This window comes from Erinaceus europaeus, chromosome 8 (genome assembly GCF_950295315.1).
Source record: "Erinaceus europaeus chromosome 8, mEriEur2.1, whole genome shotgun sequence".
NCBI lineage: Eukaryota > Metazoa > Chordata > Mammalia > Eulipotyphla > Erinaceidae > Erinaceus > Erinaceus europaeus.
The window spans coordinates 41,130,664-41,274,842 of NC_080169.1; the positions used below are offsets into that span (position 1 = coordinate 41,130,664).

General features: G+C 39.5%; 1 pseudogene; it reads left to right on the forward strand.

Annotated features, from left to right (window-relative positions):
• Window positions 1-45,523: 45,523 nt before the first annotated feature.
• On the forward strand, window positions 45,524-105,568 carry LOC103124270 (mitochondrial adenyl nucleotide antiporter SLC25A23-like; annotated as a pseudogene).
• Window positions 105,569-144,179: the final 38,611 nt, after the last annotated feature.

A 144,179-nucleotide genomic window follows, 5' to 3' on the forward strand; every position in this document is an offset into this window, starting at 1 on the left:
ATGATAGGCATCTGGCATCCATGAGACAACTGTATTTGAAGGTGTTACATAATATTCAAGTCTGAGGAGAAAATCTGATGTACTCAGACATAACATACCTTTCAAAAAATTACTTCACCAAAACTTATCTGTTGATATCATGTTAATTTATCTTGTCAGTCCATGATTTTTATTAACTACCATTAACTTATATATATTAAAGTTCATTTAATTTTTTTCAATAATTTTGTCTCAACCAGATGTCATTAGCCACATTCTACATAATTTTATAGACTGATAACACAGTACTAATGTTATTTACAACAGAAAAGAAAGAACATTAAATTTCACTTAATGGATATACATTACCACTAAAACAGATACTTGTTCTTTTTGTGAGCATGAAGTTAGACTCTTAAATCTCTGTTAAAAGGTTTAATTTCTCCTATATAACTTTAATAGTTTAAATAATAAAACAATATAAATGTTTCTTCCCAAAACAGTTAAAATGACCATGACTTTTGCTTTTACATTTATAATTATTGTAGTTTTTTATTTTCATTTAAACTGAGAAAACTTCTAAATTCTACTCTCAACATAGAAAGTAAAGTGAACTTACTGTGCACTGAAGCAATAATTTGACTCAGAAAGGATTTTTATTCATTTTATTTTCAGTTTTCTTGTGACATTGGACATTCATATGTTTATAAAGTCTGTGTTTATCCTATTCTCAGAACTTTTTTTTAACAAATGAGTTTGATACAGGATACATAATGGCACACAAGGTCAAAATATTTTCCTTGTAGATTTGTGTTGGCCATCCTATATCAAGATTAACTACAGTCCTCTGGAGAGAACTAAAGGCCTCAAACTATCTCAAGAGAAGGCATAAGTCTGTACTTGCATGCCATATACATGCCTATATTACACTAAAATTATAAAAACACCCACATAAAAAAGAAACTGAATACCTACTCCCTACCACTCAGAAAAAAATAACTCAAAGTAGATCATAGTTTTAAATATAAAAGCTAAAACTGCAAGGAATATCTAAAACACAAATGGCAATAGCCAAAAAGATTGATTGGATTTCATTAAAGCTAAAGACATTCTGGGACCAGTCTGTGACTCACTTGATTAAGTGCATGTGTTACCATGCACAAAGACAAGGACCCTGATTCAAGCCCCCAGCCTCTACCTACAAAGTGAGAAAGATTCACAGCAGTGCTACACGTCTCTCTCTCCCCCCACCTTTCTCTCTCTCTCTCTTTATTTCTCTCTCTCTCTCTCCCCCTTCCCTCTAGATTTCTCTCTGCTTCTATCCAATAAATAGATAAAATATTTTTAAAAAACAATGAGTTTTTCATGATAATGGATAGATGTTGAAGCCATCATATACTGCTTGAAAGATTGTAAAACCATGTAAACATGATGTTGGGAAACAGTATGGCAAGTCTTTGTAGTGTTAAACGCAATCACTATATTACACAACAATTCAACTTTTAGATATTAAGTCTGAGAAAAGTGAAAATATGAATTCATACAAGACCTGAACATTCATGAACATTCATCACAGCATTATTCAAAATAGTTAAAAGTGGGGTGGACGGAGCTGGATGGTGATGCACCAGGTTAAGTGCACACAGCACAAAGTGCATAGAGCTAACCAAGGATCCCCATTCAAGTCCCTGGCTCCCCACCAGCAGTGTGGCCACCTCACAAGTGGTAAGGTTAAGTCCTCTTCACTCTCAATCTCTCTCTGTTCTATCCAATGAAAAAAAAAATAGCTAAAAATTTGAAACAACTCAAATAAACTAGAGCCAATAAATAAAAAATGATATATTCATAAACAAACCATAACATTTTGTCAGCAAAAATGAATAAATGATCATTGCCACCTTCAGGAACAAGCTCAGATGTTAAAAATAAATAAATAAATCATGTTAAGTGGACGTGGTGCAAAGTGCGACCACTAAGGATCCCAGTTCGAGCCTGCGGTTGGAGCCCCCGGCTATCCACCTGCAGGGGAGTCATTGCTTCACAAATTCACAAGCGGTGAAGAAGGTCTGCAGGTTTCTATCTTTTTCTCCCCCTCTCTGTCTTCCTCTTCTCTCTTCATATCTCTCTGTCTTATCCAAGAATAACGACAACAATGATGGTATGTCTAGAACTTCTTAAAACACAGACTGAGTCTTTTTAATACATAGGCTGTCTTTGACATGTTCTCTCCCAAAAGCCTAGACCAGGGAGAACAGAAGCAACCGAAAGCACAGCTATATACAAGATGCTGGGTACTATACCCCAAACCCTATCAAAGGGACTTTCCAAAGTTAACCCTATCACCAAATAATGTGATGATAACAATAACTATCCATTGTCTTCTTGAAACCTAAGACAACAGGAACCTCACAGTTCCACTATAGAGCCTATATTTCCCCCAGTCCTGGGGGCCCACTTTTCTGCATGCTGCTCTCAATTCAAATCAAATAATATTGTATCCGCGGATCGCAACCTAATCAACACAATGAGTGCCACCCCAGCATGCTGCACTTCAGACTGTAACCAGAGACTTCAGGTGTGGGATGACAACCCTTCAGCTTCATCACTCGGGTGAGACCTTTCCTTTCATAGTATTCTCTAATTCCATTCCAGGTGTTCCACTCCCCAATAAAGTCCCCAAACCTAGATATAGTCCAGGTCCCCTGAGATAGAGCATAGGTCCACACGTGCCCATAAACTAGGGGAAAAATATATACCTGAAAGCAGAAGTAGGCTTGGTGCCTACACTACGAATTCACTGCTCCTGGAGACCATTTTTTCTGTTTTAGTGGATAGGACAGAAAGAAATTGAGAGGGGAGGGGGAGATAGAGAAGGAGAGTGAAAGGTGGACACATGCAAACCTGCCTCACCACTTGGGTGGCTTCCCCCTATAAGTGGGGAGCAGAGGCTTGAACCCAGATTCTAGCATGGGTCCTTTTGCTTAGTACTATATGGGCTTAAACTTGTGTGCCACTGTCCAGCCCCCCTCTTTCTCCTTCTCTATCTTCCCTTTCGGTTTTTCTCTATCTGTATCCAAAAAATTAATTAATTAATTAATATAATTATTAAAAATAGAAGTAGAGGATATCACTTCAGAATCAGGCAATATGTTACAAAGCTGAATAAGGGAATCCTTAGACCACTGTTGATATAGTAAAATAAGAGCCTTCAAGTTGTGTTACATATACAATGGAATACTATGCAGCAATTTGAAATTATGAGGTTCTGTCCTTTGCAATATTGTGATCAGAACTCTAAAACATTATGTTGGGTGAAGACAAGCCAGAAAGAGAAAGGCCAGTACCACGTGTAGTTGGAAAATATAAGGTGAAACTTAAATTGAGTATGCTATATTTCACTAGAGCAAAGGCTCTGGGGAAGGGACAGGATGAAGGGACATTGGGACCCTTTTATATCACTGAGAGACCAATCAAGGAGAGATGAGAGCCTTACTTTCTAGTCCTATACTCAACTCTGACACCATCTTCTCAGACAATACTCCTAGCCCACCTGAATGTTAGGCAAAAATTAGTAAAGTCATGGTTCTCCTTGGAATATACCTAAAATAGACTTCCTAGCTTCTTTGCACACAAAGACCCCTAGTTTCATTTAGTCTATTCCTACCTTTAGGTTCCTGTTTATTGAATAATATGCTTTATATCTTAGCACCTTTCAGCTACCAAGTTGCACATGCTACCATGACCATCCTGACAACCTGGGGCAGATGACCTCACCAATGTATCCTGGAACCTTACCTCTCCATAGACCTACTCCAGTAGGGAAAAATAGAAACATACGGGGGGTGGGGTATGGATCAACACGTCAATGTCCATGTCCAGTGCAGAAGAAATTACAGAAGACAGACCTTCCACCTTCTGCCTCCCATAAAGAATTGTGATGCATACTTCCAGAGAGGAATAAAGAATAGTCAATCTTCCAGTGAAGGGGATGGGACACAGAATTCTGGTGTGGGAATTTTGGAATTGTACCCCTGTTATCTTACAATCTTGTTAATCATTATTAAATCACTAATTTAAAAAAAAAAGACTATGCCATAAACCATTAAGCCCTCCAACAAAGTTTTTTTTGTTTTAAAAATAACATATAGGTAAAACAGAATGGCATCTAGAGACATATAGTAATAGACATAGATGATACTCAATAGATTTCATATATGGTAGGCATAACATATAATTTTTAAATGTTCTATATTTTACAAGTAAATCTCTACATACTTTACATATATGAAAAGATTATCAAGAACCCATTAATAGTGGTTGCTTCTGAATCTTGGCTGGTGTTTAAAAAGTGGTAGTATGGGGTGAGTTGAACAGACCTTCACTGTATACATTTACACAATTTGAATCTCTTTTTTACCAGTTAAAAATGGCTAAAGATAAATACTGCATCAGATCAGCAAGACAGTTCATTTGGGAGAGTAGCTACTTTACCATGCATGAAACTCAATCTCCACTGAACTGGAAGAAGTTTAAGTGGTGTGATTTCTTTCTCCTTCTTGTCTCTTTATTTGAAAAGTTCTTTCAAGAGAAGTCCCTGAACCAATAAAAAAAAAAAAATAGGGCAGGGCAGATAGCATAATGTTATGCAAAGAGACTTTCATGACTGAGGCTCTAAGGTCCCAGGTTCAATTCCCCACACCACATAAACCAGAGCTGAGCAGTGGTCTAGTAAAAAAAAAAAAAAAAAAAAAAAAAAAAAAGCTGAGAAAGAAGAACAGAAAAGGAAACTCAAATCGGGATCTGACTGAATTTGGAGTAAGGCACCAAAGTAAAAATCTCTGAGTGGAAAGTGAGAGTAGATGTTCAGCTTCACTGTTGGGGGGGCACAGTCCTTTGGTGATGGGAATGGTGTTGTTGTACACTTCTATTAACTTGTAGTCTCATGAAATCACTAATTAATATGAGAGGGGAAAAATTGATCTGATCATATGTCTCAAACTTTTAAATTCATAGACCATAAATTGAGTATATGTTCCTTCAACCTAAACACTTAAGACTTCAAATTGATAATCAGACTGAATTTTAACAGTGGGTTCAAGTTGTTAATACATTTCTAATAATGACTTGTTATTTGAAATGTTGACTCTCCTAAAAGCTTACACTAGGGAGAACAGAAGCAACCAGTGATGTTACTTTATAAGACACAGTTATATATAAATAAAGTCAAAGGACATAAGTTATGGTGATGTCATGTATGATACAGCAAATCCTAACAATGGGATTTTCAAATTTATCCCAATTGCCAACTAATTTGATTATAGCTATAACTATCTATTGCCTTCTTAAACTCTAAGACAGCAAGAACCTCCTGCGTCCTCTATAAAGCCATATTTCCCCAGTCCTGATATCTCTACAGTGGGGCTCACTTTCCTGCATGCTTCTCTTAATTCCTACCAAATGATACTGCATCTGATGATCCCAACCTCATCAGTACAATGAGTAACACCTCTCGGCATGCTTCACTTCAGACTTTGTCCAGAGAGACCAGGTGTGGAATGTCTACCCTTAAGCCTCATTACTTGGGTGAGACCTTTCCTTTCTCATAGGATTCTCTAATTCTATTTCAGGTGGTTCACTTCCTAAGAAAGTCCCAAAACCTAGATGTAGACCAGGTCCCATGATCTAGGGCATATGTTCACATGTATCATAAATTAGGGCAAAATACATACCTTAAAAAAAAGAGTGCTCAATAGTCTGCAGTGAATCCATATATGCAGCAAGCAAGTAGGAAGACTTAAAAAGACACCATAAAGTTCCTAATGAAATAATTTCTACTTAGACCTAGATACCCTTCTCACCTACTTCCTATTACACTTCCCTCAGTCACTCTAAAGCTAAACTTATCAATGTAAGGACTGCAAAAGCTTAATAAGGGCAAGAGAAGGACATAATATTTAGTCACTATCAGGCCACCCCATCAGCTGAGGCCTTAGTTGGGGAGTCCTGAGATTCCCAAACATACAAGATGGGCCTAAACCTCTAATAAATCCCTTTCCTCATTGTTACTGGTCATATCTATCAGGAACAACACAATAGACCCACATAGGACCTTGCCCTCAACATGGATCAACAATGGTAGAGAATGTTTCATCCTCTGAAGGGAGGCTGGACAGAATAGTCTATGTTCCACCTGAGGAAGATAGATCCTGAAACTGAGGCAGCTTGGAACATTTATCCTCATGACTACAGAATCTGAGCTCAGATCTACAGGGATGCAGATGTCACATAGGCTCATAAGCTGAATAAGGGCCCCAGATCAGATCAAATAGATGGAGTTTACAGTCACCGATATTTATATACCTTTCCCATATTTGGGAGCTACTCTCTTCCCTGATCCAGCTTTCTGGTCCTTTTTTCTGCCATTACATCATCTCCCCAGACAATAACTTGGATCCACCTGCATATCAGATGTCAGGCTCAGGCATTTAAAAAATATATATAGTATAGTCATGGGCTCTTTGGAATATAACCAAAATAGGACTACTAACTATCTACAAAATGGAGACCCCCCCCAACTCTTCATATGAACTTTTCCAACCTTTACATTCATGACTGGTCAATAATTTTTTTGTCTCTATATGTTAACTCTTTTTTCAGCTACCAGGTTCCAGATACTAACATGATGCCTACTGGACTTCCCTGGAAGACGACCCCATCAATGTGTCCTGGAGCCCCACTTCTCCAGAGCCCTGCCCCACTAGGGAAAGAGAAACAGGCTGGGAGTATGGATTCACCCACCAATGCCCCTGTTCAGTGGGGAAGCAATTACAGAAGCCAGACCTTCCACCTTCTGCATCCCACAATGACCCTGGGTCCATACTCCCAGAAGGTTAAAGAATAAGAAAGCTAACAGGGGAGATGATGGGATAAAGAGTTCTGGTGGTGGGAATTGTGTAGAATTGAACTCCTCTTATCCTATGGTTTATATCAGTGTTTCCTTTTTATAAATAAAAATTAAAATAAAAATAATAATAATAAATGAAGATTTTTAGGTTAGATTTAAATCTAACCTAAAAATTAAAATCTAAATTCCTAAAAGGCAATAAAACAATCATGAAATTTGAAAAAAAAAATGTATAGTCTGTTAACCTAAAATATATTCAAAATAGAGATTTATCCAATTACTATTGCAGTAATTTAGAGCCAGTTAACTGGTAACTCACAACTTGCCATCTGCTATCATTCCTGGACACTGATCATGTTTATTTGTGGTGATTCAGAAGTATTTATGAGCTAGAACTGGAACTGCCCTTACATACTACCAGTTTCAATAAGCTCAAAGGTCAGATTGAAAGGATGATGCAACTAAGCATGCCATAAATGAACTGATTGAAAGACATCCTACTATGCTTCAAGTTGTTTAAAGCTACTATTCTAATGGTCAGGAAAGTAGTTTATCTGGTAAAATACAGGACCCATAGGCATGAAGGTCTGGATACGATCCCAGCAGTGGAGCAGCTCTGTGGTCAATCTTTCTCTCATTAAATAAATAAATTCTTTAAAAAAATAAACAGCCAGAAATATTACTTACCATGTAGGGCACCTGCCTGACCATATACACTGCCTAAGTTAGAGCCACCAGCACTCTGAAAATATCTGTCCATTCTCGCCCTCAGAGTGAATGACATTCTGGGACATTATATCAAAGGACATTTTACTAAGCCTTGTGCTTTTGTTTATTCTGTAGAATTTTTCAATTCTTAATATTTCCATTTTTTATTTAGTTGGACACTGTGATGTTTTCCAAAAGGATTAACTTAGAATTTATGTGATTATATTTTCTACATATTTAAATAGCATACAACATCTAATTTATTGTAATATCATTTCATATTGACCCCCATATATTAGGTTTATGTTATACATTTTTCATCAGATAAATGATTAATTCACCCTAAAATTGATCCACAAATAAACCTTTAATTAACATTTAGCCATCAAATATAAAAATTTAATTAACCATAAAAAATTTACAACCTTAGGACAGGTTGAGTGCACATGTTATCATGCCTAAGGGCCCAAATTCAAGACCCTGGTCCCTACCTGCAGAAGTGGAGTGGGGGGTGACTTAAAAAGCAGTTATAATTTTTAAATGATATTAAGTATTTTTAAATAAAATATCCCTTTGAGAATCTGTCAAAATCCTTAAACTCACTACATAAAGGAAAGGGTGTGGTGTATAACTTTTTTTCACATACAATTATGTGGTGCCCACGGCATTCACAGAATATATCAAGTCTTTCTATGGAACTTCCTATGGAACTTCCAATTTAACGTCAGTAAAACTTAGATTAAAACCATCTATTTAAAACAAGTTTGAAGTTTTTCTACATTATAAGATGTTCAAATCAAGTCAAAATACGTAGGCTCATTATAAATTACTTTGTAAAAAGATTTTTAAACATTAGAATATAATATGTCTCAAAAAGTAAGCCTCTATAGAAAATGTTGACTTCAAATGAGAGAGTTTACCCCATCAATATAAAAATAGGTATGCTTTTTATAGGAAAGTGAGCAAAAAATTTTAGGAAATAAGTAATAATCTGTATGGCCAAGGGTCTATCAACCTTGTTTACCCAGTAAAAGAACCAGCTCTTAATTTCACTGGGCTTTTGTATTATTTTATTGTTTACAATAGCACTTATTTCCCATCTAATTTTTATTTCATTTTTATTAGTTATTTAATATTGGTTTACAAAATTACAAGATAACAGGAGTATAGTTCTATACATTATTACCACCAACAGAGTTCTTTTTCCCCTTTCCCTCCATTGGAAACTGCAGTGATTCTCCCAAGCTCACAGATATGGGTTGACTATTATTTCTATAACTATATATCTATATTTATATATATTTGCCCATTTTTTCCTATGGTCCTGACGTTCCTTCCTTTTAAAGTCACACCTACTATTTCTGAGTGTCCTTTCTTTTCTCCTCTCCTGGTCCCAAATGGAATTAATTCAGGACCCTCTGGTCTTTCCCCTAACATTTCTCCCCCTCTGTAAGTATGGAGCAAAATTCTTCTGGGGATGCAGAAAGTGGAAGATCTGGATTCTGTAACTGCTCCTCTACTGCGCATGGGTGTTGGCAGATTGATCCATATCCCCAGACTATTTCTATCTTTCCCTAGTAGGGCAGAACTCAAGGGAGGTGAGGTTCTAGGGCACAATGGTAAGGTCATCTGTCAAGATAGAATCATAGTAGCATCTGCAACTTGGTGTCTGAAAGACAGTAGATTATAAAGCAGGGGAAAAAATGTTTAATAAATAGGAACCAGAAAGTAAGAACAGAGCAGGTGAGAGCAGGGATTTTAGTCTGCTAAGAAGTTAGAAAGTCTGCTCAGCAGCTCACTGGCTGTTGGACACCTGGGTTGCTTCCAGATTTGTCTGTTTTATGTATGTTCCTAGGGGCCAGTGACTAATTTTTTTTTTGCTTGAGCTTGATGGTTTACATAGAGGTGAGCTAAGAATATTGCCTGCCAGCCAGAGGATTCTGAATACCATTTCCATCCAACCCCCAGAGAGAGGAGAGGAAAGAAGGGACATTTGGAAGTAATGGTATGTGTGTATGGGTTTATGTGTGACTTGGAGGGAAGAAGAGAGGAGGGCCATAGAAAAATTGGCAAATATATATAAATATAGTATGAAACTAGCAGTAAAACCATGACTGTGACCTGGAAGAACTACTGTAGTTTCTGATGGAAGGAATGGGGACCCAGAAGTCTGGTGGTGGGAATGGTGTGGAACTATACCCCTGTTAATCTCATAATTTATTAAATAACTAATAAAAATGAAAAAAATAAAAATTCAAATAAAAGAAAATTGAAATATATATATATTTTTCTGGGAATTATATTCAGAGTTGAGAAGAGAACCAGAAAGCTGGGTTAGGGCAGAGAGTAGCTCCCAAACTTGAAGAAAATATATGAATACAGATAACTGTTTACTATATCAGTCTGACCCAGATCCCATGTATATTCACAAGAGACTGTATAACCACCAAGACCCTGTCAGTCAGAAATTATAGTCCATGGTCACATATGAGAAAATTCTAGGCTGCATCACTTCAGAACCAGAGTTCCTTAAGTGGCAGAGTGGGATAACCTGTCTCCCTTTGGAAAGTGAGGTAGTCCTCCAATCTCCAAAGGGATGTTCAGGTATCCTGAACCACCACTTATGGGAAGACAGGTCCTGAAATGAGGGTAGCATGCTATGTTCCCAGTTGTGGCCAAGAGCTTCAAGCTCAGACCAATAGGGACTTATAACTTACACAGTCTTTGGTGCTAAATATATATATGCCCCTGGATCATATGGATAGAGATAAACAGTTAATTTTATTCATAGATTTTTTTTTTAAGAATGGGAGCTATTTTCTGCCCTAATTCAGCTTTCTAGTCCTTTTCTCTAATTTGACACCATTTACTCAGACAATATTTTTTATCCAACTTCATGTTAGCTATCAAAACTCAAACAAAGGGAGGATTCCGGAAGATGGCAGAATGAGAAGCTGCTAGTGGCTTGAGCTCCAACCACATCTACTGGAAAAGGTAGGATTTTTTGCCTCTAGTAGGCCAGTCAATAAGGGGTCCTAGCAGTGACACCAAGGAGGCGACTATAACTCAATTTGGGGTAGAAAATTGAGTAAAAGAAAGGGAAAATTTTTTTTCTTTTTACTTATTATTCCCGAAGCACCCCCCCCCCCCCCAGCAAACAGTCCCTGGGGATCAGAGATCTGCTCCTAGCAGGTTTCCCTGCTGAGCTTCTTTACCAAGATTCCTGTCCCACCAGGGGGTGCCTTCTGAAACCTTTGGCCTTTTTTCTTTCTAAGTAGCCAATCAGCTGCCTCTGCTTAGGGGGCCTGAGGCAATCTGAAGCCATCCAAGCTGAAGACAGGACAGGGTTTTTTACTCTGTTCTATTTTATTATCAATACAAGATAAACACGTACCCCTTTCCCGTTTCCTTCAGGTTGGCCAGAATTAACTCTTAGTGTATTTTCCATTGCTAGGGGACTGCGTGTCTTATTCACTGCTAAAATAACTTATTTCACTTTTCCTACTGCCCCTACCCATTTTCTCCCTCCCCCCTGCATAGCTAATTAAATAATAATAAATAAATAATTCTTTCCTTTCACTGCTCTTTTATTACTGTTCTTTTTCTTATCTTTTTCTTTTTTCTCTCTCTTTCTTTTTTCTTCTTTTTCTCATTCTTGTCATCCTTTCTACCTTCCTCCTTCAGCTTTCTGAATTCACTGATACATGTTTGGGAATTATTTTGGGGAAGAAGTCTGATTCAGAGTGGACTCTCTCTGTGTGTATCTCTGCTCTACTTCCCTTTCTCCCTTAGCTACCCCTAGAATATACAGTGGATAGTAGATTTGCATAACTGTCTATTCCTGTCTATTCTTGTCTAGTCCTGAGGTTATTTTTTTTTTCCTTTCTTAACAGTCAGCTGCCTCTGATCACGAGGTTTGAGGTAATCTGGGACAGGTTTTTTTTTTTTAACCATGCTATATTTTATCATTAATATTATATAAAAGTGTATATCTTCCCCCTTCCTTTAGATTGACCAGAATTAATTCTTAGGGTATCTTTCATTGCTAGGGGACTGGCATCTTATCCATTGTGAGAGGAACTTGTCTCATTACTCCTACCACCTCTACAGACTCTCTCCTTCTCCCTCCCCCAGCTAATTAAAAAAATAAAATAAAATAAAATACATTAATCAATTAAAAAATCTCCTTTCACTGCTCTTTGATTACAGATCTTTTTCTTATCTTTTTTCTTTTCTATTTCTTGATTCTCTTTTTTTTATCTTGTCTTCCATTTCTTCCTTCCTTCTACTTTGTCTTACTGAATTCACTGATATTCATTTGTGAATTATTTTGGGGAAGAAATCTGACTCAGAGTGGACTCTCTATGTGTATATCTCTGCTCTCCTTCCCTTTCTCATCTTGCTACCCCTAGAATATATAGTGGATAGAAGATTCACATAATTTTCTATTCTTGCTATCCCTTCTTTCCTTTCTCTTTCTTCTTCACTTGGACTTGGTTGCTATTTTTTCACGACTGGAGACATTGTTTGGCTAACTGGTAGTGATTAAACTGCTTCAATCCTTGCTTCAGTTGCTATTGTAATTCCTGAGGTTGGTGATTTCATTTGTCTTAAAGGTATTTAGTACAGTGTTGCTTGTACTCAAAACACAACAACGGAGGAACAACAGAACATAAAAATAAGAAACACATAAATAAAAAAAAATGGGTAGATCAAAAACAAATAAAACTGCTAGTCCAATGAATGAAGACAAGAGCCCAGAAGACACTACAAATCAGCCAGAAGTAACCATAGATAAGAAAATTATGCGAGCAATAATAAACTTATTAATCACAGAAATGAAAACAACATTGAAGGAAAGGAATGGCAGTATTAGGGAAACAATAGTTGAGACCCCCAAGGAAAATATTGATTATCTCGAGACAATTAGAGAACTGAAAGCTGAAATAGCTGAACTGAGGAAATAAGCTGAGGGAAGGGAAAGCAGACTAACAGAAGCAGAAAACAGAATTAGTCAGACAGAGGATGAGCTAGAGAAAACTAATAAAGAGATGAAAGAGCTCAAAAAAAGATTGAGAGACATTGAAAACAACAACAGAGACATATTGGATGATTTCAAAAGAAGTAACATTCGTATAATTGGCCTGCCAGAGGAAGAAAGAGAGGAAGAGGAAGGAAACATTCTAGAGGAAATAATAGAAGATAACTTCCCAAACCTGAATAACAGAAAGGACATTAAGATTCAAGAGGCCAGAGGAAGTCCTAAACAGAATCAACCCAGACCTGAAGACACCAAGACACAACATAGTCACAATGAGATGGAGTAAGGATAAAGAAGGATCCTAAAGGCTGCAAGAGAAAAGCGAAAAGTCACAACAGGGGAAAACCCATAAGACTACCAGCAGACTTCTCCACTCAAAATCTAAAGGCCAGAAGAGAATGGCAAGATATCTATAGAGACCTGAATGAAAAAGGGTTTCAACCAAGGATAATATATCCTGCTAGATTTTCATTCAAACTAGATGGAGAGATCAAAACCTTCTTAGACAAACACAGTTAAAGGAGGCAATCATCACCAAACTGGCCCTGAAAGAAGTTCTAAAAGGCCACTTATAAACAAGAACATCACTATAATACTTGCAATATATCAGAGCAAACAAAATTTTGTGAACAATGGCACTAGAATACATTAAATAAATAATATCAATAAATGTCAATGGCTTAAACTCACCCATCAAAAGGCACAAAGTGGTGGGATGGATCAGAAAACATAACCCAACCATATGCTGCTTGCAAGAATCCCATCTGACACAAGATAAACACAGACTTAAAGTGAAAGGATGGAAACTATCATACAGGATAATGGACCACAAAAAAGGCAGGAACAGCCATTCTCATCTCAGACACAATAGATTTTAAATTAAATAAAGTAATAAAAGATAGGCAAGGACATTACATAATGATTATAGGATCAATCAGCCACGAAGACTTAACAATTATTAACATCTATGCACCCAATGAGGGACCATCTAAATACATCAAGCACCTACTGAAAGAACTTCAAAAATATATCGATAGTAATACAATAATAGTGGGAGACTTTAATACTGCACTCTTACACTTAGACAGATCAACAAAGCAGAGAATCAACGATGATACAAGAGAATTAAATGAATAAACTGTCAGACTAGACATCGTGTATATTTTCAGAGTCCTTCACTCCAAAAAACTGGAATACACCTTCTTTTCAAATCCACATAACACATACTCAAGGATAGACCACATGTTAGGCCACAAAGACAGCATCAATAAATTAAGAGCATTGAAATCATCCCAAGTATCTTCTCAGTCCACAGTGGTGTAAAACTAACATTTAACAACAAACAGAAAATTATTAATTAAAAGACACAGAATTTGGAAAATAAAAAACATACTCCTTAAGAACCACTGGGTCAGAGAGTCACTCAAGCAGGAAATTCAAATGTTCCTGGAAAAAATGAAAATGAAGATACAAGCTATCAAAATATTTGGTACACAGCTAAAGCAGTACTGAGAGGGAAACTTATAGCCATACAATCAAATATTAAAAAACAAGAAAAAGCTCAAATGCACGACCTTACTGCACACCTCAAGGACTTAGAGGAAGAGGAACAAAGGAACCCTAAAGCAACCAGAAGGAAAGAAATCACTAAAATTAGAGCAGAAATAAACAACATTGAAAATAAGAAAACCATACAAAAGATCAATGAAGCCAAATGTTGGTTCTTTGAAAGATTAAACAAAATTTACAAACCCCTAGCCAGACTCACCAAGCAAAAAAGAGAGAAGAATCAAATTAATAGAATTGTAAACGATGGAGGAGATATCACAACTGACACCACAGAAATCCAGAGAATCATGTGAAACTTCTAGGAAGAACTATATGCCACCAAGCTAGAGAATCTGGAAGAAATGGAACAATTCCTAGAAGCATATGTCCTTCCAAAACTGAACCAAGAAGAACTACAAAACCTAAATGCACCAATGAGAAACAAAGAAATTGAAACTGTTATTAAAAATCTCCCCAACAACAAAAGTCCTGGACCAGATGGCTTCCCAAACGAATTCTACAAAACTTTCAGGAAACAGTTAGTACCTGTACTTCTTAAGCTTTTCCATAAGACTGAAGAAACAGGAATACAACCTTCCACCTTCTATGAATCCAACATCACCCTGATACCAAGAGCTGACAGGGACAGAACAAAAAAGGAAAACTACAGACCAATATCTCTGATGAATATAGATGCCAAAATATTAAACAAGATCTTGGCCAACCGAATACAGCAACATATCAAAAAGATTGTTCATCACGACCAAGTGGGATTCATCCCAGGAATGCAAGGCTGGTTCAACATCTGTAAGTCAATCAATGTCATTCACCACATCAATAAAAGCAAAGCCCAAAACCACAGGATTATCTCAATAGATGCAGAGAAAGCCTTTGACAAAATCCAATACCCATTCATGCTCAAAACTCTACAAAACATGGGAATAGATGGGAAATTCCTCAAGATAGTGAAATCTATATATAACAAACCTACAGTCAACATCATACTCAATGGACAGAAGCTGAAAGAATTTCCCCTCAGATCGGGGACTAAACAGAGCTGTCCACTGTCACCGTTACTCTTCAACAGAGTATTGGAAGTTCTTGCCATAGCAATCAGGCAAGAGAAAGAAATCAAAGGAATACAGACTGGAAGGGAAGAAGTCAAGCTCTCACTATTTGCAGATGATATGACAGTATACATAGAAAAACCTAAAGAATCCAGCAGAACACTACTGGAAGTTATTAGGCAAGTTATAGCAAGGTGTCAGGCTACAAAATCAATGTACAAAAATCAGTGGTATTTCTTTATGCAAACATTAAATTTGAAGAAGAAGACATCCAGAAATCACTCCCATTTACTGTTTCAGCAAAATCAATCAAATATCTAGGAATAAAGTTGACCAAAGAAGTGAAAGACTTGTATACTGAAAACTATGAGTCGCTACTCAAGGAAATAGAAACTGATACCAAGAAATGGAGAGACATCCCATGCTCACGGATTGGAAGAATAAATATCATCAAAATGAATATTCTCCCCAGAGCCTTATACAAATTTAATGCAATACCCATCAAAGTTCCACCAAGCTTCTTTAGGAGAATAGAACAAACACTACAATCATTTATCTGGAACATGAAAACACCTAGAATTGCCAAAACCAGCTTGAAGAAAAGAAACAGAAATGGAGACATCACACTCCCAGATCTCAATCTATATTACAAAGCCATCATCATCAAAACAGCATGGTACTGGAACAAAAATAAGCACACAGACCAGTGGAACGGAATTGAAAGCCCAGAAATAAATCCCAACACCTATGGGCATCTAACCTTTAATAAAGGGGCCCAAAGCTTTAAATGGAAGAAGGAGGCTCTCTTCAATAAGTGGTGCTGGGAAAACTGGGTTGTAACATGCAGAAGAATGAAATTGAACCACTTTATCTCACCAGAAACAAAAATCAACTCTAAATGGATCAAAGACCTAGATGTTAGACCAGAAACAATAAAATACTTAGAGGAAAACATTGGTAAAACGCTTTCCTACCTACACCTCAAGGACATCTTTGATGAATTAAACCCAATTGCAAGAAAGACTAAAGCAGAAACAAATCAATGCGAATACATCAAATGAAAAGCTTCTGCACATCCAAAGAAACTATTAAACAAATAGACACTTCACAGAATGGGAGAAGATCTTCACATGCCATACATCAGACAAAAAACTAATCACCAAAATATATCAGGAGCTCAGCAAACTTAGCACCAAAAAAGCAAATGACCCCATCCATAAATAGGCAGAGGATATGAACAAAACATTCACCTCAGAGGAGATCCAAAAGGCTAACAAACATATGAAAAACTGCTCTAGGTCACTGATTGTCTGAGAAATAAAAATTAAGACAACACTGAGATACCACCTCACTCCTATAAGAATGGCATACATAAAAAAGGACAGCAGTAACAAATGTTGGAGAGGTTGTGGGGACAGAGGAACCCTCTTGCATTGCTGGTGGGAATGTAAATTGGTCCAGCCTCTGTGGAGAGCAGTCTGGAAAACTCTCAAAAAGGCTAGACATGGACCTTCCATATGATCCAGTAATTCCTCTCCTGGGGTTATACCCAAGGACTCCATAACACCCAACCAAAAATAGGTGCGTACTCCTATGTTCATAGCAGCACAATTCATAATAGCTAAAACTTGGAAGCAATCCAGGTGCCCAACAACAGATGTGTGTCTGAGAAAGCTGTGGTATATATACACAATGGAATACTATACAGCTATCAAGAAAAATAAACACACCCTCTCTGACCCATCTTGGACAGAGCTAGAAGGAATTATGTTAAGTGAGCTAAGTCAGAAATATAAAGATGAGTATTGGATGATCCCACTCATCAACAGAAGTTGAGAAAGAAGAACAGAAAGGGAAACTAAAAGCAGGATCTGACTGAATTGAAAGTAGGGCACCAAAGTAAAAACCCTGTGGTGAGGGGTAGACATGCCGCTTCCTGGGGGTGGGGGTAGGTGGGTGGGATGGGACATAGACTTTTGGTGGTGAGAATGGTGTCTATGTACACTCCTAGTAAAGTGTAGTCATATAAATCACTAGTTAATTAATATGAGAGGGGGAAATTAATTGTATGTCTCATAGTTTTTAAAACACAGACTGAGTCTTTTTAAAATATAGGTTGTGTATTTGATATGCGGACTCTCTCAAAAGCCTAGACCAAGTAGATCAGAAGCAACCAGTGTCACAGCTACATACAAGATACTGGGAACTATACAGCAAACCCTAACAAAAAGACTTTTCAATGTTAACCCAATTACCAAATAATGTGATGATAACATTAACTATCCGTTGTCTTTTTGAACCCTAAGTCAGCAGGAACCTCACATCTCCACTATAAAGCCTATATTTCCTGCATGCCTCTCCCAATCCATATCAAATAATATTGCATCTGCCGATTGCAACCTTATCAACACGATTGCCACCTCAACATGCTTCAGCTCAGATTGTGTCCAGAGTTTCAGGTGTGGAATGACAACGCTTCAGTTTCATTACTCGGGTGAGACCTTTCCTTTCATAGTATTCTCTAATTCCATCCCAGGTGGTTCACTTTATAACAAAGTCCCAAACCCTAGATATACACCAGGTTCTGTGAGAGAGAGCATATGTTCACACGTGTTTGTAAACTAGTGCAAAATATATACCTGAAAGCAGAAGTACACTAGAGTTTGCAGTGAGTACCCCCCCCCCCCATCACTTCCTCTCCACTATTCCAAGCTTTGGGTCCATGATTGCTCAACAATTTGTTTGGCTTTCTATGTTAACTATCTTTTCAGCCAGCAGGTTCCAGATGCCATCTGGATGCCGGCCAGGCTTCCCTGGACTGAAGACCCCACCAATGTTCCCTGGAGCTCTGCTTCCCCAGAAACCCACTCTACTAGGGAAAGAGAGAGGCAGACTGGGAGTATGGACCAACCAGTCAATGTCAATGTTCAGCGGGGAAGCAATTACAGAAGCCAGACCTTCCACCCTCTGCAAACCACAAGGACCCTGGGTCCATGCTCCCAGAGGGACAGAGAATGGGAAAGCTATCAGGGGAGGGGATGGGATATGGAGATTGGGTGGTGGGAATTGTGTGGAGTTGTACCCCTCCTTCCCTATGGTTTTGTTAATTTATCCTTTCTTAAATAAAAAATAAATTTAAAAAAACTCAAAAAAAAAAAAACTGCCATAGTTGTGGGCCCCTAGAAACATGCCTAAAATGGTCTTCCTAGCTTCCTTCTACCATAAGATGCCTAATCTCACCTATATTCTCCCACCCACCCCAGAGTCTTTCACTTTGGTACAATACACCAATTCCAATTCAGGTTCTACTTGTGTTTTATCTTCTGATCTTGTTTTTCAACTTCTTTCTGAGAGTAATATCATTCCATATTCATCCTTCTGTTTCTGACTTATTTCACTTAACATGAATTTTCAAGGTCCATCCAAGATCGGCTAAAAATGAAGTCACCATTTTTAATAGCTGAGTAATATTCCATTGTGAATATATACCACAACCTGCTCACTCACTCACCTGTTGTTCTTTTTGATTCCTGTTCCATTTTGTCTCACTTTATATCCTTCCACCTTCCAGACACCAAGTTGCAGATGTTACCATGATTCCATCCTGACATATTTGGGCAGACAACGTCACCAATGTGTCCTGGAACCTCACCTCTCCAGAGCCCACTAGGGAAAGACAGAAACAGGCTCGTAGTATGGATCAACCTGCCTGCCCATGCCCAATAGAGAAGCAACTGTATACATAAGCCAGAACTCCTACCTTCTATACCCCTAAAACAATTTTAATCTATACTCCCAATATGGGAGAAGTAAAAGGAGGGAGAGAATAAGAGGACTCTGAACTCCAGCTCCATCATGACCTGTAGAGAGAGGAGGAAAAGGGGAGGGACATTTGGATGCAGTAATAGGGTTATGTGTAGCTTGGAAAGGAGGGATGGCTGGACCTCTAAGAAAAAGGGAGCATAATTTACAAAAGTAGAGAGAAAGTTATAGGGATGATTGTTAAACTGTATTTACAACCTAAGGATAACTACTGTGGCTTGCAATAAAGGGACTGAGGATTCAGAACTCTGGAGGTGGGAGTGGTATGAAATTATACATCTGTTGACATATAATTTTGTAAATCAATATTAAATCACTAATACACTTTTTTTTTTAATGGGGCAGTCCTTACCATTATTACTTAATAGTGGGGCAATCTCCTAGAGAGATCCTCTTGAGGACTCATGATTTTTTTTAAGTTTTTTTTTAAATATTAATTTTATATTGGCTTTTCACTTTTTTTTCCTTTCAGCTGAAATTTCTTTTTTTTATTATTTCTTTATTGGGGAACTAATGTTTTACATTCCACAGTAAATACAATAGTTCCTATATGCATAAAATTTCCCAATATTCCACATACCAATCCAACCCCCACTAGGTTCTCTGCCAGTTTTCTTGGACCTGTATTCTCCCACCCACCCCAGAGTCTTTCACTTTGGTACAATACACCAATTCCAATTCAGGTTCTACTTGTGTTTTATCTTCTGATCTTGTTTTTCAACTTCTGTCTGAGAGTAAGATCATTCCATATTCATCCTTCTGTTTCTGACTTATTTCACTTAACATGAATTTTCAAGGTCCATCCAAGATCGGCTAAAAATGAAGTCACCATTTTTAATAACTGAGTAATATTCCATTGTGAATATATACCACAACCTGCTCACTCACTCATCTGTTGTTGGACACCCAGGTAGCATCCAGGTTTTGGCTATTACAAATTGTGCTGTGAGTCGGATTCCTTAGCATATATCCCCAGGAGAGGAATTACAGGATCATAGGGTAGTTCCATTTCTAGCCTTCTGAGAGTTCTCCAGCCTATTCTCTGCAGAATTTAGACCTATTGACATTCCCACAAGCAGTGCAGGAGGGTTCCTTTGACCCCACAACCTCTCCAGCATTTGCTCTTGTTACTTTTTCTGATGTATGACATTCTCACAGTAGTTAAGTGGTACCTCACTGTTGTCTTTATTTGCATTACTCTGACAATCAAAGACTTGGAACATTTTTTCATGTGTTTCTCAGCTTTTGGATGACTTCTGTAGTGAATATTCTGTCCATGTCCTCTCCCCACTTTTATTTGTTTTCTTGTTGTTGAGTTTAGCAAACTCTTTATTTATTTTGGTTATTAGCTTCTTATCTGATGTATGGCATATAAAGATCTTCTCCCATTCTGTGAGGGGTCTCTTGGTTTGGGTGTTTGTTTCTTTCGCTGTGCAGAAGATTTTTAATTTGATATAGTCCCATAGGTTTATGCTTGCCTTAGTCTTCTTTGTAATTGGATTCATTTCACTAAAGATGTCTTTAAAATTTATGCGGAAAAGAGTTCTGCCAACATTTTCTTCCAAGTATCTGATAGTTTCTGGTCTAACATCCAAGTCCTTGGTCCACTTGGAATTTACTTTTATATTTGGTGAAATATAGCGGTTCAGTTTCATTCTTCTGCATGTTTCAACCCATTTACTCCAACACCATTTGTCGAAGAGACTCTGCTTTCCCCGTTTAATAGTCTTGGCACCTTTGTCAAAGACTAGATGTCCATAGGTGTGGGGGCTTACTTCTGAACTCTCAATTCAATTCCACTGGTCAGTGTATCTATTCATGTTCCAGTACCAAGCAGTTTTGATGACAATGGCCCTATAATACAATTTGAGATCTGGGAGTGTGATGTCTCCAGTTCTGTTCTTTTCTTTCAAGATTGTTTTGGCAATTCCAGGTCTTTTCTGGTTCCAGATAAACATTTGTAGCATTTGTTCTATTCTCCTAAAAAAATGTGGTGGGAATCTTGGTGGGGATAGTATTCAATTTGTATATGGCTCTGGGTAGTATAATCACTTTGATGATGTTAATTCTTCCAACCCATGAACATGGAATATCTTTCCACTTCTTTGTGTCTTTTTCCATTTCCTTGAGTAGTGACTCATAGTTTTCAGTATACAAGTCTTTCACTTCTTTGGTTAGGGTTACTCCTAGATATTTTATTGTTTTTGTTGCTATAGTAAAAGGACTTGATTTCTGGATTTCAACTTCTTCTAACTTAGTGTTTGCATAGAGGAATGCCACTGACTTTTGAATGTTAATTTTGTAGCCTGACACCATACTGTATTGAATGATGATTTCCAAAAGCTTCTTGCTAGATTCTTAAGGTTTTTCTATGTATACTATCATGTCATCTGCAAATAGGGAAGGTTTGACTTCTCTCTTTCAATCTGTATCCTTGTAATTCCTTGCTCCTGCCTGATTGCTATGGCAAGAACTTCCAACACTATGTTGAATAGTAATGGTGATAAATATTAATTAATTTATTTATTTCCTTTTGTTGCCCTTGTTTTTTTATTTTTGTAGTTATTATTGTTGTTGTGGTTGATGTCCTTGTTATTGGATAGGACAGAGAGAAATAGAGAGAGGAGGGGAAGACAGTGAGGGGGAGAGAAAGATAGACACCTATAGACCTGCTTCACCACCTGTGAAGCGGGAGCCCCAGGATCCTTATTCCAGTCTTTGCACTTGGCGCCATGTGCGCTTAACCTGCTGTGCTACTGCCTGACTCCAGAGGACTTATGATATTGAGGGCTTATGATGACATTCCTGATGGGAGTGACCAGTGATGGTGGAGAGACAAGTCTGTTAGAGGTCTACCTATTGTATCTATGGGTGAATCCTAGGATTCCCTGACTTGGCCCCAAGTACCCATCTAAGTTTTAATAGTTCACTCCTTCTACTTGCCTGGGTTTACTATGTTCCTATGAAGTCAGGTGCCTCTATTTTCTCCCCTATGTTAATCCTCTGTGTTTGTGCATGTATCATAGCTACACATATCTGCTCTGCAAATACATTTAGAGTAAAATCATCTGCAGCTCTATCACTAGATATAAAATAATGTAATGCCAGGCAAAAATCTAGAATATTGCCAGCTCTATGAAATATTCACTGACTAGGTTTATTATTATATTAACAGATGAGAAGATTTCCAGGGAAGTACAATCCATCTTTTAAATAATTGCTGTCAAATGAATAAAATTAGGTAAAAGTTATTCAAAGTTCAAGTTATAATAAGATTTTCAAGCTCTGGGAAGAGCATAAATTTGTATATTCAGAATTGCATTGTCTTATTCATCAATCTTGATAAAGAAAACATATCCACAAAGTTAAAAGTAAAAATTCTTCCTTGGTCCATTAAGCATTATACTGTTTAATTCAGTTTTTATATAAAGATTTACTCTGTGGAGTTCAGGCGCTAGCACAGTAGGTTAAGCGCACATAGATTGAAGTGCAAGGACCAGCCTAAGTATCCCTGTTTGACTCCCTGGCTCCCCACACAAATGGTAGCTTCACAAGCGGTGAAGCAGATCTGCAGGTGTATATCTTTCTCTTCCCCTCTCTGTCTCCCTCTCCTCTTTCCATTTTTGTCTATCCTATCCAACAACAATGACGGCAATAACAACAATATGAGCCTCCAGGAGCAGTGGATTCGTAGGACAGTCACTGAGCCCCAGTAAAAAAGGGTTATTTGCCTCCAGGGGGAGGAAAAAAAATTATTCCATTTGAGAATTGAGTTTTTATGTTTTAGCTTAATGAAATATGTCACACCTACCTACAATTAACTAACTCCATGTCTAGGTTAGATATAACTTTACTTTAGTTTCATGTTTATTTGAGGTTACTGAATCCATATGAAATTACTTCTTTCATTTAATATTGCCTCATCAACCTCTCCAAAACTAATCTTTGTGAAACAGATGCAAAAGGAAGAGAGCTAGTAAGTAATATCTTAAGTGTTTAGTTGCCAATAGCACAAAGTAGAACTTTTTCTATACACAGTGTAAGAGATTTGAAATAACTATATGTCCTAGGTAACACATAAGAGTAAAGGAAGGAAATTTATGTTAATTAAGGACAATAATTGTGAAGAAAAATCCTAATTTTTTTCAACAAATTATTAGAAAATCTGCATGAATCTCACGAATCTGTATTCTTTCTATGTTCTCATTTTTCTTTTCTGATTTCCCAAGCTATATTGATTAAACTCTAGCAAGATCACAAAGGAGGTTTAAGCAATGAGTATTATTCAGATACATTTCAAGCCAAAACATGTCCTAGAGAGCACTGTAAATTTTGGAAGTCTGATATGCAAATATTAGTAACTTGCATTATAGGAATTTGTTTCTCCAATTCCACTCTGCTTACTGGTGTATAAATCAAGACTCCAACAGGAAACAGATGGTGTGCCCAATTTAGGATAATTTAGGAGGGCTTATTTACAAAAGGACTATTTACAGAGGTGTGGGTGTAGGCAAATCACAAAGTATAGTGAAAGAATGATGAGCTGGTTACATACAGTTAACACCCTGGGTCTATTAGGACAAAGGAACAGGAAGAAGGAGTTGTTAAAACCCTGAAGGAGAAGTCATGCACAGAAGTCTACCTTGAAAGGATATGTGACCATTCAAAGGTTGCAGAGTCAGTCCGCAGGCAACTGGCAAAGAGGTCACTCTCTTTCTGTATCCTGCTGTACAACACAACAGGAAATAGGAAGAAATTTAATGGCCTCAATAAATAGTGTCACTCAAAGCAAATTCTCTGTAAGATATCAGGATTGGGGGCCAGGTGGTTGCACACCTGGTGAAGTGCATACATTATAGAGTGCAAGAACCTGGGTTCAAATACCTGGCCCCCACCAGCAGGAGAAAAGCTTTGTAAGTGGTAAAGCAGTGCTGCCGGTGTCTTTCTGCCTCCTTCCCTCTCTAGCTTCCCCTTCCTCTAAAATTCTCTGTGTTTCTATCCAATAAGAAATATTTTTAAAAGAAAGAACACAAACTTTTAAAAAAAAGTATAAAAAATAATTACTTCCAGATCTCTTCAGTAGTCAAACCTAAACAATAGTCTGAGAGGTATAGTATTCAGTTAAAAAGCTTATGTTGGTTAGCTTTGGGGGGGCAAATATCTGGATGGAATAATGGAGATCCAATAAGAGAACACCCATGCATGTGATTAAATTCCCTGACCTACAAAGTTTCTTTAACAAAAATACTTAAATCACCCTAAAACCACTTACAAAAGAATTTTTCTTGGAAAAGTATAGTTTTTGATGTCTTTCAAGCTCAAGATTTCCATCAACAGATGCTTCAGAGATTTAATACTTTGGATAATCTATAAACACTGGGAGTATTTTTAGAAAAAAAGTGGGAGTAAATTGGAAAGAGAAAAAAGAAGCTAACAATCTTTAATACTGCTCCCTTTAGAAAATGACCTTCTGAGTTATAAATTGTGAATTTTACAGATAAAGTGAAAGTCAGATGGTTTAAGTACAATGACCAAAGCCAATGAAAAATACAAGATGTGGGTCTAAAGAGATAGCTCCCTACTAAGGCACATATCTTGCCATTTGAAGGTCAAGTTTTGAGCCTTAGTATCAGTCATATCCCTCCATTTGTCATGCAGGAGACATTCTTCACTTGTTCTTTCTGAGCAGGGACATAGGGGCAACAGGAGCTGAGAGGAGACATAGAGCAGCAAGGCAGGTAGAAGCAAAACTTTATTCTTGCAAGAAGTCAGCTCAATTTATTTCCCCTTTGCTCAGTCCCTGTTCAGCAACTCTACATCTTAGCAGCTGCTCTCTAGGTCAGTAGTACTTGTCAGTTCCTAGAGATTCAATAAGGAGGATAGCAGATACAGCCCTCTGGGTCTAGAAATGGGATGGTAGATATCAAACCCCTCTAGCCTAAAGCAGGGTATCATTATATCAACTTACACAGAAGAGGTCTGAGTGATCAGGCAGTTGTTATACACTGATCATATGCAGCAACAATAAGTGAAAATCATTTTTATATCATGTGCAACAACGGAAACGGAAAAAAATATATATGGGAGCCAGGCGGTGGCACACCTGAATAAGTGTTTACAATGTGCAAGGATGCAGGTTCAAGCCCCTGGTCCCCACCTGCAGGGGGAAAGTTTCATGAATGTTGAAGCAGGGCTGTGGGCGCCTCTCTGTCTCTCCTCCCCTCAATTTATCTCTGTCTCTATACAATAATAAATAAATAATACATTTTTAAAAATATTTATAAGGCAATACAGTTTCTACCTAGTCATTTTCCAGCTGAAAGCCTAAAGCATCCATATTAGTTTGATATTATCTTAGGCTTTGCTACAGTACCACATGAAAATAGGAGGGTACCGGGGGAAGCTCTGGTACTGTGGTTGCTTCTCTCTCTTTCTGTCTATTTATTTTTCCTGTCTCTATCTAAATGAAGAAGCTGTTCAGGAGCAATGAAATTGTGTATGCCCTAGAACTCTGCTCAACTAACTAGCCAAAAAAGGAAATAAATGTCAAATCAGTAATCACAGATCTGTTTGATTCTAAAACTATTTCAGCTCACCCATCAGCACACTGCATATTTTTAATGTAAAATACTTGAGCATTGCAGTGCCATACTGTTTAACAATTTTTTTCTTAACAGAAATGAGGGGAAGAATCAACTGAAGACATATAATGGAGCAAAAATTCAATGGCACACCCACCCCTCTAAATATAGCTTTGATAAAAGGATTGATTTCACGAGACAGACCCTGAAAGCAAAATGTATAATAGCTTTGAAATAATCTTCTAGTCTGCAAACTGAAAAGAGCATCACCGCTTTACAGAAGGACCTATTAGGACCACTGGTCCATATCTTCCAAGAAAGACAGTGGAACCATGGCCTGATGTAGTTTTATGTTTTATGAACCCTCCCTTTTTTTTATTCTTTCCAAAGTCTCCTGTGCTAGAGTATTTTGTGGTTTGTGCCAAAAAGCACAAGGATAAGATTTCTCAGAATCCCTAGCACTCTCCCATCAGTATAAGAAGTACTTACTTGGCTAATACAATTCTTTTTACTTTTCCTTTCACTAATATACTTCGTGCTTGTTTGATTTCTTATCCAGCTTTAAGAACCTAGTAGGGTACAGAGCTGTGCGTGTGCACGCCGCGCGTGCGCACACACACACACACACACACACACACAAACACAATTATTTGCACAAATTGCAATATTTATCCAGTAGACCATCAAAAGGAGAATCCTGAAAGTAAAGGAAGTGGAAAGTCTAATAATGGGTGGAATGTCTAGAGAGACAGGTAGTTAGAAAGAGAAATTAGACAGCCTTTGAGTTCTTCTCACTCTCCCATTATGCTAAGCCAGTCCTGCCACTTTTCATTGCCTGTAGACTTTGCACCTGAGGTTTACACCCTTCTACAAAAGAACCATTTTATTATATCTACAGTGATACAATATTTCACCCTTAATAATAATTTTCCAGCCTTCCATATCTCTGTGCTCCTACCTGCTGTAAGTCAGTTGAAAGCAATGGTCAGATCATCTCAGACTCATTGTAACTACCCTTAGGACAAATGACTCTCTCAACTGCACCTGCCTTTATACACCTGTGTTATCATAATAAAATTAAAATCATGCCTACTCAAGTAGGAGGACTAAGTGAGTCAGTGGCTCCAGGCAGACATAATGATTTCATAGGAACTGAAGAAAGGAATGTGAAATCAAGCTCTGGGGACTATTTTGTCTTAAGGGAAAAAAAAACATAAAACCCAAATGTAAACAAGTCCTCCTTTACTTTAAGGAGTCTGTAAGATATATTCAGACTACAAACAAGAAAATCCGTGCACCTGTGTTTTTCTCCCATAGGCAAAACTGTTCAAATGCAAGTGACTAGTAAGAAATATTATGGAGTTATGTGGAGTTAAGTCTTTGGTCTTTTAAAGATGGAATTAATTCCCTGATACAGGCATTGAATTTTTTTTTTTTTAGGAGAGAGATATAAGTCTCTAAAAACAGAATGTAAAGCTTCTCACATGCTGGGTAGCCACTTGCTGAGTCAATGGAGAATAAATATCAGCACTTTTATTTTTGACTCAAATTCCATAGTTGTCATAAGTTCAAACATTCTTCAGTTTTTACATTGGATTCTATGGCACTTATTTGTGAAAGTTATGTTTAATCAGCTAACCATCTGGCTTGAGCTGGGAAATAATTTAAGATATTTGAATGCATAAAGTACCTAAAATAGAATTGTCTTTAATCTTACCAGTTTAAAATTATCAACCATGAGTCAATTTGGCTTTAAATTAATGCAAGGAAGCTTCTGAACTAGTGATATTTTCTTTACCATTCAGTATTATTGATCAAGTATTTGAATGATTAGGTCTCTTATTATTAATCCACAGGGGGTAGAGTAGGTAGTTTAATAATTTGAGCATATCTTCACTCATAAGGTCATAGGTTTGTTCTCCAGCACTGCCTAAAATAACAAAGCATGCTCTGGTCAGTGTGTGTGTGTGTGTGTGTGTGTGTGTGTGTGTGTGTGTGTGTGTGTAATGACTTTTAAAAATTAAAGATTTATTTACTTACCAGAGACAGAGAAAAATAGTGCTAGTGCCCACACTCAGAACCTCATACTTGAGAGCCGTATGCCTTATCCCACACCAAGTCCCAGACTGATAAAAATGTAAAATAATCAAATCACACAAAAACTGGGAGTTAAGGGGGCTAGTGGTGCCACATTGGATTAAGCACACACTGTGTGGTTAAGCACACTTCCTGTGTGGAAGGATCCACTCAACGAACCAGGTTTGAGCCCCTGCTCCCCACCTGCAGTGGGGACATATACAAGCAGGTCTGCATGTGTCTTTCTCTTTTTCTTTATCTGCCCTTCCCCTCTCAATTTCTCATTGTCCTATCAAGTAAAATAGAAAAAAAAAATGGCTGCCAAGAATGGTGGATTTTTAGTGCCAGCACTGAGCCCCAATAATAAAGGAAAAAAAAAAAAACACCTTGGTAGTTAAGAAATATTTGGAAATTAAAGGAAAGTATGAAAATACTGCTTGCCCCCCTCTCAGGACCTTGGCTCTATCATAAAACAATGATAGGGATAACTCCAGTCTCTGAAGGGAGGCTGGGAGTATCCTACTCTGCCACTTAAAAAAAAAAAAAAAAAACTGGTCATGAAATGAGTGCAGCCTGCAAAGTTCCTCAGATGTGACCATGAGCTATATAAGCTCAGACTAATAGGGACTTAGAGGTTACACAGGCTCTGGCACTAAATATAAATATGAATTTACATATGGACCCTGGAGCAGGTGGATGAAGGTAAATAGTTAATGCTAGCCACAAAATTCTTTTTTTTTTTTGCTACTCCCTTCACTAATCCAACTTTCTAGCCCCTTTCTCTACTCTGACACTATTCTTTCAGAAAATATTTTCATCCAACCTCGTGCTAGCTAACAAACTCAAGCAAAACTACTAATGTTGTATGCCCCCAGGAACATGCCTAAAATGGTTCTCCTAGCTTTCTTCTACCATAAAATCCCTAAGCTCATCTGCTCTGATCCTACTTTCTGGTTCCTGATCATTAACCATCTTGTTTCAACTTAGGTCAAGCCACCTTCCAGACAGTATGCTATAGACACTACCATGACCACTCCAACTTTTCTGGGAAGATGACCTCACCAATGTGTCTTGGACCCTCACCTCTCCAGAGCTCTGGTCCACTAGGGAAAGATAGAAACAGTCTGGGGGTATGGATCAACCTATTAATGTCTATGCTCAGTGGAGAAGCAGCTACAGAAGCCAGAACTCCTACCTTCTGCTCCCCATAAAAACCTTGATCTATACTCCCAGTGGGGGGAAAATGATAGGATGAAGATAAGAGGACTCTGTACTCCAGCTCCATCATTATCCAGAGAGAGAAGGAAAAGGAAAGGAACATATGGAGGAAATTATGATGTCATGAATGGCTTAGAGGGAAAGAAAGAGTGAATCAGAAAAAGAAGGGGCAACTATGTATAAATGTGTTGTAGAGAAGATGGTTGGCCCATGTCTAAAACTTTAGGGGAACAGAGATGGATTGCAGTGAAGAGAGTGAAGATTCAGAAATCTGGTAGTGGGAATGGTGTGGATTCAAACCCCCATCTACATGTAATTCCATAATATAAAAAATAAGAAATAAGTAAATAAAAAAAATAAATAGCATCTCAGAAAAATACTGTTTGCCTATAAAACTAATATACAATCACAGTACACTTATTATATAATTATAAATCCCAAATGTATTTTCAAAGTTCAATAGAACTTATATCCAACAGAATGACATGCATATACTATGATGCTTAAAATAAACATGTGAAAGTCATGGGTCTTGATAAAAGAGGTCATAGCTAATGTATCAGGGACTTAAGACTTATACCATGTCTCAAGTACAAATTACCTAGGAAGTGCCTGATAATGTCATATAAAACCTAATGCTTTAGGACCAGAAGGTGCCACACCTTACACATTACAGATTTCAAGGATGAATTTTCTTTTATTTATTTATTTATTTATTTATTTATTTATAAAAAGGAAATATAGACTAAACCATAGGATAAGAGGGGTAAACTTCACAGAATTCTCACCACCAAAACTCTGTATCCCATCCCCTTCCCTGATAACTTTCCTATTATTTAATCCTCTGGGTGTATGCACCCAAGGTCATTGTGAGATGTAAAAGGTAGAATGTCTGACTTCTGTAATTGCTTCCCTGCTTCTTCTTCTAGCATTTGCCCTTCTTCCATAGCCAGTCAACAGCGTCAGGTTGAGCCTGATGTAAAGTTTTGAGACCTCCTTTGAATCTGGAGAGGTAGCAGTCATTGACTATGTGGGTCATAGTCTGTCTGTAGCCACAGGGGCAGTTCGGGTCATCTCTGGCTCCTCAGCGATGGAACATAGCGGCGCACTGGCCATGGCCTGTTCAATAGCGATTGAGGAGGGCCCAATCATAACATGCTAGGTCAAAGCCGGGTTGAACATGGGCATTGACAGGTCGATCCATACTCCCAGCCTGTCTCTCTCTTTCCCTAGTGGGGAAGGGTTCTGGGGAAGTGAAGTTCCAGGACATACTGGTGGGATTATCTGTCCAGGGAAGTCTGGTAGGCATCATGCTAGCATCTGGAACCTGGTGGTTGAAAACAGAGTTAGCATACAAAGCCAAACAAATTGTTGATCAATCATAGCTGGAATAGTGCAGATGAAGAGTTGAGGGACCCCCCATTTTGTAGATAGCTAGTAGGCATATTTCAGTTATATTCCAAAGGGTCTGTGGCTATACTAGTGTGTGTTTGTTTTTTGTTGTTTTATTTATTTATTTTTTGTGTGTGAGCCTGAAATCTGATATGCAGATAGATCCTAATTATTGTCTGGGGAGGTGATGTCATGGCTGGAAGAAGGATCAGAAAGCTGGATCAGGGAAGAGAGTAGCTCCCAAATATGGGAAAGGTGTATAGATATTATTGACTGTAAACCCTATCAATTTGATGTAATCTGGGGCCCATATTCAGCTTAGGAGCCTATGTGACCGCTGCATCCCTGCAGATCTGAGTTCACATTCTGTGGTCATAAGTAGGAACGTTCCAAGCTGCCTCAATATCAGGACCCATCTTCCTCAGGTTTAGCATATTGTTCAGCCTCCCTTCGGAGGATGGAACATTCTCTACCATTGTTGATCCAAGTTGAGGTTAAGGTCCTATGGGGGTCCACAAAGGGGTATACTTTTGTTGTTCCTGCTAGGAATGACATATAACAATAGAGAGAGATTTATTCTAGGTCTAGGTCTATCATGTCTCTTTGGGGAGACTTCAGATTCCCAAATAGGGCCCCAGATGATGGGGTGGCCTGATAGTGACTAAAGTGGCCTGATAGTGATTAAAGTATGCCAGTCTCTTGCCCTTATTCAGCTTTTGAAATTATTGCTTTAATGAGGTTAGCTTTGGAGTGAGTGAGAGAACTGTAATAGGAAGTAGGTGAGGAGGGTATCTAAGTCTAAGTAGACACTAATATACTGTTTATGAATTGCTTTTTACAACATAAAGCCCCAACTTAAAAGGCAACAACTGTCTTATAGGTCATTATTTTCCCCAATAAAGTAAGTTGAAAAATATTGTAAATTTTTTTTTCAAACTAAGAGAAATTAGGCTGCAGCTAAGGCCAGGCTGGCCCTTGCAATTAACTTTTTGCCCATTCTCAAAAGGCATTTGAGAAGAATTTCACTGTCAAAATTGACTTTATTAAGTCTTGGCTTTTGACTTATAGTTTCATAAATAAAAAGGTCAGATTTATCATATTTCTTAACTGTTTTATATACAAAGGACCAGACATCACTTTCACAAATTAAAATAAGCAATTGCTGGTTTTGACAAAACACATGATGTGCCTGAGGGGAAATGTCATTACTCTCACTTTTATTAACAAAAGAGTCTTAGGGGAAAAGCCATAAGTCACTTTGATTCAAAATAGGAAACAGAAAATTGTCTGCAAACTGTGTGGTATATGCCATGAGTATGGAGAGAGTTTAGTGTTCTGTGTGCACAAGATTTTTTAGTCCACAAGGCAGAATCAAACTGAATTTTTATCTACAAATCATATATATATATATATATATATATATATATATATATATATATGATTTGTAGATAAAAATATATATATATGCTATTTCTCTCATGATTTTCTTCATTCAAGTATAATAAGAAATCAGGGGGGTGGGAGGTGGTGCCCCTGACCAAGTGCACATTATATAAAGCAGAAGATCCTGAGCAAGGATCCAGGTTGGAGGTACCTCTCCCCACCTGCGGGGGGGGCACTTCACAGGTGGTGAAGTAGGTCTGCAGGTGTCTTTCTCTCTCCCCTCTATCCTCCCCTCTCAATTTGTCTCTGTCCTGTCAAATAAATTTTAAAAAATGGCCACCAGGAGCTGCAGATTCATAGTGTCAGCACCAAGCTCCAGTGATAACTCTGAAGAAGAGGAGGAGGAGAAAGAGGAAGAGAAAGAAGAAATCACAACTTATCTAGTAATATGACTCCTCAAATAATATTGGACATCTGAAAATCACAGAAGTCACCACCATTTAGGTTATTGCGACGTTTTCATAGGAGATACTCTTAATTTTTCAGAAGACTAAAATATAATGTTCCTCCAGTTAAAAGTCTCCTATTACTTCAAGACCTAAACTAGAATTTCTAAATGAACTACAAAAGAAATTAGACTATCCAGAAATTCTATAATTCATCACTTGTGATGACCCTACAACAATGCATTTGTGCATTTAAGTATGTCTTAAGTCTAAAAGAGTATATAAATAGAATTCAGATCATCAGTTTTAAGACTGTTGGTCATGGAATGTGACATACTATTCTGTTGGCACCATTATAAAAGCCAAGGTGAAAATCAGAAGTTCAGGTCTATTTAATTGATGATTCATGGTTCAAAGTAAATAAAAAAGGGACACATGACTATTTTAAATGACAATTCCCAAGGTCAGAAATTTGTGTGTAGTTATAATTGTTGTGCCCAGAAGTTTGAGTCCTGATCTCACACAAAGAAGACCAGAATCACATGAAATAGCAAAAGCCTTTATTATCAAGCTTAAGCTTGGGCCACCGACACCATTCCAAAGGGAGAGTCTGCAACCCTGATTACTTCTCATCCCACCTTTTTATAGTTATCACAGGGTGGGCACAGGTGGAAATATCCACATGAAACAAGGAACAATTGGCCAAGATCTGCTCTCAATATTTGGGGCCCAACTCCAGCTCCACATTCTCCCCTTGTCTTTTTGTAACTTTTAGGGCCCAATCTTGGGCCAATCTCTGTTTCTGACTACTGTCCCAGTCCTTGAGGAGCAGTAGTAGCAGGAATGAAGATTAAAGTTACCAGGAGAGAAAGAGTCTACAGTCATGAGCAGACCAACTGGAGCTTGAGCGAGTGTTTGGAAACAGACTTGAGTTGCCATCTGGTCTTGAACTCTTCTGTCTCTGCTGCACAGACATGGAAGTGGTGGATGCACGAGCTGATACCATCCACCTTCAGGGATGTGGGGGTGGCTACAATGACAATATATGGTCCTTTCCACCAGGGCTTGAGTGCCTCTTTTTGGTGGTGTCTTACCAGGACTGAGTCTCTGGGATGGAAGGGATGAAGGTTTGGAGGGGATGCGGCTTCATGTATTGCTCTCAGTCTTGGCCACACACACTTTTGGACTTGAGCTGTTATCTGTAATAATGTAAGCAGGTTCTGATCATTAATATCAGCGAGCAAGTCTGATCTCAAGGCTGGGATTATGGGAGGGGGAAGACCGAACATGATCTCAACTGGGGTCAGCTTTGCAGTATAGGGGGTATTTCTTACTCTATAAAGGGAAAAGGTAAGGAGAGTTACCCAGTCTACACCAGCCTCCATAGTTAATTTTGTTAAGGTTTCTTTTAGAGTTCTATTCATGCTTTCTACCTGTCCTGAGCTTTGGGGCCTATAGGAGCAATGTAATTTCCACTTTGCCCCAAGAATGCCCACTAAGTTCTGGGTTATCTGGGAACTGAAGGCTGTACCACCATCTGAATTTAATTGAAGGGGCATACCAAACCTGGGAAAAATCTCTTCAAGTAGTTTCTTCACCACTGTCTGGGCCATCTCCCACTTGGTCGGGAATGACTCAGTCCATCCTGAAAAGGTGTCTACAAACACTAACATATATTTATACCCATATTTTCCTGGTTTTACCTCAGTGAAGTCTGTCTACCAGTAGGCACCTGGTCTGGTTACTTTCTCACGCACCCCAGGAGTTCTAGACCAGTTGCTAGTGTTTACAAGTCTGCAGGCTTTGCTTTCTGCAACTATTTCCTTAATCATTTGGTTCTTGTTGTAAATTCTCAAGTTGGCTTTTTGTAAAAGTTCAGTCATTTTTCTTCATCCCAGGTGGATAGTTCTGTGTATATGCTGTAGTAGGTGTTTAGCTATGGCTTGGGGCAAGATGAGTTTACCATCAGCTGTTACCCACCAATTACTGTGCTTGTCAGCAAAAGGTAACTTTTTTATCTGGAGTTCTTCATCTGATGTATATTCTGGCTCATCAGGCAGGATGGGTTCTCCAGGGTTTGGCAGACAAAGGGCTAATTCATCAGTTCTTTCCAATGCAACTTGTTTGGGTGTGGCATCCGCTAGGCAGTTGCCCCCTGTCACAGGATCTTCTCCCTTTTGGTGTCCAGGGCAGTGTATTATAGCCACCTCATCTGGAGTCCAGATAGCCTCTAATAAGTCCAGTATTTCTTGTTGGTTTTTGATAGCTTTACCTTCAGTTGTGAGTAGTCTCCTTTCTCAATATATAGCCCATGGATGTGGGCTGTGGCAAAGGCATAGCGGCTATCAGTGTAGATGTTAAGTCTTTTCCCTTTTCCTAGGTTAAGGGCTTTTGTGAGGGCAATTAATTCAGCTTTTTGGGCTGAAGTCCCTGTGGGAAGGGCAGCTGCCCACACAGTCTCTTATTCAGTAGTTACCACGGCCCCAGCATACCTTACCCCATCCCTGATGAAGCTGCTCTCATCCGTATACTAGTTCACTTCTGTTCCTTTTAAAGGCTGGTCTTTTTCAGGTCTTCCCGGAGGCTGCATGTGCAGCTCAGAATCTCAGAGCAGTCATGTAAGGGAGCATCTAATTCAGGTTCAGGGAGCTTGCAAGGTAGCTGGGTTCAAGGATGATCTGGATGAGAACTGAATGACAGGTGGATTTAGTAACAAGCTTTGATAATGAGTTAACCTGGCATTGCTGTTCCACCTGTCAGGAGGTTGTTGGAGGATTCCATCTACAGTATGAGGAGTAGTCACGGTCATTTTTTTACTGAGAGTCAACTTCTGAGAATCCTTTGTCAACATAGCCATAGCAGCTATGATGCGGAAGCACAGTGGCCATCTGTCCGCCACTGAGTCTAGATTTTTTGAGAAATAAGCTACTGGTCACATCCAAAGCCCTACTGTTTGTGTTAGGACCCCTTTTGCTATCCCTTGCTTTTCATCTATGAAAAGATGAAAGGGTTTAGTCACATGAGGCAGTCCCAAGGCCAGAGCCGACAACATGGCATGCTTTAGTTGCTTAAAGGCGCTCTCATGAGCCTCAGTCCATTTAAAAGGTTGCCCTTCTCAGGTCGCCTCATAAAGGGGTTTTGCTATTTCAGCAAATCTGGGGATCCACAACCGGCAAAATCCCACCAACCCCAAGATTTCTCTTACCACCTTTCGGGTTCTGGGAGTAGATATCTTAAGTATAGTCTCTTTTCTTGGTTCAGACGACCATCTTTGCCCATTGCTGAAGACGAATCCCAGGTAGGTCACTTTCTCCTGGCACAGCTGAGCTATCTTTGCAAAGGCTCGGTATCCTAGATCTCCCAACACTTGAAGGAGATCTTCAGTACTGTTACGACACACTTCTATTGTTCTGGCTGCCACCAGGAGATCGTCAACATACTGTAAAAGGGAAATCTCTGGATGTTCCTGTCGGTACTCAGGTCCTTGTGTAGCACCTCATCAAATATGGTGGGAGAGTTTTTGAACCCCTGTGGTAGTCGGGTCCAAGTCAGCTGTTCAATGAATCCTGCTTCAGGGTTTTGCCACTCAAAGGCAAATACTGGCTGGACCTTTGGTGTAAGGGGAGGCTAAAAAGGCATCTTTTAGGTCCAGGACTGAGTACCATAGTCAGGATCTAAGGAACTAAAAAGTGGGGGGGGGTTGGGTACTGTAGTATGTATGTCTACAACCCTCTTATTTACTCCTCGTAGGTCTTGGATGGACCTGTAGTCCCCCATGCCCGTTTTTTTTTTACCAGCAAAAGTGGGGTGTCCCAGGGTTACTGGCATGATACCAGAATGCCCAATTCCCATAATTTCCTGATATTGGGGGCAATGTCCTTACGGGCTCCTAGAGGGGGAGGATATTGTTGAACCTGGATCAGCTCTACTCCAGGTTTGAGTTCTATCCAGATGGGGATCTGGTGTTCTGCCAGACCCATTCCTCCTGTTTTGGCCCATGCAAGTGGAAATTTACTCATCCAGACTATCATCTGGGGAGGATGCTCTGAAGGGCTGGGTTTCTGGTAAAGTCAGTATTCACTGGCCAAATTTAAAGTAAGGATAGGAACTGGCATGGAGTCAGTGGTCATAACTACTGGTCCTTGGGGTTGGAAAGTAATAGTTGCTCCCATTTTGGAAAGCAGGTCTCTCCCAAGAAGGGGGTGAGGGCATTCAGGAATAAGCATAAGAGAATGAGATACTTGTCCCTTCCCCAAGTCCACAGTACTCTGAGTAGTCCAGGAATATTGTTTCATGCCAGTTACTCCTTGTACCCAGGTCTTTTATCTCGATAGTTTTCCCATGGACTGGGTTAACACTGAATGTTGAACCCCCTGTATCTACTAGGAAGCTAACAGGTTTCCCCTATATTTTTAAAATTACCTTGGGTTTGGGGAGGGGACCCAAACCCTGTCATCCCTAGTCACCCAGTTCTAAGATTTTTGTCTCAGTGTCTTTTTGTCTCCCCCTTTCTTCTCAGACACTCTCTGGCCCAGTGACCCATTTTCCTGTAATATGCACACTGAAATTCAAGTATTGGTATGCTTCTAATTCTGCTTCTAAAACCCCTTCTGTTTCATTGGTTGAATCCCCCCTGCTTAACACTGTATTCTATTTACATAAACCACTGTTAACTAAGCACTACCCTGCCTCCAGGGCATTGGTTTAATCCCACTGGTTCATACTCTCTTTTTGCTCTGCCCCCTCTCCTTGTAACACCCTGATTTTCACCAATCTCTTTTTGCTCCACCCTCTCTACATCACATCCTGTTTCCACCCTACTTGGCAAGTATATATACAAGCTGCTTTTCTGAGTAAACACACTTGGAATTGCTTTCTGGTTCCAAGAGTTCCAGAGTGTATCTCCTGCAACGTTATCTTGGCACAAGTTCCTGATCCCTCTCCCATGCAGCAGCCTAGATTGGCTCCAGTTGAGTTCTCTCCAACCCAGAGAGCACTTGCTCGGGAAGAAGCACCCTCAGGCTATCCCAGCATTTGGCGCCCAGAACAGGGACACATAAGCAGCATATTTACAAGAAGCCATCCTAGATAAGTATATACCATTTGGGTGTCTGCAACCTTGTGTTAAGGCACTGTGATTTTTTTTCTCTTTTCTTTCTTACTATTTTCCTGAGATCTCTCCACCATGGGCGATCTATTCCAAATTCTGTATTCTTTTTTCTATATACAATTTTTATGTCTCTGGGACATTTTTCTCAGGGCCACACCTTATAGTTTGTTGATCATTGTCGCAGCTTTTAAGGGATATACAGGGCAACCTCTCAAAAAGGCTAAGAGACCTAGAGGCTGAGGTCCAAGAGATAAAGAAGTGATCATAGAACTTAACCAGCACCTTAAAAACAAGAAGCAGCAAAATCCTGTCCTGATCCTGACCCACCCTAAGCCCTCTGTATCTTTCCCTGAGGCCCCCATTTTGGCAGACACGTGTCCGGAACCTCATTCGGACTCCACAGCCACTTCTTCGGCCACCCCCATTTTGGCAGACATGTGTCCGGAACCTCCTGCGGTCTCCACAGCTGCTTCTTCAGCCACCTCCATTTTGGCAGACATGTGTCTGAATTCTCCTGCAGCCTCCACAACCACTTCTTTGGCCACTGCTTATCCAGAAGCTTCTACTTCTGTGACTCCTCCCCCCACTGCTACACAGTTATTAGAGCAAGTCCACACATTTCTGGTCAATGTCGCCCCCAATAGACAAAAACCTCAGGCCTAGTATCTGTAATTCACCACAGACCTGAAAGAGCTACGCCAGGCTATTAAGGATGATGATATACATGCTCCATGGACCAGGTCCATTTTACAAGGCCTGCTTCAGAACCTTAATACTCTCAAGATTGGAGGAACGTAACTCACGCTACGCTCTTCCTGCATTGGGAGGCAATTTTTTGTGACGAATGTTTACGGCAATCACGAAAAATAGTCAAAATCAGCCAGAGGGGTATTTTGATGCATTGTTTGGAACGGGCCAGTTAGAAACAGGGCTTCAACATGCAGAAGCCAAGTTTCCAACCGGTTATTTTGATCAGGTATGCCTCTGCGCATTAAGAGCATGGGAGTGATTAATACCACCCATGGGAGCAGCCTCAGCCCCCATTCTCTCCCTTCAACAAGAACCCTAAATTGATTGCCAGGGTCCAATCGAGTTTGGAAAGGAAGATTTATAATCCTGATGCTCATTTTCTCCTCCTACGATCCATTGTCTGGGATGGAATACTTCTGGATTTCCAACAGTCCTGTATCACTCTTAAAAATGAACACCCAGATACCTAGATTATAGCTACACAGGATCTTAGATCAAGCTCCTTTCGGGCACCTGCAATGCAGGCCTATGCAGCTACCCTACATAAGCGAAAAGGGGCTTGTTTTCAGTGCAGTCGCCAAGGGCATTGGCGTAACAAATGTCCAGAAAATAGACCGCAACCCCACCTCCAGTCAGGGCAACCCCTCCTCCAGTCAGGAAACCAGAGACCAGGAATGCCTTGTCCCAGATGCCAGAAAGGATAAGAGATTGTTGGTCAAGGTTCCATAGGAATGGCACACCCCTGTCAAATGTAAACAGGAATTTAAACTAGGTGTGGGGCTTCCCTTAGCTCAGTCCCCAAGAGGGAATGAAGCAGGTCACACGCTTGGTGCCACACCCTTCTTCCATAAACAGAAGCCCAGCTTGGGACCCAACCCATTGCTATGCCCACCATGCCAAGTAACAATAGCAGAGGGTGAGTGGAAGGAGGAGCATGCAGCATGTGGGAACTTCCAGCATAGGAATAACCAGCTGGAGCAAGAGAACGATTCAGATTCAGAGCCTGAGATTTTGTGGACCACCCCTGTTTTAGAAAGGGGTCACCCAACTATGACGATAAGGATTCGTAAAATTCCTTTTAAGTGTTTGATTGACATGGGGGCAGATAAAACAATCTTAAGACAAGCAGAGGTTCCCAGAGATGGGAACTCCTCCCAGGACCACACTTACATGATGTATGAGGGTTGACTCAGGCATTCCTCACACGAGATTCCCTTGTCTGGGTAGATCCAGAAGGGACTACCGGATGCTTTCGGCCTTTAATAGCTGATATAAGCACCAATTTATTGGGAAGAGACTTGCTGGAATCTTTAGATGTAGTAATATCCTCAGACACCTCTGCAGGACACCACACTCACTCCTGTGAGACTGCTAGACCCAACCAGCACCCCCAATACTAACTGTTTGTAACAGAACTTCCCGCTTAGATTGGCTTTCTAATGAGCCTGTCTGGGTGGAACAGTGGCCTTTGCCTAGGGAGAAGCTATAAATTTTAAAAGAACTCATCCAAGAGCAGTTGTCTTTGGGACACATTCATCATTCCCAGAGCCCATGGAATACTCTGGTCTTTGTGATTAAAAAGCACTCAGGAAAATGGTGCCTCCTCCAAGATCTTCGTGCAGTTAATAAAACCATGCAGCTTTGGGGCTCCCCCCAAAGAGGTTTACCTCTTGCTTCTGTGATTCCCATGGGAATTCCAATCATAGATATTGATATACATGATTGTTTTTTCTCCATTCCCTTACACCCACAAGACTGTAAAAATTTTTGCCTTCTCTGTTCTTTCTATTAATAAAGCCAGCCCTGCTGATAGATATGAATGGGTGGTACTTCCCCAGGGCATGGCCAATAGTCCTACTATTTGTCAAGAGGCTGTTAAATCTGCCCTTTTCCCATATATTTATAAGGGCCTTAAGGTTTTTCATTATATGGATGATGTGTTAATATGAGAATTAGATACAGATCTCTCCGCCCTGTGTGATTTTCTAATCCCTGCCTTAAAGAGAAGTGGACTTAATGTAGCTCCTGAGAAGATACAGCTAATTCATCCAATATCTTTCTTAGGCTCAGAGATTTCCCTAATGCAGATTCATCCTTTAAAACCTTGTGTTACTTTTCCTTCTAATCTCACTCTTGCTTCTTTAAAAAGTTTTCTTGGAAATTTAAATTGGCTTAGGTAGTATCTTTATCTGCCTACTACTGCCTGCAACTGCTGTTAGATCTGTTGAAAGGAAACAAACAGCCCTCCTTAAAGCGTATGTTAACCCCCAAAGCCTCCTTGGCACTAGAAAGAGTTAACCAGGCTCTCCAGGACATGCACCTCATTTGGTTCTCCCACTCCTTTCCAGTAAATCTTCTAATCTTTAAATCCACACCCATGGTAGTGGGGGCACTGTGGCAGAAGCATGACATTCTAGAATGGCTTCCAGTAGGCGGAGCTCCAAGACTCCTTACCGAGATTGATGCCTTAGCATTCATGGCTCACCAAGGAAAAAACAGATCAGTTCAGGTCTTAGGAAGAGAACCAGATTCAATCATTCTTCCCTTTTCTCTCACAGATACAGAGTGGCTCATATGCCACCATTCTCATTTTGCTGTAAGTTTAATGGGTTTTCCAGGACAACTAGATAATCATTTTCCTTCTAATAATTTGATAGCTTCTTTACCTCTTTTGCCTCTACTAGTACCTAAAATTTTCTCTCAAGATCCCATCCCCTCTGCTCCTATAGTGTTCACTGATGGTGGAAAAAAGGGAGCTGCTGCCCTTATATAGTATCCAGACCAGCAATACCCCAAAACTCTCTTTACTGAGCTTCCTGATAATTCCCCTCAGTACAAAGAACTTTATGCTATTTTCCTTGCATTAATAGCTGTACCAGAAGCCTTAAACCTTTTTTCTGACAGTGTGTATACTGTTAACTTACTTCCATGGCTTGCTTGATCTTATGTGAGAATTGATGACAACCCACTTTCTCCTCTTTTGATTCAAATTGCCTCTATTCTCTGTTCTCAAACCCAACCACTGTATGTTCAGCACCTATGTTCCCACAGTCCTCTTCCTGGTCCCCTGTCTGAAGGGAATGCTGCAGCCAACCACCTCACCTCCACGGGAATTCTCCTAGTCTCTGTCTCTAATCCTGCTGACTTTCATTCCCTAACCCATGTTAATCTTAAAGGACTTCGAGCTCAATTTCCTGATATTCCTCTGGCACAGTTGAAATGCATTCTTGCTATGTGCTCCTCTTGTGCAGGTCTAACCAAAACACCTGTTATTCAAACTCTGGGGGTTAATCTTTGAGGTTTAAAAGCCAACACTCTTTGGCAAATTGATGTTACCAACATACCCAACTTTGGCAAACAAAAATATGTATTTGTCCCAATTGATACCTTCTCTAAGTTTATGGGGGCTACAGCTCAGACGGGAGAAAACTCAAAAAAAAGCTTATAAGCCATATGCTCTCCTGTTTTTTTTTAAATATTTTATTTAATTTATTTATTCCCTTTTGTTGCCCTTGTTGTTTTATTGTTGTAGTTATTATTGTTGTTGTCGTTGTTGGATAGGACAGAGAGAAACGGAGAGAGGAGGGGAAGACAGAGAGGAGGAGAGAAAGATAGACACCTGCAGACCTGCTTCAACGCCTGTGAAGCGGACTCCCCTGCAGGTGGGGAGCCGGGGTTCGAACCGGGATCCTTATGCCGGTCCTTGTGCTTTGCGCCACCTGCGCTTAACCTGCTGCGCTACAGCCCGACTCCCAATGCTCTCCTGTTTTGTTGTAATGGGGGTACCTCTTCAACATAAAACTGACAATTGAAATACATTTACCAGCAAACAATTTAAAGATTTTTGTTTCCTCTGGAACCTTATTCATACCACAGGCATTCCCTATAATCCACAGGCACAAGGCATTGTTGAGAGGGCCCATAAAACTCTTAAGGCTCAATTAAATAAAGGAAAAGGGGAAATGTACCCCCTAATATCCAGCTGGCAAAAGCCTTAACTACATTAAATCTCTTTAACAGTTACAAAAACTCGGACCAGCCTCCTATTATTCTTCATTGGCAAACAACACCCACCCTCCCAGCTATTAAAGTCAAATGGAAAAAATAAAACTTGATAAAATTTGGAAAGGACCTGACCCCCTGTTGACTATGGGGAGGGATTTTGCTTGTGTTTCTCCACAAAATTACTCCAAACCTGTTTGGGTTCCTCCCCACCACGTCTGGCAATTGCCACATGATGGCACTGATATCCCTGAGGAAAACAAGAAACATTGCAAGAAAATTGGCTTCAGGACGCACCCCAGGATCCATAATACAACATGGCAGAATCTAAAAAATCTGATTCAAAGAACTCTTTCTCCCCCCCTGAATGTCTCATGCTATGATTGGCCAGTTGTGTTTTGTGAGTGAGTGAGTTGGAAAAAAAAATTGAGTGATTTGAGTGACCAAAATTTTTTGTACAATCTATTGTGCTCAGAGTACTCTGAAATTTATTTGACTTTATATAAAATGTCTGGAAGCAGCCATGGTTTCTGGAGACGTCCAGATACAGTCCTAGAACTGTGTTTTCCTCTTTTTGATTTCTTTTTTAAGTCTTGGTATAAATATGAAATGTTTAGTCTTAAACTATGTGAATAAAGATGGTTCAACTATGACAGTAGATCTAAATTCACATTTGAAATGATATGTCTTAGTTAAAAAAGTTTTTCTCCTCCTGTATGTTACAAACTACATGTTTAATATGTGTGTTTCAAGTTTGGTAAACATTAACTTAACAGTTAAAGTGCAATTTTGAAGCTACATTCTTACCAGGAAAGGTAAAATTAATTCCCTAAAGTAAATGAGTGTTTAAGGTAAAACTCTAAATATTCTATGTGACAATTCATCATCTCCTAAGTAAAAATACAAATCCTCTATACAGGAAATTTTTGGAGGGCCCCTAAAAATGTCCTGTAAGCTATCTTGTGGAAATTAATCCACAACAAATCTGGCATCAATCTGACATTGTAAATGTTCAAAAAAAATTGTTACTAAAATGTGTTAGCTCTCTAGTAACCTGAGTTTGCTTAAAAGTCCAATGTAAAAATAGTTAAGAATATATATATATTATATTTTTACTTAAATTTGGTTTGAAAATTTTGCTGTACAGAGACTGCTACATGAGGTCACATAAGATGACCTTTAAACAAAATTATAAAGGTACCATAACCAATTATAATCATTGAGTTATCAATTACAGTAAACTTCTAATTTGTTACAAAGTTTTTTCATAAGTAATTGACTACAGCTATGTTAAGCCTTCGCATGAAGAAGCATCTGCTCATACGGAATCCCCAGAAATCCATCTTGGACCCCTGACCTCTGACATCACCCACAATTACAGCCATCCCCCAGAAACCCATGATGTGACCTGACATGATCTGGAGAACCTGATTCACAGACTCCAAAGGACAAGACTTTCCTACTGCCTTTCTCTCACCCATCGCTGTCTGCTCATCCTACTTCTGCTTCACCTGTCACGTTTTGGCAGTTCCAGCTCACTCTCTACAGAGAAGAAAATTTCCAGTGGCTGTCCTCCTCCATCAAGATAGACGTGCGACATATTTTCCCTGGTTGTTGACATTGGACTGATGCTTCTATTGGACTTGCTGGTACACCTGTGGACAATCCCTTTGGACTTCTCAAGGACTGACTGTAGCGATCCATGGAACTTTCCGCCAGCTGACTTGGGACTTTGCAATGCCAGATCGCCCCTCTAGCTCCTTGGCTTATCAGGCCCCACTCCTCCACCCATCAGGTAGCCCTCCTCTCTGCCTACCAGACCTCTCTTCAGTCTCACTCTGTCACTTGCTACTCTTACTTATCCCTCCCTGTCTTGTGCTAGTTCTTTTTGAAGACACTTAAATGCTATCATTCTGGTTTCTTCTCAACAGGTTTCTGTTCATCCCTACACTGCTATTCCCCTGAAAGATATGAAGCCTTTTACAGACATTGACCCAGTTATATACGGCCATTAAGTAAGAGGGAGATGTTGGGGAATTGTGGGGATGTGGTTGAGCTTGGAAGTGATTGAGCCTGAGGGGCATGTCAATCTTGTTAGCCTCTCTCTCTCTACCAAGAGATTGAGCAAGGAGGAACAGTAGAACCCCAAAAGGTGTGCCTCCTATCAGTCTCCCTGCCTCACAAAGTTCCCTGAATTCCTGATACTATGGCCATTAGTTAAAAAGAAAGGGGAAAATGTTGATATGCTTCTAATTCTGCTTCTAAAACCCCTTCTGTTTCATTGGTTTAATCCCCCCTGCTTAACACTGTATTCTATTTACATAAACCACTGTTAATTAAGTGCTGCCCTGCCTCCAGGGCATTGGTTTAATCCCACTGGTTCATACTTTTTGCTCCACCCCCTCTCCTTGTCACACCCCGATTTTCACCAATCTCTTTTTGCTCCACCCTCTCTACATCACATCCTGTTTCCACCCTACTTGGCAAGTATATATACAAGCTGCTTTTCTGAGTAAACACACTTGGAATTGCTTTCTGGTTCCAAGAGTTCCAGAATGTATCTCCTGCGACGTTATCTCAGCATGAGTTCCTGATCCCTCTCCTACGCAGCAGCCTAGATTGGCTCCAGTTGAGTTCTCTCCAACCCAGAGAGTACTTGCTCAGGAAGAAGCACCCTCAGGCTATCCTGGCATTCAAGGATCTTCCTCTTTTTCTCCCCGTATAGTACTCTGCTTTTTTTCAAATCTTTGGGGAGGATGGGCCTTTCGGCCTCTCCACCATGGGTGTTCTGTGGTAGCTGCCAACAATACCTTAGTGAGGTTGTGAGTCTGTCACTCATTAGCTGTTATTATTGTCCATAATTGGCGTTGTTCAGGTATTTCTCTGTTGTTAAAAACTTTCTCTGCTACTGCCAATAATTCCTGTAAAGACTTATCTGATAATTTATCTATTTTCTGAAGTTTTTTTCCAGATATCAGGGGCAGCTTGATTTATAAAAGCCATAATTACTGCTGACTTATTTTCTGGAGTTTCTGGATGTAGGGGAGTGAACATTTGATATGCCTCCATAATTCTTTCTAAAAAAGCAGCTGGGGCTTCTGTCTTTTCTTGTTGCACACTAGCACCCCTTGCTAGATTAGTGGGTCTGCGTGCTTCCACCCAAAGACCACCTATCAGAGTCTGGCGATAGACCCATAACTTCTCTTTACCTTCAGGTGAGTTAAAAACCCAGGTGGGTCTTCTAAGAGGGAAATCGGCATCTATCAAAGCTGGGTTTAAGGTAGGGTTCCCATCTGCCCGATGCACAAGTTTCCAGGCTTCCAAGAGGATCCTTTCTCTTTCCTCTGTGGTAAAAAGGATGTGTGAAAGCTGCTGGCAGTCATCCCAGGTGGCTGATGGGTAAAAACAACAGAATCTAATAAATCAATGAGTGATGCTGGTTTTTCTGAAAACCTAGGGTTCTTCATCTTCCAATTATAAAGATAACTAGTGGAAAATGGTCAATATTGTATTAATTGTTCACCATTCTCATTTGGGGGTCCTAGGGCCTGAAGGGGCAGGGCCACCGAATCAGGGATTCTCTGGGCTGTATGGACTCTCATACAAGGAGAGCTCCATAAGTCCTGGCCTGCTGCTGGGGGTTTCTGTGGACTGGGGTAAGTTGAGGTTGGCAGGGAAGAGGGTACTCTAGGAGGTCTTACTCAGGAACACCTTGGAGAATAGGGTAGGAGGGAGAAGTGAAAGGGGGTGTGGAAGGGACAGTAGGTTGATGATGAGAATCCTTTAAAGCAAGAACTGTTGGTCTCGAACCCTGTGGAGTAAGAAAAGGTTTTAGCCAAGAGGGGGGGTTCTCTATCAAATCCTGCCAAATAAGGATATGAGAAATCTGGTCCAGGTGCCCTGGCTGTCCGAAGATGACGTCTCTGGTAGCACAGATACTAGGCAGGTTCCATGTTCCTTCTGGGGGCCAACCAGTAGAGAATGTTGGCCACTTATCTTGACAATAAGTGATCATCTGGTCCTGTTTTACTCCTAGACTTAAATTGTGAGCTCTCTGTTTGTATTCTTTGAAGTAATTCGGGACCATAGTCAAAGGAGTTGCAGTAGCCTGATTCCTGACTTTAGACTTCAGAACGACAAAACTGGTAATGAATACAAAGACAACACACACAAAGAGAATACAGAGACAACAACATATTTATTTAAAGAAAACTCTAGAGGCCCAGCCGCCAACACTCTGAACCAACAGATGGGAGGACAGCTCTCACTGCTTCCCTACAGATGGGAGAAGAGCCTCTCACACTGCTTCCCTACAGATGGGAGGACAGCCTTTTGCTGCTTCATGGGAGCGACCCACTCTCTCCTTCCAGACCTGCAAGGGGGATCCAATCCCCTACAGTAGGGCCTAAGAAGTCTCCCAGGACCCTGGAGCCGGAGCGGCCCAGCGTGTCCACCTTCAACTCCAAGGGTCTCTCGCTACAGATAGACCCATCGCTACAGATAGGCCCATACCTACAGATGGGAGGACAGCCTCTCACTGCCCCTTCCCTACAGATGGGAGAACGTCCTCTCACTTCCCCTTCCCTACAGATGGGAGAACGGCCTCTCACACTGCTTCCCTACAGATGGGAGGACAGCCTCTCACTGCCCCTTCACTACAGATGGGAGAATGGCCTCTCACACTGCTTCCCTACAGATGGGAGGACATCTTCTCACTGCCCCTTCCCTACAAATGGGAGAACAGCCTTTCACTGCTTCATGGGAGCAACCCACTCTCCCCTTCCAAATTTGCGAGGGGGATCCAATCCCCTACAGCAGGGCTTGAGATGTCTCCCAGGACCCTGGACCTACAGCTGCCCAGTGTGTCCACCTTCAACTCCATGGGTCTCTTGCTATAGACTGGTCCTGAAGGCTCAGTGAAGCTGGCATTCTTCTAGTGAGATGGAGATCCCGGAAGAGGCCCCATATGTTGTGCCCAGAAGTTCGAGTCCCGATCTCATGCAAAGAAGACCAGAATCACATGCAATATCAAGAGCCTTTATTATCAAGCTTAAGCTTGGGCCACTGACACACTTCCAAACAAAGGGAAAGTCTGCGACCCCGATCACTTCTCATCCCCCCTTTTTATAGTTATCACAGGGTGAGCACAGGTGGAAATATCCACACGAAACAAGGAACAATTGGCCTTGGGCCAACAGCTTCTCTCAATATTTGCCCCCCCACCACCATAATATTGGGGAATAGTCTGGGAATCAAACCCACTAAAAGGAGAGAGAGAGAGAACCAGGATCAGGCAGAAGCTGAACTTCAATGCAACAGAAGCATCACCAGATCTCACAGGGTGCTATAGAAATGGAATGACCTTTCAGAGTTGTCCTAGACGTGGTAAGAATACTGAAACTCCCCTACTCCACTCCTTGCATCTACGACTCATATACACGGTCTAGCCTGGTGAGAGTATATTAATTCAATGGTAAAATAATTCTCTTCATCAAGGAACAATGAATGTCCTGAGGAGTATGCAGATTTAATCTTATGTAAACTTTCAGCAGCTGGTAAGATAAGTACTACAGACATAACAGAAACATATGCACAATGCAGTAAAGCATCTGCTCTGAGGAAAAAAATTTTATATAATCTAGGATTTTTCAGAATAACACACTAAATGAAAGAGTTGATTATATTGTTTGATCAAAACAGTTTAAGCTTTAGCACCTCTAGAGTAATACCATAAATGTCTTGCACAAAATGAATTGAAGAAATAATCACATAATAATTGCTTTAAAAATCTGATAATTAATGGGCTAGGATAGTGGCACACATGGTAGAGCACATACATTAATTATCATGTTTAAGGACCTGGGTTCAAGACCCCAGCCTCCACATACAGGGAGGGAAGCTTCATGAGCAGTGGGATAGTACTGCAAGTTTCTCTCTCCTCTTTCTTTCCCCTCTCTCTACCTCTCTCTATCTCTTTATCTCTTTATTTTTCTATTTCATTTCTATCTCTCTCATCCATCCCTTTCAATCTCTCTGATTTTATACAAAATATTAGATAAATATTTTTTTAAAAAAATCTAACAACTGTATTTTGTCAACTTTGGTGTTATCAGTTCCATAGTCAAATCTATGGACTTTCCTACTACAAAAACAATTCTTATGGATTTTCCACTGAGTCACCTAATAAGAACAATGAAAGGTAACCAAGATTTCCTAGCATATTTTTTTTAAAACCTGGCATCCTAGTCTCCTAATCCTGTAGTGTGGTGTAGCTCTACATATGTAAGGACCTATTTAAAGGAAATGGATGGTACAGTTTCTAGAAGTGTGGTGAAGAACATCTACAATATTGCAGAGAAGATATAAACATTTGCAAAGCACTGGACAATCTTTGTATAACTTATTTTGTCTCTTTTTTGGTCAACTCTGAAATGGAATAATACTTGTATCATCAGTTTATGAGCACCTATGAGTTCATTTTCTACTAATAGTATATGTAGATCCGGTTAGAAGGTATTCAGGAGCTATCATATTTCAGACATAAGATCAACTAAACTTAGCAAGTAAAGTTTCAGAACGGTTAAGAACAAATATGGATCACTTTCTAAGGGTCGTAAGTAGTAATGTATGAGTTGGTTTTGGGTGACAAAAGTGTGTATCTCTAGTCTATATTTAAATTTTCTGGAAACAGCTTCCTAGTCTTAGAAAATATTCTTGTCTGTGAAATGCGCTATAAGGATATATCTCAACAGAACATATCTTATACATCATAAAAATATTTTATTGTATTTTGTTGAGGGATTAATAGTCTACAGTAGTTATTTATACATGAAAGTAATTTCTTATTTCCCTGTGATAGGTGTTTCTCACCCCCATTTTAGGTCCATTTCCACCATTACATAACAGAACTCTAATGTCCTTTTTAACCCCTCCATCTCCCATCCCCAGAGTACTTTGCTCTGGTGCAAGACATCATACCCAGTTCAAGTTTCACTTTGTATTTTCTCTTTATGACCTACTTTATTAAATTCTATCTTTAAATGAGATTATCCAGTATTTTTATTATTTTTGGCTTATCTCACTTAACATAATTTTTTCAAGTTCCATTCAAGATAAGACAAAAAAGATGTTTTATCATTTTAACAGCTGAGTTATAGATAGATAGATGATAGATAGATTAGATAGATAGATAGATAGATTATATAGATAGATAGATATATAGATAGATAGATAGATTCATATATGTAACTGGGTTATTATAAACTGTGCTATGGACATAGGTTACACAGATCTCTTCAGATAGTTGTTTTTGTTTCTCTGGGATAAATTCTCAGGAAATATTGATGAGTTATGAAGTAGATCGATATCTAGAGTCAAAAGACACTAGTCTATCTTCCACAGGGGCTGGACCAATTTACATTCCCACCAGCAAAGTAGAAATGTTCCCTTTTCCCTGACAGTCTCACCAAGACATATTTCTGTCCTTTCTGATGTGTGACAAACTTACAGGTAAAAGCAACATCTTATTGCTGTCTTTATTTTCATTCTCTGATAATCAGTGAGTTGGAGTATTTTTTCATGTCTGTTGACCTTCTGAATCTCTTCTTTAGTAAATATTCTGTCCATACCACCTCCCTGTTTTATCATACTTTTTTTCCCTTTTGTTGTCCTTGTCATTGTGGTAATTATTGTTGTTGATGATGTCGTGGTTGTTGGATAGGATAGAGAGAAATGGAGAGAGGAGGGGAAGACAGAGGGGAAAGAAAGATAGACACTTGTAGACCTGCTTCATCGCCTGTGAAGCTACCCCCCTGCAGGTGGGGAGCCTAGGGCTTGAACCGGGGTCCTTGTGGTTTGTGCCATGCGTGCTTAACCCACTGTGTGACTGACCCTTGTCATACATTTTTTTAAATGATACATTCCAAAGTTGTGGAAAATAAGATTAATAAAATAAGTGTTGTGAAATGATTTCCTTGTGATTTAGAGGAAAATTAAGTGCATTATATAAATAAAATCAAAACTGTTTCTAGACAAAGTTTTATCTAGAATGGCAAATTCTAACAGGTACAAACATGTTCTCTGTAAAGTAGAGCTTACTATGGTGCATACACTCCAGTTAAGGATTTGCTGTTCATTGTAACTTTGCCAGCACAGTATTTGAATTTAATATCATAGAATGGCTTTATCTTCAGAACATAGATTCATACTAACAAAAGTCACAGGGAATGGATAAATAAATCATCTTATTAAGTTATAACAAGTGTCAACCAAAAAGGTCAGTTAGTGGAATATGGGCATATAATAAGTCTGATTCTAATCAACAAAGACTTTATTTTACACAAATGATTTTTCTGCAAAGTAATCCAGAGACTTTCATTGGCAGGATAAGACAGTGTCTCCTCTGGATAAAGAGTTCTTTGATAGAATCTGACAATGATTGCATGATTATTCCTTTTTTGTTTGTTTGTTTAACATTTCAACTATCTACTGAGAGACATACAGAGAGAAAAATAGAGAGAGAGGAAAATCAGAGCATTGTTTTTCTCTTGCTTATGATGGTGTTATGGATTGAGTCTGTGATCTTAGAATCTCAGACATAAAAGTCTTGCATGACCATTATTCCCCAGCCCATGATTATTATTTATAATACCAAGAATAGATCCAGGTTTGATTGGTACTAGAGTTTATATAACCTGAGAAAAGTAGGATAGACATGAAATTAGGTATAAATGTGAGTTTTTAATTAGACTAACCAAAAAAATCACATTTGCAAATTTAATAACAGCACCACATGTTAAAGATACATGAATTTTCACTAATAATAACAAAATACCACATCTATTGTTCAATGTTTTATAGATTCTGATCCCTTCTTCATTTCAATATCATTTTCTATAAATAAAAATAGATATTTCAGTCTTCCAACATAGTACTTCAAAATTTGCTTGGGATGTGGGTGGGGGACTGAAGAGTGGAGGTGGATAAGTCGTTTGAAGAACTGATCTTTTGATCTTCCTGGCTCACAAGGCCCCCTGCTGTCACCCACAGCTGCTCCAACAAGGAGATTAACCCCTGTCCTATTTCTCCACCCATTCTTGCCCTGAGACCCTGAAGGAATGAAGTTGACAATCCAACCTCAAAAAGAGCCTTCCAGAATGGGTTAGTTTCTGGTTCTGATATTTTCCTTAAGGATCAAGCATAGTGCCCATATATTTCTAGTTTTGCCAGGATCACTTTGCCACCCATTGGTGTTCTGAGCAAATATAGGTAATACAAGCAGGAAAAAACCTGCCCTCAAACCAAAAAATGACACTTCCTAGCTCAGAAGTAAGTCTCTTCACAAGGTTTGGTCAGACACTACTGCCTCATTCCACCTTATTAGAGAAGAACACCAAGGATCCTAAAGGGGGGTGGGAGGAGTAACAAGAAGGTCATGAAACTTAAGCATCATCAACATCAGGTAAATCAGGTCAGTAGAACTTGACCTTAAGTTACACAATTCTTAGTAGAAATTACACTCTCTCAAAGGAGTACACTAAACATACAGATTTTAGGCCCCTTCCTGCAGACTCTGCTCAGAATTTGTGATAGGATCCAGGCTGCATTTCTATTAAGAGACCTGGCTGAGATTTCTGCTATAGTGAAATCTGGAAAAAGTCAATGTAGGATATCTCAACTTTGAGCATGGGCTAAATATTTTAAATCTCAATAGTAATCTTACTCCTCCTGTTGGAAACATGTGTGAGCCTGATACAGCTTAGGGAGAACCACCCCCATCTTTGGATGGAGGTCTGAGAAGATAACCTCTTGGTAAGTCTCTCTCAACCGAGGTGAGCATAAGGGGGGAAACTCAGACTTGGTTCTTTCCTTCTTGACTCTCAGGCCCACAGATACCCCAGTACTTCCCTCCAGTAACTGCAGGCCACATGGCCACAGATTCACTCATTCAAAGTCACCTTCTGATCACAGAAGAACACACCTTATCACACACTTCATCACACACCTCAGACCCCAGACTAGAGAAATTCCAAACTATATGGCCCTTTGATATCCATCTTCTCTCTGTCTCACCCTACTGGTTTAACCCCTATGCTTCTCTCAAATACCTTTGGATAATTAAGTTGCTTGTGTTATGGAAAATAACTGTCTTGTATCTCATCAATTCCTGTCATACTAACCCCCTACCTTAGGGGCATGCTGACTGTTAAGAAACCTGTAATTTCTGTCATATTGCAACAATAATGACCTCCATTGCTTTTCTATTTAACTCATGTCAATTTTGCTAATAAACGGACTCTAGGATTCTGGGACTCAAGGACTCAGATTCTAGATTCACGCTAAGAGTCCCCTGGTGTCTTTTACTTCGTGTCACCCCTGTTGTGAGTGAGAAAGAACCAGCCCGCTACCTTTCCCCTGGAGGACACCCTGCCGGAGAAGGAGAGAGACACCCCGAAATCCTCCCAGTTGCAAACTTCTAAGAAGGGAGGGTGTATGTGTATCTAGGTATGTGTGGGACTATGTGTAAGCTTGGTAGAGCTTAGGGAAACTCCCCCCATCCCTGGATGGAGGTCTGGGAAAGACACCCCCTTGTTAGCCTCTCTCACAGAGATGAGCAAAGGGGAAAATAGTCTCTCAGTTTTCCCTCATCAGACTCTCAAGCCCACAGAGATCTCACAGTTTCTCCCCACTAGCTGCAGGCCACATGGTTGCCTGCTTTAAGGTTCATTCAAAGTTCACATAGTCCACCCAGAGTTCACACAGCCACCTCACTTTTGATCACTAAAGAGAATATACTCCATCAAACACCTCCCTGACATAAGTCAGTGAAGCCCCAAAACACTATTTCCTCATATCCTTTGATATGATGATTTATATCAAGCTTCTTTATCTTCTCTCTATCTCACCCTGCTGGTTTAACCCCTATGCTTCTCTCAAATGCCTTTAGATAATTAACTTGTTTGCATCAAGGAGAATAATTATCTTGACCTTTATGTATCAATCAATTCTTGTGATACCAGCCCACTACCATAGGGGCAAGCTGACCTTTAAGAAACCTGTAATTTCTGTTAATTGGGCAGAAGCACAGCAGGTTAAGCGCAGGTGGTGCAAAGCACAGGAACCGGCATAAGGATCCTGGTTCAAGCCCCCGGCTCCCCACCTGCAGGTGAGTCGCTTCACAGGTGGTGAAGCAGGTCTACAGGTGTCTATCTTTCTCTCCCCCCTCTGTCTTACCCTCCTCTCTCCATTTCTCTCTGTCCTATCCAACAACGATGGCATCAATAATAATTACAACAACAATAAAAACAAAAAGAGCAACAAAAAGGAAATGAATAAGTAATTATTATTAAAAAAGAATCCTGTAATTTCTGATGCACTTGAAAAATGTTCTTTTTCTGAATCCATATTTAAACCCAAGTCCACTTTTCAATAAATGAGAGTGTTCCAATTCTCCCTATTGTCTCTTGCCTATATAGCTGAGTCCCTTGAACTAGTGAGGGAGAACCAGTCATTTACCTTCCTGGCTGAGAGCCAACCCACGTAAGTGCCAGCAGATATGGATGTGGACCTGTAAGAATAAGAACCTGTAGTCTACGGCCATACCACCCTGAACACACCCAATCTTGTCTGATCTCAGAAGGATAAGAAGGTGTGGATGCATGTGTAGTGAGTGGTGTGTGTATCTGTGTGGAGTGAGTCCTCCATGTGCTGCTTGTGCAGGCTGTGTGTGTGTGTTCTATATGAAGTGGTATATATGCATGTGATAGGCCAGCTGTATATATGTTATCACATATGTAGTGGTATGTATATGAACCTATGGTCCAAGTGCAATTGTGTGGATGTGTGTGGCCCAGTGTAGACAAGAGGTCTAAAGGAAAAAAACATCTGTTTCATTGTCATAGCTATCTTGAAAATCAAGATTCTCATTTGTTGTATAAATGTAAGATTCTTTTCTGAAATCAGAAAAATGACTTTTGAACTAACTTATTTTTTAAATTTTATTTTAAATTGGTAGTGTTTCTATCCCTCCCTCATCTGGATTTCTATTTATTACTAGTTTTTTCTAATTTATTTGTTATGAGTCTTCTTCAATGCAAGTCTCATAATTATGTTCAAAGCTCAATCTAGCTGGTCAAAAGAATATTGTGTACTTTCAAAAATAGATTAAAGTTAGATTGACTTTGTCTATAGAAACTGATTTTAATTTTATGGATAGGATTTGATAAAATGAACTACTCAACTAAATTTAAATTTAAAAAATAAAAATGTAGCTTTATTAGATGCCTTTATCCATATTTTGTAGATTTCTGCCATGTGAAAGCCATTAACTTGTTGCATGTGCAAAAGAAAATATAAGTTGTCTTTATACCCATTAAATACGAAAAAGCAGACAATAATTTATAAATAGTCTATTTACACAACAACATACCCAGAAATCAAACACATCTTTACAGATGTCCCAATTTGACTTTATGCCCTTGTCTCCTCTTAGGGAAGAATAGTCTGGAGAGGGGCAGAGTAACCTCTGTTTTAATTCTTGTTCTACCTCTTTAAATTCTGTCACTTGGGGGCCAAGCAGTGGCACCTGGATGAGTGCACACATTAGAGCTCAGGACCAGTTTTCAAGCCCCGCCCCAACTGCAGGGGGTAAGCTTCCCAAGTGGAGAAGCAGGATTTCAGGTCTCTCTTCCCCCCCCTCTCAAGTTCTGTTTCCTATACAAATAAAAAAAAATTTTAAACTATGTTATCTGAAAGTTATGTTTAACAATACTTATGCAGGTTAAAAAATATTAAAATAGGGGTGCTGGGTGGTAGTACAGCAGGTTAAGCACACATGGTGCAAAGCATAAGGATCCCAGTTCAAGTTCCCAGTTCTCCACCTGCAGGGGGGTTGCTTCACAAGCGGTGATGCAGGTCTGCAGGTGTCTATCTTTCTCTCCCTCTCTCTATATTTCCCTCCTCTCTTAATTTCTCTCTGTCCTATCCAACAACAATAATAGTAACAACTATGGGAAAGAAAAGGGAAAAAGTAGGCTCCAGGAACAGTGGATTCGCAGTGTAGACACCGAGCCCCAGCAATAACCCTAGAGGCAATAAATAAATAAATGTAAAGAAAAAAATGTTAAAATAGGATAGTTTAGGTAAACACCCACCCATAACAGTAAATTTTAGTAGTTTCTGTGTTCCTCTGCCTCTTTCTAATTGTATTCTAACACTAACATAATTCCCCATGTCTTAGACACTATTTAACAAACTTCCTTCACTCAAAAAAAGAAAACTCTCAAAACTTTTGTTATTTTGATCTAATAGTAACATAATATTTTGTACCTTTACTTATATACTATTTTAAGATAACTTTATGTTTTACTATATTCATCTCAAGCAATAGCATATATGGAATTATGGGTTTAACATTAAGTCCTCAACTTAATTTCATCTGATGCTTCTGGAACTGTGACTTTAGGTGAAAAAAAAAAAACCTGTATAATGAAAGCACATCTTTGAATAACTTTGTTTCCTGCATCATGGGCCAGGATTTTTTTTTCTGATTAAGGTTATAACAAAAAGATCAAAATATGTTGAACAAAATTGCTGGAGGCCAGCCTCAGCAGGTTACTACGGTCCCCAATGAATGAGAAGAGTCAGCACCAATGAACTGAGAGAGGCGTATACAGCTTCGAGAGCAGGAGAAAGGCATCTCTGTTTTCTTTCTGCAGAGCTTTATTTTATATGTTTTTCACCTGGATACAACATACATCAGTTCATCATTTTCACAGAATTCTTTGCACAACTGTTAACCATAAAATTCATTTCTTTATTTTAGCAGTTAATAATATAAACTCTTATTGTTACCTATTGATCTATGTATTATAACCTACTTTTCTTGAGCAAGCTTCCTGGAATATCATGAGATTTCTGTAAAGCATCTATTGCTTCTAAAATGTCAGTTTCTATGAAGCAAATTATCTTTATAGCATCTCAATATCTCTGTCTATTTATGAACTCTTCTGTTTCAGGTAAGTGAAAGATGTAACATCCCTGCCTTTCATAGTATTTATTAACCTGCTTGATGATAGCAATTTTCTGTTCCAGGAAAGCAAACACCAAAGGGGATGTGACCTTGCCAATCTATTCATAAATAGCAACTTATTTACCCCAACCCATTTGCCCTTAATGTTAACCACATGACTATGGTATTCATCATAGATACCTGTAAACAAAAGAGGGGGTCAGTAGGTAGGGACAATTGGTAAGGGCCCTTATATTTTGTGGGAAACCATAGTTCTCTATATTTTCCTCTAACCCTTTCTATCTGTGGTGTGGGTGCTGGGGTGACAAGAGGCACAAGTAACTTCTGTAATTGGCCAATTGTCATGTTCTGAATCTCTTTAGTAAAATTGCATAGCTTTGTACAATTAGACAAAGGGGAAAACAATTCTTCCTTTTGGAGTCTCCTGAAAAAATCTGCATTACTGATGTTGCTTGTTCCATTATGATCAATCTTACAAAGTGAAGTGCAGGTTTTGTCATTACCTTTGTTATTGGTCAGGCTGTGAGCCTGGCCATAAATAGATTATTGACTTCACACAGAGTTTAATCCCAAACATTATACATAGCAAAAGGCAAGATGGTTTCAGTTTGGCCTGGAGAGTCCAGCCATGCTGAACTCCCTGTGAAGCTGGTACCATGTCAAGCAGCTCACTTGGTGGTGCCTGCACCACAAATGACACTATTCGATGAATTACTATACCATAAATCACATTAGATAAATACATAGTCATAAAATATAACAGCTAAAATGATGTCACATGTTACTATGGTGCTAGCACTACACTTCAGCAAGCATTGACCAACAAAGTGAGGTCTTAGATTCAATTACTGTCCTTCCCACTAATAGCTGGCCCTTATGATCTAGGAATAAATGCTGCTGCACTGGTAACATATGTCTACCACCCCCACAAAACAATAAAACAAGAACTGAACCATTACATAAGATCCAAGAAATTGAGAGTTCCTAGATACATGTACTTTTCAATTAAATGTACCTTGTTAATGTAACTTAACAATGTGTGACATCATCATAGGTTAGCAATATACGAAGTTATCTTTCCATGAAGCTTATTGGTGTGAAAATACACAGCTTTGGGAGTTGGGCAGTAGCTCAACAGGTTTAGCACACATGGTGCAAAGCACAAGGACCGGCATAAGGATACCTGTTTGAGCCCCCGGCTCCCCTCCTGCAGGGGAGTTGTTTCACAGGTGGTGAAGCAGGTCTGCAGGTGTCTATCTTTCTCTCCCCCTCTCGATCTCCCCCTCTTCTCTCCATTTCTCTCTGTCCTATCCAACAATGATGACATCAATAACAACAGTAACTACAACAAGAAAACAACAAGGGCAACAAATGGGAATAAATAAATAAATAAATATTTTTTAAAAAATAAAATACACAGCTTCTCTGTAATAAATCCCATTCAGCTGCAGAATACAATCACATTCCATAGTATATCTCTAGATATTACTTCAGCTTGGAGAGATACTGCAAATGGAAATGCCCTAGAATTACATGCCTGGGGTTCTGAAATCACAGGTTCAAATTCTGGCATCATCATCATAGATCAAACTTAAGCAGTGTTCTACCCTCTACCTTCTCTCCTTTTATTTATCTCATTAAAATATATAAATCCTTTTAAAAAATTAAAAAGTTAATTAAATGGTAGTAAAAAGTGAAAACTTATAAGATTTCTTTTGAAAATTGAAGCTAAAGATACAACTTGCTTTCCTGACTTCTGGAACATGCAAATATATCTGCAAGTTTCTTAGAATATTTATTTGAATATATATATATATATATTTTGCCTCAAGGGTTATTACTGGAGCTCGGTTCCTGCACTATGAATCCACTACTCCTGGAGGCTATTTTTTTCCCTTTAGTTGCCCTTGTTGATATTATTATTGTTCTAGTTATTTCTGTCATTGATGTTGGGTAGGAGAGAGATAAATCAAGAGAGGAAAGTAAACAGAGACAGGGAAAGAAAGATAGACACCTGTAGACCTGCTTCACTGCCCATGAAGTGACCCCCCCTGCAGGTAGGGAGCCAGGGGTCGAACCAAGATCCTTACACTGGTCCTTGAGCTTCACACCATGTGTGCTTAACCTGCTGTGCTACCACTCAGCCCTCTAATTTGACTATATTTTACAAATAATTTTCATCCTATGTATTTGAGTGAGTGAGCAGTATGTGTTAAATATACTGGTTGTGGAAAATATTCAACTACAGTACTTACAAGTTTAGAACAGATAGAAGTGAATATTCTTTAAATAAAAATAAATAGTTCTGTCAGTGGATTTGATAATCTTTGATATTCTGTATTCTTTCAGGGAGGAGATAGGGCTAGAACAGACATATTAAAATCTGTAAAACATTTGCACAACAAAACTTATTTAGAAGCCAGATTGACAGCTGGAAGTAAAAGGCATAACACACTCATTTCATTGGAATTAGAATGCTTTTTGAAAGCAAGAAAGTAGTTTCCTATTTAAACATTAAAGCAATCTCATTTTGAAAAAAACAAAATACAATAGACCATGAAAAGCTGACTGAGAGGAATACTAAAGGAGACCACCTGGGACCACAACAAGACAGGACTGGAGAGACTTCAGAAACCCACTGAATCACCCACACAAGTCAATCTAGGCAAGAGTGATCAGTTATTTAAAAAGTACTGAGAGAGGGACCTCATAACATAATATATAAAATGGTTAAACCAACAAGAAGAAATACTGGAGAAACGAACCAGGACAAGAGTCCAGCTAAAAGCCCCCAAAGGTTAAAAAGCACAAAATAATGAGGTCAACATCCAAATACTAGGTAAGGAAATAATCACAGGCGTGAGTAAAGAGTTTGAAAGAATTGTCATCAGAAATGCAGAAACAACAAATAAGACTCTGGAAGAAAAGCTGACTGAGGAATTCCTAGGAGCATGCCTATGTTTCCTGTTTAAATCAATTTCTGAACTGTAACATTTTAATTGTGGAATAGAAATGAATTCTGAATTTCATTCAGAAACACAAGATAGTGCTGAAAATTTTTCCAGCATGGGCTTTTTCAAGCCAATTCCAATTTGGCCCAAGAAAAAACAAGTATTTAGAAATTCTAACCAAAAACATAAGGAAAAGTAGGGAAATGTGTGTCATTTCAACACATTCTTTGTGTTACAGAAACCTTGCTTTCAACAGAATTCCATATGCATAAAAACAAAATTTAAACACAGTTGTACTTTCTTCATTATAACAGATGTATTCTCAAATGTTAATCATGTATTTTAATAGAGAATTATATTTTGAATGCACAATAGTAGTTTCCTGCTTTTGTATAATTCAATAATATTTATATTCTCAACTACATTTTTTAAAGTTTCTTTTTTAAAGACTTGTATTTATTCATATTATGTGATAGAACATAGAGAAATTGAGAGGGGCAAAGTAGATAGTGAGAGAGAAAGAGAGACATCTTGAACATTGCTTCATCACTCCTGAAGCCCCACCATCACCACCACAGATGAGACCCATGGAACTTGAGCCTGTGGCTTTGCACATGGTACATCCAGCCAGGTGTGGCACTGTACAGCCCTTCAACTACTTTTTAATACTAAGTTTCAGCAAAAAGGAAAGATAAATATTTTAAAACTTGCAAAGATATAATCTCATAAATCAAAAACATGAAGATACTTGGTAAATACATCTAAAATGAAAGTTTTTTTTTCAGTTGTGAACAGACACTAAAAGTGGCATCTCATTCTACATTAATACATTGGATTGTGAAAAGGAGACCACTTGGGACTGCAACAAGACAGTACTAGAACAACTTCAGAAACCCGCCAAATCACCAGTGACTGAAAACACGTGAGGTTCACGGACAGAGAGGAACCTAGGGAGAGATTAAGTGGCTAGTAATAGTTCAGCAGTTTACCAGTTGAGACACCACCTCCAATCTGTTTCACCAACAAAAAGACTGCTGAAGAGAGGAGAGGACTCCCCTAAGACTCACCAAATGCAACTATGAGTCTTCATTGCTACTGCCCTCAGAATCTGGAGGGAGGGGCTGTGCTGACACTATGAAACAGAGAACTAACCAGGACACTCAGTAGAAGATCTATACCTCGGTGGCCTAGCAGTGGGGGTGTGGCTGAGAGTCTCTTTGCATAACCACTGGATTATCTCTGCCCCTCCCTGCTTTATCTCTTGGTCAGGAGTCAGTGATTAAGCTAAGAAGCCTACTTATAAAAAGCCTTCAGGCTCCCATAGCTTACAGGGAAGAAAAAGAACAAAAGAGAGAGTACATTGGATTGTATATTCTAACACATTTGACTCGTATCATAAATCTTCTACCAGGTGATCTCAAACTTATGGTGCTTACAAATTTTGGACTTAACATTATTTGATAAAGATAACTGCTTTATTAAGATACTAAAGATCAAATTGGCATCAAACAAAGACACTTTAAGTTAACTTAATTAACTTCCAAGAATTGTGAATCTTGATATTTGGGGGTACACTCTATTATGATTTTTAATTTATTATTTTGAAATAATTATAGAATCACAAAGCAGTAAAAAGAGAGAGAGAGAAATGCACAGAAAGAGCCCCTGCCCCCATTTTGCTCATTATAAGAAATACAGGGAGTAAATAAGACAGTTAATGAAATTTCCAGTAGGATAGTCAGAGAATTTGACACTTTACTCCCATTAACAATAAAAGTTTTGCAACTTTGTGTACTGGCAAGTCTTATTTTTTAACCGTTACTTTAAAAAATATATATTATAAGGAGTTGATGAGATTGAGATAGATGAGTAATATCTGTAAAGTTAATTTACAGTGTTTTATTTCTTCCCTTTCACACAGAGCTGATAACTACACAACGTAGAATGTAATAGTCTTTGAATTCACTTGCATTTGGATTCATCACTTGCTCTCTTTATTTGAAATTATTTTTTTTTAATTTTCTTTCTTTTTGTTATTATTTTATTTATTTTTATTAGTCATTTAATATTTATTTACAAAACTGTAAGATAACAAGGGTATAATTCCATACAATTGCAACCACCAGAGTTCTGTGACTCCAATCTCCACCACTAGAAACTGCAGTAGTTCTCCTAAGGTCAATGAATATATATATATATATATATATATATATATATATACATATATATATATATATAATGTCTCCATCTTGTATGGGTGTAACAAAGGGTAAAAAAAAAAAAGACGTTGTTGATATGTGACGCTCTCAAATACCTTCTCAATTAGAAACGGTGGATTGCACAATGGTTATGCTAATGATTCTCATGCCTTAGGCTCTAGCAGTAGTTCTTTGCCTTACCACATTTTATTGCACTTAAATTGGTTAAGCAGCCTTAAAATGAAATGATAAAGACCTTCAAAATTTATAAAGATACTTAAACTAATTATAATCACCAAGTTATCAATTGTGGTAAACTTCTAACCTGCTACAAGTTTTGTTTCGTAAGTAAATTGCAGCTGTCAAATTTTCTACAGAAAAGCAGAATTCCAGTGGCTGACCTTCTTCATGCAACATTCCACCCCCTGGCATTCTTCTGTGGACATCTGCTTTGGACTGGCACTTCTATCGGACTCACTGGTACACCTCTTGGGCATTTTGCACAAGTTTATAGAAGCTTCCCTTTATGCTGCTGGGTTTCTCAAAGACTGACTGCATCCAGCTGCCTTGGGACTCTATAAGCCATACCCCCCCCATGCTAGGTAATGCCCACAGAGTAAGGAAATGCCCATCGAGGCAAGGGAATCCCACAGAGGCAAGACATGTCCTTTATCTTGATAAGAGAAGCCCACAGAGGCAAGAAACACCCCCCTCAGGCCTCCCCTTGGCATCACACTAGTTCTTGTTGCTTGCTTACTTATTCCTCCATGTTTGTGTCAGTTGTTGTTTTTTGTTTTTATAATGCCTGTACGATATAGGTTTCTGTTCACCCCACACTCCTGATACTATGGTCAATTAGTTATAAAGAAAAAGGGGAATTGTTGGTATGTTTCTAGTTCTGCTTCTGGGATCCCGTCTGTTACACTGCTTGACATTGTGGTCTATTTACATGGTCATTCTGTTACATTGGTTTGGTCTCGCTCCCCCTGCCTCCGGGAGATTTTGGTTTAGTCCTTGCTAGTTTCGCACTTCTTCCTTCTCCCCGCCCCCTATCCTACATACTTCCTTAGTTCCTGATGCTACAGTTGGAGGAGAGAGATGGAGGAGCACATTGTGTGGTGATTAGGTTGTTGAACTGCTTGCCCGCTCATGAATAAAGATTAAACTGCATTCTCAGCTCAGCCATGTGTCCCTGGTCATCTGTTACCCACCCGTGAAGCCAGCCCAGAGAAAACAACACAACAAAAGGGAATAAATAAATATAACCCTAGGTGTGTGCAGGTTTTTTAGACCAACTTAGTTACAATATATTGATTTTTAACTAATTTTTACCTCAGACTTTAAATGTAAGTTAATTTTACCTTTACGAGAATTATGTTGAAAACCTTTTTCATTTAACTTTGCCTGGTAAGAATATAGCCTTAAAGTTATATTTTTAACCTTAAAGTTAATGTTTACCAAACTTTAAAAACAAACATAAACATGGTCTTCAATACACAAGGAGAAAAACTTTTGTTATGAAGACATGTCATTTTAAACACGAGTTTAGATCTGTACTGTCTTAACTGTTCGGGGGGTGCGTTGTCTGGTGGCTGTGAATTCTAGCTCCTCTGCCTTCTGAACCGAGCTGGGAATCTCAGCCAGGGGGCCCAGTCCCAGTAGGGAGCCCGTGGTCTCCAGGTGGTCCAGGATCTGCCCAGACTTCATAGCAGGAGGGCAGGCGGGCTGGCCGTGCAGAAGGCATGGGCCAAGGCACCCTGGAGCGGCGGCCAGGATGGGCTGCAGCTCTGCCCGCCATGTCTGCCACCCTGCTCCCGGCAGCTGAGCAGCATGGAGGGAGCCCGTGGCCAAGGCCTCTCATCCTGTGGTGGTGAGTAGGCTCCAGTGCGCCAGCGGTGGGCAGAAACCAAAGTGTGGCCCATAACGAAATGTTCCAGAGATGGAGAAACTGTCTCATGAAGAAAGAATAGGGGCTTTTAGAAACCTCTCAATAAGTAGAAAGGCAGGCCATTGTAGCTTTATTTATCTGATCTTCTTTGGTCTGTTGCATGTCTGTGGAGCTGAGATTCTTGTCCCTGTTCAGGGCGCCATTATGTTGTTTTCTCCGGGCTGGCTTCACGGGCAGGTAACAGATGACCAGGGACACATGGGTGAGCTAAGAACACAGTTTAATCTTTATTCACGAGTGGGCAAGCAGTCCAACAACCTAATCACTACACAATGTGCTCCCCCATCTCTCTCCTCCGGCCGCAGCATCAGGAACTAAGGAAGTACATAGGATAGGGAGCGGGGAGAAAGAAGAAGCGTGAAACTAGCAAGGACTAAACCAAAATCTCCCGGAGGCAGGGAGAGCAAGACCAAACCAATGTAACAGAATGACCATGTAAATAGACCACAACATCAAGCAATGTAACAGAAGGGATCCCAGAAGCAGAACTAGAAGCATACCAACATTGTTGCCCTTGTTTTATTGTTGTAGTTACTGTTGTTGTTGTTATTGAAGTTGTTATTGTTGGATAGGACAGAGAGAAATGGAGAGAGGAGGGGAAGACATAGAGGGAGAGAGAAAGATAGACACCTGCAGACCTGCTTCACCTCTTGTGAAGCGATTTCCCTGCAGGTGGGAAGCCAGAGGCTCGAATCCGGATCCTTCTGCCAGTCCTTGTGTTTTGCACCACATGTGCTTAACCTACTGCACTACTGCCTGACTCCCATCTTTTAAACTATTACTAAGTCACTAACAAAACTTATTTCAGTGAGTGCACATTCCAATAGTACCCCTAGTATATTTAGTATATTTATTTTTTCACTATGAATTTTAGTTAGAAAAATAAGAAATGCAATGATTTTTTTTTAGTATATGTGCTGCACATACTAAAGCAAGCACAGAAATGCAATGATTTTTATAAACAAATGATTAAACATCTAGTCACCAAACTTCAATTCAAAGTTCTGTGTTTCTTGTTTGTTTGTTTGTTTTGTTTTGTTTCTCTCCAGGGTTATTGCTGGGGCTTGGTGCCTGCACTATGAAACCACTGCTCCTGGAGGACATTTTTTCCCCTTTTGTTGCCCTTGTTTTATCATAGTTATGATTATTACTATTGTTGTTATTGATGTCATCATTGTTGGATAGGACAGAGAGAAATGGAGAGACAAAAGGAAGGCAGAGAGGGGTAAAGAAAGACACCTGCAGACCTGCTTCACCACTTGTGAGGCGACCCCTCCACTTCAGGTGGGGAGCCTGGGACTTGAACCTGGATCCTTTTGCCATCCTTGCGCTTCGTACCATGTGTGCTTAACCCACTGAGCTACAGCCTGATCCACCCCCCCCCCCCGCAATGTTCTGTTCTATAGGAGCATCCTTTAACCAGCTCCATGTTTTTCTTCACCTTTGTTTAATCATGGACTCTGTCTTGACTAGTCTGTTGTCATGTCTGAGGGGTTTCATTACTGAAAGAAAGAGAGAGAAACTTGGTGAAGAACACACAACAACAAAGAATCTTCCAGTGCAGTAGGGGGGCAGGATTGAAACTGGGTTGCACAGTTGGCAAAGCAGCACACTATCCAAGTGCTTGCTCTTGACTAATCTGGGAATTAATTAGCAATAGCAGAAGTAGAATATTGTAAACTAAAGCTTAGATATGTTCACAATACCTATCCATATCTGGCTGGCTTTGATTTTTTTTTCTGCTGAAAGCAAGAACCTCTCTAGGGCTGAGCCTGGACTAAGCTGCCTTTTTTTTTTCTTTTGAGACCCAAACATAATTCTTAGTAAGGTCAATTGGCTCCCAACTAGAGAGTTTTACATAGTTCCTGCTTAATTTTCCCTATTCTGAACAAAGCACTGAGAATATAGCTGTTTACCACACTGTTTACTACAATTTTCTAGAAAATTTTGAGACTACAGTGTCTAACACAACAAGGATTTTTAATATCTACCTGTGCCAAGCACTTTGAATATTTATTTGAATTAGTTACATGTACTGGAGATATATAATCGACAGCCCACTGAATTTTAGAATCCATGCCTATCTTAACTTTTTTTTGTTTGTTTCTGCCTCCACTCAAAAGAAATAAAATATCTTGCCTCCACACCTCTTAAGTTCTAGTGATTTGAAACAGTGATTCTTTTTTTTTTAATCAGCTCTTTTTCCCCCTTTTGTTGCCCTTGTTGTTATAGTTATTATTGTTGTTGCTATTGATGTCGTTGTTGTTGGATAGGACAGAAAGAAATGGAGAGGAAGACAGAGAGGGGAGAGAAAGACAGACTACCTGAAGACTTACTTCACCACCTGTGAAGCGACTCCCCTGCAGGTGGGAAGCCAGGGGCAAGAACCAGAATCTACCGGGGTCCTTGCACTTGGCACTATGTACTCTTAACCCACTGCGTTACCTCCTGACGCTCAGCTATGATTTTTAAATAGCAAGAGTTGTATTAAAAAAATAAACTCACCCCAGGGAGTCAGGTGGTAGTGCAATACATTAAGCACACAGGACTTGAAGTTCAAGGATCATCATAAAGATCCCGGTTGGAGCCCTGGCTCCCCACCTGAAGGGGAGTCGCTTCATAGGTGGTGAAGCAGGTCTGCAAATGTCTATCTTTCTCTCTCCCTCTCTGTCTTCCCCCCTTCTCTCATTTCTCTCTGTCCTATCTAACCACAACGACGTCAATAAGAACAACAATAATAACTACAATAACAATAAAAACAACAACAAGGGCAACAAAAGGGAAAATAAATTTTAAAAAACTCACCTCAGAGAAATGCATTTAAAATAGACACTCAAGCAGTCTGGTAGGTGGTTCAGTGGGTAAAGAATTAAACTCTCAAGCATGAGGTCCTGTGTTTGATCCCCAGCAACACATGTACCAGAGTGATGTCTGGCTCTTTCTTGCTCTCCACTTAAATTTCTAATAAATAATATTAAAAAAAAGACATTGGAAATTTGTTTCACAGTCTACAACATCTAAATAACTACCTAAAGCCCTTCCAATCTTTTTTTTAAATAAATATTTATTTTATTTATTTATTCCCTTTTGTTGCCCTTGTTGTCTTATTGTTGTAGTCGTTGTTGGATAGGACAGAGAGAAATGGAGAGAGGAGGGGAAGACAGAGAGGAGGAGAGAAAGATAGACACCTGCAGACCTGCTTCACCGCCTGTGACGTGACACCCCTGCAGGTGGGGAGCCGGGGTTTGAACCGGGTTCCTTATACTGGTCCTTGTGCTTTGCGCCACCTGCGCTTAACCCGCTGTGCTACAGCCCGACTCCCAGCCCTTCCAATCTTAACAAGCTTCTCTTTAAGGCTTTTAACCTCAGAGACATGGTTCAGGTAATTTATAAATTTACCATCTGCAAACCTCTAAATTAAATTATTTTGCATGTTTAAATACAAGCAGCACTTACCCCTAAAACATATTATTTTATTTTTCTCAGGAATACATGTAAAAATTAAATCAACAGATATTTATAAAAAGTCTAGTCCCTTGAATAGTGACTCAATTTTTGGTTTACAAGTCTCTCACCTCATTTGTTAATTTTATTCCTAGCTACTTAATTGCTTTTTGCTGGTATAGTAAAAGGGATATGATTTCCAAGCATTTCTGCTTCAGTGTTTGCATAGAGGAATGCCATGGTAGATCTATGAATACAAACTGTAAAAACCAAACAATCTGTAATAGCCCAAACATGAAAGCACCCTACTGATAGATGAGTGACAAAGAATATTGGTATATATATGAATACTGCTCGGCTGTTAAAAAGGATGAAGTCATCTCCTTGACCTCATCTTGGATAGAATGTAAAGGCATTATGTTAAGTGGGATAAGCCAAAAAGAGGAATGGATACCAGATTATTTCACTAATAGATGAAACTTAAAAAATAAGGACAGAAATAAAAACACAAAGTGAGCCTTGTACTGGGTGTGAAATATTGCACCAATGCAAAGGAGTCTGGGAAAGGAGAACAGAGGAAGTAGAGATGGTGTTGTGGTCCTGTGCATGATGGTGGAAAGGAATCCAGATTGAGGGTGAAAGTGGTCTATAAGCCACACTTATCAAAGAGAAATGAGAAATTATATCCACTGTAAACATTAATTCTTCAATAAAATAATATAAAAGTAAAGAAAAAAGAATATAATTTTCAAGTAATCATTAAAGGATAAGAATTCTGGTCTTTTATGTTTGATCTAATTTATATCAAATACTTATATTTGTTGCTTGTCTTGTCCCTTTTTTTCCAAATCATTCCATTGGGGAGATTATGGTTTACAATACAGCTGTTGACACATGGGTACAATTTCTTATCTCCCTGTGACAGGTGTCTGAATACTACTCCCAACACCAACGTAGGTCCTTCTCTACCATCAAGCACTTGGCCCCCAGTAACCACTCTATTCCCTGTAGTTGTTTATTTTATGTTTTTTTTTAAGGTAGCATTGCAGGAAGTGAATTAAAAAAAACTAAGTACATAAATTTAAAGCTTTATCTAATACATTTTCGTACCAGCAATTGAGCAATAGTATACCTTTTACTCAAAAATAAATCTCAGCATCAGGCATGGATATAGTTTAATTTTTTGCTTAGTATGCTTGTCACTCTCTGTTTGGAATCACTGTGAAATCATATGTCTAAGAAAGATATAAATAACACTAAAGGAAATAAATATTGGGGGCTGGGTGGTAGTGCAGCTGGTTAAGCACACACGGTGCAAAGTGCAAGGACTGGAGTGAGGATCCAGGTTTGAGCCCTCTGCTTCTCACCTGTAGGAGGGGCGCTTCACAAGCAGTGAAGCAAGTGTGCAGGTGTCTATCTTTCTCTCCCCGCCTCTGTCTTCCCCACCTCTCTTGATTTCTCCTTCACAATAAAATAAAATTAAGTTAAAAAAGATTTCAAAAGGAAACAAATAGTGATGGCACATGGCTCTCACTACTGGTAAAGGATTTACAGCTCAGTACTAAGGAAAGATAGAATGAGCTGCACTCTTGGGTAAAGCCTTAAGAAAAAATAATAATTCTCCTTCCACCACTGAGAATACTCACTATCATAGAATGAGAAGCACTAAAATAAATTAGAAAAATGAAACCTCTCTGCATATTATGTTTACTCAGAAGGGTGAAGTGCCCAAGAGACCATCAGCCACAGCAAATTGAATGCTCTCTGGCACAATATCATTTAAAGAGCTGTCCCTGACAAAAGCTCAGGCTTTTGCACCCATTAGACTCACTGTGAAAGGTCTCCACTCATTTGCCAGCTGGCATAGCTGACCATTATCTAAAGATGTGAACAGCTACCTCACTGGCCTGGCTGCAACTGGAAACCAAAGTGACGATTAATTATGGATGGAGTGCAGCCAGGCAAGGCTGCAATTGTAATCAAATGAGACCACACTGAGGAAAAACAACATTTTATCCCTTGCTGGGTACCTCACAGATGGATTTATGACTACACTGCCAGTTGGAGATAAAGTAAAAAATCAATTATATTATTCATATGAGTAACACAGGCAAGTGCTGGTGAAACAAAAAATATGCTTCCTGTGATTGTGTTGCAGATAGTTCATTTATATACAGCTTTCTTCAACAGAATCACACATCCACAATTTTTTTAAATGCAAACTGAACAATATCCTATCAGCTGGCACTATAATGAAGTAATCTGGGAACCTTTTGCATTCAAAGCCCTAATTGCAAAAATATATTACAATATTTCCTGCTAAATTGCCTTGCTCATATTTATTATGATAATTCTATTGCATTTTGAAATGTGGGGCCTGAAAGCTACAGAATATCTACAGACAGCAAATAGAGTAGCTTGTTAATTATACTAATGACTAATCAAAAAGATAAAAATAAAGCTAATTCTATGCAACAGAAAATAACTTATGTTTCTTTAGAACCAAAAGTTTTAGTCTCAGATCTAGGGTTCCAGGAGATAGCACACCTAGTAGAGTACATTCTTTACAACAGTGTTGGGGAATGTCCAGCCAGCAGTGTGGTGGCACACCTGGTTGAGCACACAAAAATTTCAATGCACAAGGACCAAGGTTCAAGCCCCTGGTCCCCATCTGCAGGGGAAAAACTTCACAAGCAGTGAAGTAGTACTGCAGGACTCTCTCTCTCTCTCTCTCTCTCTATCTATCTATCTCTATCTCCCTCCATTCCTCCCTATCTCTTACCCCCCCAGAGATTCTAATGTATATGTCTTATTCTGCCTCTCTGCCTACATTTACACACATGTACGCATACATTCCTTAGCAAATTAAATTTTTTGTCTCTCAGTTTTGCTTTTTACTTGAGTGGGGAAAAAACAAAGCATTTGAATCCCAAGGTTTGTCTTTTAGCTACAGAAACAAAAGCATTACTACTTATTAATAGGGCACCACCAGGCTGTGGGAAGCTGACGCTCAGTTTGGCTTTGATGGAAGGTGGGGGAGGGGTGGAAGTATGGGGAGCCATGTAGCAGAAGTGGGGAAGAAGGGCAAAGACCTTGCTCTGACAGTCTTATTAATAAGAAAAGTATTACTACTGATGGCAAACAAATTGAACCTTTTCTATACTTTTATTGGTTTTTATTCTACCTCGAGACCCGCCCTGCCTGCAGAGTAACATTAATCCCACCAGCAAAAACCCTCGCAACAGTTGCTAAGGAAGCTTCTACCTTCCCAGCGTGCTTTTGCCTTTCTCTACCCCCTTTCTTAGCCATTTCTGTTTCTGATTTGCCACTTCTGGTTTTATCCTATAAAAGCATTGATCAATAGATCCTTTTGCATTACCACGATGCCACAAGTTCCTGAGTCATCTATCTCCTGCATCGCTGAGTGAGTAGCAGCCCAGGCTGAGTCCAGTCGAGTTCTCTCCAGCCCGGGGAAGAGGCACCCCCATGCTAGCCCGACATCTGATGCACCAATGTGGGGCCTACCCCCCTTGGCTTTCCAGATAAGTATACAGCCTCTTGCCTCTCTACAGCCTCATGCTTAACGAAAGTACTGCAGTACTTTTTCTCCCTCTTCTTATTTTCCTGAGACCCGTCTGTCATGGCAACCTTCCTCTTTATCAAGAGGATTCCCAAATCCTCTACTCTTTTTTTTTGCTAGACAGTTTCTCTGTCTCTGGGACATTTTGCTGAGTGAGTAGCAGCCCAGGCTGAATCCAGTCTAGTTCTCTCCAACCCAGAGCGTGTGCACCCGGGAAACAGGCACCCCCACACTAACCCCGAAAGTGGGCCTCACATATATAGACAAAGAGATGCCGGGAGAGGGCCAGGAAGTAGTGCACTTGGTTAAGCTCACATATTACAGTGCCCAAGAACACATATTCAAGCCCCTGCTCCCCACCTTCAGGGGGAATGCTTCACAAGGGATGAACCAGGGCTGATTTATCTTTCCTTTTCTGTCTTCCCTTCCCTTCTCAATGTGTGTCCCTCTCTCTGTTTAATAATAAATAAATAAAATTTTAAAAAGAGGGAGATACCAGGAAACCATTGTTTATGGGCACCCTAAACTTCATATTTAAAAAATATTCCACAGATGGGTCTTCTCTTAATTCATCTTAGCAATATCTACTTTATATAATTCTTTATGGGGACAGGGGTAGGTAGCTTAATGGTTATGCAAAGAGATTCTCATGCCGGAGGCACTGAAGTCATAGGTTCAATCTCCTGCACCACCATAAGCTAGAGCTACTCAGCTGCTCAATGCTCTGGAAAAAAAGAAAAGAAAAAATAAGTTGGGGCCCTAGTCAGGTAGTTCTGAGATTCCCAAACAGACAAGATGGGACTAAACCTTGAATAAATCCCTCTCCCCATTGTTATTGTTCATCTTTATCAGGAACAACACAATAGACTCCTTTGTGCTCCTCCATACTACCTTGCCTTAAACATGGATCAACAATGGTAAAGAATGTTCCATCCTTCGAAGGGAAGCTGGACAACATATTCTATCTTCCACTTGGGGAAAATGGGTCCTGAAATTGGGGCAGCTTGGAACATTCCTACTCATGACCACAGAATTTGAGCTCAGATCTACAGGGATGCAGAGGTCAAATAGGCTCCCAAGATGAATATGGGTCCCAAATCAAATTGATGGGGTTTACAGTCAACAATATTCATTCATCTTTCCCATATTTGGGAGCTACTCTATTCCCTGATCCAGCTTTCTGGTCCTTTTTCCTTCCATGACATCTTCTCCCCAGACAATAACTTGGATCCACCTGCATATCATATGTCAGGCTCAGGGGAAAAAAAAAAACTAGTATAGTCCTGGGCTCTTTGGAATACAACTAAAATAGTACTACTAACTATCTACAAAATGGAACCCCCCCCCAAATCTTCATATGAACTTTTTCTGCCTTTAGGTTCATGATTAGTCAACAATTTTTTTGACTCTATATGTTAACTCTTTTTTCAGCCACCAGGTTCCAGATGCTAACATGATGCCAACCAGACTTCCCTGGGCAGATGACCCCACCAATGTGTCCTGGAGCCCCACTTCCCCAGAACCCCACCCTACTGGGGAACAAGAAAGACAGGCTGGGAGTATGGATTGACCTGCCAACACCCATGTTCATCAGGGAAGCAATTATAGAAAATATACCTCCACCTTCTGCACCCCAAAATGGCCCGGGGTCCATATTCCCAGAGACATAAAGAATAGGAAAGCTATCAGGAAAGGGGATGTGATATGGAGTTCTGGTGTTGGGAATTGTGTGGAGTTGTACCCCTCTTATCCTATGGTTTTTGTCAGTGTTTCCTTTTTATAAATAAAAATTAAAAGAAAGAGAAAAAAAGTGGTGAATCAGATCTGCAGGTTTTCTCTCTCCCTATTTCTCCTTCCTCTCTTAATTTTTCTCTGCCCTGTCAAATAAAATTTTTAAAATAGAAAGAAAAAAATTAGAAAAGTGTCTACCAGGAGCCATGAATTCAAAGTGCTGGCACCAAGTTCTAGCAATAATCCTGATGGCAATAAATGATGATGATGATGATGATGATGATGATGATGATGATGATGATGATGAAATAAAAGAAAAGGCTGTCTTTCAGGTAGCACATTGTATTAATTGTTCTACATACAACATTGTAAGTCTTATATTTATTTATCTATTTGTTGATTTTAATGATATATGGGAGTAGGGGAGCACTACTCAGCTGTGGCTTATGGTGATGCCAGGGAATTAAGCTGGGGTCTTGTGTCTCAGACATGAATGTGTGCTAATGTCACAAGTAGACTCCATCACAGAAAGTGGTTTTGTGTGGTTAGTTTTGTTTGTTTTTGTCATAACCGTGGCTTCATCATTCTGGGCCTACTTTTTCAAATAATAGGAGTGAAAGACAGTAGGAGAGAGAAAGTGTTCTAGGGCTCTCCTGTGTTTCACCAAGGGCTCAAACTTGGATCATGTACATGGCAAAACAGGCGCCCTCCCAGGTGAACTATCATGACAATTCCTAAAGTGTAGTAACCAAAACCTGTGTCTAGTCGTTTTCAGACAGATGAGTAAGAAGAAGGGTCACAATGAAATATTTTTTTTCTGATTGTAAAAACTAAAGGATTCTTTCTAAGACTTTACACAGAAATAGTTGCACAGGTTTATTTACTTTCATTATTGTCTTTTACTAGTTGATTAAAATGTTCTAGTTTCAACATGTGCACGGAGTTAAGCATACATAATACTAAATGCAAGGATCCGGGTTCAAACCCCCCCAGTTCCCCACCTGCAGGGAACACGCTTCATGAGCAGCTAGACTTATCTTTTTCCCTCCCTCTCTATATGCCCTTCTGCTTTCAATTTCTCTCTGTCCTATACAATAAAATACAAAAAATGGCCTACTGGAGCAGTGGATTCATAGTACCAGCATGAAGCTCCAGCAATAACCCTGGAGGCAGAAAAAAAATGTGGGGATCGGGTGTTAGTTCAGTGGGTTAAGCGCAAAGCACAATGACCTGTGTAAGGATCCTGGTTGGAGCCCCTGGCTTCCCACCTGCAGTTTCTATCTTTCTCTCTCCCCCTCTGTCTTCTCATCCTCTCTCAATTTCTCTCAGTCCTATCCAACAACAAAGACAGTAATAACAACAACAATAACAACAACAACAATAAAAAAAACAAAGACAACAGAAGGAAAAAAATAGCCTCCAGAAGCAGTGGATTCATAGTGCAGGCACCAAGTCCCAGCAATAACCTTGGAGGTAAAAAAAAAAAAAAATTAGGCTAATGAGTGCCTAAATTATAGACACATTATTTATGTCTGAGACATATATCTTTTCATAGTACTCTACTCTCCAGAAACATACTAGGAAAAAAAAAAGTGTTGTGCCCTTTTTTTCCCTACCAAAGATATATCAGAGTAAAAGTTTCATAATTAGAAAAAAGAATCTCTTATCAATATAGTAGTTCTCCAACTGTGACTTGATCCCTTTTTTAGTAATAGGTTTACTGAATAAGCCAGAGTGATTTGGTTGGAAAATATTAGCCTATTGAAAATGTAAATCACATTCCTTTTGAAAGTTGGTAATATTTGCAGCTTGATATACTAAAACAATTTTATCACACTGGCATAAGCATAGTTTTTTTATAAGAAAATACAGATTTTTGTGTTCTGTTTACATAATAAAGACTAACAAAAACCATTATTTGACTATAGATTATAGCTGCACAAACTAAAGACAAGTCTTTGCTTTTTACTGCACCTATACCAGCTTGACAGTTTTATTTAATTAAAATAAGTTCGGTTTACAGGATTGTGTATATTTTAGTGGTACAACAAATAGTATATTACCTCACCAGGAACTCTTATCCATTCTCTTCTTCTTGACATTTTCCTTAAACTATTCTTGCCTTAGATCACTCTTTTTCACCCTTTCTCACAATTTCTCTGCTTCCTGATTTTCTCCCTCAGCTTAAAACAAACTTTTCCTGAAAGACTCTTACACTGAGATTCACTATTACTCACTCAAGTTCTCCATGGGTAAAATTTTATTTTAACATCAATTTCTGTTGTAATACTACACATTTTATTTCATGTATTTTTTTTTCTCAGAGAGGATTCATGTAAACAAAGAAACTAAGTGAGTCTCCTTGTTAAGTTCCCATAGTGTGTTGCCCTCATTCCTAGATCAAAACACTGTGCTGTTATGTTTTGCCTTCCACAAAAGGTAGACACATCAAGACAGGGAAGCAGCAATATTCACACTGCATTTGCTCAACCTCCATGCTACTTATACACAGAAGGGGTGAAGTGGATAAATGACAGAATGGATGAATTATTTCAACTCAAAGTAGCAACTCTTGTTTTATACTGTTCCATAGCTCCATTTTAATTATACTGCTCAGTAGTTCCATTTTAAGTTGTAGATGAATAAAAATGGGAACATAAATTATGATTTATATGCCATTTTGTAGGAAAAAATGTTTCAAACACTTTATTTACTAGAGTAGGTTAGGATGTAGACACTGAAAGTAATGACTCTACACTATTGCATGCCTCTAATTCTAAAAGCATGGATTCACTACAACTTAATACCAACTCTAGCCATAGAAAGGATGGATACAAGAAATAATGTAATGTTACATTTTTAGAGAACCCTTACCAAGGACCAGATAAGGATGTGGCACAGAACAAATCCTGGTCTTTGAACTTGACCACTGTTGCCAAGATCTGAATTTAATGAGTTCCCAGTATTCTTCAATTTGTCTGCCTAACTTCAATTTCTTCATGCTATTTAGGAGGCATATTTAATAAGGAAACTAAAATAGTGGGGAAGGGAAGTGAACAATTGTGTATGTTATAGGTATAAATATTTGCATAAGCTAGTTTATCTTTTAATTATTAATGCTAAATAATTTTTTCCACAGAATATAGCTATTAAATCTGATAAACCCAGGTCTGACCTAAATATACCCCAAAGATATTCTGTCTTTCCTGCCAAAAACAGAGGTCTAGTTACCAAGAAAGTTGAAGTTATAAACTATAAGCCAGTACAAAGCTATAATTGAGTTTATTAAAGAACTAAACCAAGGACTAGAGCCCAGTGGAGACTCATGTTTAGCAACAGTCCTCAGATTACTCTTAGAGATCTGATCCAAAGATTTATTCCAGTTTTGGAGATCTTATGGTTTTTGCATACATGAAGAGAGGTTAGCAAATTCTACAAAGTAGAATAAATCAGACAGTAGCATGTCGCTTCCCCTCATATTACATATATATTGAAACTACCAAGCACAGTCATTACACTTTTTAAAAATCTATTTACCCAATTAGCTATACTTCTGGAAACTGGGTGTCAGGCATTACATAACAAGTATTCTTTGTGCACTGTCCTTGGTGGTTGTTGAATATTATGTCTGAGGTTATGCCTTCCTTGTTCCTTCACAGAATCAGGAGATTTGGAGTGTGGCCTCTACACAGGACCGGAATAACTAAGTTTTGATCTTTAACTTGCATATACATCCAAAATACAGTAGTTTCAGGCAGACTTTGATAGTTTTTGGTCCCTTTAAATAAGCCATTAAAATCAGATAGTTGTAAAATCTTCTTGATGCCAGTCAAGATAATGAGTCCCAATTGTGGAACTTAGACCAAGATTACTATCTTTGAAGAATATTTCTTACTGATTATGTTATCCTTTGGCCCAAAAAGTTATTACTAAAATTAATGAGTCACTTGAGGATGAATATGTAGTAGAAATCCAACAAAAAGTTCACGTCTACCTTACCTAAACTGAAATTGCCTTAATTTCTACTTTGTATTGTCTCCAAGGAAATATGTCAAGACACCTGATCTTTCCATCCTATCACTTTAGTTATTTGTTCTTTCCTAATCCCATTCTTGATTGTTTCTAACAGTTCTTTTTCTCTCTTTCCAGTTCATATTTTTTAATTGTCTTTACCTGATAGAGATTATCAGAAATGAAAAAGGAAAGGGAAGATAGAAAGGAAGAGATACAGAGAGATAACTACAGCAACACTTCACCACTCACAAAGCTTTCCACCTGCAGGTGGGGATCGGGGGCTCAAACCCAGGTCCTTGTGCATTGTAACATGTACACTCAACATGTTGTGCCACCACCCGGCCCCCCAGTTCATAATTTCATTAGCTCTAATTCACCATCAATTGTTAGATAAACCCTTATTATACTAAGAAAAAAATAAATAAGTCAAAGAAACAGCAATTATAAGGTGCTTATCCTTTCAAAAATGTGGAAAGTACATTTCTTAAAATTACTTAAACAGCTGGGGGCCAGGCAGTCACGTAGTGGGTTAAGCACACTTGGAGAGAAGCACAAGGACCGGCATACGAACCCAGTTAGAGTCCCTGAATCACCACCAGCAGGTGGGGTCACCTCAGGAGCGGTGAAGCAGTCTTCAGGTGTTTTTCTCTCCCCCTCTATTTCCTCCCCTCCTCTCTCAATTTCTGTCTGTCCTATCCAACAACAATGGCAACAATAACAACAACAAGGACAACAAAGTGGGAAAAGCGGCCTTTAGGAGCAGTGGAGTAGTAGTGCAGGCACAGAGTCCCAGCGATAATCCCGGAGGGAAAAAAAATTACGTAAACAGCTTATTTATGGCATTAATAGTCAGAATTTGACTTTCCTTGAAACTTGGCATGCCTCATACAAAGTCAGTTCTTGGCCAAGAAGAGTGGAGTCACAGAGGCTGGAGTCATTCGTATGCTAATAGTCCCAAACTCATGTTGGGGTCACAACAGGTGCCTACATGATGAATCTACTGCCCCTAGTGGCCATTTTTCCCTCCCCACCCCCCATTTACTTGGTAGGACAGAGAGAAATTGAGAAAGGATGAGGAGATATACATATATAGAGAGAAAGGTAGAGACATATGTCATATTTGCTTCACTACTCATGAAGCTTCCTTTCTGCAGGTAGGGAGCAGGGATTCAAACCCAGGTTCTTGCAAATGGTAAAGTGTGCATTTAACTAGGTGTAACATTGCTCAGCTCCATATACTTTTTTCTGTCTAGCAATAGAATAGGTATCATTCAAATGGGCAAAAAATAATCATTTGATTTAGGTTTAGGGTCTGATATTTTTAAATTTTGCAAATGGAGAATATTGTGTTAAGTAATGTAGCATGCTATTGTTTGTGCATCACATCTCTGGTCTTACTGTATTGTTTGCAAAGAAAAGATTATAAACAACTTCTTTAACACATCAACAAAAGCATCTGGACTTGATTATACTTTCCAATTAAGAAAAAATTCTTATCACTAATTCTACTATCTTTTTGGACTAGAATGTGTAGTAGAGGACTGCAATAAAATTGTAGTTATGGAGAGTTGGGCAGTAGTGCATCAAGTTAAGCACACGTGGCACAAAGTGCAAGGACTGGCATAAGGATCCCATTTAGAGCCCTTGGCTCCCCACCTGCAGGGGAGTCGCTTCATAAGAGGTGAAGCAGATCTGCAGGTGTCTTATCTTTCTCTCCCCCTCTGTCTTCCCCTTCTCTCTCCATTTCTTTCTGTCCTATCCAATAATGACAACATCAATAACAACAATAATAATTACAACAATAAAACAAGGACAACAAAAGGGAAAAATAAATAAAATTGTAGTTATGAATTTAAGACTTACAATGTGGAAACATTAAATTTAGATAGAGTAATGCATGAAATATACTAAGGTATGTTGATAATATAAATTAAAATGTTGAACATAAAACAATAACAACAAAAAAGAAAGAAAAGAAGGAAGAAAGGAAGGAAGGAGGAAAGAAAGAGAGAGAGAAAGGATTTAAAAAAGCTAACTAGATACCAGAGTCACATAAAGCAGGGATAGATCTCTATTAGAATTTGATGAATGACAGTATCCATGTCTGCCTAAAGTAAATGCTAAATAGACTTATGAAAATAAGAAGTGTATTTTAGTGCTGAAAAAAAAATCCTTAGCCATCAGTTGGCATGACAGTTGTTGCCGAAAGAGCAAAATTAAATGACATGTAGTTGAGTCACTGAGAAAATAGGATGACAAAAACTACATTCACATTAACACTTCTAAAAAAAAATTCTTCCTTGAGCTATTAAGTAGAAGTGGTTAGCTTCTATTAATAAGCTAAGGAAAAAGCTATAAAATAGCAAAGTTAAAGTTAGTCTTAGCTCTTTAATTGGAGTTGCTCAGAGAAGTTGACTGTGGTGCTTACCTTCCATATGAAGTCTCAGTTACAGGCTTCTGAATCACCATCTTTTATATATATGGGAAATAGAAATATTATGTGACATAATGTGATATACTAATCAAATACACAGATAACCGTATCATAGGATATCCGGTGCTTCTGAATACCTCTCTAACTCCTGTATAACAGAGGAAGTTTGTCCTTTTTTAAAGGAATCCCAATCCAATATGGTGTTATTGGTCATAATTAAGTCGAACATTTTCCTTAAATTGCTATTTCTTGCTTCCTCACTTTCCTCTGGCTTCCATCCATTAAAATTAACTCAAATATTTATTCACTCATTAGTTGGCATCTTCTAGCTGACACCATAATTGACCTTGGCATTGACATCTGATTGTGTCTTTACATCCTGGGTCTAATTTAAATCTGTTTCTTTGGAATTAATTCTACACATTTTCCTGTTTTAGTCTTGCTCGACTCTGCCCTGAAGCTAAAGCTAAAGCATATTTAAGCATACACAGCATTACTGTTCAAGAAAAAAAACCCTCCAATAATAGAGGCCTAATTTTTATTTTTTTAATGAGATCAGAGCACCACTCTATTATATTATGTATGATCTTGTGGATGAAACCTAGAAATCATCCATGATCCACCATCATTGTTGAATGTCTGTGTGAGCCAGAATTCAGAAGTCAACTATTCTGGTTCTGTGAAGAAAACAAAGTCTAAACCTCCTGACTCCCTAAAGGAATAGGGGCATATTTAATTCACTCTACCACTAAGTCATCCCCCACCCCTACCCCAAATTCAACACATTCTTTAGTGGCAAATAGAAATTATAGTTTCTACCTTTTTTCCCCCTCCAGGGTTATCACTGGGGCTTTGTGCCTGCACTACGAATCCACTGATCCTGAAGGCTATTTTCCCCCTCCATTTTATTGGATAGGAGAGATAAAATGGGGTGGGGGATAAAGATAGACACCTGCAGATCTGCTTCACCTTTGTGAAGCAAACCCCCTTCAGGTGGAGAGCCGGAGCCTCAAACCGGGATCAATTGTTTATCTTATGGGACTAAACTTTTGATAATTATACTCAGACTTTATGGACCTAGGACACTTTTTTTTTTTAATAAGAAGGAAACATTGACAAAACCATAGAATAAGGGGGGTACAACTCCACACAATTCCCACCACCAGAACTCTGTATCCTATTCCCTCCTCTGATAGCTTTCCTACTCTTTAACCCACTGGGAGTATGGACCCAAGATTATTGTGGGACGCAGAAGGTGGAAGGTCTGGCTTTTGTAATTGCTTCCCCACTGAACAAGGGCATTGACAGGTCTATCCATATTCCCAGCCTGCCTCTCTCATTCCCTAGTAGGGTGGAGCTCTGAGGAAGCAGAGCTCCAGGACACATTGGTGAGGTTGTCTGTCCAGGGAAGTCTGGTCGGCATCATGCTAGCATCTCGAACCTGGTAGAGTTGCATTTAGTGAGTCTTAGGAGAGTCCTTTCCTCCCTTCAGCTGTCTTTTTGTTGGTGAAACAGACTGGAGATGATGGCTCAACTGGTAAACTGCCAGACTGTTATGAGCCACTTAATCTCTCCCTAGGCTCCTCCCTTTCCATGAGCCACACGTGTTTGCACTAACCAGTGATTTGGTTCCTGAAGTTGTTCTAGTCCTGTCTTGTTGCAGTCCCAGGTGGTCTCCTTTGGTATTCCTAGTTGACCCAGGAGAGGAGAGGAGAGAAACACAGCTGCTTGGACCTAGGATGCTCTTAATCCCTGATGGCAATTGCTTATTTTGTGTATCTAAATATATGTTCCACTCTTTTGCAATGCTCTAGTAAACCTTGTATTGTTTAAACATGTTCCCAGATACCTGCTGTGAATTCTTTTACATGATACAGTACCCCCCAAACCCCTCTTTAAGTTAAAATTACAACAGGCACCAAGCCCCAGGGATAACCTTGATGGAAAAATAAGATCTTCACATGCCATACACAAACAAGAGACTAATAACAAAAATATACAAAGAACTCAGCAAAGATAACAACAAAAAAACAAATGACCCCATTAAAAAATGAGCAGAGGATATGAACAGATTTATCACTACAGAAGAGATCCGAAAGGCTAACAAACACATGAAAAATTGCTCTAGGTCACTGGTTGTCAGAGAAATGCAAACAAAGCCTGGGTTGAGGGTGAGGGTGGATGTTTGCCTTCATTGGGAGTAGGGGAAGAGGGGAGATGGGGTGGGAATGGTATTTATATACACTCCTATTAACTTGTAGTCATATAAATCACTATTTAATTAATATGAGAGGGGAAAAATTGATTGAATGTCTCAAATTTTTTTAATGCACAGGTTGAGTCTTTGAAATGTTGACTCTTTCAAAAGCTTAGACCAGGGAGAACAGAAACAACTGGTGGCATTACTTTATAAGACACTGCTATATACAAAAAATATCAAAGGATATAAACTATGGAGATGTTGTTATGCTACAGCAAATCCTAACAAAGGAATTTTCTTTTTTATCTTTTTATATTATCTTTATTTATTGGATAGAGATAGAAATTGAGAGGGAAGGGAGGGATAGAGAGTCTGAGAGACAGAGAGACACCTGCAGCACTGCTTCACCATTTGTGAAGCTTTCCCCCTGAAGATGTAGACTGTGGGCTTGGACCTGGGTCCTTGCACACTGTAACATGTGCACTCAACTAGGGGCACCACCACTTGGCTGCAAAAGGAATTTTCTTTTTTTTTTTTTTTTAAATAATTTTTTTTTATTCCCTTTTGTTGCCCTTGTTGTAGTTATTATTGTTGTTGTCATTGTTGGATAGGACAGAGAGAAATGGAGAGAGGAGGGGAAGACAGAGAGGAGGAGAGAAAGATAGACACCTGCAGACCTGCTTCACTGCTTGTGAAGCCACTCCCCTGCAGGTGGGGAGCCGGGTTCGAACCGGGATCCTTATGCCGGTCCTTGTGCTTTGCGCCACCTGCGCTTAACCCGCTGCGCTACAGCCCGACTCCCGCAAAAGGAATTTTCAAAGTTAACCTAAATGCCAAATACTTTGATTATATCAATAACTATCTATTGTCTTCTTAAGCCCTGAGATAGCAAGAATCTCCCTGTCCTCTATGAATCCCATATTTCCCCCAGTCCTAGAACCTCTAGATTGGGGCTAACTTTCCAACATGCTTCTTTCAATTTATACCAAAACATACTGCATCTGCTGATCCCATCCTAATCAATGCAATGAGCTCCACCTCAGAATGGTTAACTTCAGACTGTGTCCAGAGACGTCACGTGTGGAATGTCAATCCTTCAGCCTCATTACTTGGGTGAGACCTTTCATTCCATAGGATTCTCTAATTCCATTTCAGGTGGTTCACTTCCTAACAAAGTCCCAGAACCTAGATATAGACCAGGTTCCATGATATACAGCATATATCACATGTATCCATAAATTAGAGCAAAATATATACCTGAAAACAAAAGTGCACAATAGTCTGCAGTGAGTCAGTATATGCAATAAGCAAGTAGAAAGACCTAAAAAGACACCATAAAGTTCCTAATGAAATAGTCTACCTAGACTTAGATACCCTCCTCACCTACTTCCTATTACACTTCCCTCACTCCAAAGTGAACCTTAGCAAAGCAAGGACTGCAAAAGCTGAATAAAGGCAAGAGATTGGTATACTTTAAATGACTCTTCAATCGCTATCGAACAGGCCATGGCCGGTGTGCCGCTATGTTCCATCGCTGGGGAGCCAGAGACGACCCGAACTGCCCCTGTGGCTACAGACAGACTATGACCCACATAGTCAACGACTGCCACCTCTCCAGATTCAAAGGAGGTCTCGAAACTTTACATCAGGCTCAACCTGACGCTGTTGACTGGAAGAAGGGCAAACGCTAGAAGAAGTCACTATAAGACCACCCATCAGCTGGGGACCTAATCAGGGATTCCTGAGATTCTAAAAGAGACATGATGGTCCTAAACCTCAAACAAATCCCTCTCTCCATTGTTACTGGTCATCTCTATCAGGAACAACACAATAGACCCCATCGTGGGCCCCCATAGGGCCTTGCCCTCAATGTGGATCAACAATGGTAGAGAATGTTTCATCCTCCTAAGGGAAGCTGGACAACAAACTCTATCTTCCACCTGAGTAAGATGTATTCTGAAATTAAGGCAGCTTGGAATGTTCCTACTTATGACCATAAATGTGAGCTCTATAGCGATGCATCTATAGGGATGCAGAGGTCACATAAGCTCTTAAGCTGAATATGGGCCCCAAATCAAATCGATGGGGTTTACAGCCAACAATATTTACACATCTTTATCGTATTTGGGAGCTACTCTCTTGCCTGATCTGGGTTTCTGGTCCTTTTTCAGCCATGACATCATCTCCCCAGGCAATAACTTGAATCTACCTGCATATCAGATGTCAGGCTTAGGAAAAAAATATATTACAATTATGGATCCTTGGGAATATAACTAAAATAGGCCTGCTAGCTATCTACAAAACGGAGATCCCCCAAATCTTCATCTGCAATACTCCAGACTTTAGGTTCATGATTAGTCAATAATTTTTTTGGCTTTATATGATGCTACCGTGATGCCAACAGGACTTCCCTGGGCAGACGACTCCACCAATGTGTCCTGGAGCCCCACTTCCCCAGAACCCACCCCACTAGGGAATGAGAGACACAGGCTTGGAGTATGGATCAATCTGCCAATGCCCATGTTCAGCAGGGAAGCCATTACAGAAGCCTTCCACCTTCTGCACCCCATAATGACCCTGGGTCCATACTCCCAGAGGGTTAAAAAATAGAAAAGCTATCATGGGAGGGGATGGGATAGAGTTCTGGTGGTAGGAACTGTGTAGAGTTGTAGCCCTTTTATCCTATGGTTATGTCAGTGTTTCCTTTTTATAAATAACAATTTAAAATAAATAAATGAACAAAATTATATATAATATATTTATTATATTATATAGAAAGGTTTATTATATATTTATATTTATTATATAATATATTAATAATACAAATAATTATAAGATATAATAATTTACAATATATAAGTAATAATAAATAATAATAAAGAAATTCAAATTTAAAGAAAGAAAAAATATGGAAATGAGTAACAATATGGATTTCTACCAACAGCATAATTAACATACAATTTTGATGCAAGTTTGTATGAATTTCAGACTTTAAAAACATATTTAATAGGTATTTGGTCCATAGCACAGCGGGTTAAATGCAGGTGGCGCAAAGCAAAAGGGCAGGCGTAGGTATCCATTCAAGCCCTGGCTCCCCACCTGCAGGGGTACCACTTCACAAACAGTAAAGCAAGTCTGCAGGTGTTTTATCTTTCTCTCATCTTCTCTGTCTTCCCCTCCTCTCTCCGTGCTATCCAATATCTCTGTGCTATCCAATAACAACAACAATAATAACTATAATAATTAAACAAGGACAACAAAAGGGAATAAATAAATAAATATTTTAAAACTTATTTAATAGTCTCTCATCTTTGAAGAATCAACTGATGCTAAGGTTGATTCAGTTTCAAACAAAAAAATGAAAAATATTTCTAGAACTGTTGAGAATAATATTAGTCACAAAGTACGCAGTGGGAAAACAAAGATCATGAATTTCAACATTATTTTAGAAGACTCTCCCACTTTCTGTTAACAGTTTAATTTACATTCTCAAATATTAAGGAGAACTTTTAAGTGACAATCATAAATATTGTTCCAGCTAGTCTATGTAATAAAGTAGAATATCATTAACCTAGTTTACCAAGCTACATAATCAAATAGACATATCCTCGTTGGCAAATACAGATTATTTATCATGTGCTAGTCAGCATGTGCTATCTGTAGAGATGCTAAGTGTGAACTCTCCATCATCATCCTTTTCCAGTTTGGGAATTTTAACTGGTGGTTCTCTCAGCCTGTGATACTCGTCCCCAAATCTGATTAGGTGTCTCTGATACCTTGCAAGTGTTATCTTTCCCTAATAATGTATCAAAAAATGACCCCTCAACCTGAAACATCAAACTAATTATTTCTTTCAAAAACATTTTTTTACAAATCTGTACTTGGTTTATTTGATTATGTCTTAAAACTTATGTCTATCCTCTCTCTTACAATAGAATTTCCAGGACAGAAACTTTGTCATATATAACTCTTAATGTTTTATGTTGCACACAATAAATGCTCAAAAATTATCAACTGAGTAGATAGTGAATGTTTTATAAGCATTAACTTATTTAGTCCCCCATTTAATCCTTTTCAAAGCAACAGACTCAAGTAGACTAAGAAACTTCCCCAAGGTTACTTGAGAAGTTAGTACAAAAATTAAAAGCACACTCTTAATCTTTATGGATTTTTCTTACTCTTACACTAATTTCTATTAATTTAATTAATTATCTTTCCAGCATTGTACCAGAAAGCTAAAGTTCACTCCAGTCCTTTCTTTGTACCCTTCACCAACAATTGGTAACCAAGTTCATCTACCCTCCATGTCTTCTGTCCATCCTTGTCATACAGCCTATTTTATTGTTGTTTAAATCAAAATGTGTCTGGAAATTGTGAGGGGCCTCACAAAGCACCCTGCGTTCCTGATACAATGGCCTTTCTACGTAATCATTGTTTTGCCTGAAAGATCCCCACCTATTCCATTCCTTTGATCTATCTTCTTTCTACCCTGGAGACCCTCCCTGCCTGGTAGGATTAATTACCAGATTAATCCTACCAGTTAAAACCCTCGCAACAGTTGCTAAGGAAGTTTCTACCTTCCCAACCCCTTTTGCCTTTTTCTGCCCCTTTCCTAGTGATTTCCGTTTCCGACTTGCCAGTTCCAGGTCTGCCCTTTAAAAGCCTGGGCTCTCTGATCAGTAAAAACATTGCATCATCACTGACACGTGTTTGGTTCCTGAGTCATCTCCCTTGCATTGCTGAGTGAGTAGCAGCCCAGGCTGGCTCCGGTTGAGTTCTCTCCAACCCAGAGAGTACACACCCGGGAAGAGGAACCCCCACGCTAGCCCAGCTAAAATGTATATGTCATATTATTTCAATGAATAATTACCACTTCTCCCATGTAAAGTTGCATCATAAGCAAAATGTACAAATGTGAGAGGATGAGGGTAACTAACAATATAAACAAAAGTCTATTTTAAATAGTTTCTTGTCAATGTTAAGAGGACTCTCAACATTCATTAGGAAATAAATATTAGTTCAACAAATTTAGTATAGCTATTTTTTAATCAAAATAGCCCTGGTGTAAAACTGCTTATCAGAAAAAAAATTTAAAACATATTTGGACCAACACCCACAGATCCATCTCTCATTTACTTTGGCATAATTTACATTTTCTGTCAACAAAAATACCTCTTTTTAGGGTTGGTAAAATAGCTCACTTGATTAGTGAGTGTGCACTATTCAACTCAGGTTTGCACAACTCAGTATGTGTACAACCCAGGTTTGAGCCTGGCCCCTATCATATTAAAGGAAGCTTCAGTTCTAAGGTCATTCTCCCCCACACACACACTTTCCTCCCTCTTATTTTCTTGCTCTTTATAACTAAACAAAGTGTCCCAGAACAGTGAAATACCAGAGACAATCTTGTGTGTGTGTGTGTTTACATGATAAGTCAATATACCAAAATTCACTGCTCTTACAATATGTCCTTTTACCTAGAAGATGTTACCTAATAAAATGGCATAATGGCTTACTGAAGACAACTTTCATACCAGCTGACAGACAGTATACCACTGAGAGTATAATTTCTCAACCAGGAGTATCTATATAAATTTAGCCTTAGTTTTATCACTCACCAGTTTTTTTCAGCCTTCCTCCTTCTGCCTCCTAACTACTCTCCATAGTAAGTGACTCTCTATCCTTAATAATCGGACTAGGACAATTGTACAGATTTAGTATTTAGATCTTCTGCTAAATTTATTCAATAGCTGCCCAAATCTAGGATAAAATTATTACTTCCTATCTTTGCAAATCTTTGAAAGACTAACTTCTCCATACTTGATTTTCTTTCTCCTATATTATAACCTGCATTCCAGCCTGAAACATTTTTCTTTTTCATTCTTTTTAAAGCATTGAATAGAGACAGTCAGAAATCAAGAGGGAAGGGGCTGATAGAGAGGAAGAGAGACAGAGAGACACCTGCAACACTGTTTCAACACTTGCAAAGTTTTTCCTCTACAGGTGGAGACCAGGGGGTCAAACCTAGGTCCTTATGCTTTGTTTAGTGTTAACGTGTGCTCAACCAGGTACACCACCACCCAGCCCAGCATTTTTCATTTTTCTATACCCTTGTGGTTTTATATTTGTTTCCTTGCTCTGAGCAGGTTTTCCCCCATCAAGTGTGCCTGATTCACATCTAAAAACCCCTTCAGGATTTAGAAGAAACATCTCCCTTTGAGACCTTAACTGATCTCTCCCCCCCCCATACACACACACAACTTCCATCACCAATCATACTACAAATTAAAGCTGCCATATAACCCCCAAGGCTCATATCAAAGTCAGTTCACAGCATGTAGCAATTGTCACATTTTGTTGTATTTTTCTTTGGTGTTATATCTTTTTGTTAATCTAGTGGTCTAAGGACTTCCCGATGGCATGTCCCCAGCATATTACTTTGTTGTGCAATAATTACTCTGATGCTATTTGTTCAGAGTGAGTATATTTTGGGGAAGTGTGAATTGTGCCATAAATCTGCTAAGTGGTGTCAGTAGTATGCCTCTGGTGCAGAAAATTCTGTTTCTGACTGTGACACTGAAGAACCCTTTGTGGGAGAGCATGGTAAGAGCTCCATACCGCATCAATTCAGTCCCAGAAATAGCTTCAAAACACTGTACTTGGGGGCCTGGTGCTATCACAGTGGGTTAAGTGCACATGGCACGAAGCACAAGGACAAGCGTTGAGATCCTGGTTCAAGCCCCTGCTTCCCTACCTGCAGGGGAGTCGCTTCACAGGCAGTGAAGTGGGTATGCAGGTGTCTCTCTTCCTCTCTCCCTTTCTGTCTCCCCTCCTCTCTTGATTTCTCTCTATCCTATCCAGCAATAATGACAACATCAATAGTAACAATAATAATAACAAAAAAGCCATTAAAAAGAACAATGAAAGGGAAAAAAACTGCTCAGTACAAAGAGACATATACACAAACAATAGTCAGCTTGCAAATCTATAAGAAAGACATCCGTTTTCAAAGGAATTTGTATGAGCCTCATTAATTCTTTTTACTCAAGCTAGAATATCCAAAAACTCATCAGAAATCATTTGACCTAGTCTGCATTTTCAGTTAACAAAATTTTGAAGTGCCAAGTTGCTTCCAATCATTGATTTCATTCATTTGTTCCAAAACTTTCTTCATTAATGTGTTTTCAAAATCTGAAGAGCAACCAATTGTTTATAAATGCAGGAGCTTCTTAAATGTAGACATTGTTAATTTTTAAAGTCTCACTGTAATATTCTCTACCCCTCTATGGAAAATATCCTTTTGTGTTATACTTACCAAATCATATTTTACAGATTTAAGGTTGCTTAATACTAATATAAATTTTAAACAGATACCTAGAGAACAAGCCAGTGCCAGCCAGCTAAATTATTCAGGAGATACAAAACTGCAAATAGAAAGCAAGGTGATTTTTTTTTTCTTGTGGGACTTGAAGAATATTTTGCCTTGCCTTTGTCCAAGTTTCCATGACAACTCCTCTCCTGGAAATGTACAATTCTTCAAAGCCCTCATGGTGAATACAAATAGGAGACAGATCTGAAGCTACAACCTATTTTCGTGCTTCTATAAGCTGAAGAAATCTTTTGTTTATAAATCTTCATGATTGAAACCATGCAAAAAAAAAAATGGGAATAGATGGAAAATACCTGAAGATAGTGGAGTCTATATATAGCAAACCTACAGCCTTCATCATACTCAATGGCAAAAAACTGGAAGCATTTCCCCTCAGATCAGGTACTAGACAGGGTTGCCCACTATCACCATAGTGTTGGAAGTTCTTGATATAGCAATCAGTCAGGAGCAAGGAATTAAGAGATCTAGATTGGAAGGAAGTGAAGAAGTCAAACTTACCCTATTTGCAGATGACATAGAAAAACCTAAAGAATCCAGCAAGAAGCTTTTGAAAATCATCAGGCAATACAGTAAGGTGTTAGTCTACAACATTAACATTCAAAAGTCAGTGGCATTCTTCTATGCAAAACACTAAAGTAGAAGATGAAATCCAGAAATCAATTCCTTTTACTATAGCAACAAAAAATAATAAAATATCTAGGAATAACCCTAACCAATGAAGTGAAAGACTTGTATACTGAAAATTATGAGTCACTACTCAAGGAAATTGAAAAAGACACAAAGAAGTGGTAAGATTTTCCATGTTCATGGGTTGGAAGAATTAACATCATCAAAATGATTATACTACCCAGAGCCACATACAAATTTAATGCTATCCCCATCAAGATCTCAACCACCTTTTTTAGGAGAATAGAATAAAAGCTACAAATGTTTATCTGGAGCCAGAAAAGACCTAGAATAGCCAAAACATTCTTGAGAAGAAAGAACAGAACTGGAGGCATCACACTCCCAGATCTCAAGTTGTATTATAGGGCCATTATAATAAAAACACCTTGGCACTGGAATATGAATAGACACATTGACCAGTGGAATAGAACTGAGAACCTGGTGGTCTGGGAGTTGGTGCAGTGGATAAAGTGTTGGACTCTCAAGCATGAGGTTCAGTCCCCAGCAGCACACGTACCAGAGTGATATCTGGTTCTTTCTGTCTCTCCTCCTATCACTCTCATTAATAAATAAATAAAATATATTTTTAAAAAACTGAGAGCCTGGAAGTAAGCCACCACACATACAGACATCTAATCTTTGACAAAGGTGCCAGAGGAAAGCAGTCTCTTCAACAAATGGTGTTGGAAAAAATGGGTTGAAACACGCAGAAGAATGAAACTGAACCTATATTTCACCAAATATAAAAGTAAATTCCAAGTGGATCAAGGATTTGATTGTTAGAAAGTAGTTAGAAGTACTTAGAGGAAAATATCGGCAGAACTCTTTTCCGTATAAATTTTAAAGACATCTTCAATGAAACAAATCCAATTACAAAGAAGACTAAGGCAAATATAAATATATGGGACTACATCAAATTAAAAAGCTTCTGCACAGCAAAAGAAATCAATACCCAAACCAAGAAACCCCTCACAGAATGGGAGATCTTTATATGCCATATATCAGACAAGATTCCAATTACCAAAATATATTAAGAGCTTGCCAAGCTCAACAACAAGAAAAAAAATGACCCCATCCAAAAATGGGGAAAGTTCATGGACAGAATATTCACCACAGAAGTGATCCAAAATGCTGAGAAACACATGAAAAAATGCTCCAAGTCTTTGATTGTCAGAGAAATGCAAATAAAGAAAACAATGAGATACCACTTCACTCCTTTGAGACTGTCATACATCATAAAGCTAGCAGCAACAAAGGCTGGAGAGGTTGTGGGGACAAAGGAACCCTCCTGCACTGCTGGTGGGAATGTAAATTGGTCCAACCTCTATGGAGAACTGTCGGGTTTGGGAGGGGGGTACAAACCAGCCTGGCTCCCACTTCTCTGTCCTGTTGGCCACCAGGAGAAAGATGGAGAGCAGGGAACCTCGGACTAGAAGAGGCAGGAGTGACTTCCCTGAGGAGTCTTCCAGTGTACTATGGTGGTGGACAATAAGACAAACCTCCTCAGGGTACCGTGGCAGAGGAAGGGACCTTTTATTGTCCCATTTATAAGTTTATAAAGGGGTAGCTGTGCAGGGGAAGTAGCCAAGCTGGCCAATGAGACCTATATCTCCTTATAAGGGAAAAGAGATCAAGGCAGTGAGAAGGTATAGATGGTGATGCAAGGAACGGGGAAATAAAAATTTAAGGAAGGCGAAGCCCACCAGAGGGAGGAAGGGTGGGGTGATGCAGCGAGGCTGATAGGAAGGTTGGAATTACCCAGCTTACTCTGGCCACATCTCACTGGACCACAAGGCTGGCATGCCAACGGCAGTCGAGCTTCTGGGGGGGGGGGGTGTCAACCATCCATGCTCAAACACACATTAGACCCACAGAGAACAATCTGGAGAACTCTCAGAAGGTTAGAAATGGACCTACCCTATGATCCTGAAATTCCTCTCCTGGGGATATATCCTAAGAAATACAACACACCCATCCAAAAATATCTGTGTACACATATGTTCTTAGCAGCACAATTTGTAATAGCCAAAACCTGGAAGCAACCCAGGTGTCCAACAACAGATGAGTGGCTGAGAAAGCTGTGGTATATATATACAAAGGAATACTACTCAGCTATTAAAAACGGTGTCTTCACCGTTTTCAGCAGGTTTTGGATGGACCTTGAACAATTCATGTTAAGTGAAATAAGTCAGAACCAGATGGATGAATATAGGATAATCTCACTTTCATGCAGAAGTTGAAAAACAAGATCAGAAGAGAAAACACAAGTAGAACCTGAACTGGAATTGGTGTATTGCACCAAAGTAAAAGTCTCTGGAGTGGGTTGGGTGGAGAATACAGGTCCAAAAAGGATGACAGTGGACCTAGTGGGGGTTGTATGGAAAACTGGGAAATGTTATGCATGTAAAAACTATTGTATTTACTGTCAAGTGTAAAGCATTAATTCCCCAATAAATAAATTTTTAAAAGGAAAAATAAATAATTGATTTATCATTTCCAATTCACCAACTAACTGTACAATATACTATGAAAGAGAAATGGAAGGTTCCATGAGAGGAAAGAAGGTAGGTACTTAACCTTACATATATTACTTCCTTTGATTCTTACCACAATCCCTTGAGCTAGACACTAGTCATATTTGATAGAAGTTAATAGAGACAAAAGAGGAAGCACAAAATCCCCTGATTTTACTGATTTAGTTTAGATTTTAGTCAGGATTTGAATCAATGTTGGTCTGCCAAAGTTCATAGATTTTCTAATGTCACATAATTTTTGAACTATCTCAATTTTATTCTAAATGCTGAAGTTAAATTTCAAAGAATGGTGAAATATATTTCTCAGGAAATTCTAGAATTTGTATGATGTCTAGACTTCTTTGAGTTATTATCTTAGTAAGTAATAAGGGAATCTTATGAACTGGCCATTCTATCACAATGACTCTCATTTAAATATCTATCAGTGTGCGTATCTCATACACACACAAAAAAAGGCAAACAAATGTATTATGGGAATCTAAGGGGCTTTGTACTCACTTAGCCCTGACTCAGATCTTCACTCTGCCCCACCATCACCTTCTCACTAACTTGACCATTCTGGTACATACCTGTCTTCACTATAAACAACTTGGAAGATATAAGGCACATCTTACTTATCTTTCTATCCACATTACTTTGACACTGTATTACATCATTGTTGCATAAAATAAAGATAATTTTCTTTAATATTTCATTAAAACATGTTTATGAAATATAGCTTCAAGCAGATCTGAAGTTCACATGAAAGATTCTTTCTTTTTTTTTTTTTTTACAGTCTTACTTAACTTATTAACTACTATTGCAATGGCATTCCAAAAACTGATTTGGAACTACTTTAACTTTTACATAATGAGCTGAAGTAAGATATGGACTATCAGTCCTTTCAATATTATTCCTATCTACCCTAATTTCCTGGAATTAACAGTCATCATAATTTTATCAGTTCTTTTACATGTTTTCTCAAATCCTCCTTTCCCAGATCTGTAAGGTCTACAATGTTAGAGTTAATTTCCCTTGGTATTCAGTCATAGACAGCAAAAAGTCTTTGGTTTTTGCTTTTACAACATGTTTTGGTGAGTTAGAAGAGGTGGTTCACCTGGTAAAGCATACACTTTAGCATGAGTGAAGACCTGGCCTCCATCCCCTCATCCCACCTCCACTCAACACCCCCCCACACACACATAGGAGCACCTGCATTTATTTGATATATTTGTCATCCAAAGCTTAAGGATCAATTTTTACCTTTTAAAGATGGGAAATCCAAAGAACCCCCAAGGAGTTTTGTAGGTGAGCACCAATTTTATTTTCTATTAGCTCTACTATTAAAATACTGTCTTTTCTTCAGTAGCTGATGTTCAGTTGCATCTCTTTCCCCTACCCCCAAACTCAGATTTGCATCCAGTTATTTTACTGGCTTTCTAGCCTTTTGCAGAGTTAAGTCTCCCCATTGGATTCTAGTTCAGTTACTACTGGACTGATGACTCCTATTAATCTCCTCTGTTCAGCTCCCATGACATCCCTGAAGTTGGAACCAGGTCTCTCATGGGCATGCTTCCTGATATCTGTTATCAAGTTCCTGTTATAAGGGTCTCATGCTGTAAACTACATTTTTTTTCACACCTTTCATGACTTTATATGTCAGATTCCTGGCCCCAGTCATTTTCAGTTTCTTTTGCCCTATGTCCCTAGCAATGGAAACTCTCTCTTGCCTTAATTTCTAGAATTTAACGGCTCTGTTTTGTTTTCACCCTTCCTTCCTTAATACTTCTTCCCACTTCTCTTATAAAATAAAACTATTTTTAGCTACAGATTCTTAAACACACTCTATCAAGCATAGTCCTAAGTCTGTGCTTTCTTCCTCAGAACTCTCACTGATAGCTCATTTGCCCTCAACACTTCAACTTCAATAGAAAATATGATTAAATGTTGAGATTTGATTTACCTCTCATTTATTCTGAAGCTTGAAAATTTGTAAAGGCCAAATGTGAATATTCTAAATATTCTGGGGCCAGGTGCTGGCACACCTGGTTAAGTGCACATATCACAATGCACAAGGACCGGGGTTCAAGCCTCTGGCTCCCACATGCCTGGGGAAAGCTTCACAAGTGGTGAGACAGGGCTGAAGGTCTATTTCCTTATCTGTCTCCCCTTCCCCTCTCAATTTCTCTCTGTCTATATCCAATAATATAAATAAATAAATACATTAAACATTATAAATTTTTTTTAAAACAATGAACTTCCTGATGACTTTTCTATTTCATTTTAAATGCACTGAGAGGGAGACTGGCAGGATAGCACTGGGTTAAACGCTCATAGTTGTAAGCCCAAAGAACCACACAAGGATCCTAGGACCCTCACCTGCAAGGGCGGTGGCTTCACACATGTGCTGAAGCAGGTTTGCAGATGTATCTTCCCACTTCTCTTATACATACAACACATTTTATATATAAGACACTTTAACAGCTTCTGTATAGCAATATGTACCTAAGAATAGACAATAACATTTATAAATACCATTTTAAGTTGGTATCACAATTTAAATCAACATTTACTTTCCATCAATAGGTTGGAATACACAAATTCCAAAATATGTCTTTGCTCCAGAAGATGTTACAAGTATGCATTTCTAATATACATAGTATTAGTAAATACCCATATCAAAAGGCATTCAAACAAATATTCCACACACTATTTTTATTTTAAATTTTTATTTATAAAATGGAAATATTGACAAGACTATAGGATAAGGGGTACATTTCCACACAATGCCCACCCCCAGAGCTCCATAACCAATCCCATCCCTTGATATCTACTCTGTTCTTTAACCCTCTAGGAGTATGGACCCAGGATCATTGTGGGGTGCAGAAGGTCAAAGGTCTGGCTTCTGTTATTGCTTCTCTGCTGAACATGGGTGTTGTCAGGTTGATCCATACTCCCAGCCTGTCTCTCTCTTTCCCTGTGGGGTAGGGATCTGGGGAGGCAGAAGGAAATGTAATCTCAGAAGTGTTATGACTTGAGCAAGTTAAGGGAGATATAAAAAGCACTGCATAGTCAAGTTCACAGAGGTATGTCATTTCATGTCTAAATTCTGACTTTTCATGTGTATGAGTAGGTAATTGGATTGTTTTGTATTTTATACTTTCTAATATCTTTATATTTTCTGATTTTTTTCATCTCTGATGGTGAATTTGTCCTCTATCATGTCTCAGAGTTAATTTCCAGAGAACAAAATGATGTGAAGTTAGCTAATGAAGTCAACCACCTAATTTCTTGTACTCCTTTGAGGTAAATGGGCTAATGATGAATTTTTTAAGTATGCCCTTCATAAACTTTTATTCCCCTTTTGTGAAACTGTTGCTGTTAATATATCTCTGATATTAGAAGTGAGCATAAATTCATGAATGTATAATTCCTGCCAAATTAAAAAGTCTTTTATTTTCTTTAAAAGACAATATTATACTTTTTTTAGATGTGATGATGCTTGAAAATAGTCACAACTGGAAGCAGACAAGATGTTCAACTGGGGATGCGGGCGGTAGCGCAGCGGGTTAAGCACAAGTGGCGCAAAGCTCAAGGACCAGCTTAAGCATCCTGGTTAGAGCCCCCAGCTCCCCACCTGCAGGGGAGTCGCTTCACAAGCGGTGAAGCAGGTCTGCAGGTGTCTATCTTTTTCTCCTCCTCTCTGTCTTCCCCTCCTGTCTCCATTTCTCTCTGTCCTATCTAACAATGACGACCTCAGTAACAACAACAATAATAACTACAACAACAATAAAAAAGGGCAGCAAAAGAGAAAATAAATAACTATTTTTAAAAAAAGGAAGAGGGAAGGAGAACACAAAGTGAAACATGGACTGGGCATGGCGTATTGCATCAAAGCAAAGGACTTGTGGGAAGAGGAAGAGTGGTGGAAGAAAACTGTGAATGTATAATGTATAATGAAATTGTATGATGAAATTGTACTCATATATCAATGACTGCTCTGTAAACCATTAATCCCCTAAACAAAAATAAGCAAATAAATGAATGAATGAATAAAGAGAGAGAGAGAGAGAGAGAAAGAAAGAAAGAAAGAAAGAAAGAAAGAAAGAAAGAAAGAAAGAAAGAAAGAAAGAAAGACCTTCCCTGGAGCTCAGACTGTCCAAACAAAACACCTTACTTGGATCAAGGCAATCAAGGACTCAGAGATTTCTCAAGAACCACACCTTTTCTTTGGTGCATACAGAACTGCAAAGCTCTACTATGGCACTTTTTCAGCTTCTGAAAATGAAAGTAAGTCAACTACATTATGGGACATGAGCCCAATCTACTTAAACTGGAGTACTTGCTCAACTTTAATTAGTTACTTTCCATAATCAATCTAATTCCACATGCTGAAATTGTGTATTATAATCTAATAGTAGATTTTAGGATTGTATCATTTATAAATAGTACTGTAAATTAGGGAAGATAGAATAATATTGAAAGGAATTAGAACAATTTGAAATATAAATTATCAGGTTCACAAATATCAGGGAAAAATACTATTTTGTGAAAATTTTATTTCTGTGTTTACATGCATGCTCAATCCCATGTGATAATCTGAGGCATTTCTTTTTTTTTCTTTTTAAAAAAATTTTTTTTTTTAAGAAAGGATTAATTAACAAAACCATAGGGTAGGAGGAGTACAACTCCACACAATTCCCACCGCCCAATCTCCATATCCCACCCCTCCCCCGATAGCTTTCCCATTCTCTATCCCTCTGGGAGCAAGGAACCAGGGTTATTGTGGGCTTCAGAAGGTAGAAGGTCTGGCTTCTGTAATTGCTTCCCCGCTGAACATGGGCGTTGACTGGTCGGTCCATACTCCCAGTCTGCCTCTTTCTTTCCCTAGTAGGGTGGGTCTCTGGGGAAGCTGAGCTCCAGGACATATTGGTGGGGTCTTCAATCCAGGGAAGTCTGGCAGGCATCCTGATGACACCTGGAAGCTGGTGACTGAAAAGAGAGTTAACATACAAAGCCAAACAAATTGTTGAGCAATCATGGACCCAAAGCTTGGAAAAGGGGAGAGGAAGTATTAGGGAGGTACTCACTGCAAACTCTAGTGTACTTCTGCTTTCTTACTTTGGTGCCATACTCCAAACTCAGTCAATTTCTGCTTTGCGTTTCTACTTCTTTTTTTTTTTTTTACATGCATAACATTCCCCAGATTCCCATTTAACAATACAACCCCCACTATTTCATTCATCATTTTTCATGGACCTGTATTCTCCCCACCCACCCACCCACCCCAGAGTCTTTTACTTTGGTGTAATACTCCAATTCCATTTCAGGTTCGACTTGTGTTTTCTTTTCTAATCTTGTTTTTCAACTTCGGCCTGAGAGTGAGATCATCCTGTATTCATCCTTCTGTTTCTGACTTATTTCACTCAACATGATTTTTTCAACGTCCATCCAAGATCGGCTGAAAACGGTGAAGTCACCATTTTTTACAGCTGAGTAGTATTCCATTGTGTATATATACCACAACTTGCTCAGCCACTCATCTGTTGTTGGACACCTGGGTTGCTTCCAGGTTTTGGCTATTACAAATTGTGCTGCCAAGAACATATGTGTACACAGATCTTTTTGGATGGATGTGTTGGGTTCCTTAGGATATATCCCCAGGAGGGGAATTGCAGGGTCATAGGGTAGGTCCATTTCTAGCCTTCTGAGAGTTCTCCAGACTGTTCTCCACAGAGGTTGGACCAATTGACAATCCCACCAGCAGTGCAGGAGGGTTCCTTTGACCCCACACCCTCTCCAGCATTTGCTGCTGTTACCTTTTCTGATGTGTGACATTCTCACAGGAGTGAAGTGATATCTCATTGTTGTCTTGATTTGCATTTCTCTCACAATCAGAGACTTGGAGCATTTTTTCATGTGTTTCTCGGCCTTTTGGATCCTTCTGTGGTGAATATTCTGTCCAAGTCCTCCCCCCATTTTTGGATGGGGTTATTTGTTGTCTTGTTGTTGAGTCTGGCAAGCTCTTTATATATGTTGGTTATTAAACTCTTATCTGATGTATGGCATGTAAATATCTTCTCCCATTCTGTGAGGGGTCTCTTGATTTGGGTAGTGGTTTCTTTTGCTGTGAAGAAGCTTTTTAATTTGATGTAGTCCCATAGGTTTATACTTGCCTTAGTCTTCCTTGTAATTGGATTCGTTTCATTGAAAATGTCTTTAAAATTTATGCGGAAAAAAGTTCTGCCAATATTTTCCTCTAAGTATCTGATATTTTCTGGTTTAACATCCAAGTCCTTGATCCACTTGGAATTTACTTTTGTATTTGGTGAAATACAGTGATTCAGTTTCATTCTTCTGCATGTTTCAACCCATTGTTCCCAACACCATTTGTTGAAGAGACTCTGCTTCCCCCATATAATAGTCTGGGCCCCTTTGTCAAAGATTAGATGTCCATACGTGTGGGGCCTCATTTCTGGGCTCTCAATTCTATTCCACTGGTCAGTGTGTCTGTTCATGTTCCAGTACCAAGCAGTTTTAATGACAATGGCCCTATAATACAGTTTGAGATCTGGCAGTGTGATGCCTCCGGTTCTGTTCTTTTTTCTCAAGATTGTTTTGGCAATTCTAGGTCTTTTCTGGTTCCAGATAAACATTTGTAGCATTTTTTCTATTCTCCTAAAAAATGTGCTTGGGATCTTGATGGGGATAGCATTAAATTTGTAGATGGCTCTGGGTAATATATTCATTTTGATGATGTTAATTCTTCCAACCCATGAACATGGAATATCTTTCCACTTCTTTGTGTCTTTTTCAATTTCTTTGAGTAGTGACTCATAATTTTCAGTATACAAGTCTTTCACTTCTTTGGTTAGGTTTATTCCTAGATACTTTATTGTTTTTGTTGCTATAGAAAAAGGAACTGATTTCTGGATTTCAATTTCTTCTAACTTAGTGTTTGCATAGAGGAATGCCACTGACTTTTGAATGTTAATTTTATAGCCTGACACATTACTGTATTGCCTGATGATTTCCAAAAGCTTCTTGCTGGATTCCTTAGGTTTTTCCATGTATACTATCATGTCATCTGCAAATAAGGCGAGTTTGACTTCTTCTCTTCCAATCTGTATGCCTTTAATTCCTTGCTCCTGCCTGATTGCTATGGCAAGAACTTCCAACACTATGTTGAATAGTAATGGTGATAGTGGGCAGCCCTGTCTAGTACCTGATCTGAGGGGAAATACTTCCAGTTTTTCACCATTGAGTATGATGTTGGCTGTAGGTTTGCTATATATAGACTCCACTATCTTCAGGAATTTTCCATCTATTCCTATTTTTTGTAGTGTTTTGATCATAAAGGGATGTTGTATTTTGTCAAAGGCTTTCTCTGCATCTATTGATATGACCATGTGGTTTTTGGTCTTGCTTTTGCTGATGTGGTGGATCACATTGATTGATTTACGTATATTAAACCAACCTTGCATGCCTGGGATAAACCCCACTTGGTCATGATGAACAATTTTTTTGATATACTGCTGTATCCGGTTGGCTAGAATTTTGTTCAATATTTTCGCATCTATGTTCATCAGAGATATTGGTCTGTAGTTTTCTTTTTTGGTTATGTCCCTGTCTGCTTTTGGTATCAGGGTGATGTTGGCTTCATAGAAGCTGGCAGGGAGTATTCCAGTGTCTTCAATCTTCTGGAAGGCTTTTAAAAGTAGAGGTATTAGTTCTTCTTTGAAAGTTTTGTAGAATTCATTTGTAAAACCATCTGGTCCAGGACTTTTATTTTTGGGAAGATTTTTGATAACTGTTTCAATTTCATTAGCTGTGATGGGCCTGTTCATGTTATCCACTTCCTCTTTACTTAGTTTTGGAAGTTGGTAGGAAATCATTCATTTCAAGTTGGTAGGAAATCATTCATTTCTTCCAGGTTCTCTAGCTTGGTGGCATATAGTTGTTCATAGAAGCCTCGCATGATATGTTGAATTTCTGCAGTGTCTGTTGTGATTTCTCCTCTTTCATTTACTATCCGATTTATTTGGGTCTTCTCCCTTTTTTGTTTTGTGAGTCTGGCTAAAGGTTTGTCGATTTTGTTTACTCTTTCGAAGAACCAACATTTACTTTCATTGATCTTTTGTATGGTTTTCCTATTCTCAATGTTATTTATTTCTGCCCTAACTTTAGTAATTTCTGTCCTTCTGGTTGCTTTAGGTTCCTTTGTTGTTCTTCTTCTAGGTCTTTAAGATGTGCAATCAGGCTGTTTATTTGTGCCTTTTCTTGTTTCCTAATGTGTGCTTGTATAGCTATGAACTTCCCTCTTAGGACTGCTTTAGCTGTGTCCCAAATATTTTGATAGCTTGTGTCTTCATTTTCATTGAACTCTCGAAACATTTTGATTTCTTCCTTGATTTCCTCTTTGACCCAGAAGTTGTTAAGAAGTGTACTGTTGAGCTTCCACAGTTTGGCACTGTTACTAATCTTTTGTTGATTGTTAAGTGTTAGTTTAATTACACTGTGGTCTGAGAAGATGCTTAGGATGATTTCAGTGCTCTTGAATTTGCTGATGCTGTCTTTGTGGCCTAACATATGGTCTATCCTTGAGAATGATCCATGTGGATTTGAGTAAAATGTGTATTCCAGTTTCTTGGGATGAATGACTCTGAAAATGTCCAATAGTTCTAGTTTATCTATCTCTTCATTTAGCTCCCTTATGTCTTTACTGATTTTCTGCCTGGATGATCTGTCAAGTTGAGATAGTGGGGTGTTGAAGTCCCCTACTATGATTGTGTTACTGTTAATATATTGCTGTAGCTCTTTCAGTAGAAGTTTGATGTATTTAGATGGCTTCTCATTGGGTGCATAGATATTAATAATTGTTAAGTCCTCTTGATTGACTGATCCTCTGAGCATTAAGTAGTGTCCATTCCTATCTTTTTTAATCTTATCTATTTTAAAGTCTATCATGTCAGATATGAGAATAGCTGTTCCTGCCCTTTTTTGTGGGCCATTGGCTTGAATGATAGTTTTCCATCCTTTCACTTTAAGTCTGTGTTTGTCTTGTTGCGTTAGGTGAGTTTCCTGTAGACAACATATTGTTGGGTTGTGTTTTCTGATCCATCTTCCTACTCTGTGTCTTTTAATAGGTGAATTCAGGCCATTGACATTTATTGATATCAAAGATTGAAGATATTTTAACGCCATTCTTGTAGAGTTTTAGAGTGTTTTGATATATGTCCTATTTGTGGTGGTCTGGTTGTTTATAGGAGACCTTTCAGAACTTCTTTCAGGGCAGGCTTGGTGATGGTTGCTTCCTTCAACTGTTGCTTGTCTGAGAAGGTTTTGATGCTTCCATCTAGTCTGAATGACAGTCTAGCAGGATATAGTATTCTTGGCTGAAAGCCTTTCTCATTGAGCACTCGATAGATATCTTGCCATTCTCTTCTGGCCTGTAGTGTTTGTATGGAGAAGTCTGCTGCTAATCTTATGGGTTTTCCTTTGTAGGTGACTCTTTGTTTTCCTCTTGCAGCCTTGAGGATCCTTTCTTTATCCTTATTCCTTTCCAATCTAAGTATGACATGTCTTGGTGTCTTTAGGTCTGGGTTAATTCTGTTTGGGACCCTCTGGGCTTCTTGAATCTTTATGTCTTTGGTGTTGTCTAGACTAGAGAAATTTTCAGCTATTATGGCCTGGAGAATGCTTTCTTCCTCCCCTTCTCTTTCTTCCTCTGGTAAGCCAATAATGCGTATATTGTTTCTTTTGAAGTCATCCCATAGGACTCTGTTGTTGTTTTCAGTATTTCTTAATCTCTTTTTGAGATCTCTTACTTCTTTTTTAGTTGTCTCTAATTCATCCTCAATCTTGCTAATTCTGTCTTCAGCCTCATTGATTCTATTCTCTCTGCCCTCTACTGCTTTCTGGAGTTCATCTATTTTGTTGCCCTGCTCTGATACTGTTTTAGCTTGTTCAGCTAGTTGCCTTCTTAGCTCAGCGATTTCAGCTTTCAGCTCTCTAATAACCATGAGATAATTAGAATTTTCTTCCATATTCTCATTTGTTGTTCCTGCATTTCTGATTACAATTTTTTCAAATTCTTTACTCACTCCTGTTATTATTTCCTTAGCTAATGTTTGGATGTTGAACTCGTTGTTTTGTGCTTCGCCCTCTGGAGGACTTTTAGCTGGATTCTTGTCCTGGTTCGAGTCTCCATTATTTTTTCTTGTTGTTTTAACCATTTTATATAAGTTAACAGTTTTTTCAATCCCTGAGTTGGAGTTCAGTGGTGTAAAAGCCTTTTTTTTTTCCCCTGTAGGCTATGGGAGCCTGAGGGCTTTTCAACTATCAATAGGCTTCTTAGCTTAATCACTGACTCCTGACTAAGAGATAAAGCAGGGTGTGGCAGAGATAATCCAGTGGTTATGCAAAGAGACTTTCACAGCCCCTCAGCTATGCCACCAAGGTATAGGTCTTCTCCTGAGTTTCCTGGTTAGAGCTCTGTCGCCTGGTGTCCCTCCCTATTGCTGCTCCAGATTCTGAGGGTAGTAGCAATGGAGACTCAGAGTTGCACTTGGTGAGTCTCTGGGGAGTCCTTTCCTCCCTTCAGCTGTCCCCTTGTTGGTGGAGCAGACTGGAGGTGGTGTCTCCACTGACAAACTGTCGAACTGTTAGCAGTCACTTAATCTCTCCTTAGGCCCCTCTCTCCTCTCTGTCACCAGCCACACGTGTTTGTACTCACGGGTGATTTACTGGGTTTCTGTGGTCATTCTAGTCCTGTCTTGTTTCGGTCCGGGTGGTCTCCTTTGGTATTCCTAGTTGATCCGGGAGAGGAGAGGAGAGGAGAGAAAGCGATCTGCTGCTCGTAGCTCTGCCTCCGGAAGTCAAATCCTTCTGAGGCATTTCTTTTTTTAATTTTTTAATTTTTAATTTTTTTATTTATAAAAAAGAAACACTGACAAAACCATAAGATAAGGGGGGTAAAACTCCACACAATTCCCACCATCAGAACTCCATATCCCCTCCCCTGATAGCTTTCCTATTCTTTATCCCTCTGGGAGTATGGACCCAGGGTCATAATGGGATGCAGGAAGTGGAAGGTCTGGCTTCTATAATTGTTTCCCCACTGAATATGGGTGTTGACAGGTCAATCCATACTCCCAGTGAGAGACATTTCTTATTATGGGTCATTGAACTGATGGAAAAGACACATAGCTCAGTTACCTTGAAGAACTTGTTGCTCCCTTCTGAAAGTGTTATCATTGGGAGAAGGGCAATAGAGCAGCAGATTAAGCATACATGGTGCAAAGCATAATTCAATCATTATGATTAATTTAGTCAGATCAGTAAATGTGTCTTTAAATAAATGAATTTATCCGAGTGTTTTTATCTATTTAACTTAAAATGTTTGTGATTGATCATTTACTCAAATGTCACAAAGGATATTGCTAATATTTTGATCCAACTCTAAGGCTTCCCATTTGGACTATTTTTCTAAACATTTCAGAGGAGCCTTCTCTTTAGTAGATCAAAGAAAAAGGAAGGGGTTTTGTTTGACTGTTTTGTTTTGTTTTGTTTTCTCACAAACATAAAGTGATAAAGTCAAAGAATTTTTAAGTAGAAAAGCTTCAAGATAAGAATTATATAGGTAAAATTATATAGGTAAAATTGATATATACAGATATATATGTATGTATGTAAAATACTAATATTTTAGTCTAGTACAATCATTGTGTAAATTCTAGGGAGGACTGGCATGCTTACATTTCTTTCCTTTTTATTTCCAAATGAAAATTATGACAATTTACATTGTATCTTTTCTCTTTTCTTTATGCAAATATAGTCAGATAAATAGACTAAGTAACAGTAAATCCAATCTCCTTTAGAGTAAATGAGGTTTATTTTTCATCCACTCCTAGAATACACTTAGGAGATTTGAGTAAGAGGAATGGGGTAACAAGCTTTGACCTAGGCCCCCAGCCACAATATGAATGAATTAAAGGAAACAGCTGCAGCCTGAGGTCTCTCAACAAACTAATGCAGGGGTTCCATGTGACCTGGCATTCATGGTGTCTCGATGGCCAGTCCATTCCTTTGTTTCCCATGCATTTCCTATGTTAGGAATGTTCGCCTAGGTTTTCAGCATTTTCCCAGACCTGTCACTCTACTTTGGGAGTACAGTGACTTGTCTGCTTGTGTGGTGACACCCAAACCTTTCCTTTTACACTGTTAATAAAACCCTTATCAAAAATAAAATAGTTAAAGAGGACTAGAGACAGATTGTGGGTTGATAAAAGCCACTTCAAAGATTCACTTGCAAACAGAGCTGTAGACTGACTTGTAAGGACTACACAACCTCAATAAAATTATTATTGAAAATGAGAAAGAAGAAATTTGCATGATTACACTGAAGACATATTCAGATCCACCTCCTATCCATAGTACCCAGGGAAACACCATTGTTCCATATGAAGGGCAATGGATAACATTCATTATTTTTTTAAGTGTCAGACATACAACTTCAGACATATCAGAGAACTTTCTTTTATCATGAAAGATATAGTATAATATGCTACTGAGGATTGAAATTCAACAGAGCAAACTGGATGAAGGGTAGTTTAGTTTTGTACCATTGTTTTTAAAGTGATGACATTTACTTGAGTTTCTGGGAGTGGCAGGCTACTGCTGCTATTTCCTTCAAAGTATACATTTCAACCTCCTCCTGCCAGGTGACTAAGCAGGCCTAGGCTGCAATAGCCAAGTCCCTGGAGCTGGCCCTGTGGAGTTCCAGGGGGGAAGGGAAGCTTCTCAGCCCACAGCTCCTCAGCCCACAGCTTCTCAGCCCACAGCTCCCTTCCCCCCATACACCCTCCCCCTTCCCCTCTCCCAGTGCAGGCTGGCTTAGTGCCTGGGAGTCCCAGCATGGCGACAGCACTGGAGTCATGGGATCGCCTCTTTGAGGAGCTCGACAACAACTCAGATGACAGCGTACATGTCCACGAGCTGCACATGGAGCTAGACAGGCTGGGGGCTGGGGACCGGGATTGCGGAGGAGCAAGCAGTGGCTCAGAGGTTGGGCTGCACCTGGAGGAATTCATTCAAGACCAGGAACAGTGCCTCCTACTTCCTAGTTCCACAGTTTGGACAGGAATCAGTATGGTCACATTAACTTGTCTGAGATTCTGCACAGCTTCCCAGAGTTGGGCATTTCTATCTCCAAAAGCAGGCAGAGAAAATTCCCCAGACCCTTGTCCAACTAGGGAAAGAGAGAGATAGGCTGGATGGATCGACCTGCCAATGCCCATGTTCAGCGGAAAAGCAATTACAGAAGAACTGTGTGGAACTGTACCCCTCTTATCCTATGGTTTTGTCAGTGTTTCCATTTTATAAATAAAAATTATAAAAATTCTGCACAGCATAGAAGGAGACACATAATAACCATTGACTGGAGAGACCACTCCCTGCTGCATTCACTGGAAAACGTCTAATACGTCTTTTATTTCTGGAAACATTCCATGGTCCTGTGTATCTTGGGGGGGGGAGGGGGTATTTGAAGGTCCCAGATGAGTTCTCCAAGCAGAAGATGACAGGGACCTGGCGGAAGCTGGCATGGTGGCAGGGTTGGTGTTGCACATGGTCACGGCCCCCCTGGATGGCCTCAAGGTCTTCATGCAGATCCACGCCTCCAAAACCAAACCGCTGAACACCTTTTTGGAGGGTGGGGGGGTTCTGGGGCATGGTCCTGGAGGGGGGCTTGCGCGCTCTGTGGCGGCTTAGTGGTATTAACATGCTCAAGATCTCCTCTGAGTCTATCATCAAGTTCCTGGCCTACAAGCAGATCAAATGCGCCATCCTAGGGCAGCAAGAGACCTTCCAAGAGCAAGAGCGCTTCGTGGCAGGATTCCAGGCTGTTGCCACCACCCAGACCATCATCTACCCCATGGAGGTGCTGAAGGCCTGGCTGACTCTGCAGTGCACCAGCCAGTACTCAGAGCTGATGAATTGTGCCTGGAAGATGCTAGAAAGGGAGGGAGCTTTTCTATCATGGGTACCTGCCCAACGTGCTGGACATCATTCCCTACATGAGGATCCATCTGGCCCTGTATGAGACTCTGAAAAACTGATGGCTCCAGCAGTACAGCCATGAGTCAGCCAACCCAAGCATCCTGGTGCTCCTGGCCTGTGACTCTGTGACTTCGTGTCTAGCATCTGTGGCAGGACGCCAGCTACCCCCTGGCCCCAGTCCACACCCAAATGCAGACCCAAGTCTCCCTGGATTGCAGCCCCCAGACCTCCATGCTGGGCTTGCTCCTACACATCCTGGCCCAGGAGGGTGTGAGGGGGCTGTACTGAGGCATTGCACCACTTCATAAAGGTCATCCCAGCCATCAGCGTCTCCTACGTGGTGTATGAGAACATGAAGAAGGCCCTGGGGGTTACATCCAAGTGAGGGACCTACAGCCAGCCCCTCACTTTGAGACCCCGCATCTGTCTGCCCGTACCCTCTACACTGATGGCCCAGCCAATGGATTCCAGATCACACACACCCATACACACACACACACACACACACACACACACACACACCCTCAAGCCAGGGCTCCTTTGCCCTCCAGCCACAGGGATCCCTGCCACCTCACATTCCAGCTACTAGAACCCACACTGCCCCACCTACCAGATCCCAGACCTCCACGTCTTAAGCACTGGATCCCCTCCCCAACGAAGCCACTGGACCCCACTGCTGGGAAAGAAGCATAGGTCATCCTCGTCCCCACCTCCCAAACCCCCACTCCCCCAGATCTGGTGTCCTCAGGTGACTCTGAATCATAGATCCCTCACTAGTATTGTGTCCAGAAGTTCGAGTCCTGATCTCACACAAGGAAGACCAGCATCACATGTAATAGCAAGAGCCTTTATTAGCAAGCTTAAGCTTGGACCATTGACACCTTTCCACACAAGGGGAGAGTCTGTGCCAACAACCTCACATTGTTGCTCTCAGCTTTTTATAGTACAGAGAACAAGAATAACAGCTGTAACAAGGAACTGTTGGTTTCAATGTAAAAGTCTCTAACAAGTAACAGTTGGTTTCAGTGTAACAGTCTCTAAGAAGTAAATTTCTAATCTCTACATTCTAATCTCCACAGCTAGCAGATCCCATATCCCCTCATGCTGCCATCTTGGGATCTCCAGTCTGAATCACTGGATTTCAGATGGTCAAGAGACCTCTCAGCCAATGGATCCTGACAATATGATGCCTCAATTCCCTCCCATGCCCCAAAAGGGGGTGACTCCCCTGATCACTGGATCCCAGATCCCCTCACCCTGGATCATTGGATCCCAGATCCCCTCACCCTGACCAATGGATCCCCAAGTTCCTTAACCTCACTGCAACCTCCCCAGATCCCTCTGCATCAACCACCACCCCCCACAACACCTTCCCCACCATCCCGGTCCTGTCCTCCTGAATCAAGTCCCGACCCATTGGGTGGATCCCAGATCCCAAAACCACCAGTAGAGCCCAGCGGCAGAGTGGAAGAATCCCAACAGCTCATAGGCACAGGGAATCCTGAAAACTCATACCTCAAAGGCTGAACCTGGTACTTCCACACACTGGATCCCAGCCACCCCTGGAACTCCCAAGTTTCTACCCCACCCCCCAGCACTGGATGCTGAGTGTTGTGATTTGAATACCCTGCTCAGCCTTCTGATCCCCTGCCAAACCCTCCAGCTCATCTTCACCCCCACCAAGTGTACCCTATGTCCTTCCCTAACCCCAGTAATCTTCATGGAAGTGTCCTGTCTCTTTGTTGTTAGAGGGAACAAAAGCTGGGGGAGTGGGAGAAAGGTCTCTCTCATCATCCCCTCCATCCACCACCCTATTGGGACCTCCACTTCTGGGCTTTGTGCAAAAACTTCTCCTTAAAATGCTTCACCACAGTTCATGCTTTGCTGGGTCCATCACCTACCTGCCATTTTGTAAGTTAAGCACCCCACTTCTGGAGTCCCTCGCAAGAACCAGTGGCTCTCTAGGAGGCACATTAAAGGGGGTTCCCCCACACTCTCACTCTGCCAGCCCTCCCACCCCACCTGCGAATGAGTGCCAGACAACCCTGATCCCCAGCTTCCAATCAGGCAAATGGACGAACACCCCATCATCCCTGCCCCACCCCACCCCCCAAAAAATGAAGTCCAGGCCTATTTTTCTACAAGAAAAGTCCACTCCCAGCCCTCTGTGCCCACCCCACCCCCACAGAGCCAACATTTCCCAGTTGGAATCTGTACCTATAGTCACTAGGAACCCCTCACCCCTCTCCTTTCAGAGTTCCTGGAGAACTTCCTTAATAGCAAATGAGGAAACTGGATGTTGGGGAGACTGGAGGGCGCTCCCCCCCAGACTTTTCTCAAACATTCTCCCCCTGGTCCCCTTGTGTGTGTTAATTTCAAAGGAAACAAACAAAATAAATAAATAATGTTTTCTAAAATTTAAAAAAAATTCAAGTCATTCTACATACCAAGCAAGAAATAGGCTAGTATCCTCTTATGTGATGAAGATACCAATATATATATATATATATATATATATATATATAGAGAGAGAGAGAGAGAGAATAAGAAAAAAAGAAATAATTCATGTTAATTCTTATTACACTATCTCAAATAAATTGTGAAGTCCTGTCAGTGAATGGCAAGACAGTCACACACTGGCAGTTATTAAAGAAAATATTGACTCAGATTATTCCATAAGTAACGCTTTCTGCCACGATTTAATTTCTATACAGTTTGGCATTTTTATTGTTCCAATTTATGGGTACACTTATGCTTTATATCTATATCTTCTATCCCTCAGAACTTTTTTCTTTATTGAGGGATTAATATTTTACAATAGACAGTAAATACAATAGTTTGTACATGCATAACATTTCTCAGTTTTCCACACAACAATATAACCCCCACTAAGTCCTCTGCGATCCTGTTCCAGGACCTCCCCCACCCATCCCAGAGTCTTTTACTTTCGTGCAATATACCGACTCCAGTCCAAGTTCCCCTCAGAACTCTTCAATGGTTTTCTTTAAGAGGTTTTCAAGTAGTTAAAATTGACCATCTTTTCTGAGAGAAAAGAGCATAATCCTCCTCTAATTTCATGATCTGTTTGTGAATAGTGAAAATTAATGATGTTAATAGTAAAACAGATTTGGGAATAAAAGGATCAGGGAAAAAAAAGGTCTTTTTTTCTCTCATATTTCTATCTCCGACTTTGCTAAGAGTACTTTGCAACTCAAAAGGCTTAGATTTTTCAATTTTCATAATTCTTTAAGTAAAAAACATAATTCAAATTGGATCAGTCCCTTTCTTTTGTTAGAAAAGTTGAGGGAAGCAAATGTTATTAATAACATTAAGGTAATTTATTTTGTAAAAGTTGTGTTTTTTTTTTAACAAGAGAATCGGAGCATCATTCTGGTATATGCAATGCAAAGACTTAAATTTAGGACCACATGCTTTCTCATCCAATGCTCTAGCCACTGCACTACTTCTTGGACTGTAAGTTCCTTTACTTTCATAGTATGACAATGTTATTTGTCTCAGTATGAAAAAAATATATATTTGTTTTATATTGCTATGTAATAAGTGACCCCTAAAATCTCAACAACTCAAATATGTTGTCAGTTTCACATATTTTTAGAGGGTTAAGACAGACGAGGAAGGCCACCTGAATAACTCAGGCTGAGGATTCCTTATGAGTTCACACTCAACACCTACATAGGGGCAGGACTTAAGTCTTGGCAGGGCCACGTGAGTGAGGGGATACAGGACAGATCTGTGTGGTGATTAGTTTAAGGGTCTATCTCTGTCACCAGAGCAGAAAGACAGGAGAGCACATGTTCACCCACTCGTGAATAAAGCCACTCTGCCATGTTCTCTGGTCGTCTCTGCCTACTGTCGTGAAGCTAGCCCGGCCTGCTGGAGCCCCTGAACACTAACGACAAATGGCACCCATGTGGACCTGACCTGCGCATCTCTCAGATAAGTGAAGACAATTTGGCTACCTATGCACTATGGCTTTCTCTTCTGCTTGTGAAGAGATCTCCAAAAGCCTCTGCCCTTTCTTCACAAGACTGTTTCGCTGTTTCTGGAACATTTATCTCTGGACCACTCTGTGGTTTCTGCCCAACGCCAGCCCGCATGAGCCGGCTTTCCGCCACGTGGCACGGGACATTGGGTGCGGGCTCCCTCCACACTGCTCAGCCACTGGGAGTAGGGCAGCAGACATGGTGGCCCATCATGGCTGCCACCCCTGGGCACCTCGGCCCACGCCTTCTGCACAGCTGGTTCGCCCGCCCTCCTGCTATGAAGTCTGGGCAGATCCTGGACCACCCAGAGACCGTGGGCTCCCTGCAGAAACTGTGCCCCCTGGCAGAGATCCCAAACTTGGGTCTGAAGGCAGAAGAGCTAGAATATGCAGAGGTTCGTCCAGAGATCGCAACCTACAATTCCTAGAAGTGGAGCTGCTTGGGAGGCCACCTCCGGATGGTGACCCCCCAACAACTAAGACAGTACAGATCTACATTCGTGTTTACAATGACATGTCTTCGTAACAAAGGTTTCTCTCCTTGTGTATTAAAAACCATGTTTACGTGTGTGTTTAAAGTTTGGTAAACATTAACTTTAAGGTTAAAAATGTAACTTTAAGGCTATATTCTTACCAGACAGAGTTAAATGAAAAAGGTTTTCAACATAGTTCTCATAAAGGTAAAATTAACTTACATGTAAAGTCTGAGTTAAAAATTAGTGAAAAATCAATATATTTTAACTAAATTAGTCTTAAAAAAAAAAACCAACCTGCGCACACCTAGGGTGTGTCCCCATCTTTAATGGCTGTAACAAAAGGTTAAAAAGATGCTGTTGATATGTAAAACTCTCAAATTCCTTCTCAATTATAAATGTTAGATTGTGCTATGGTTATTCTAATGATTTTCATACATGAGGCTTTTTTCTTTCCATGCTTCTTATGTTTACCCTTCCACATTCTATTGTTTAAACTTTAAACAACCTTAAAATCATACTAAAAAAGACTTCCAATTGTAATAGAGTTATCAATTGTGATAAACTTCTAACCTGCTACAAGTTTTGTTTCATAGTAAGTAAATTGCAGCTGTCAAGTTCTCTACAGAAAAGCGGAATTCCATCAGCTGACCTTCCTCATACAATGTTCCACCCCCTGGCATTCTTCTGTGGACATCTGCTTTGGACTGGCATTTCTATTGGACTCAACTGGTACACCTCTTGGACACTTTGCAGCTTCCCTTTATGCTACTGGGTTTCTCAAAGACTGACTGGAGCCAGCTGCCTTGAGACTCTAGGCCATATCCCCGCCCCCATGCTAGGTAATGCCCGCAGGAAAAAAAAATGCCCGTCAAGGCAAGTAACGCCCCCCCAGAGGCAAAAAAAGGTCCCCCTCAGGCCTTCCCTTGGCAGCACACTGGTTCTTGTCTTACATGTTCCTCCATATTTGTGCCAATTTCTTCTTTGAAAATGCCTGTACAATATAGGTTTCTGTTCACCCCCCACCCCTGATACTGTGGTCATTTAGTTAAAAAGAAAAAGGGAATTGTTGGTATGTTTCAAATTGGTTTGGTCTCCTTCCCCCCACCTCTGAGAGAATTGGTTTGGCCCTTGCTAGTTTCATGCCCCTCTTTCTCCCCGCCCCCTATGCTACGTGGTGCCTGAGTTCTTGGCGTGGCCACGTGAGTGAGGGGATACAGGACAGATCTGTGTGGTGATTAAGGGTTTAAGGGTCTCTCTCTCTGCCGCCAGAGCAGAAAGACAGGAGAGCACATGTTTGCCCGCTCATGAATAAAGCTCTGTCTCTGCCCAGCCATCTGTCTCTGGTCGTCTCTGTCTAGCCCTGCCTGCTGGAGCCCCCGAACATTAACAACAATTTCAGACCAAATCAGGTGTGTTCAGTGTGGTATGGCCATAGACACCTCAGTCATGTCAAATCTACCCAAGTGAAAAGGATTCCTTAGTTGCTCACTACATAGAACTTTCTGTAGAGCTGTTTGAATGTCCTCATAACTTTCTTCCAAAAGTGAACACAGGTTGGAGCAATGGCTTTTTGATCTGTTCCTTCAAGTCACACACCATGATTTCTGCCATATTTTCTTTGTTAGAAGCAAGTCATCCCAACATACACTCAGAACTATTAAGCTCAATCTTTCAAATTTATGGACATATGTTTAAGTAACATTTTCTTGAGGCCTATTTCAGTAATGAAGGAAATTGTTGAGGGTGAGAAAGACCACTCAGAAATGGGAGTGGTTACAAGTGTGGTTTGGGAGGTGTAGGCGGGGTTTTGAGGATAGCAACTATGTAAATCGCTCTCTGGTTTTTTTTCTGGGATTACCATGTGAGCAGCATGTAAATCAGCTCTCAATTTCCTTCTTTTCTTCCTTCCTTTCTTCCTTTCTTCCTTTCTCCCTCCCTTCCTTCCTTCCTTTTTCTCTCTCTCTTTCCCTAACATGTTTTGTTTAAAACAAAGGTATAATTTACTTGAATGATCATGCTCTCTTATCAATTCATTGTTAAGACATGGTGAACTCTCAGAATGGGGATAGAGACTGTCCCCTTTATTCTTTTAACATGCTGACAAGAGTTGGCAAGGATATGGAGAAAAAAAAAACTGTTTACACTATTGGTGAGAATTCAAACTGGTGTAACTCCTACAAAAAACAGTTTTGGGGGGGCTCTTGGACAAATAAAACTAGAATACCAGCAATACCACTCTGAGGCATATTTACAAAAGATATGAAAACATTAATTTGATAGAATATATGCACCCTTATGTTAATTTACAATATCCCTGGGGTGAAAACAACCTTTCACCAGTGTGTCCCACACTTTTTTTTTTCAGATTTTTTCTACTGCAGCATATTGGCCTCCCTACCCACTTTTTTTTTATTACTTATTTATTCCCTTTTGTTGCCCTTGTTGTTTTATTGTTGTAGTTATTATTGTCATCATTGGATAGGACAAAGAGAAATGGAGAGAGAAGGGGAAGACAGAGAGGAGGAGAGAAAGATAGATACCTACAGACCTGCTTCACTGCCAGTGAAGTGACTCCCCTGCAGGTGGGGAGCCTGGGGCTTGAACCAGGATGCTTCAGCTGGTCTTTGTGCTTGGCGCCATGTGCACTTAACCCACTGCACTACCGCCCAATTCCTGTGCCCCAAACTTTTATCTCAACAACAAATGACACACTGCATTAAGAAATGTTCATTTTGTAATCTATGAATTTACAAAAAATATCAATTTCTTGTGAAACTAAAAACTGTTTCAAAACATAAACATAGAGTGTGATGGGGCCCAGGAAATCTACCCTCATGTCCATCCACACCCTTCACAGAATATATGAAGATTCTAAGGATCAGAGAGATTTAAATGCTCTTAAGTTTTTAGTAAGGATGGAATGTGATTGAATTTGGCAATAAAAACCAGGCCTTCCTACTCAGTATGTATTATTTCATCACATACCCATATTCATATTTATGCCTTGTTGAATATATATATAGTTTGTGAAAGCTATGGATGATATAGAAAAGTAGTAGAAATTCCTTCCTATATTGAATATTTCACATTGTGCAGGCTTTTGTAGCAGTTATTTTAAAGTAGATTATCTTGTCTGTGTTTTATCTCAACAACTTGGGCAGCATTACTCCAGCATTTAAAATGAAAAGTGAATTAATGGATTTTAAGAAAGGTAGATGAGCCTGACAAAAACACATGCTAGGCTAAGATTAGAGCAAGAGAAAATAAAAAATTAATGTTGAAAAATTCTAACTGGAACCTACCATTGTTAAAATAGAAACTTTGGTTTGAACCTATTACTTCCTATTATTGTTAAGTAGCAATTTTAATTTACATCTACTAGTGCTAAGAAAGGAGTAATAGTTTGGCTTTTAAACACGTGTCTTTAAGAAAAGAACTCTGATTACCATCTATTAGTTAAGAAAAGAACTCTTAAATGTAATCCCTTTTGAATAACCTGCACAAGCTTTACAAAATTGGCTTTTAGTACATAAGCTGGAAAGGTGAGACTATATTAAAAATGACACTAATAAGAGGGATTTAATTTTAGAAAGATTTGAGTAACTAACTTCTGTCTCCCCACCACCACCATCACCACTGAGGTGGGAGTTGATTTAAGAGACATTCCTCTTTTCTCCCAATTGCCAATGGTTTTCTCTTTAATAAAGTCTTGATTTATTTTTCTTACCAAAATTTGTGTGTGTTATTAATAGCTTTAATACCTATTTTGGGGGGCCACATGGTGGCACATGTTACAGTGCACAAGCACTCAGGTTCAAACCCCTGGTTCCCACCTGCAGAGCTTCATAAGTGGTAAAGCAATGCTGTAGGTGTCTCTTTGTCTCTTTCCCTCTGTATCTCCCCTTTCCTCTAAATTTCTGGCTATCCCTATCCAACAAATAAATAGACAATAAAAAATTTGAATATATGTACATATCTTCAGGCTTTTTTTTTCATGACCTGGATCTCTCCTATTAAGACAGTTCATAAATTCTTACTACATATTAAAGAATGAAAAAAATTAATTAGCTATTTCAAAGTGCTTATAATATAACATTGTAAGAATAGAGTTCTACAAATTTTGTGCATTAAAAAATGACAAAAACACACAGTATTAATAGTCACTTGTCCATTCAGGAAATATTTATTGACTTTTATTTCTGTCTCAAGTACTATCTGTACATAAGATGTGGAAATAATAAATTAAAGATCACTAAATTATTATTATTATTTTTTAAAGCAGGTTATAGGAAATGGCTCAGAAGGAAACCTTATCCTTTTTTTTCCAGTTGTTAATTTTTGTTTATTTGTTTGTTTTAAATCCGAGCACAGTTCAGCTCTGGCTTCAGTTGCTGCAGGGGTTGAACGTTGGAGTTTCAGACATGAAAGACTTTATGCAGAACCAGTAGGGTATCTTCCCTGCTCAGTCATGATACCCCCTTCCTGAAATCCCAACATGTATACAGAAACTACACTATAGATAACAAGCTTTGCAAATCATTTTGACTTTCTCAATGCCCAGCTCTTTTTATTATTATTATTTCTTTATTAGGAGAATACTGCTTTACAGTCTAAAGTAAATATAATAGTTTGTACATGCATAACATTTCTCAGTTTTCCACATAACAATATAACCTCCACTAGGTCCTCTGTCATCCTTTCCCAGGACCAGTACACTCCCCTCCACACACACACACCTACACCAGAATCTTTTACTTCGGTGCAATACACCAACTCAAGTTCAGGTTCTAATTGTGTTTTCTCTTCTGATTTTGTTTTTCAACTTCTGTCTGAGAATGAGATTATCCCACATTCATCCTTCTGTTTATGACTTATTTCACTTAACATGATTTCTTCAAGGTCCATCCAAGATGGGCTGAAATGGTGAAGTCACCATTTTTAATAGCTGAATAGTATTCCATTGTGTATATATACTACAACTTACTCAGCCACTCATCTGTTGTTGGACACCTGGGTTGCTTCCAGGTTTGGGCCATTATAAATTGTGCTGCTATGAACATAGGTATACACAAATCTTTTTGGATGGGTATGTAGCGTTCCTTAGGATATACCTCTAAGAGAGGAATTGCAGGATCATATGATAGGTACATTTCTAGCCTTCTGAGAATTCTCTGAATTGTTCTCCACCGGGGTTGGATCAATTTACATTCCCACCAGCAGTGCAGGAGGGTTCCTTTGTCCCCACAACCTTTCCAACATTTGCTGCTGCTACCTTTTCTGATGTATGACATTCTCAAAGGAGTAAAGTGGTATATCATTGTTGTCTTTATTTGCATTTCTCTGACAATCAAAGACATGGAGCATTTTCTCATGGCTTATCAGTCTTTTGGATCTCTTCTGTGGTGAATATACTGTGCATGTTCTCTCCCCATATTTGGATGGGGTTATTTTTTTTTTGTTGTGAGTTTGGCAAGCTCTTTATTTATTTTGATTATTAGCCTCTTATCTGATGTATGGCATGTAAATATCTTCTCCCATTCTGTGAGGGGTCTCTTGGTTTGGGTAGTGGTTTCTTTTGCTGTGCAGGAGCTTTTTAGTTTGATGTAGTCCCATAGGTTTATGCTTGCCTTAGTCTTCTTTGTAATTGGATTCATTTTATTGAAGATGTCTTTAAAATTTACATGGAAAAGAGTTCTGCCAATATTTTTCTCTAAGTATCTGATACTTTCTGGTCTAACAATCAAATCCTTGATCCACTTGGAATTGACTTTTTATATTTGTTGAAATATGGTGGTTCACTTTCATTCTTCTGCATGTATCAACCAATTTTTTTCCAACACCATTTGTTGAAGAGACTCTGCTTTCCTTAATGAGTAGTCTGGGCACCTTTGTCAAAGATTAGATGTCCATAGGTGTGGGGGCTTACTTCCAAGCTCTCAATTCTATTCCACTGGTCAGTGTGTCTACTCATGTTCCAGTACCAAGCAGGTTTGATTATAATGGCTCTATAATACAATTTGAGATCTGGGAGTGTGATGCCTCCAGTTCTGTTCTTTCTTCTCAAGAATGTTTTGGCTATTCTAGGTCTTTTCTGGCTCCAGATAAACATTTGTAGCTTTTATTCTATTCTCCTAAAAAAGGTGGTTGAGATCTTGATGGGGATAGCATTAAATTTGTATGTGGCTCTGGGTAGTATAATCATTTTGATGATGTTAATTCTTCCAACCCATGAACATGGAAAATCTTACCACTTCTTTGTGTCTTTTTCAATTTCCTTGAGTAGTGACTCATAATTTTTAGTATACAAGTCTTTCATTTCATTGGTTAGGGTTATTCCTAGATATTTTATTGGTTTTTTGTTTTGTTTTGTTTTGCTATAATAAAAGGAATTGATTTCAGGATTTCATCTTCTTCTACTTTAGTGTTTGCATAGAGGAATGCCACTGACTTTTGAATGTTAATGTTGTAGCCTGACACCTTACTGTATTGCCTGATGATTTTCAAAAGCTTCTTGCTGGATTTTTAGGTTTTTCTATGTATAATATCATGTCATCTGCAAATAGGGTGAGTTTGACTTCTTCACTTCCAATCTAGATCTCTTATTTCTTTGCTTCTGCCTGATTGCTATGGCAAGAATTTCCAAGACTATGTTCAGTAGTAATGGTGATTGTGAGTAATCCTGTCTAGTACCTGATCGGAGGGGAATTGCTTTCAGTTTTTTACCATTGAGTATGATGAAGGCTGTAGTTTTGCTATATATAGACTCCACTATCTTCAGGTATTTTCCATCTATTCCCATTTTGCACCATTTCGATCATGAAGAGATGTTGTATTTTGTCAAAGGCTTAATCTGTATCTATTGATATGACCATATCTATTGATATGGTTTTTGGCCTTGCTTTTATTGATGTGGTGAATCATGTTGATGGATTTACATATACTAAACCAACCTTGAACCCCTGGTATAAACCCCACTTGGTCATGATGAACAATATTTTTTATATACTGCTGTATGTAGCTGGCTAGAATTTTGTTCAATATTTTAGCATCTATGTTCATCAGAGATATTGGTCTGTAGTTATTTATTTATTTATTTTTTGGTTGTGTCTCTGCTTTTTGGTATCAGAGTGATGTTGCCTTCATGGAAGCTGGAAGTGAATATTCAGTGTCTTCAAACTTCTGGAGGACTTCTAAAAGTACAGGTATTAACTCTTCCTTGAGGTTTTGTAGAATTCATTTGTAAAACCATCTAGTCCAGGGCTTTTATTTTTGGGAAGGTTTTTGATAACTGTCTCAATTTCCTTAACTGTGATGGCCCTGTTCATATTATCTAGTTCCTCTTTATTTAATTTTGGATGTTTGTATGTATCTAGGGAATCGTCCATTGTTGTTGTGGTGGTCTGGTGTTGGGCTGCACCGTGGAGAAGAGAGCGGACGTCCAGAGAAAAGGGGTACACAAATCTTTATTATAGGATGGGGGGGGTTGGTTCAGACCACGTGGAGCCAGCCGGCAATGGCCGACCACAGGGGGAGAGCAGGGAGCAGACCTCAGAGAGGGAGAGCTGAGAGCCCAGAGAGGGGGTGGGTGAGGGGGCTTTTTATTGGGCGACAACCAGGGGTGACGTGTAGGGCCAAGATTGGTTGAAGGGGGCAATGCTAGGATTTCGCGGGGCATAGTGAAATCTGGGGGCGGAGACTGCATCAGAATAACTCCTCAGCAACAGTCCATTTCTTCCAGGTTCTCTATCTTGGTGGCATATAGTTGTTCATAGAAGCCTCACATGATATGCATGATATGTTGCATATCTGTGGTGTCTGTTGTGATATCTCCTCTGTCATTTACAGTCTGATTTATTTGGGTCTTCTCCCTTTATTGTTTTGTGAGTCTGGGTAAAGGATTGTTGATTTTTTTCACTCTTTCGAAGAACCAACATTTACTTTCGTTGACCTTTTGTATGGTTTTCTTCTTTTTTTTCTATTTTTCATTTCTTTATTGGGGAATTAATGTTTTACATGCAACAGTAGATTTTCTTATTTTATTTTTTTAATTAATCATTTTTTAAATTAATTTATTTTCCCTTTGTGTTGGCCTTGTTCTTTTTCATTGTTGTTGTTGTCATTATTGTTGTTATTAATGTTATCGTTGTATAGGACAGAGAGAAATGTAGAGAGGAGTGAAAGACAGAGGGGGAGAGAAAGACAGACACCTGCAGACCTGCTTCACTGCCTGTGAAGCAACTCACCTGCAGGTGGGGAACCGGGGGCTCAAACCAGGATCCTTATGCTGTTCCTTGCATTTTGTGCCACATGTACTTAACCCGTTGCACTACTGCCCGACTCCCAGTTTTCTTATTTTCAGTGTTACTTATTTTTGCCTTAACTTTAGTTATTTGTGTCCTTTGGTTTGTTTTAGGGTTCCTTTTTGCTTCTTTTTCTAAGTCTTTAAGGTGCTCAATCAGGTTGTTTATTTGTGTTTTTTCTTGTTTCCTAATATGTGCTTGAATGGCTAAGAACTTCCCTCTCAGTACTGCCTTAGGTGTGTCCCAAGTATTTTGATAGCTGCTGTCTTCATTTTCACTGAACTCTCAAAACATTTTGATTTACTCCTTTATATACTCTTTGACCCAGTAGTTGTTAAGTAGTATACTGTTGAGCTTCCACATTTTGGGACTATTACTAATCTTTTGTTCATTGCTAAATGTTAGTTTAATTCCACTGTAGTCTGAGAAGATGCTTGGGATTATGTTAATGTCTTGAATTTGCTGATGCTGTCTTTGTGGCCTATTATATGGTCTATCTTTGAGAATGACCCATGTGGACTTGAGTAGAATGTTTATTCCAGTTTCTTGTGGTGAATGACTCTGAAAATGTCCAATATTTCTAGTTTATCTATTTCATCATTTAGCTCCCTTATTTCTTTACTGATTTTCTGTCTGGATGATCTGTCAGGTTGATAGAGTGGGGACCTGAAGTCCTCTACTATCACTGTGCTGCTGTTAATGTATTGTTGTATCTCTTTCAGTGGATGTTTGATGTTTTTAGATCGCTTCTCATTGGGTGCATTGAAGTTAATAATTGTTTTTTTTTTCTTTTTCCCTCAAGAGTAATTGAGGGGGGTCAGTGCCTACACCATGAATTTAATGCTCCTGGAGGCCATTTCCCCCCCTTTTATTGCCCTTGTTGTGGTTATTATTGTTATTGTTGGTGTCATTCGTTGTTTGATAGGACAGAGAGAAATGGAGAGAGGAGGGGAAGACAGAGAGGAGGAGAAAAACACAGACATCTGAAGACCTGATTCATCACCTGTGAAGTGACTCCCCTGCAGGTGCGAAGCTGGGGGCTCCAACCGGGATCTTTTGGCAGGTCCTTTTGCTTGGTGCCATGTGCATGCTTTACCAGCTGCTGACCCCCGATGTTAATAATTGTTAAGTCCTCTTGATTGACTGATCCTCCTCAGCATTAAGTTCTGTCCATCTCTACTTTTTAAAAAAAATTTTATTGATTTTAAAGCCTATCATGTCAGATACAAGAATAGCTGTTCCTGACCTTTTTGTGTGGGCCATTGGCTTATAGGGTAGTTTTCTATCCTTTCACTTTAAGTCTGTCTTTGTGTTGTTGAGTTAGTTGGGTTTCCTGTAGACACATATTTTTGGGTGGTGTGTTCTGATCCATCTTCCTCTCTGTGCCTTGTAATAAGTGAATTCAGGCCATTGACATTTATTGAGATCATAGATTTAAGATATTTTTATGCCATTATTACAGATTTTTAGAGTGTTCTCTAAAAATATATGCAATATTTATGATGGTCTGACTGTTTATAGGAGATCTTTCAGAACTTCTTTCAAGGCAGGCTCGGTGATAGGTAATTCTTTCAACAGCTGCTTGTCTGAGATGTTTTTTATTCCTCCAACTAGTCTTAATGACAGTCTAGCAGGACAGTCTAACTAGTCTTGGTTGAAAGCCTTTCTCATTGAGCACTCAATAGATATCTTTCCATTCTCTTCTGGCCTGTAGTGTTTGTGTGGAGAATCTGCTGGTAATCTATGGGCTTTCCTCTGTAGGTGATTATTTGTTTTTCTCTTGCAGCCTTCAGGATCCTTTCTTTATCCGTATTCCTTTCCATTCTAAAGAGGATGTGTCTTGGTGTCTTTAAGTCTGGGTTAATTCTGTTTGGGACCCTCTGGGCTTCTTAAACCTTTATGTCTTTTATGTTGTCTAGACTAGAGCTATTATGTCCTGAAGAATGCTTTCTTCCCCTCCCTCTCTTTCTTCATCTGGTAAGCCCATAATGTTTATATTATTTCTTTTGGAGTCATCCCATATGTCTCTGTTGTTATTTTCAGTATCTCTTAATCTCAATTTGAGATATTTTTTTAGTTGTCTCTAATTCTACCTCAATCTTCCTAATTCTGTCTTCAGCCTCATTTATTCTATTCTCTCTCCCCTCTACTGTGTTTTGTAGTTCATCTACTTTGTTACCCTGTTCTGATACTGTATTAGCTTGTTCAGCTAGTTCTGTTATTAGCTGAGCTATTTCAGCTTTCAGCTCTCTAATAACCTTAAGATAATTAGTGTTTTCTTCTAGAGTCTCATTTGTTGTTTCTGCATTTCTGATGACAATTCTTTCAAACTCTTTACTCACTCCTGTGATTATTTCCTTAACTAGAGTTTGAGTGTTGACCTCATTATTTTGTGCTTCAACATATGGGAGGCATTTAGGTGCATTCTTGTCCTGGTTCATATAGATAATGTTTCTTCTTGTTGGTTCTATATAGTATGTTATGAGGTCCCTTCTCAGTCCTTTGAAATTACTGATCACTCTTGCCTGGATTGACTTGTGTCTAAATAAGGTGATTAAACAGTTTACAGTTGTGAAAATTGACAGTTGTTTCAATATTATTTCAGTCCCTGAGTTGGAGCACAGTGGCTTAAAAGTCTCTTTTGTTCTTTTTTCTTCCCTGTAGGCTATGGGAGCCTGAGGGCTTTTAAACTGTAAGTAGGCTTCTTAGTTTAATCACTTACTCCTGACCAAGAGATAAAGCAGGGTGGAGGAGAAATAGCACAGTGGTTATGCAAAGATATTCTCACACCCCCAAGGATCCAATGCTCCTTGCTCAATTCAGCTTCTCTGCCAAGCCGGGCAGCACTGCTGGGACCTGTGAGTTTCTTAAAAAGTCCTGTTTACAGTCTGTAAGTTCTGAGGCAACTATTCACTATGTTCTCATTGGGAGAACAACATGGAAAGGCTCCCACTATATAGCCCCACTGATAGGCTACCAATGTGTAGATCTGCTGGTGCTCACATGGGTGGCCTTGAAGCCAAGGTAGCTGCTGGCTTTCCTGTCCCTGATTAGTGGGATGTGTGTGATGCAGAAGGAAACACCAGGAGAAATTCGGGTATGAATTTACAATTTTATTCAGAGAGGAGAGAGATTATATAGCAAACTGGAACAAAGAACATTTTTCACAAAATGTCAATAATCAAAAGGTTAGTACCCCTGTGGTGGGGAGGGCTAAGGAATGACCAGAATTGAGATACAAAAAGGTCAAAACTATTAGTTTTCATGAGGCAAGAAATGTTAATTATCTAAGAGTATGTAGAAAAACATGGTTGTTAAACCAGCAGAGTGAGATAAAGCAGAGAATGCCAGAATATTGATGTAAGACATAATAATCAAAGAATGGGGAAGTGAGGTGTGTTATGTGTTAACATTGTTATGTTATTGGCAAGGCAGTGTGATGGAGTATTCAAGCAGGCAACTATTTGGTTTGTTCATTCACTCAGGTGAATGAGTTAAGTGTTAGAAGTTACAGGCCTCAGTGAATCCTGGGAGACTGATAAAGGGGAACTAAGTCAGGAAAGCATTTCCTTCTAGGTTCTATCCCTGAAAAGGAGAGACTGACAAGTGGAGTTTCCTATCAGACCTCCATCCCAAGGATGGGGGAGTTCCCCTATGCTCTACCATGCTTTCACATAATCCCACATAAATCTTCTACTGAGTTTCCTGGTCAGTTCTCTCTTCCCAGATTTCAGCACAGGGTGTACCCCCCGCCCCCCGCTGCTTCAGCCTCTGAGGGCAGTAACAATGGAGACTCATAGTTGCATTTGGTGAGTCTTAGGGGAGCCCTATCCTCCCTTTAGCAATCTTTTTGTTGGTAAAACAGACTGGAGGTGGTGCCTCAACCAGTAAACTGCTGGACTGTTACCTGCTGCTCAATATCTCCTTAGGCTCCTCTCTGTATGGGAGCCACACGTGTTTGCACTTACTGGTCATTTGGTGGGTTCCTGAAGTCATTCTAGTCCTGTCTTGTTGCTGTCCCTGTGAGATTAGAAAAAAAAAAGTTCCAAATACTGAGAACAGCCGTTAACCCCAAACCAATTGTTCCTTGTTCTGCGTAAATATTTCCACCTATACCCACCCTGTGATAACTATAAAAAGGTGGGATGAAAAATGATCGGGGTCGCAGACTATCCCCTTGCTTGGAAGGGTGTCGGTGGCCCAAGCTTAAGCTTGATAATAAAGGCTCTTTTTATTGCATGTGATTCTGTTCTTCTTTGGGTGAGATCGGGACTCAAACTTCTGGGCATAACATATGGGGCCTCGCCTGGGATCCCCATCTCACTAAAAAAACACCAGCTGAAGCCTTTAGAACCCGTTAAACTTCAAGTATCTATAGTGAGAGACCCTTGGAGTTGAAGGCGGACACGCTGGGTGGCTCCGGGTCCGGGATCCTGGGAGACGTCCCAGATCCTGCTGTAGGGGATTGGATCCCCCTTGCAAATTTGGGAGGGGAGAGTGGGTCACGTCTACGAAGCAGCAAAAGACTCTTCTCCCATCTGTAGTGAAGCGGTGGCTAGAGGCTGTCCTCCCATCTGTAGGGAAGCGGCGAGACGCCATCCTCCCATCTGTTGGTTCAGAGTGTTGGCGGCTGGGCCGCTGGAGTTTTCTTTGAGTATGTTGTCTCTGTATTGTCTTTGTGTGAATTGTCTATGTATTTTCTTTGTGTGTGTTGTATCTGTATTCATAATCAGTTTTGTTTTTAAGTCCAAAGTCAGGAGTCAGGCTACTTTGACTCCTGAATATGGTCCTGAATCATTTTAGAAAATTCAAACATAGAGATCATAATTTAGGTCTAGAGGTAAAACAGGACCGGATGATCACACATTGTCAAAATGAGTGGCCAACCTTCTCTACCAATTGGCCCCCAGAAGGAACCTGGGACCTGCCTACTATCTATACCACCAAAGACATCATCTTCAGACATCCAGGACACCCAGACCAGATTTCTCATATCCTTACTTGGCAGGATCTGGTAGAGAATCCCTCCTTGGCTAAAACTTTTTCTTCCTCCACAGGGCTCACAACCCACCATTCTTGCTTTAAAGGATTCTTGTCATCAACCTACTGCCCCTCCCACACCCCCTCTCACTTCCCCCTCCTACCCTATTCTCCAAGGTGATCCCAAAGAAGACCTCCTAGAGTACCCTCCACCCTACCAACCTCAACCTCCCCCAGTCCCACAGGAATCCCTGGCAGCAGGCCAGGACTTATGGATCCCTCCTCATATGAGAGCTTGTACAACACAGAGAACCCCTGATTCAGTGGTCCAAGCCTTAGGACCCCTGAATAAGAATGGCAAACAATTGATGCAGTATTGGCCGTTTTCCACTAGTGACCTTTATAATTGGAAAATGAAGAACCCTAAGTTTTCAGAAAAACTAGCAGCACTCATTGACCTGTTAGATTCTGTTGTTTTTACCCATCTTCCAACCTTGGACGACTGCAAGCAGCTTTTAAAGATATTTTTTACCACAGAAGAAAGAGAAAGGATCCTCTTGGAAGCCTAAAAACTTGTGCCTGGGGTGGATGGGAACTCCACCTTAAACCCAGCCCTGATAGATGCCAGTTTCCCTCTGATAAGACCCACCTGGGATTTTAACTCACCTGAAGGTAAGGAGAAACTCTGGGTCTATTGCCAGACTCTAATGGGTGGTCTCCAGGTGGCACGCTGATGCACCAATTTGGTTAAGATTAGTAAGTAGTGTGCAACAGGAAGACAGAAACCCCTTGGCTGCTTTCTTAGAAATAATTATGGAGGCTTATCAAATGTTCACTCTCCTAGATCCAGAAGCTCCAGAGAATAAGTCAGCAGTAATTATAGCCTTTGTAAATCAAGATGTCCCTGACATCCAGAAAAAACTCCAGAAAATAGATATATTAGCAGATAAGTCTTTACAGGAAATACTAGCAGTAGCGGAGAAAGTCTTTAACAACTGAGAGACCCCTGAAGAATGCCAATTATGGACAATGACAGCAGCTAACAAGAGACAGACTCGCAACCTCACTAAGGTATTGTTGGTAGCTACTACAGAATGCCTTGGTGGAAAGGCCGAGAGGCCCATCCTCCCCAAAAGTTTGAAAAGAGCAGAGGTCCATACAGGGAGGGAAAAAAGAAGCTCCTTAAAGATCAGTGTGCATATTGCAAGGAGATGGGTCACTGGGCAAGAGAGTGTCCGAGAAGAAAGGGGAGACAAAAGGGCACTGGGGCCAATAAGACAAAAACCCTAGAACTGGGTGAGCTCAGTGACTAGGGCCAATGGGGTTCGGGTCCCCTTCCCAAACCCAGGGTAACTTTAACAATAGAGGAGAAACCTGTTAGCTTTTTAGTAGATATGGGGGCTCAATATTCAGTGTTAACCCAGTCCATGGGAAAACTATACAAACAAAAGATCTGGGTACAAGGAGTGACTGGCATGAAACAATATTCCTGGACTACCTGGATGACTGTGGACTTGTGGAAGGAACAGGTATCTCATTCTTTTATGCTTATTCCCGAATGCCCCTACCCCCTCCTTGGGAGAGACCTGCTTTCTAAGATGGGAGCAACCATTACTTTCCAACCCCAAGGACCAGTAGTTGTGACCACCAACTCCATGCCAGTTCCTGTCCTTACCTTAAATTTGGCTGATGAATACCGACTTTACCAGAAACCTGGCCCTTCAGAGCCTCCTCCTCAGATGATAGTCTGGATGAATAAATTTCCACTTGCATGGGCCAAAACAGGAGGAATGGGTCTGGCAGAACACCAGACCCTCATCTGGATAGAACTCAAACCTGGGGTAGAACCGATCCAGGTTCAACAGTATCCTCTCCCTCTAGGAGCCTGTAAGGGCATTGCCCCCCATATCAGGAGATTACGGGAGTAGGGCATTCTGGTGTCTTGCCAATTACCCTGGAATACCCCACTTTTACGGGTAAAAAAACTGGGCATGGGGGACTACAGACCCGTCCAAGACCTACGAGAATTAAATAAGAGGGTTTTAGATACACATCCTACAGTACCCAGCCCCTACATACTCCTTAGTTCCTTAGATCCCGACTGAGTATGGTACTCAGTCCTGGACCTAAAAGATGCCTTCTTTAGCCTCCCCTTAGCACCAAAGGCCCAGCCAGTATTTGCTTTTGAGTGGTGAGACCCTGAAGCAGGATTCAGCAAACAGCTGACTTGAACCGGCTACTACAGTGATTCAAAAACTCTCCATCATCTTTGATGAGGCACTGAGCCAGGACCTGAGTGAGTAACAGAAGTGAACTGGTATACTGACGGGAGCAGCTTCATCAGAGATGGGGTAAGGTATGCTGGGGCCATGGTAACTACGGAATATGAGACTGCGTGGGCAGCCTCCCTGCCCGCAGGGACTTCAGCCCAAAAAGCTGAATTCATTGCCCTCACAAAAGCCATCCACCTAGAAAAAGGGAAAAGACTTAACATCTACACTGATAGCTGCTATGCCTTTGCCACATCCCACATCCATGGGGCTATATATCAAGAAAGGCAACTGTCACAGCTGAAGGTAAAGCTATCAAAAACCAACAAGAAATATTAGACCTGTTAGAGGCCATCTGAATGCCAGATGAGGTGGCCATAATACACTGCCCTGGACACCAAAAAGGAGAAAGTCCTGTGGCACGGGGAAACCACCTAGCAAATACCACAGCCAGACAAGTAGCATTAGAAAGAACTGATGAATTAGCTCTTTGTCTGCTGAACCCTGGAGCGCCCACCCTGCCTGATAAGCCAGAATATACACCAGATGATGAATTCCAAATAAAAAAGTTACCTCTCACTGACAAGTGCGGTAACTGGTGGGTAAAAGCTGATGGTAAACTCATCTTACCCCAAGCTGTGGCCAAACACCTGCTGCAGCATATACACAGAACTACCCACCTGAGACAAAGAAAAATGGCCGAACTTTTGCAAGAAGCCAGCCTGAGAATCCACAATAAGAGCCAACTGATTAAGGAAATAGTTACATAATGCAAAGCCTACAGACTTGCAAATGATAGCAAGCAGCCTAGAACTCCCAGGGTGCATGAGAAAGGAGCCAGACCTGCTGCCTACTTACTGGGAGATAGACTTCACTGAGGTAAAACCAAGAAAATATGGGTATATATGTCAGTGTTTGTAAATATCTTTTCAGGATGGACTGAAGCATTCCCAACTAAGAGAGAGACGGCCCAGACAGTGGCAAAGAAACTACTTGAAGAGATTTTTCCCAGGTTTGGTATGCCTCTTCAATTAAGCTCAGATAATGGTCCAGCCTTTGCTTCCCAGGTAACCCAGAACTTGGTAGGTGTCCATGAGGCAAAATGGAAATTACATTGCGCCTACAGGCCCCATAGCTCATGACAGGTAGAAAGGATGAATAGAACTCTAAAAGATACTGGCATAGACTGTGTAACTCTCCTTCCCTTTGCCCTTTATAGAGTAAGGAATACCCCATATACTGCAAAGCTGACCCCATTTGAGATCATATTCGGTCTTCCCCCTCCCATAATCCCAGCCTTGAGATCAGTCTTGCTTGTTGATATTAATTATTAGAACCTGCTTACCTCTTTACAGACAATAGCTCGAGTCCAATAGCGTGTATGGCCAAGACTGAGAGCAATATATGAAACTGCACCCCTTCCAAACCTTCATCCCTCCCAGCCCGGAGACTCAGTCTTCGCAAGACATCACCAAAAAGAGACACTTGAGCCCCAGTGGAAAGGACCATATACCATCATCTTAGCCACCCCCACGGCCCTGAAGGTGGATGGTATCAGCCCATGGATCCACCACTCCCACGTCCATGCAGCATAGACAGAAGAGTTCAAGACCAGATGGCAACTCAAGTCTGTTCCCAAACACCTGCTCAAGCTCTAGTTGGTCTTCTTGTGACTCAGTAGACTCTATATCTCCTGGTGACTTTAATCTTCATTCCTGCTACTACTGCTCCTCATACCCCATTGATACCGGGACGGTAGTCAGAAACAGAGATTGGCCCAAGATTGGGCCCTAGAAATTACAAAAAGACAAGGGGGGAATGTGAGGTTAGAAAAAAAAAAGTTCCAAATACTGAGAACAGCTGTTAACCCAAAACCAACTGTTCCTTGTTCTGCGTAAATATTTCCACCTGTACCCACCCTGTGATAACTATAAAAAGGTGGGATGAAAAATGATCGGGGTCACAGACTTTCCCCTTACTTGGAAGGGTGTCGGCAGCCCAAGCTTAAGCTTGATAATAAAGGCTCTTGCTATTGCATGTGATTCTGATCTCCTTTGCGTGAGATCAAGACTCAAACTTCTGGGCATAACAGTCCCAGGTTGATCTCCTTTGGTCAGGAAACCTCATTCTTTACCAACTCCTAGTCTGTGGGTTCAGTCCCTAGTATTACATGGGAACAGTGTGGACAGCAACAAGTGAGTTGCATGGACAGTGGAAAACTGATTTGGTGTTTCTCTTTTCCTATTTATCCTCCCTTATTCCTCTTTTTACCTCAAAAATATTGTATAAAAAATGGTCAGGGAAGCAGCTCTATGGGATTGAATACATGTTAGGTCTTGGATTTGATTTCTATTTATTATTATATTTAAAAAATAAGATGTATTGGATACAGAGTTGTTGTGGTGGTAATTATATGGAATTGTACCCCTCTTGTCCTATGGTTTTGTCAATACTTCCATTTTATAACTAAATAAAATGTAAAACTCTAGGTAGTAATAATAATATTATTTTCTTAAGTGAGATAAATGAGTAAAGCAAGAATGAAACAGAAAGTCATAATGAAACAGTCTCTCAATAAAGTGATTTTTGTGAAGAAATTTGAGTGAAGTGAAAGAACTAGACATGAAAAAGCTTTGTGAAGAGTATTCCTGGTAATGGGTCAAGCACTATGTAGATAAAGATACAGGCATACTTTGACCCGCTTGAGGTAGTAAGCAATTTCAGTGATCTGAAGCCAAGTAGGCCAGGGTAAGCAGAAAGGTATCAAGCAAAGGTTGTCCATGTCTCGAAGTCCACTGGAAATATTCTGACTGAGGCTGGGCAGTGACACACCCAGTGGAAAGCAGACTTTGCAAAGAACTAGGTACAAGCCCTCTCTCCCCACATGTAGGGGAAACTTCATGAGCCATGAGGCAGTGTTGCAGCGATTTCTCTCTTTTCTTCTGTACCTCCTCTTTCTCTTTCAATTTCTTTCTGTCTCCAATAAAAAAATATGTTAAAAAGGGGGGGATACTATACTATGGCATTCTTGGTGAGTGCACATATTATCATGTGCAAGGACTTGGGTTCAAGCCCCTGGTCTCCACCTGCAAGTGTAAAGTTTCACAAGTAATGAAGCATTGCTACACTCTCCACCTCTTCCTCCCCTCTCAATTGCTCTCTGTCTGATCAAATTAAATGAACAATTTAAAAATTATAAAAATATGCTTTAACCCTAAATAAGATATAAAGTCTTTGACAAGCATTGATACGAAATCTAAAATGGCTAAATTTATATTTCAAGTAGATTAATATCTACTATTTGAAAAACAGAATATAGGCTGACAAATATGGAAGTAAAATGATCAGATAAGTAGGTCAGAGAAAGCAACTAGAAGGTGGAGTTCACCAGCATTCAGTGATATTTAAGACATAAACTTTACATTGGATAAACTTTCTTAGATAGTAAGCCCAGATTTTGGAGCAGGATGAGATAAGCACTTAACCAGGTGTGCCACCACCCAATGCCCTCAATTTTATTTAAACACTTAAAATTGCTCTAAAATTAAGGTCTTGGTAAAAATCTGAACCATATCATTTAAGAAAATAAAAACAGAACATTCAAAATTAAATTTGAATTTCAGGTAAACATGTTAACATATGGAAGTCCAATATAAAGTTGCAAGGAAAGATAATAAGGAAAAAATATTCACTTACCTAAAATCTAAATTTACCTCAGCATTTTATATTTTCTCTGCAAATTCTGGCAAGTCTAAAAGGGGAAAACTATTGGACCTATAATAATTTATTTTATTTAATCCACTTGACTAGAACATGATAATGGAGGTTGAAGAAATAATTACTCAGATATACAATATAACATCAGTATAAATATTCTTGTGAAGTTTTTTTAACGTAAGATCAACATTTACATTAACAACTTTTGATAAGACATATTAACTCCAATAAAGTAATTTGGTGTTAACTGAAGGCCTTAAGTGAATAGAATAAGGGGCCGGGTGGCAGCGCAGCAGGATGTCCACAAAGTATAAAGAGCAAGGACTGGTGTAAGGATCTGGTTCGAGCCCCTGGCTCCCCACCTGCAGTGGGATCGTTTCAAAGGCGGTGAACCAGCTGTCTATCTTTCTCTCCCCCCTCTGTCTTTCCCTCCTCTTTCAATTTTTCTCTGTCTTATCCAACAACAACAGCAATGGCAACAACAACATGGACAACAATAAAGACAACAAAAATGGGGAAAATGGCCTCCAGGAGCAGTGGATTTGTAGTGCAGGCACTGAGCCCCAACAATAACCCTGGAAGCAAAATGAAAAGAAAAGAAAAGAAAAGATAGTAAGGCCTTCTAAAGGAGAGGGAGTTCTGCCTCAGTACATTCTTCATATTAAAAATAAAATGTTAACTCCTCTCACTCTGTCAAACTCCTTTCTAGATTTTGGACATGTTAGTCTCTGCAAGCCAGTAAGATAATTCCACAGGATAAACAAATTAATTAAATGATAGTAATAGACAAACAAAATTGGTAGAAGCACACATCTCATGGGTTCTTTTTCTCCAGAAAACTTTGAAATACTAATTCAAAACACTGAAGAAATACTTTTAAAGACTATTTCAGGTCCTTTTTCTAGCCATGACATCATCTCCCCAGACAATAACTTGGATCCACCTGCATATCAGATTTCAGGCTCAGGGGAAAAAAAAATCAAAACAAAACTAGTATAGCCACAGGCCCTTTGGAATATAACTAAAATATGCCCACTAGCTATCTACAAAATGGAGATACCCCTGCCCCAAATCTTCATCTGCACTACTCCAGCCTTTAGGTTCATTATTAGTCAACAATTTGTTTGGCTTTATATGTTAACTCTCTTTTTAGCCACCAGGTTCCAGATGCTAAGATGATTGCCAACCAGACTTCCCTGGACAGACAACCTCACCAATGTGTCCTCCCACTAGGGAAAAGAGAGTCAGGCTGGGAGTATGGATCAACCTGTCAACACTCATGTTCAGCAGGGAAGCAATTACAGAATCCAGACTTTCCACCTTCTGCATCCCACAATTACCTTGTGTCCATATTCACAGAGGGTTAAAGAATAGGAAAGCTATCGAGGGAGGGGATAGGATACAGAGTTCTGGTGGTGGGAATTGTGTGGAGTTGTAGCCCTCTTAAACTATGGTTTTGTCAGTGTTTCCTTTTTATAAATAAAAGAAAAGAAAAAAGAATATTTCAGAGTATAAATAGGTCTAAAGATAACTGGAAAATATGCAGACTACATTTATGTGTTTATTATATTAAAATAAAGAGATGGTAATTTGTAATAGCCAGATACTAAACATTTTTCCTGTGAATCCAAACCTTTTCTTCAGAGTCTCCCTTGTAATGGCAGCTACTGAAAAATTTAAGAGGCCTATTTCTCTTTAATCTGCCCTTGTTTTCTAACTTAGTCATAATAAATTCTTCAGACTATTCTAGTTTGGGTTATTATATATGATCTATAACTATTTTGCTTATCCAAAAGGAGGCTTATAAACTTCTTCACTAGTTAATCGATTTGTAGAAGTTAGTATGACTCAGAGGTACATTGTGAATTTGAGTAAACTCAAAAGCTAAGGGCATTTTTAAAAATTTGTATTACTGCATTTACATGCATTAATTATATATGTTTTCCAGTATAGTGTAAGACTTTTAACTTGAAGAAAACAATTTTTTTCCTGTAAAATACAAGTTTCTAACATTAGTAAAGTATAGATTTCTATTTACCTAAGGATGTGTCTGCAAAACAGTTTATCAATATTTTTAGAGACTTCCTGGGTGTGGCTAGACAACCTGCCATGTTATGATAAAATAAATACTTAAGGCAATAGAACTTTCAATGTCATGTGTTCATCTATGCTTATTAAAAGAAAAAAACTCATTGACTACAACTAATGTTTTTAAACTTTGAAAAAACATAACTAACCATATTTTAGATCAAATTAGTATTTAAAAAAATGTTAAACTACAAAAAGAAATAAGGAGGACTTAGTGGGGGTTGAATTTTCATGTGGAAAACTGGGAAATGTGTGGTCTGGGAGATGGAACAGTGGATAAAGCATTAGACTCTCAAGCATGAGGGCCTGAGTTAAATCCCCAGCAGCACATGTACCAGAGTGATGTCTGGTTCTTTCTCTCTCCTATCTTTCTCATAAATAAATAAATTAATTAATTAAATATTTTTAAAAAGAAGAGAAAACTGGGAAATGTTATGCATGTACAAACTATTGTGCTTTGCTGTCAACTGTAAACAATTAATCAATCCCTCCAATAAAAAAATTTTTTAAAAGAAAATGAGTGAATAAAAAATAAACACCCAGAAAGGATTTTTTTTTCAATGCAAAAGAATATTAGAGTGTTATTTTTTCATACCTGGTAAAAACCAAACCTAACTTCTATAAAACTCAACTCAAAGCTTAGTGAAAAAAGCATTTGGAAGTGTTGTTGTCCCCCATCATCAACATCCTTGTTTACTAACAGGTAACAGTCTGCCTTAACCAACATACTAATATACTAATATTAATATTAATGTAAGCAGCACTGCTCTTCTTCCTCCTGACTCATATTCATATGGTGGAAATAATTTAGAAAGGATGATTTTGTGACATTAACTAACTGGTCACTGTTAAATTGAAACTCAGCTTATCCAAGTCATCATAAATTACAGATGCATCAGACCTTAAAGTTACTCATCCTGTGCCCAAATTCAAGCCAGGGGTCATATTTTTCTTTGACAGATTAAGATTGTTACTTTGTAAAGTCTGAGGCTAAGAGAAAGAAAAATCTTCCCTGGTTGAGTATACATTACAATGCACCTAGGTTGAGAGGGCCCCCCCAGTCCCCACCTGAAGGGGTAAAGAGCTGTTCAAGTGCTGAAGCAGTGTTGCAGGTGTCTCTCTGTCTCTTTTCCTATCTCCCCCTTCCCTCTCAATTTCTGACTCTGTCCAATAAATAAATAAAGATAATAAAAAAATAAGTAAACACACACATACACAGAGAGAGAGAGAAGAAGGAGGAGGAGGAGGAGGAGAAGGAGAAGGAGAAGGAGAAGGAGAAGGAGAAGGAGAAGGAGAAGGAGAAGGAGAAGGAGAAGGAGGAGAAGAAGAAGGAGGAGGAGGAGGAGGAGGAGAAGTCTTGACAAAGGATTATTTCCCCAACATGGAAAATTGGGAGTGGAGGGATGACAGTGATCAAAGCATTGGAGTTTTGAAAGAAATACTTCTGTTTATCCAGTTTGCTGCTAGTCAAACTTATTTGAGGATGTTTTACAATTTCCTATGCTTTCTAATCTTATTAGGTAGATTAGATCTTTCCAGATCTTTGCCAGTCTCTCAAGATAAAACCAAAGTTTTTTTTTTTTTTTTAATTTTGAGTATTGAATAGAGACGTAAATCAAAAGGGTGGGTGGGGAGAAGAGGGAGAGGGACATCTACAGCAATGATTCACCACTAATGAAGCTTTCCCCCTGAGAAAGGGATGATGGAATTGATCCCAGGTCCTTGCACATGGTAATATGTGCATTCAACTGGGTGTGCCACCTCCCAGCCCTAAAACCCAAGTTTTTACTATCTATTCAAGCTCAGTATTAATGAGACCTTCATTGTTTTCATAATGGCTGCTAGAAAAGAATATGCCTTGTCAATCATTATTCCCAAAATAAAAACTTTTTTTTCTTTTTTGTATTTATTTATTTATTCATTTAAGAAAGAGACATTAACAAAATCATAGGATGGGGGTTACAACTCCATACAACTCCCACCACCCAATCTCCATATCCATCCTCTCCCCAATAGCTTTCCCATTCTCTATCCCTCTGGGAGCATGGACTCAGGGTCCTTGTGGGTTGCAGAAGGTGGGAGGTCTGGCTTCTGTAATTGCTTCCCCACTGAACATGGGCATTGACTAGTCAATCCATACTCCAAGTCTGTTTCTCTCTTTCCCTAGTAGGGTGAGTCTCTGGGGAAGTGGAGCTCCAGGATGCATTGGTGGGGTCTTCAGTCCAGGGAAGCCTGGCCAGCATCCTGATGGCATCTGGAACCTGGTGGCTGAAAAGAGAGTTAACATACAAAGCCAAACAAATTGTAGAGCAATCATGAACCCAAAGGTTGGAATAGTGGAGAGGAAGTGTTGCGGGGGAGGGTACTCACTTCAAACTCTAGTGTACTACTGCTTTCAGGTATATATTTGCCCTAGTTTATGGATATGTGTGAACATATGCTCTATCTCCTGGAACCTGGTGTATATCTAGGTTTTGGAACTTTGTTATAAAGTGAACCACCTGGGATGGAATTAGAGAATATTATGAAAGGAAAGGTCTCACCCCAGTGATGAAGCTAAAGGATTGTCGTTCCACACCTGAACTCTCTGGACACAGTCTGAAGTGAAGCATGCTGGGGTGGCACTCCTTGCATTGATTAGGTTGTAATCAGCAGATGCAATATTATTTCATAAGAATTGGGAGAAGTATACGGGAAAGTGGGCCCTACCCTAGGGTCCCAGGACTGGGGGAAGTTTAGGCTCTATAGTGGAAATGTGAGGGTCCTGCTGTCTTAGGGTTCAAGAAGACAATGGATAGTTACTGTTATCATCACATTATTTGGTAATTGGGTTAACTTTGAAAAGTCCATTTGTTAGACATACAATCAATTTCCCCCCTCATATTAATTAGTGATTTATATGACTATAATTTAATAGGTGTATACATAAACACCATTCCCATCAACAAAAGATTGTGTCCTATCCCACCCCACCACCCCCCACCCCCCCGCCACCCCAGGAAAGAGACACAGTGGAAATGTAATAGAAAATGAAGTAGTCACAGGTTTTGGTGGAGAAGCTGGAGAATCTTGACACTGCCTACAATATACCTGTCTATTTCTTTGGAGATAAGCATATCATGAGAACTGAGTTACAAACTAAATACCTGAAGATAACCAACTGATTTGCAGCCCTGAGGACTTAAAGCTTTTGAGCCAGTGGAGAGTTGGAATGATTTGAAGAACAAAAGATCTCCCTTTTTAATTTTGTACAACATATGTAGATAAACTTCTCCTTTGCCAGATTTATTATTCACATCAGGCAGATGAACTCATTGCACAGTTTCAGATAAATGATTGTATCTGCATGCTTAACACGTGGGAGAGATGTTTGAGGTCCTGTCAGTTGAAACTTGTGCAACTTTAATCTTACAACTCCCATGTGGTGAGGTACAAAGTAAAAAAGAAAAAACAAATGTTTAGTAAGAATAGGTAGGTCTTAGATAAGTTTCAGTTTATTCAGCTGTAAAATGTGATTTAAAAAAATCCGGGGGCGGGGCAGTAATGTATCAGATTAAGCACACATGGCACATGGCCTAATATTAAGAATCCAGGTTCGAGCCCAGGGCTCCCTACCTGCGGGGGGTGGGGGGTGGGGGGGCGCTGCTTCACAAGTGGTGAAGCAGGTCTGCAGGTGTCTATCTTTCTCTCCCCATTTGTGTTCCCTTCCTCTATTTCTCTATATGCTGTCCAACAACAACATCTGTAACAGCAACAACAAGGGCAACAAATATGGGAAAAATGACTTCCAGGAGCAGTGGATTCGTAGTGCAGGCACCAAGCCCCAGTGAGAACCCTGGAAGCAAAAAGAAAAAAAAGAAGAAAAGAAAAAGAAAAGAAAAGAAAAGAAAAGAAAAGGGAGAAGAGAAGAAAAGAAAAGGGAAAGAAAAGGAAAGGAAAGGAAAAGGAGAAGAGAAGGGAAGGAAAGGAAAGAAAAAGGAGAAGAGAAGGAAAGGAAAGGAAAGGAAAGGAAAGGAAAGGAAAGGAAAGGAAAGGAAAGGAAAGGAAAGGAAAGGAAAGAAAAAGGAAAAGAGAAGGGAAGGGAAAGGAAAGGAAAGGAAAGGAAAAGAAAAGAAAAGAGAAAAGAAAAGAAAAGAAAAGAAAAGAAAAGAAAAGAAAAGAAAAGAAAAGAAAAGAAAAGAAAAGAAAAGAAAAGAAAAGAAAAGTCCTAGCTCTGGGATGAGGAAAGGGTAGTCCAAGGTGGAAGGGAAGTACTAAGTTGACATAAAAGTACTTATGTAAATCACCAGCACAGCGCTGAAATATTCCAATGAATAGGTGTTATCTTTCTCCTTAAGTCTCCGGGACATATATATAATGCTGCTAGTACATGCCTAAAACTCAGCCGGACGGTAGTGCAGCGTGTTAAGTGCAGGTGGCGCAAAGTACAAGGACCAGAGTAAGGATCCCGGTTCCATCCCTTGGCTCCCCACCTGCAGGGGAGTCGATTCACAGGCGGTGAAGCAGGTCTGCAGGTTTCTCTCTTTCTCTCCCCCTCTCTGTCTTTCCCTCCTCTCTCCATTTCTTTCTGTCCTATCCAACAATGACGACATCAACAACAACAATAATAACAGCAACAACAATAAAGCAACAAGGGCAACAAAAGGGAAAATAAATAATACAAAATTAAAAAAAAAAACAGCCTAGAGGGAAAGTCTGTGAATTTCATTAAATAATAATAAAAAATACTAGTGATCTAGAGGCTATACATTTATGGGTTGTGCACTATACTTACTGTATATATAGTACTGTGGAAGCAGATAAAGTAACTAACATACATCAGAAAAAATGACAAGCTGAGTTCTACATCTGCTAGCTATTTAATTCAAATATCCATTCAAAATAAATCATTAAAGTTGCATATTTATCTAAGTCATCCCTCTTTCATATTCAGCAATTTTTGCAAAGATAATTACAAAGTTGCTGAGATGCAAAGAATTCAGAAATCCAAATAAAGAAAGCATCAATTACTTATTTAAGCAATAAAATGCTAATATTTGTATTTTCCATTGTTCCACTGAACTAATTTCATCTTTAGACTACAGTGCCAAGTATATTAGCGAGTCTCTTGGAAATAAACAAGAAACTCTAAAAGAAGATTTCTATTTTTAGTTGTCTGTTAAAGTATGTCTTACTATGTATGCTGTAGCTATTACACAGTTGGTTGCATTTTCACTGGACTATTCTAAGAAAGGAAAAAAATTGGAACATTAATTTTATAACACACTTATAAAATTATGAAATTTAGTTGACTTTTAATGCAAATGTAAGCAGAATAGATCCTGTGAGATATGTCATCAAACATTTGCAAAACAATCATTCCACCTCATTCCCAGCCTCAACTTGGGGGTTATTGACCCCACTACTAAGGGTTGTGCAGCTGCCTACTACTCTAAGAAGCCAAAACTGGCTTCCTCTTGCCCCTCTGCCAGTTGACTGTGCCCCCATTGTCTGGCTAGTGGAATCCTGGATTCCAGCCAGAATTGTAGTCAGTGTGTGGTTTTGTTTTGTTTTGATGCTAATACTCACACATTTTGGGCTTAATCTGAAAAGGGAGTTGGGGGCAAAACTTATACTTTATTTAGAAGAGAAAACTGAATGGATCAATAAGATAGTTAATGTGAGAAGGTGCCTACATTCTGGTGCCTATGACCTAGGCTCCAGTCCCAGCCCCAGTCTAGGTCCCACCACACTTTGATAGCTAACTGCTCCCACCACCGCCACCACACCCAACTGTGAAGATCTGGCTGTTGTATGCTTTACATTGGTTTGTTCTAGCTCTCCCCTGCCAAGAGAATTGGATCAGTCCTGTTAGTTTCACGGGCCTGCTTGGCCCTGCCCCTAGGAACCCCGACAGAGTTCCAGAGTGCGAGAGCAAGAGGGTTCCAGAGTTACAGAGTTAGAGAGAGTTCTTGGCGCTGCCGTGGGGGAAAGAGGCAGCAGAGTTCTGTTTGGTGATTAGTTTGGTTTAGTTTATGAATCGTAGTTCCTGAATAAAGAAATACAGCTTCCCTGCCCAGCCGTATGTCTCTGGTCATCTCTGTTACCCGCCCGTGAAGCTAGCCCGGCCAGCAGGAGCCTCCGAATTTTAACAACATCTGGCAGTGACTGCCCCCCCCCAAAAAAAAGTTGTGGGTGGGTGAAGTTATCTATTGTTCTAAGAAAAATTTAGGTAACTGATTAAAATAGAGGAGGCTGGGCAGTGGCACACCTGATCCAGCATACACATTACAGTGCACAAGGATCTGGGTTCAAGCCTGCAGTCCCTCTACAGGGGGAAAACTACATGAGTGGTGAAGCAGTACTGCAGGTGTTTCTCTGTCACTCACCCTCTCTATCCCCCTTCCCTCTAAATTTTTCTCTGTCCTATCAAATAAGTCAATCAAGTTTAAATAAATAAATAAATAAAATAGAAAAGCATGGTAAGAGGAGTCAAGTATAACAAATCTCATGAGAAGAAATTGTTAGAAATGTCACCAATAAATAGATGACTTTGTACATAGATATTTTTTTTTAAAAATCACTCTGCATACTTCCCAAAAGTGTCAGAGAAAAGAAAACAGTTTCTGAAGTTACTGAAACTTATCTTGGGGAAATGTGGAAATTTTCTGACAGTGATGATAATAATCTTGCAAATCAATATCCTCTCAATAAAGTGATATTGAAGTTGAGAGAAAAAGAAAGAAAAGGGAGAAAAAAAGGAGCCAACCATAACAAATACCACTAGAAAATATTGTTAGAAATGTTTTCAATTGAACTCCAGTAGCACAATCAGTTAGCCTGCAGTACTTTGACAGAAATGTTATCAATGTTATCAAAGATGGCCAACTTTTTATTAAGTTTTATTTATTTATTCATGATTACTGATAGGAGAGAAAGAACCAGATATCACTCTGGTACATGTGCTGCCAGGGATTGAACTTAGGAACTCATGCTTGAGAGTCCAAAGCCTTATCCACTGCGCCACCTCCTGGACTGCAAAAGATAGCCAACTTTACGCATAGACACACACTTAAAAAAAAAAAAATCAGTCTGTCCTATTCACAGAAAAATTCAGAGAAAAGAAAATATTCCATAGTTACTGAAATTTACCATGGGAAAATGTGGACATACACTCCTGTGACAAAGATAATCCAGTAAATCAGTATTTCTCTAATGAAGTGATATTGTAATTGAAAGAAGAAACAAACAATCAGCTTCTTTGCAGGGTTTGGGGAACCTTTTTTACTGTCAAGGGCCATTTGGGTATTTATAACATCATTAGTAAGGCCATACAAAATTATCAACTTAAAAATTAGCCTGGGCATTAGTGCACCCAGTTGAGCACATCATGCACAAGGACCTCAGTTCAAGCCCCCTACAGGCAAGGAGAAAGCTTCATGAGCAGTGAAGTAGTGTTGCGGGTGTCTCTCTATCTCTCTGTCTCCCCTTTCCCTCTCACTTTCTCTCTTCCTTTATTAAGTGAAAGTGAGAAAATGGCTACCACTTGTTATGCAGGAACCAAGCCCCAGACATGTGTAGAAATGCTCTACTTCCCTTATCATAAGAGAAATGTAAATTAAATGAATACTGAAATCTTGGGCCTGTGACTATACTAGTTTTTTTTTTCTCCTGAGCCTGAAATATGATATGCAGGTGGATCCAAGTTATTGTCTGGGGAAATTATGTCATCTGGAAAAAGGACCAGAAAACTGGATCAGGGAAAAGAGTAGCTCCCAAATATGGGAAAGTGCTTGCACTTACTTGGGCAGCCTCACAACCCAAGGTAAGCCACTGGCCCTCTCATCACTGGCTCTAGTGACCATGTGATGCAGAAAGAAGCACCAGGAGAGGTTCAGCTATGAACTTCTACTTTATTTGGGGTAAGCACAGGGTTTTATAGCAAACAGAACAAAGGACATTTTTCAAATATGTCATAAATTACAGGTTTCTTAAAGGTCAGATACCCCTATGGTGGGGAGGGGTAGGAATGACAAGAATTGATGAGATACAGAAAGGTCAAAGATTGATGTAAATCATAGATATCGAAGACAAGGAAATAGGTATTGGAGTCTCAGTGCCAGGGTGCAGGCAAGGCTTGTGATGGAGTATGCTTATGTATGTGATCAAAGGATGAAAAGATGGTGAACTCTGGGTGAATATAGTGAAATTTGAAAGAACTTAGAAGCAGGCAGCCATTTGGCCTGCTAGCAGGGGAGTGAACTAAGTGTGAGAGGATGCAGTCTTTTGTGAAGCTTTGAGAGACTAACAAGGGGAAACTGAGTCACAAAAAGTATTTCCCTCTTAGCTCCATCCCTAGAAGGGAGAGTCTAGGAAGTGGGGTGTCTTTCCAGACCTCCATCACAAGGATTGGAGAGTTCCCCTAAGCTCTACCAAGCTTTCACATAGTCCCACAGGAAAGGTGTATAAATACTGTTGACTGTAAACCCCATCGATCTGATCTAATCTGGGGACCATATTCAGTTTAAGAGCCTATGTGACTTCTGCATCCCTGTATATCTGAGCTCACATTCTGTGGTTATTAGTAGGAATGTTCCAAGCTGCCCCAATTTCAGGACCCATTTTCTTTGGCTAGAGTGTAGGGTATGATGTCCAAGCCTCCCTTCAGAGGATGAAACATTCTCTGCCGTTGTTAATCCAAGTTGAAGGCAAGGTCCTATGGGGGTCCACAAAGGAGTCTATTGTGTTGTTCCTGATAGAGATGACTGCTAATATTGGGGAGAGGGATTTATTCTAGGTCTAGGCCCATAATGTCTGTTTGGGAATCTCAGGATTCCCCGAATAGGGAGGGTATCTAAGTCTAAGTAGACACTATTTCATTATGGACTTTATACTGACTCACTGCAAACTATTGTGCACTTTTACTTTCAGGTATATATTTTGCCCTAATTTATGGATACATGCAAACATGAGCTGTATCTCATGGGACCTGGTCTATATCTAGGTTTTGGGACTTTGTTAGGAAGTGGACCACCTGAAATGAAATTAGAGAATTCCATGAAAGGAAAGGTCTCACCTGAATAATGAGGCTGAAGGGTTCACATTCCTGACTTTTCTGGACATGGTCTGAAGCAAAGCATGCTGAGGTAGTACTTGTTGCATTTATTAGGATGGGATCAGCAGATGCAATATCATTTGGTATGAATCAAAAGAAGCATGTAGGAAAGTGAGCCCCACCCTAGGGTTCCAGAACTGGTGGAAACAGGCTCTATAGAGGAAGCAGGAGGTTTCTGCTGTCTTAGTGTTTAAGAAGGCAATAGATAGTTATTGCTATAATTATATTATTTGGCAATTAGGTTCACTTTAAAAAATACCTTTATTAGAATTTACTGTATCATACACAACATCATCATACTTTATGTCCTTTGACATTATTTGTATATAGCTGTGCCACCGGTTGCTTCTGTTCTCCCTGGTCTAAGCTTTAAGAGAGTCAACATATCATATCTGGGAACCTCAGGCATGAGAGCCCCTCACTCTATCAATTTCAACCATGGCATAATTATTATCTAAGAGATTTGTACAATGACTGAATGATATGTTTCTTAAAAGTATCTATTATCAGGAAGTCAGGTGGTAGTGCAGCAGGTTAAGTGCACATGGCGCAAAGCGCAAGTACCAGCATAAGGATCCTGTTCGAGTCCTCAGTTTCACACCTGCAAGGGAGTCACTTCACAGGAGGTGAAGCAGGTCTGCAGGTGTCTATCTTTCTCTCCCCCTCTCTGTCTTCCACTCCTCTCTCCATTTCTGTCCTATCCAACAACAATGACATCAATAACAACTACAAAAATAAAACAACAAGGGCAACAAAAGGAAATAAATAAACATTAAATTTTTTAAAGTATCTATTATCATCAAGCAATGAATGACTATATATCTATCTATGATATCAGGTATACATTGTTTAGTGAGTCAAACCTTTTATCTTATTTACAACTTATATAGATTCTAGGTTTTGACAGTATAATTAATTATGGATGAAACTTGAGGTATAGCATTATTAAGATATATTTCCAAATTCATATTTAACACTTGATAGACTCATAATTCAAACCCAGATTTGTCTGATATCAGAAGCAATAACTGCTCAGATTTAGTATATTGTCTTTCAGTGTTATATCAGAGTTATATACTAGCTGTTTGGAAAGTGTACGGGTGATTCATCACTCATGAAGTTGGAGACAAGTGGGGGCCTGGTGGTGATGCACCAGGTTAAATGCACATAGTACCAAGTGTAAGAACCCATGCAAGGATCCAGGGTAGGTTGTTACACCAGTGTTGAAGCAGGTGTGCAGGTGTTTCTGGCTTTGCCTTTATGCCTCCCCCTCCCTTCTCAGTTTCTCTGTTCTATCCAATAAAATAAAAGAGGAAAAAGAAAGCAATAAAGGAACATGACCACCAGGAGCAGTGGATTTGCAGTGCTGGCACTGAGATACGGTGATAATCCTGGAGGTAAAAAGAAAAAATAAATAAAGTTGGATATAAGGTGTCAAGGTAAGTTATACATAATGGGAATCTTGATGAGGAGAAATTGCCAGTTAAACAAGAGTTGGATTTTTTTTGCAACACATTATGCACAGTTAGTGACAAAGAAAGTTAGTATAAAGCTTCTGGGGTTATTAGATGCATGGGGATCATACAAGGAAGATAGAGGACTTGAGTGGGGCTCTCCTCTCCCGGGTCAACTACGAATACTAAAGGAGGTCATTTGGGACAGCAACAAGGCAGGACTAGTATGACTTCAGGAACCTAGCAAATCACCAGTGAGTGCAAATATGTGTGGTTCCTGGACAGAGATGAGCCTAAGGAAAGACTAAGTGGTTGGTAACAGTCTGGCAGTTTACCAGTTGAGGCACCACCTCCATCTGTTTCACCAACAAAAAAGATGGCTGAAGGGAGGAGAGGACTCCCCTAAGACTCACCAAATGCAAATGTGAGTCTCCATTGCTACTGCCCTCAAAAGCTGAAGCAGCAAGGGGGAGACCTATGCTGACACCAGGGAACAGAGAACTAACCAGGAAACTCACGAGAAGATCTATACCTTGGTGGCCTAGCAGTGGGGCTGTATAGTGGAAGCCTTTCCATGTTGTTCTCCTAATGAGAATATAGTGAATAGTTGCCTCAGAACTTATAGACTGTAAACAGGACTTTTTAAGAAACTCACAGGTCCCAGCAGTGCTGCCTGGTTTGGCAGAGAAGCTGAATTGAGCAAGGAGCTTTGGATCCTTGGGGGTGTGAGAATATCTTTGCATAACCACTGTGCTATTTCTCCTCCACCCTGCTTTATCTCTTGGTCAGGAGTAAGTGATTAAACTAAGAAGCCTACTTACAGTTTAAAAGCCCTCAGGCTCCCATAGCCTACAGGGAAGAAAAAAGAACAAAAGAGACTTTTAAGCCACTGTGCTCTAACTCAGGGACTGAAATAATATTGAAACAACTGTCAATTTCCACAACTGTAAACTGTTTAATCACCTTATTTAGACACAAGTCAATCCAGGCAAGAGTGATCAGTAATTTCAAAGGACTGAGAAGGGACCTCATAACATACTATATAGAACCAACAAGAAGAAACATTATCTATATGAACCAGGACAAGAATGCACCTAAATGCCTCCCATATGTTGAAGCACAAAATAATGAGGTCAACACTCAAACTCTAGTTAAGGAAATAATCACAGGAGTGAGTAAAGAGTTTGAAAGAATTGTCATCAGAAATGCAGAAACAACAAATGAGACTCTAGAAGAAAACACTAATTATCTTAAGGTTATTAGAGAGCTAAAAGCTGAAATAGCTCAGCTAAGAACAGAACTAACTGAACAAGCTAATACAGTATCAGAACAGGGTAACAAAGTAGATGAACTACAAAACACAATAGAGGGGAGAGAGAATAGAATAAATGAGGCTGAAGTCAGAATTAGCAAGATTGAGGTTGATTTGGAGACAACTAAAAAAGAACTAAGAGATCTGAAAAAGAGATTAAGAGATACTGAAAACAACAACAGAGACCTATGGGATGACTCCAAAAGAAATAATGTATGCATTATTGGCTTACCAGAGGAAGAAAGAGAGGGAAGGGAAGAAAGAATTCTTCAGGATATAATAGCTGAGAACTTATCTAGTCTAGACAACATAAAAGACCTAAAGGTTTAAGAATCCCAGAGGGTCCCAAAGAGAATTAACCCAGACTTAAAGACACCAAGACACATCCTCTTTAGAATGGAAAGGAATACGGATAAAGAAAGGATCCTGAAGGCTGCAAGAGAAAAACAGAGTCAACTACAGAGGAAAACCCATAAGATTAGCAACAAACATCTCCACACAGACACTACAGGCCAGAAGAGAATGGCAAGATATCAATCGAGTGCTCAATGAGAAAGGCTTTCAACCAAGACTACTGTATCCTGTTAAACTATCATTCAGATTAGATGGGGGCATAAAAACCTTTTCAGACAAGGAACCATTGAAAGAATCAACTATCCTCAAGCCTGCCCTGAAGGTAGTTCTGAAAGGTGTCCCATAGTTTAACAGTCAGACCACCATAAATATGCCATATATCAGAACACTCTAAAAATCCACAATAATTATGTAGATCTTCTATGATCTTAATATATCATATCAATAAATGTCAATGGCCTGAATTCACTTATTAAAAAGCAGAGAGTAGGAATATGGATCAGTAAACAAAACCCAACAATATGCTATCTCAGCAAATCCACCTAACCCAACAAGACAAAAACAGACTCAAAGTAAAAGGACAGAAAACTATCATATAAGCCAAAAGTCCATAAAAAAGGGCAGGAACAGCTATTATCAAATCTGAAATGATAGACTTTAAAATAAAAAAAATTTAAAAAGAGAGGGATACAGCGTACTTAATGCTCAGAGGATCAGTCAATTAAGAGGACTTAACAATTATAAACATCTATGCACCCAATAAGAAGCCATTTAAATAGATCAAACATCTACTTGGAGAGGTACAGCAATATATTAACAGCAGGACAGTAACAGTAGGGGACTTCAACACCCTACTCTCTCTACTTGACAGATCATCCAGGCAGAAAGTCAATAAAGAAATGAGGGAGCTAAATGAGGAGATAGATAAACTAGAACTATTGGTCATTG